Source organism: Dermacentor andersoni, chromosome 10 (assembly GCF_023375885.2).
Source record: "Dermacentor andersoni chromosome 10, qqDerAnde1_hic_scaffold, whole genome shotgun sequence".
Classification (NCBI taxonomy): Eukaryota; Metazoa; Arthropoda; class Arachnida; order Ixodida; family Ixodidae; genus Dermacentor; species Dermacentor andersoni.
Window position 1 is genome coordinate 86,388,792 of NC_092823.1, and position 121,896 is coordinate 86,510,687.

Here is a 121,896-nt window from a genome sequence, read left to right on the forward strand (position 1 = left end):
GAAAGGGGATGAAAAGGAAAGTGGAGTGGCAGGGCACGATGCCACAACGTGAAAGTTATCGGCGAGGACCTGACAAGTCGGGCACGTGCCTGAGATTTCCGACATGATTGCCAGGTGACCGCCGGACTAAGGAAATATTGGCCTGAAGGCGGCGTAGTAGTCGTTCGTCCGCTGTCGCCAAACCGCGTGCAGGGTTAGGGTAGAGTCGGCGCGAAGTGCGATAATAATCCAGAATAACGCTGTAGCGGGTGACGCTCGAGTTGCCAGGATCCGACACAGGACATGAAGGGGCAGCGGCCCGGAGGAAAGAAGCGCGGGCAGCGGCATTCGCCGCCTCGTTGCCGGGAAGACCTTTGTGGCCTGGGGTACAGACTATTCTGATAGAGTGAGGGTTGAAACGCCAGGAGGCGGCCCGAAGGAGACTAGCCGCGAGCGGGGCGCTGAAACCCTGGATGTATCTAGAACAGGCTGAGCGGGAATCTGCCAAGATAGTGCGAGTGGTGGGGTGGGAGGCGGCCAAAGTGATGGCAACCTCTTCTGCATGAGTTACAGTGTCGGCTCTGAACGAGAGGCCGTCGACGTGGTGACCCTCGATGATCACAGCGGCCCTGAAGTGACCTAAGGGGCAAGGGCCCCAGACGTCTACGTAGAATACGCCGGGGCGTTCAGAGTGGCGCGCCTGAAGGGCAGCGGCACGCGCTTGCCTGCGACCGGGCTGCTATTCGGGATTCATGTTGCGGGGTAGTGGCTTCACTCATAGCTTCTGGCGCCAGTGTTCCGGTATCGGGGAGCGAGGGACCGGGTTAGAGATGGAGCTGAGGCCAAGTCTGTGTAGCAGGCGGCGCCCGCAAGGCGGCTGCGACAGACGAGTGAGTTGATTGGCGCGATGGGCTTCCCGCAGCTCCACGAAGGAGTTGTGCGCCTACAGGGCCGCAAATCAGTGATTGGAAGTAGCGATGGGCAGGTCCAGCGCGCACTTGTACACGGAGTGGAGAAGAATATCCAACTGGTGTTCGTGGTGACCACGCAGGCGAAGGTATGGTGAGGCGTAGAGGACCTGACTGGTCACACAAACGCTTGGGCCAACTGGAGGGACTGAGTCCCTCGCAGGCCGCCACGCTTGTTAGAGACGCTCCCAATCATACGAATCACTTGTTCGCTGGTGCGTCGGAGAGCAGCTATGGTACTCTTAGGTTCAAGGGAGGACGAGAGGTGAACCGCGAGAATTCGAAGGTCCTGGACCGACGGGGCGGGGCCGGACGGGAGAGAAATCTGGGGTGGCGGTAGGCGGGAGACGGATAGGAGCGCTGATTTGTATGGCGAACACTCTAGGCCGCGAGAAGCGGCGTAAGTGTCCACTAGAAGGGCCGCCTCTTGTAGGCGTTCCTCGATTTGAGCTGGAGAGCCGGTGTTGGTCCAAATTGTAATATCGTCAGCACAGAGCGCATAGTGTATCCCCTCTACCTCCTGCAGGAGGGAGGGGAGGTTCAGCACGGCCAAATTGAAGAGTAGAGGTGACAAGACCACTCCTTGAGGTGTACCCCGTGTGCCTAGTGGGTACGTGCCGTGCTCGGTGGCATCGAGGCGGAAGAAGATGGCGTGACTAGAAAGAAAAGCGCGGGTTTAGTCGATAGTCTTCTGTCCGCAGTCTGTGTTGGAAACATTAGCGAGAATGCTACTGTGTTTGACATTGTCGAACGCGCCGCGAAGATCGAGAGCGAGAACGGCTTTGTTATTTTGGCGCATAGTAGTCGGCTCTGTGACATCGTGGTGGAGCTGTAGCAAGACGTCCTGTGCCGACAGATGCGGGTGAACCCAAACATCGTGTCGGCAAAGGTCCCCCTAGCTTCCAGGTAGGCTGAAAGGCGGTCGTGGACCACAGTTTCCATGAGTTTGCCGGCGCAAGAGGTGAGACAGATCGCATCTGCCCCTCTAGGGGGAGGTCGAGAGTGGCTCAAAAAGCCAGCTTGTCTCTTTAAACCCGTTTAACGCTGGTTGCGTTTAAAGGAGCATTGCATTGCAGGTCTCGTCGTTCGGGGCACCCTTCAGCCAGCTGAGAAGCTGCACGTGAACACTACCTCGCAAGCTTCGCTTTATATGGATTCCAACAAGGCACATTTGATCTGCTGCATTCTTTTCTCCGTGTTGTTTGCACCTTGGGTACACCAATTTGCCACAGGAACCATATAAATAGAGTAATTTGAATTGGAAATTTGGAAAATCATCAACTTGACTCCGAGATATCTTTGAGAACGAGTTCTCTAACCTCGATATATTAGAGTATCATATCTAACTAGAGTAAATCCTTGCAAGATCCACACCTGAAGTCCCATAAATTTAGCATTGTTCACTATTGTTTTGGCAGCTCAAAGTAAATTTTGCTATAAGCTGGGGTCCTTATACCAATAGTAATTAGCCAACTACTAAAGTATGGCTCTGAAAAAGAAAGCTTAAATGTACAATGATATACTGTAGCGCGTGGGATCAATTGCAAAGAAGAAACACAGAAACGCGTCATAGGCCCTGCTAACAAGTTTTAACTACTATGACTACTAACTCCAAATTTTTCATGGCTGCAAGGAAACCAGGCTATACTTAAAAAAATGTACTTGCAAACGGCGGCATAGGATCCGCAAACGTGCTAGCAGCAAAAGATTTCGGTCAAGAGCAGCAAAAGATGTTCGGTGTCCGTGCATGACTGCACGGAGACCGAACACATGCTGGCACGATAATGAATTCATCTACACCGTGGCTGCAGTTAGGGTAAATGATGTGAATATGGCGCAACAATATTGGGCTGCAGAGTTCATAGTTAGGAAGCATCATCGGGAACACTTAACAATTTCAGGCAGCGAATTCATTTTGGATGACCCGTAATTTAACGTAAGTTCGCTGTTCCTGCATAATTCTAAAGTTTGGATTCGTGTGCCTAGGTCTCACAATAAGAATCTAAGAACTAAAGCGAATTCTCGAAGGAGAGAAGTGATTCTATAAAGCATTTTTAACGCCGCAGGCAACAACGCAATAAAATACAGCAGGTAGTGCTGAAGTGTGGAGATCCTTGGTGTACCTGTGTGTGGAAACACACTGACACCTTACACAAACACATTGCGCGGACTTTCCTGAGCTTCTGTGAATGAACTTCTCGATTTTGTTTTTTTTCGTTGGTTCAATTTAGTGAGCTGTGTATGTACGGCCACTCTAGCGCCAAAAAAAGCACAGCCAGACGTTCGAGTTGAGTTGCCTTGAGTGGGAGACATTCCTCGAAGACCACACAGGCCAGTGCCTTCTATGCGCAGACATAACGTGAAAGTGCAATGATATCGCGCTCTGCCTACGCAAGCAACTCCGAAATATCGCGCTATCTTTGGGTATCAGTTTCTGCCGCCAAACTGTTCCTCCGGAGCGCGACATTACACTCGTCAATGCCTATTGTTCCTTAATTCGCGGTTGCAACCAGAATACATCCTACACTGACCCGCGAGGTTGGTAATGCGTCAAAGCTTCTGCGGAGTGCGTCGAGCAGCACGGCTAATTTTAATAGTCTTTGCTACCTACGGCTTTCAGGAGAAATGGAAGTAACATTCCAGTCGTTGAAAAATTATGAGACATTCCAATCTGTCAAGGTGAATGAGCAGCGAAGCCGTTGACAACATGAAGCGGAGGTGACACAGAATTCTGAACGAAGGTACGAGAACATTTATTACCCTGCTCGGTGGTCATCGTGACGATAGATACCCATGCACAATCTCGTATCACCTCTGTTAATATTATATTATTTCTACCATTATCGCAAAAGTCAGGACGCCGGAGAATCAGCGCGCCTATGAAGAGCTTTGGCAGAAACAGAGGCGACAATACAATCGCCGCCCAGAGCAGACGGAGGAAATTGGACACGCATGACGTTTCGACTGCACCGTTACCACAAGAGAGAACGAAAAGAAACTATATATGCAAGCGCTTGGCACGCCGACGAAGAGAGGGTGGTGCGAACGTAGACATGGCCGACGCGGGTCCGCCTTTTGGGCGTCTGGGCCTATCGGCTAAGACGAAGATTGTTTTTGTCCAAGTACTTAGGGCCCTTGCAGGTCACAGATGTAACTTCGGTAGTTATTGGCACAGTTTCAGGCCCCACTTTCCGGAGCCCATCTGTCGGACGTTCAACCCATTACCCTTGGAGGATATGAGTCTAGCTCATACACTGCAGCCTTGGCATGCTCACCGTGGGTGCCTGTCGACTGCGAGGAAACCAGAACTGGCCCTCGTCCGCCTGCTTGCTCGGTGCTGCTTACTACCGAGGGTCCCTGCTTCCTCCCCAGAATGGCCTCTGTGGTCCACCTGGCCTGGCTGAAACCCTGGTGTCGACGGGTTCCTAGTGTCCTGGTGTGGCTGTATGACCGCGTCGTCATGGCCAAGGCGAAGAGCAAGGACTTCGAGCGGGTCCTTGTCCTTGGACGCTTCAGTCTTCTCCTCCCTAAAAAGATCCGAGTGGAATCTCTCCTCTGCGACCATCTCGAGCACTGCCAGTCCATCTGCTTGGCAGCCGCTTTGGTAAAGACAGGCGCGCATCGTATTCTTCCAGTTCCCGCACGACGTCAGATGTGGCAAGGCCCGCTGCCGAGCATCGTATGGAGGCGCCACTTGGCTATCTCGGAGGCAGTCCTTCGCTCGACTCCTCGAATAGGTGCCCGCGATCCACAATGTGCTGCAGACCAACCAGCTCTCATCCTGCGGCGGGGTGTTAATGCTACGTCATGCCTGCTTTGTGGGTCACACACTGATAGCTCCCGGAAGTCACACACTGATAGTCGAGCCGTAAGTGCCCCCAGTGTGTAGCCTCTTTCCTACGGCCAGGCCGCTGGTCAACCATGTCAAGCGGCATGAGAAGCAGGTCGGCAGGGCACCCGCACGATTCCAATGAGCTCCTCAACATGCTTCTATACCGCCGGACCTTCAGCAGTGGATTATCATCGGAGGAGCCGAGCCCTCCCGGGTCCCCAGGGCCCAGCGAACCAGGACTTTCGCCTAGGGGGGCTCTCTGCAACTGAAGGTGATCCGCTAGCGAACGACACTCTTCTGTCCCCACTGCCTGATAACCCTGGTTTTGTTGCTGGGGCTGTATCCAGTCCACCTGGCAGTGCGGTGACTTCTCAGTGCGACCAGCCCGTCCCGGATGATGCCTCCGATTCCTCGCCAGATATCGAGGTCCAGGATAACACAAGCTTGCTTTATGACCAAGCCGCTACCCTGCGATACCTCCTCCAGGAGCCTGCTTCTCCTCTGGGGTGGGAGAGGGTCATGGCGGTCAAGCGCGAGGTCATGGACATCGTGACCACAACGGCTAAATTGCCTCCTGCTATCGCCCTCTGCGCCCTATCAACCCCAACAACGCGTGGGATCTCCCGAAGCTGTACAAACGCAAACCGGGGCTAGTGGTCCGGGTCATGAAGGGCCCCTCCCGACTGGGGTCCATACCACTAGATTTTCTAGAGTCACATTTCACCGACACTTCGATGCAGGCGTCCCCCAACCGCACCTCGATTCTTCTCAAGAGGGTCCCTGCTCCCAAAGATGTCAAGTTAGACCCATACATGGATTAGGAGGTCGCTTCGAAGCTCCTGCGCTCAGAAAACACCAGGCCCGAGGAAGACCACCTCACTTATCAACATTGGAAAGTGGTCGATCGGGAGGGGAAGTTGGTCACCTCATTTTTTCAGTGTCTGCCTGTTTCACCACCGTACCCCAGGGAGCTGCAAGACGTCCAGGACGTTCCTGATGTTCAGGAAGGGTGACAAGACCGACCTGTACAACTGGCGGCCCATTGCTCTTGGCGATGCGGCTGCCAAGCTATATGCCCAGTACATTGGCGGGTGGTTGCAGGCATGTCTGAGAGTTCATCCCGCACGACAGCGTTTTAGGACATAACTATGTGCTCCGGGAGTGGTGGGATGGACAAGGCCCACAGCGGTGGCGGCGAAATCTGCGTTGTTTTCCAAGATTTCACGAAGAAGACCAATGGCCCTATTCTGCGTGAGGCATTGCTGGATGCCCTTCGAGGAGCCGGGCCAGGCAAAGTTTTGTGCAAATTGTTCCTGACCTGCACTCCTACAACCGTACACAGGTCATGGGTGCAAACGGCCTCATCGCGCTCATTCCCATCCTGGCCGGGATTTGTCAAGGCTGTCTGCGGGGTGGGCTACTTTCTAACTTGGTTCATCATCATCTTAATCAGCCCATTTTACGTCAAATACAGGACGAAGGCCTCTCCCTGCGATCTACAATTAACCGTTTCCTGCACCGACCGATTCCAATTAGCGAATGAGGATTTCTTAATTTTATCGCCACACTTAGTCTTCTGCCATCCTCAATTTATTTTCCTTCTCTTGGCCCCCATTCTATAACCCTAATGGTGCACCGGTTATCTAACCTCCTCATTAGATGTCCTGCTCAGCTCATTTTTTTCTACTCAGTGTCAATTAAAATTAGGCTATTCCTGTTCGCCCCTGATCCACATCGCTCTCTTCCAGTCTCTCAACATTACGCCTAACATTCTTTCTTCCGTCGCACATTTTGCGGTCATTAACTTGTTCAAGAGCATCTTTCTCAATCTCCAAGTATATGCTCCTCTGTTAGCACCGGTACAATGCAGCAATAGTATATTTTCCTTTTCAATGATAGCGGTAAGCTTCCAATCAGGAGCTGACAGTGTCTGGCGTACGCCATCCAACCCATTTTTTTTTTCTTCCATGAATTTCCTTCTCACGATCAGAGTTCCCTGTGAATAATTGACCTAGGTAAAAGTATTCCTTCGTAGATTACAGAGGCTGAGTGGCGATCCTGAAGTCGTGTTCACTTGCCAGGATGTTGATCACTGTCTTTGTAATCTGCATATTAATCTGCAACCCCACTCTTATATTCTCTTTCTTAAGGTCGTCAATCATTTGTTGTAACTCCTCTACAGTGTCGCTGAACAGGAGAATGCCATCTGTAAATCGAAGGTTGCTGAGATATTCGCCGTTAATCCTTACTGCTAAGCCTTCCCAGTTTAGCAGCTTGAATACTTCTTCCAAGCATGCAGTAAATAGCACTGAGGAGATCGTGTCTCCTTGTCTGACCCCTTCCTTCATAGGTATCTTTCTACTTTCCTTGAGGAAAAATAACGTTGCTGTGGAATCTGTAAACATTTTCCAAATATCTACGTGAGCCTCCTGTACTCCTTGATTACGTAATACCTCTATTACTGCTGGGATCTCTGCTGAATCAAATGCGTTTTCGTAATCTCTGAAACCTTTATAGAGAGGCTGATTGTACTCTACGGATTTCTCGATTACCTGATTGATGACATCGATGTGTTTCATTGTAGAGTATCCCTTCTTCAAGCCAGCCTGTTCTCTTGGATGACTGAATTCCACTGTTGCCCTTACTCTATTGAAAATTATCTTGGTGAATATTTTATACAATGCTAGAATAACTATGGGCCTATAATTATTAAATTCTTTAATGTCTCCATTTTTGTTGATTAGTATGATATTCGCATTCCACTTCTCTGTTACACTTACAGTCATGAGATATTTCGCATAAAGGGCCGCCAGCTTCTCAAACATGATGTCGCTTGCATGTTTGAATAAATAAACTGTTATTCTATCTTCTATGGCCGCTGTTCCCCTTTTATATCTTGGAAGGTCTTCTAACTTAATCGCCAGTTAGAGAATGATTCTCTGTTACCAGTCCATAACTACTTCGAGTGGACATATCGCGGCTGCTCTGGGTACTGTATAGGTCAGTATAGAATTCTTCTGCTGATCTTACTATATATTCGAAACTGCTCATGATATTACCGTACTTATCTTTCAGTGCATATATTTCGGTTTGTCTTATGCGAAGTTTTCTTCTTACTGATATTATGCGGCGTCCATTTCTTATTGCTTCCTCAGCCTTCTTTACATAGTATTTCGAACATCCCTTATTGTCTCCTTGTTGATGTGTTTTGACAGTTCCTACCCGCCGTGGTTGCTCAGTGGCTATGGTGTTGGGCTGCTGAGCACGAGGTCGCGGGGTTGAATCCCGGCCACGGCGGCCGCATTTCGATGGGGGCGAAATGCGAAAACACCCGTGTACTTAATTTAGGTGCACGTTAAAGAGCGCCAAGTGGTCGAAATTTCCGGAGTCCTCCACTACGGCGTGCTTCATAATCAGAAAGTGGTTTTGGCACGTAAAACCCCATAATTTAATTTTTTTGACAGTTCCGTGAATTCTATCTCATCTCTTTAGTTGGACACTTTTGTTCTTTGTCATTTCTTTATTAGGCCCTTCGTTACTTGGGAAAGCTTGCCTACTGGTTGCCTTGGTGCACTTTCTCCCACTTCACTTGCAGTTTCTGAATCCAGCCAAGTTACGGTTTCATTCATTGATTATATGTCGTCTTTATCTCTCTGTTCTAAGGCTGCGTATTTGTTGGCAGCTAACAACCTGAATTGTTCTGCTTTTATCCTTTCTGCATCTAGGTGGAGCTATTTCTTTTTGACAAATTTTACACTTTCTCTGTTCAAATTGCGGTGAATCCTCGACCTTACTATCCTATAATGACTGCGCTTACATCCTACACTATGCTAGGATCTGCAGAAAGTATGAAATCCATTTTATTATTGTTTCACCAGTCGAGCTTTTCCAGGTCCACTTTCTTTTGCTACGCTTCCCGAAGTAGGTCTTCATTATTTGCAGCTTATTCCTTTCTGCGCATTCTTCCAGCATTTCTCGTCTAGCGTTCCTAGAATCCGCGTCGTAATTCAGAATTCCTTGTTCACCAGCCTGTTTGTTCCCCACTTTTGCAAAGTCGCGCATTGCTTCAGTATACTGAGTTTGTCTGCTTAGTTGTATACTCATCGCTAATTATACACTTTCCTAAAATTGATCCATTTCTTCATCATCATAACTTGAGGGTGGAGTGTATGCTTGTACTGCCTTTATTCTATACATCTTATTCAGTTTTATTATGACTACTGCTACCCTCTAATTAGGGCTGTAGAATTCGCCGATGTTGCCCGGTAATTCTTCATAAATTAGGAATCCGACTCCATACTGCTTCTTATCATTATTCGAGGCATCCAGGCTTGAGATCGTCCTCATAACCTCTCGGTCTATGCTAACAAACTCGCCCTGATGACGACGAGTCTAGCGGCTTTGTAGACCCGTATCGACCGTACTGAGACTCCGGCATCGGAGCTGGGTCTGTCTCTCAACCCCACCAAGTGACGCTGTCTCCACCTGAGTGGCCACTGCCCAGAGGGGACCAGATCCTCTACCTTCATGGTTGCGGATTCTACCATCCCTGCAATGACCAACTTCGACGACAGCTGTTGATCGGCCAACCAGTGAGCTTCCGTGTACTCTCCGATGACGTTACCATCGTATAACAGGCAATCCGGAACGGCACGGCTTAATTATCATCTATGCTGACCCCCGAAGAACGCCTGGATGTGGTCCGGACCTTCGTCTTCCCAGCGCTGAACTTCATGATGAGATACGGGACACTGGGAAAGGATGACTGGCAACAACTCGGCGATGCCCTACGTCCTCTCCATAACAGGACACTGTATCTACCTTCTAACGCGTCGAATTAGTACCTCTACGGAAGTCCGCACTCTGGGGACGCAGCAATTCCTCTCGCTGTGGAATAAAGCGATCTCTGCCACATCGACAAGGCATTCATGTCGCTGACATCCAGGAATCTTGATCTTCTTGACATGGCTTCCCAGGGCCTGTTAGAGGTAGTATCCAAGCGTCTTCGCCGGCCGGCCATGCAACAGGACGTCGAGGGCAAACTCAGCGACTCCACGGAGGTCGATCTTCATGCGCCAGCATCAAAGCTTCGATCTGCCTAGACTGAGGCACGCAAGACGGCCCACCGCCTGGATGTCATTTGCGAGCTGCACACTGGAGGAGACCGGATGACCATCGGTGACCCCATACTCACCCGTAACCACCGCAGGAACATCATCCGCATGTTCCGAGCCATTCGATTGGCTTCCAGGGATGCAGCTCCGCACGACAAACCTAACCCTGGAAAAGTTTGCAGTGCATGACCGCTGACCCCACCAGCTCCCCCTTCACACACACCGGGTCTTTCACCCGGTTTGCGAACTGGCGTTTCGTCCACAGAACAAGACCAAACTTTCAACATCTCAACGGAGCCTGCATGTGGGCGACTGGTCGTGACCAGCGGTGCAGATTCTGTGAGTACATCAAAGAGACACTGCCGCACATCATATGCCACTGCATGCTGAAGAGCGCCATATATACCGCTCGTCCTCACAAGATCGTGGCTCGGCTTCACACGGCGTGCGTGAAGCGTTTCACCAATGACTACGAGAATCGGCCCGTTGGCAACACCACCTTGGGCCCAGACGTCGTCTTAGTGCGCGTTGAAGAGGCGGTCGTCGATGATGTTTGCTACCCATTCGACAACCTACCAGACGTCTTCTCCGAAGCCCGCGACGCTAAGAGTTTGAAATACGAGTTGCTGCGGCAACACCTCGCATTACGGTACCGAGTCTCTACCGACGCCATCATCGTTGCTTCCGTACGATCCTGGGAGGCGAAGAACGACACCAGCGCGCGCAAACTTTGCTCACGATCTCACCTTGAGCTATTGAAAAAGCCAGTCGTGAGCGAAGTTCTATCCGCATCGCGCAATATTGATCCTCACCACGTCGCACATCATTAGCCCTATTGACACCATCACTTGAAACTTTGATTTGACTCTTGTGCCATTTTCAGTTTACCTTTAATTGATCACAACGAAGGCAGCAAATAAAACAACGAACGTAGGAAGGAGACACGAGACAACCACGTAGGCGCGTGGTTGTCTCGTGTCTTCTTCCTTCGTCCATTGCTTTATTTGGCGCCTTCGTTGTAATCATGTATAACCAACTCGCCCACCAGCACGTTCTCAGTGTTTACTTTAACTCTTCACTTTTTCTGTCCCTTTCTGTTACTTATTACTTCTTGTTTATTGTTGCTGCTTCCTCTTAGTGTAATTTTGAAACATTCGAATAAAAACGCCAGTTCTTTCCCTTTGTGCCTGGGACTTCTTTGGGTCCGAATTGTGACACGGGTAGTTTAAGAGCGCGTTATAGTTCCCGGAGCCCATCACCCGGAGCCTACAGAGGCCTCTGCCAACAGGCCGCGTGCCATTGCCCTTAGGTCCTTTCTGCATATGACCAGAATCGGCCCAGATTTCTGCTTATTGATATTGAAAATCCACGGTACCCTTGCGATAAACAGCTTCGCTGTAAAATGAATATTGGCGAAAAGAACTTTCACGTCCTTGATCTTTCACCCAGCTATTACGACATGAGCACTTGGCGAATGCTCACATGGAATGCAGGATATTTATGAAGAAATTCGCCAGCCCGTCCAAGGCAGCAATGAGGTGTGTGGTGGTACGGCTGAAGTTACGAGTGCTGATCAGGAAAGCTGTAGCCTCGGTGATGCCAAGAGCCGCCAAGTAGGTCCACATCTGTTCAAGTAGAAATACATGCTTGTGGCAGTTAAAGGAGCACGTGAAAGACACACTCTTAGAGCACGCTGTGACGCAAACAAAGAGAATCACTTTACCAAGGCTTAATGGGGATCAATTCAATTCCTCAATCTACGAGTCACTCTATTTGCTGCCAACTACTGCACAGATCTTCCAACATTTTGCAGCACAGTGCGTTAGCGATCACCCACTTGCATGACCAAGCGCTGATCGTACAGCAATAAGTCAGAAGCGGTAATGGTTGCGTATTTGAGTGCTATTGCCGAGCCAACATCCGGCGCAGCGCTGACAGCAGCATCTCGTTGCATCAAATTTGAAAAATTCGTGAGGTAGCAAGCTCTCAACAAGGCACGTAACATCTTCCAACGTATAATCAAAATGTGCTATGTGACCTGGTGAGGGGCCCTCTAAAGCAGGCAAAAAGTAAAGGCACAAATAAAAAATTTTTGATGTTACCCCATACGAGGCTTCTTACCATAGTAACTTTTCGAAGCATGGCGGAGTAAGCATGGCTCAGTGATAGACCATGTGACCTGGCGAAGCGCCGGCTACCGTCGGGCACAAACGCAAGATGCCGTGGTATGTCTCCCTGTTTTAGCACCCAGAGCACGAAGCGTTCATGCCAACCGAACTGCGTGTTCCATGTGGACAAGGAAAACCCTGCATAGGAAGAAAACACATTTGTCCGGTCAGCGTTTCTAGGCGATAACCTTTCCCGCGAACAACATCGCAACAGCCTAAAATGGGAAAGGATAAATAATTTTCTCGGCAAGCGACTGCACTATGTTTGATGAGAATTGTTGCATTTAAAGAAAAGGGTAAAACCTAGTGACCGTTGGTAGCACGTTAGGTTATGCTGAGGAAGAGAAAACATAAACACCTTATTAGCAACAGTAACATAAGACGGAACATACCACTGAGTGTAAAAGTTTACTTATTTTGCAGCTTTTCCCTTCCGCGTCGAGGCAAACGCGAAACCGTCGGCAAGTGGAAGCTCCATCGATTCAGCGTCTGTTGCGAACAACCAAAGGTACTGTCCGCGCTGCCGGACTACATGGCGCTGTAACACATGTGCAGCAGCCACGCGACCGTAGCTTTTCCTCCATAGCCACAGAAAGTTGTTCGCGAGTTTAGACTCTGCCCGCAACGCAGATTGCTCTCAAGATACAGCCGCGCCACCGCGCGCAGCCGCCACATGCGCAGCTACAGCCGGAGAACACGCCCCCCCCCCCCCCTCCGCATCCCTCCCCCCACTCCTATGCCTCGCAACGATGGATCCTCGCGCTCAAGGGAAGACGGTGCGCTTCCTGTTCGCTTCGCCCCTTTGCGCAGGTGGGACTGAGCAATGCCTCCTTTACTAGATGCCTGCCGCGTTGTCCAGTAGCTCGGTTCCGGGCGCTCTCCCTTTTCTCTCCTCCACGAAAAGGCAGCGAGCGCCTCTCATGGCGAATGCCTGCAACTTGCAATCACGTGCTGCAGCCTCTGAGATTAACATGGCATATGTCATAGTCTCGGAGGCCCAGGATAACGCTCGCTAACAGACGCCCGCGCATATAAGGCGCCGGCGGATGCATCCAGCCGCCACTGCCACATCCGCCGGAAGTTGAAAAGGCAACGAGCGCCGCCGCACGGAATTTATGCTGAACTAACTTCAACTAAGGGAACCGCCACTACAAAGGGAAAGCGAGCAACGCGGCGGATATCTAGTAAAGGAGACATTGGACTGAGCCGCGATTTCGGCTCCCTTCGCATGCGTTCCCTCCCACATACAGCGTAGGGCACGCAGCGATCTTGTCATCATCGCTGGACTTTGTTCGGAACCTCACGGGGACGCGGGCGCCGATAGCAAAAGTGCGCTTGGAGTGCCCAAAAAATTGGGATGGCAATAAAATGTCATTGCATATGCTAGTCAATTGTTCTTGAAATCAGAAGTCAATTATTCCACGACTGAAAAAAAATATGTTTTGCCTAGCATTTTTTGTAAAGCAGGCCCTTCAAAGTTCACAGCAAACACCACATATTGTGTTCGCTGACAAATTTAAAGGACTCTACACGCCGCCTAGCAAGGTGACGCCTTAGACTCTAATAATCTGACATCACCGTAGTTTTCAAGTCGGAAGGTTAACTCTCTGACGCCGAATGTCTGTATGCTGCCCAGACTAAAGCGCCGCCGGAAAATTACTAAGACGCAGGAACCTTTGTTGGCGAAATAAGCGCAAGCGAATTCTCAGGACAGCAAGGAGCAGACCTGAAATGAAGAATCCTCGCCGAGTACCTGAAGGACAAGAGCGAATTCTTCCGCAGGACATTTAGACGCGGATTGTATTCTTTGCCTGGTGAAACCCCGACCTTTCGAAGAACTTTTCACCAGCTATTCAAAACGCGCAGCGCGACTGAGACGGAGTCAAAGAAACACAAAAACCCGTCACAAGTGCTTGTGATGTAGTTTTTTGTTTCTTTGTCTCCGTCTCAGTCACGCTGCGCCTTTTAAATAGGTATGAACCAACGCGCCCAAATCAAACTTTTCACCAGTCTGCGCCAACTGCATTCGTGTGCTCTCAGTACCGCATTCAAACGTTCTCCACACCCTGCATAAGGACCTGACTGATGGACACGTTGTGTTCACCACATAGCTCCTGTGGCTGCAAGTTTACTGTCCATGTCTGATTGCTGAAGGCGCTCATTATGACAAGATTTGCCGGGATACTCAGTGAAGTAAGACACCACCAACAAGACCACGTAGAGCGCTACAGCCTAGGGATCCTATTTGCCGACCATTCTAACAGATAGGTGGTGACTTACCGGGGCCCTTCTGGAGGCTAACGCCCAGGTATAGATGGATCCCCATGGCTACCGCCTTCATCAATCGCCAGGCGTAAACAAAAACCTTATCCAAAGGTAGTGCGGTTGGAGTTGCAAAATTCATTGAGAACATCCTGGAAAAATATTGTGTCCTAAAATAATCACAGAGATATCAAAGGCATAGACACGAGAGCACACTCAAGCCATCCTTCAATACATCACACGTCACCACTCGGCAACCGCATCTCAGCCGCAGACGAACGGATTTACAGAGCTCCTGCAAAACACATCGGTGGCACGTTGGCAATGTAAGTCAACGTGAGACACAAGACGTGGATTACCATTCTTCCATACATAACCTCCGCTTAGAGCGCAACAGAACAAACACAATACAGATGAAGCTTGTAACGCTGGTGTGCGGAAGAAACCCTCTTGACGAAGCCTAAATCGGTGCTTCAGCATGTAACCAACAGAGACAGTGTCAAAGCCGTCCCCTACCTCCAGCACGCTGAAGCACGACAAAGCACCTACGGGAGCATCAAGAACCAGCAAGGGCCCAGCGACCGACAGTAGAATATTATGTGCTACATGACAAACCACACCGGTGACCCAGAAATACAAGAGTTGTGATGGATTTTATAAGATAAAGGCTGTTAGAAAAACAGCGTGACTTGGCCGATGGTCCGTTATGAGGCATACATGAAGGTTGCATCAGAAGTAGTAACAATGTTATACACTTAGAATAAATTATTTACTTGCATGAATGCCCAAAAATAAGACCGAAAATAATAGAGTCTAAGAGAAGACATTTAATACACCAGAAGGAAGAAATATATCTGCGTAGGGGTTAAGAAAGCTAACACAGTTTTTCTAATATAGAGAACAGATAATAGGGGTGAACAGTAAACATAATCGGTAGGAAAATCTTGTGTAAAAGATAGGAATGCATGAATGTAAGTGTTACAAACGGAGGCTAAAGTGGCTCTGATAAACAATCAGCGATCACATGTTTCCAAATGCATTCGAAGTTCCTTGAATGAGGAAGTATAAATATCTTACATTTTATTAATAATGTATGGAAGACCACACTGCAATTACTGTAGGCTATGTTTATTACGATACCACGGAACATACCCCGCATCACTGTTTATCCTACTGGCAGAATTGAATTATGGTGTTAAAGATGCAGTAGATACCAGGAAATACTTGAAGGCACTATTTGAGAAGTACAAAGTACTTCGAAAGCGAAACATGTAGAAATATTCTGTTTTGATATTTTTGTGATTTAAGAAACCTCGCCGCGTTGTCTCCTTAGGGCCGATGTTGCCAATGTGCGGAATCATCTTTTGCAAAGAAAGGATTGTCATTATATTCTTCTTTGCTGTATTCGCCCACAGTAAGCTGCAGTAATTTAAATGAGAAGAAAATAGCGCCTATCAAATGTTTAGTTTCGCTTTGAGTGGAACAAGACACCGACATCGAGACAAGACACCTGTGATAGCAGACAAATCTTCGTCTATATTTTCAATATGTTTATTCCAAGTAAGGTATGATGAAAAAACTGACGCCTAATATTTTATGTTCATCAACAATTTGCTGTTCTTTACCAGCGCACATTAAAATTTGATTACCAGTAACAGCATTATTTTTCGCGCGAAATAACTTTAGTTTTCGTAGGGTGTACTTTTGGCAATTAGCAATTGACCTTTCAGGCAGCTTAATGATTAGATTGTTACAATGTCCTACTAATTCTTGTGAATTCAGATCTGAAATAAGAAGAGCAGTGTTATCGTTGTACATGATAAATTTTACTCTTGTATCAGTGTTAGTAATGTCATTAATGTAGAGGTTAAAAAGGATAGCACCTAATACGCGCCCTTGTGGCACGCCTTTTAGTAAAACAAGAAAAACGTGACTTCCCCTGTTTTATGCATTCTCATTGTTTCCCATCAGTAAGATAAAACTGAAATAATGTCAATAGAGTGTCTGTATCGCGATTCCATGACAATTTCCAGGGTTCGTGGGTTTTTGTTTAATAGGTGTCAGTTTGCTTTTCGAACATATCACATCAGATATAGTACCAGTTACGTCAAGGGTGCCCCAGGGTTCCGTTATTTCTCGTCTATATTAATGATATAACTAATAAAGTAGATTAAAATAAGGTTATTCTCGGATGACGGTATCATTTATAGTGAAATTAAAAATGACCAAGCTCACTACTCCCTTAAATCACTTAGCTATATTACAGAATGGTTCTCAGACTGGCAGATGATAATAAATGCATCAAAAATCAGCATGTATGAATATAACGAGGGAAAAAGAACCTTCAGACTTTTGCTACAGCATAAATTACATAGCTTTGACTGAAGTACAGAAATATAAATATCTATGCTTAACAATTACGTCAGACCTAAGTTGGGACGAGCATATTCACCACATAACTTCATATGCTATCCAAAAGTTATTTTTCCTCCGCAGATCACTTCAACTGGCACCCTTGTGAACAAAACTCCTAGCATACAAAACATTCGTTAGGCCAATCCTCGAATACGTAAACACTCTATCGTTTCCTCATACCTAGACTAACATAAAGAAAATAGAAACAGTACAAAGAAAGGCCGTTCGATTTATCCGCAACAAATTCAGACGAGAAGACTCTCCCTCTAACCTTCTATTAATTTCTGGGCTCCTTACGCTCGAAGCACGAGCGAAACAGGTACGTTTAAAATTTCTTTATCAACTCCTGCATAATTATTTCAAAATTGACATTTCAAATTACATTTATTATTGACAAACACGACCTACGAGGCTCAAACATACACATACCTTAGTAGAGGATAAATGTAATAATTACGTGTATAAATATTCCTTTTTTCCGGTTGCCATCCATGAATTGATTATGTTAACGCCTCTCACCACTAATGCTGAGTCACTGTCTGAGTTTGAATTAAAAATTGAAATAATTTCCTAGCAGGTTAAAATTGCTAGTGCTATTATTAGATCATGCAAACCAGCATGTACTGGTACCCTGTGTAAGCAGTCCTGTGTGCAGCGTAGAATGCCTAAATTGTCATTTTATTCCATCTTGAAAATTAGCACGTACTTGTATTTGGTGTATACATTACGTAGTGTAAATTGTCTATGCGTAAAGTGCAAAGCTTTTGTTATACATGTATTGCTTGATTCTTAACGTGATGAGCGTTCTTTGTATATGTACACATATATAGTGTCCACCTGCTATGGTCTCAGTAGAGACTGGCAGTATTGTAAATAAATAAATTAGTAAATAAATAAATAAATGAATAAAAATTAGTGAATTACTTTTGCGACGCCATTCCGATTTACAGGATGCTCCGATATCTTAGTCAATTCGACTACAATGTCTTACCCGATACTGTGAAGGAGCCGTAACGAGGCTGGCAGGACCTGGAGTCGTCAACGTATCGCATCTTAAGCCATTCTACCTGTGCTAACAAATTGTGAAATTTTATTAGTTGATTGATTTGTTAGTTGCCTTTCTTTACGACGTCTACTTCTTTTTCTTTCGCTTTCGTATTTGGTTTGCAGCATCAGCACCCAGCTGGCATTATCACGGGGGATAGTGTACCTTTTCTGAGCACAATTTTTGCCGGCATACAAGTGCTACAATGTTATTGCTAAGCGCAAGACGCATCTTCTTATAGAATAAATTTCTTGAATGTCAATTGTAGTTATATAGCAAATGAATCTTTGTCCCACCAGAATGTTCCTGCAAAGTGAATAGTAGGTGGATCCTAGAACGTATGCGAACACTGACGAATTCCCTTTAATGCGCGAAGAGCCACGTAGAAATAGCCAGCCACGTTTGAGCTCTACATCGCTTTTTATTGCGATAAGAATTATTTGCCTACTTCAGCCATTTCGAGCCTATCTATCTATCTATCTATCTATCTATCTATCTATCTATCTATCTATCTATCTATCTATCTATCTATCTATCTATCTATCTATCTATCTATCTATCTATCTATCTATCTATCTATCTATCTATCATCTTACGCAGAGCCAGCACCCCAAGTTGTGTACTAGCTTCGGCTATCAGGTATGCGCTCGTGGTTATGATTTAGGCGTGATAGTCTCATCGTCGTCATTCCGGCTTCGTGATTTGACATTTGCCATGCCTTTATCATCGCCCCTTCTACGCCGGCCATGCGGCTCTGTTGTCTAGTAACCTTGGATACTGTTATGTTGTCGTGGTCATGATTCTGTCGACGTGGTTGCGTTGTCGTCATTCCATCTTTGTCGTACACCTCTGTTCATACCGTAGTCGTCGCGCCATCCGTGTCAGTGAGGCGCCATGCATTTCTTACTCCGCCGTCGTGAAGATATCGTGGTCATTCCCTCGTCGTAACTTCAGCTTCGTTAACCCATTCTCATCCTACAATAGCCGTCACGCCATCGTGATTATAAAGGCTGCGTGATACATTGGTCGTCACGTCATTAACGTCATCACTTTGTCCACACGCCGTTCTCTTGCCAACGACGGCATCGTGCCGTCGCCACAGTCGTCGGCATGTATTCGTTGTCACACCATTGTCGTTGTGTCGTCGCGGTCGTTATCGTCGTCAATCTGACTTCGACATCCGACTTTAGTCACGCCGTTGTCGTCACATAATCGTGGCCACACAGTCATCGTCTTGCAACAGCTGTCATGTGTTCCGCCGTTGTCACACCGCCTTCGTCAATCGATTGACGTCTTTCGTGCCATCGTTGCTATTGAGCCGTTGTCAGACACTCGCTATCATGAGTCCGTTACCACAACCGTCATTGTCATGCTGCCGTAGTCATCCTGTCGCCGTCATTCAGCTGCGTCATACGGTTGGCATCACGCCATTGTTGCCATAGACTCGTCGTAATCCCATTATCTTCGTGTCGTTGTTCGTTGTCATCACGCTGTCGTCGTTGTACGATCCCCATCATTTAAGAATGGTCAACTCATTATTATGCAGTGATCGTCATACGACCTTTTTGGTTTCATTGACACGATTCCTTCATCATTCCATCGTCATCACAGCGTGGGCGTCATGCAATAATCGTAATGTTCCATGCTTATGGGTGACTTTGGCAAGCGAGTGCCAATACAAAGGGGGATTATACTGAGGACAAAGGAAATTTTCAATGCTTTCTTACGTTGCGGCCACCATAAACTGCAGCTCACATTTTATAAAGCGCTCTAAGAAAATCAGACACCCGATGGACAACGTAGAGTTAGGCGAGGGTTGGTGAATTCCTTGGTGCTTTCGCAGGGTTCATCTTATTTTAGGTAAGTTATTGGCAAAAGCGGTCCATAATGCTCTCACAGAAAAATTTCAGCTGTTCGGATGTTTACTGCGCTTGGTTCGCTCATTAGTGATCCCACGTTTTCACATACACCCAAACAAAGAACCATCGGGCAATTCTGTTTGCCTTAGAATTTCGCTTAACACTATGACGCAGATAGTGTGCTTCCAAACTGCCCACATAAGTAAAGGGATTCTATCGAGGTGACTGCGTGTCGCTATTATAAAAAATAAAACGTTATTGCAGACTGCTTATTGGCGAGGATGTGATGTACCAGCATATCATGTGTTGTGACAGCAGCGTACGTTCATGTTTTGAAAGCTTCATAAAACGATATGACCACAGCTATTACGTGTCATGGATAATGCTTAGATTTATTACCGCTAATCAATCAGATGCAACTTAAAGGTGCCATGACACCAGATTTCTGAGCTTGACGTGTGCATTGCACATTTCACCGTACACTTCAGACAAGAAACTCGGAATAGTTGAGCGCATTCACTGCTGCAGAAAATTTGCATTTGAATGTTTTCTGTCGAATTCGAAACCGACACTATTTTCGCATTATTTATTAGTGATGTAATGTTAAGGACCCCGAAAACGGTTTACTTAACGGATACCCATCTCATAGCTTACGATTTTTTTTGTGCTGTAAGCGCAAAAAAAAATTGTAAGGTATTGGAGAAGCTGTAAATACGTCATGGCCGCCATGCGTCGTTTTGTTTCTCAATGTGCCTCTTGGCGATCTGCTGCTTCTATTCACCGCGCTAACTGAGGAAGCGCGGGCACAATTTCACGGCCACGCCTTTGCTCCGTCATTGAGGGCAGCACGTCTGTAGTGTTACGAGCAACACGCCCATTTGCTTTCGAACTGTTTTGCAGCGAACGACGCAGTGGTGGCGCAGCATTTTGTAACGTTACGCAGTCTATGGCCACATAATGGTTGCTGTTTGTAGTAGAGCCTTAGAGGCAACAATTTCAAATTGGAATGATGAGTTATAATGTGAGCTTAGAGCTCAGTTCGTAAGGTGAAAAACCATATTTAGCCCTATACACAAAGTTAAAATTGTAAATATGTTACCAATGTTGGAGAAGCACGACACAATAAAATGTTGATGTTGGTACCTGGTAAAATCAGCGGAACATTCACTAACCTTATGACAACTCATGCATATGGCCACTGCGCATGGCTTTCGCGATGACACGAGATGTGTCACGCTGCTGCAATCACGGGAAGGCCCAGAAGCATGTACTAAATGTCGTAGGAGGTGTGCCAGGCAATTAGTGCCCAGTTTTATTTCAGAAGCCTAAATTTTACTATGCCGAATATATTGAAGAGGCTATCCGAGCTTCCCTAGATTCGTACGCAGTTGAACTGCAGACTCTCTTCCGGAATACTCGCAGACGAAAGATCTATCAAAGGTAGAACTTATTCATGAGAATCCAATGACTGGTTGAAGTTGCTGCTGAAGCACACAAATTGTGATGGTTTAAGGTAATTGTTTGTTTTTGTGAATGTTAATTTCAAGCCATGATCAGCGGCCACCTGTGTGGCATTCTCGCCTGGTCTAGTTTCTTATCACTCTGCAAGCAGTTCAACGTGGTGAAAGGTAACTAGCTACAGACACTGTTATGTATTGCTAAGTATTCGTATTGTATTAGTCACTACCTGTTCCAACGTGTCTCTAAAGAGCCTATCATAATTCTACGTAATAAATTTCATTTGACTCATTCGTACGCGCGATGTATTTCTATTAGACTTCATACAACAGAACAAATTATACACGTACCAAAGGGTACATGTTTCACAGGTTAGATGCCGCCAGGCAAACTGTTGAACAAAAAAAAATTAATTGACTGATACATCTGGATTAACAGGTCGTGCAAATTGCGACGTCAAATGTTGGGCCATGTTATGGTGTAGGTTAAGTAAAACCGGGCCGCTTCCGATGTCACCAAAATAGATGGTGATTGTCTCACCGCACTGTAAACACACGCGTGAACGGTCCCCGTGACGTTGGTGCAACGGCCAGAGTGGCCGCGTCACCAAATTTAAATGCGTGCTGCACCAGCCATGCATCATTCTTCCCTCCGTGATTCTTCTCATTCAACAAACGACAAGCAATAAAACACGGTCCCCTGCTGTAGTTTATCTAAGAATCATAGCAGTCCTTCTTATCTTCTTCCTTCTGATATATCATCCTCGTCTTTCCCTGAGGCGAGTACAAGCTGTACTGATATGACTGGTCCTCAAAACAGCAGAGTGATACCACCTGACAACCCCTTTGAATTACATATGTATTTACGAGTCAGTTGTGCTTATTTCCAAATTACCAGTGGTGGCACCCATGAGCCGTGGCTAGCACTTGCCATCATTTTATTTTCGGCTTGCCTAAACCACGGCCAAAAACGGCAAAACTTTTTGGCAGGCAGAAAATGAAATACGAGGTCTTTGCCCTCGTTTAAGCGCTACAGGTAACAAAAAACGAGGTTGCCCCACGAAGTACATTTCGCTTCAGTGGGCCTGTCTAGCCGAATGATATGGGACATGCCAGTGTCCTGCGGGATGAGTTATATCGTTCAAACCGGAAAGTATGCGAACAACAGATGACATGCCTTGACCGCAACACACAATGAACGCACGCACTTGGCGGACGCGTGAACTCTGGCGGTTGTGAGGCATTCTTTTTTTTTTTTTCGAAGCACAGATGCTTGGTAAAAAGCTGCAATGAGCAAGCCCACTTGTTGCTCGAAGGATTTCACGTAAAAAGGAGGAAGGAGGGCTACGTTAGTAAGCCTCCTGTTCCTTTGTACACGAACGAAAAGCGATTCCTCGAGGAGCATATCGTAGTCAGAGTTCTAGCTTTTTTATGTTTCTATTAGAGCTACTGTGCATGCTCGTATCATGTATATATTTATTGATGACTTTGTGGGATAAACGGCTGGTAGCAATGCTTATCCCATGTCGAACTTTTTTCTTCCATGATATTGGTGCATGTTTCTTTTTGCGCTGTTTAATCATGTATTTGCAACCAAGTTCTCGCCCTAAAGGATAAACGGTAGGGTTTTGTCAATGCAGCTCAGCAGTAAACGTGTGTAAAGCAGATAAAGAGGTGTTTCGTGGCTACGGAAACATAAAAGAGGTAAACCCACAGAGTTGCATACATTTACTACAGGGAACTGTGGCACTATCGTCTACGGGACCTGCAAGCAGGGTGGCCCAGTCCACATAGAAATTATGGTTTTCATGCATGGATTTCCCAAAACTTCGTCCTTCTGACTTAAACGGCCTTGTGACTTTGTAAATTAGGCATCTTCAAGAAAGAACTGCGGTATAAATATTCAAGTACACTTCAAAGCTGTCCGAGGGAAGGACATGAAAGTGGACCTCTAAACACAGCAGCCCTACATCAAAACCATTACGCAGGTACGCATGGACAAGCGAAACCACGGAAATTAGGTGTGTTTAGGCTTGTTCGCAGAGTCACTTTGCCATGTTTTTCTTAAAAGGTAGGTACTATGTTGAAGTTTAGGCCCTATTTGTGGCAAGATAAAGCTCGATAAACGAAGCGACAAGAATGTTCGGAGCCAGAGGCATGGAGATCAGACAAATCCATATACTGACCCTCATTTCCATAGTCGCAGAACGATCGTAGGACCACCAGTTCCCTCTAGACATTGCTATAGGAAACTCTACAGATAAAACAGGTCTTTCACGCCTTACTTCAATAGCGGGCACAACTACTGCAAGCCCAAGCTTTCTATGGTCACTCCTCCGAAAGGGAAAGGAGCGAACTGCAATCGCGGCCCGATAACATAGAGTGCAGAGCCAGTCCAGCGGAAGCAGTTTGCTGCGTGTGCTGCGGCTATCTCTTTTCTCGTTGAAGTTGAGCCACCGATTTAGGGTTCAAGCACCTCCCCTTAGCATTACCGCTAACCCAACTAATTTTAACGAAAACTAAGGCGATATGCGAGGCCAAATCTGCAACTATAATGCTTCAAATATTACCTTACCTTCAGCACCACTACCTGCCGTCGAGGGTACAGAAGAGTTACTTTCCGTTCTATTCAGGCTGCCCATCTCCACCGTGTCTAGTTCATCGCTTGAACCGCAAGACCTGCCACATACCTGCTTGTGAGGCATTCACTAAAGAATGCAAGAATTGCACTGTGGTGGAGGACAGCTTCAGGGCTTACATCTAGGCAAAATAATAAAACTCATAATTCATCCCTTTGAAACCTCCTTTGTGTGTAGATTGTTTAGAGGTACAGTTAATGTCTCCAACAAAATTGTGTTATTCCCATTCCCCCATTTTGTTTTTCGCGTGTCTCCAAGCCACTACAGAACGCGCTAGCACGGAATGTGACGCTGGTTGTCACAAGACATTGATATAAAACAGTGACAGGGACGCAGACAAGAAAAAAAAAAGGAACAAGACGGTGCGCTGTCATGTCTGCTCACCATCCTGTTGTTTCTTTTCTCTCTGTGCATCCGTGGCGCTGTTGTATAATTACGTGACAACGCGAACTTGCCCGGCTGTTCATACTTTTACAAGAACTTGCAAAAATGAAAAGCAAAAGTTGTACGCGACCATTCGCCGCGGCACTCTGAGATAATAATGCAATCCGGTTGCGGACAAAAGTAGCATTCCCAGGAACGTTCAATGTTTCAGCTGCATTCTGCTCTGGCCGCACACATACGGATCAATGTACGATGTTAAATTTAGAGAAACAAGAAACGGCTCCGATTTTTACCAGTTATGCACAAAATTTACAAGTGATTCAATTACAAAGACTCAGAAGCTGTTACTGAAAATCCCTGTAGTATTGCCTGGCTGAACCAAGAATGACGCAGAGAGATGAATTACGCCAGGTGCGAAAGTCGCTGGCTTAAAGACGAAAGGCGTGCTAGAAGTTGAAAAATATCAATCCATTTACATCGAAAGAGAAAAGCACTGGTGTAAGCAAAACTTGTGGCTCACTCAAAGCTGTTGCATATAATATTGAACTACACTCCACGAAAGGTATGTATCTTTTTCAGTTTTTATTTCCCATAAAATAATTATGAGCAAGCTGCATGACGTGCCTTTCCATGTTACAACGATGCGCGTCGGGCACTTCCAAGACGTTATCAGCATGACATATCATTCGTGACAGGGAAAGTTAGCGAGAGTTTTCAATAAAGGAAGCGGAAGCATGCCAGATGACAAAGTTCGTTCATCGACAAGGTACGCTGCAGAGGGTATAAACATTATGTTAGAGTTATTCAAAGATGTTAACGCCCTGCTGTTCACAGTTGCCATTTCACTTTCGCAGAACAGACCACACATCAAGGAGGAAAACGCAATCAATGTCGTAAGCGCCTAATGTTATGTTATGTTGCCCACTGGTGACTATCAACTGTTTTTCATAGTAAACGCTCCTGTTCTTACGTTCTTCTACATCATGTGCCGCCTCTACTCCAAAAGTGTTGCAACAAGGCTGTATTTTTTTAGATAACAAGCATATGGACTCTCCAGGCGCATTTCTGCCATCGCCGTGAGGTTCCGCATAAAGTCCACGGCGATGAAATGGTGGCCGCATGCCGCATGTTGTATGTGCAAGTGATAGCGTGCGAGGATGAGCCTGCGATCGCGGCTTAATCTCGCGCACGCAAGGGAGGGGAACGGGGAGGAAGTGCGCCGTCTTCCGTTGCGCGCATGACGTCGGGGGGAAGGGGGGGTTCCATTACGGCGGGCTCGTGCGCCCGCTCGCTCCCGCCCGCCATCTGCGACGGGGACAGAGTCCGCCGTGCATATGCGCTGTGTTCTTGTGGCTTAGTTCGCTTGAATCTGTCAAACTGAATACATATCAGGAACTCAGAAAAGAAAATAAACCCCGAATGCAGGAACACAAACAAACAACAGTGCTTCAACAATAAGAAAACAGACAGCATGTGAATAACACCATGGTATCCAGAATACCAGAGCTTAATTCAGAAAAAAAAAAACGGAAACAATCATTCAGCGAAGTACCATGGTAATTGGTACGTATTATTTGGCTAATTCAGCGTTAAGACAGTGCGGCGGTATATGCGTGGAATATGGTATATGCTTGCAATAATTTCCCGTTACATGTGCATATAAAAGTTGATGATTTTAGTTTTCTAGGTAGCTATAGTAGCGCCGAATGAAATATTGACACACCTGCGATGTGATCAATGTTGTACGGAAGAGTGTTTGATTGTACGATGTCTCACTTGGTGCAAGCGATCACTATCCAAAGCTACTGATGGCGAAAACAAAAATTGAAATGCGTAAGCGTTTCTATGCTTACGCAACGGGAAAACCATCTGTTCGTCTGCCCCGTAAGACGACCGCTTTCGAGATGGCGCCCGCAGCGGCGAGCGGATTTACTTTCGTGCAGCGTCTCGCTTCAACGCCAACGAAGTGGCGAAAACACAGCGCTCACGGAGCTCACAGCACATGCCCTGCCCTGCCACTTTCGCAGATCGCATTCAAGATACGGAGCCACGCGTCCCTCTTCAACGCTATGTAATCGGCGAAAACACACCACGGCAAGCTATCAACAATCGGCACTTTTTGTCCGTATCGGTGATCGCCTTCAAAGTGGGGCCCGCGCGGCGGCGCCATAAGACGCCGCCGCCCCAGCACGTTTGGTCTGTGGTTCGACACCCGTTTGTGTCGCCACATCGCTGTTGTTTTCACTGTGCTGATCAAGTCTTTTGTCATTGATAATAACACCGGGCGGCGTGGAGGTCAGCAATCGGCAGAATGCTTACGCATATTTAGACAACTCTCAGAGAAACTTTTACGTCGCTTCTTTTATAATACTTCCTCATTATCACCTTTCGAATTAGTACGAGTGTCGTCATATGCGAAACTGCAGAATATTTGCGCGCCTCCTTCTCTCGCCATTACGGATCAATTTATGATAGAGCTACATGCATTGCTACATAACAAGGTGAATTAAAAAAATGAATTCTAAATTCTTAAAAGAGAAAGTGCGTCAGCTTTAGAGTCAACACAATATCAGTTATTCAAGTCCTATGCAATGTCTGCATCAGCTTAGGCAAAGCGTTATATGTTTCCCATGAACGGTGTTCTTGTCTGCCGCTGTTTGCAAGTATACTAAGCACATGACTAAGCTGGACATCACGCGACTTTCACCGGGAAACGAATCACTCAACCTAATTTCTGGCAATGCCATATAATCCGACTTATTCGGCGTAAACTGGAGTCTATCCTGTTCATTGCCAACCTAACTATACTCGTTCTATGCGAAATGCCTGTCAATGTACTTCTTTGCGTCGTTATTTACGGCATAGGTCAGAATTATCACGTAACGATACCACACTCCTTCGCTTTTAAGCGGCATTCGCATGGGAGAGCTATCGAGGCGGAGGAGAGCCTGACAGCATGATCCATCACGCAGCTCCGCACTGCATTCCCGTTCCTAGGAGCTGCGTGGTTATAGTGCGGTGATGGAGGGACGTAAATGTTGACAGGTGCTGTTAGCCTCCAGTTAGCCTCCAGTGTGCTGTGCTGATTGAGAGAAAAGGCAGTCGCTTCTTTGCTGAGCTTCGCCATGTCAGCAGGTAATCGTACCACTAAACAAAGTCGCCGCTTCGCCACAAAGGCGAAGTATTCGCACCCTTAGCAAAGTGCTATGCAACAACAGCAACTAATCAAGATTTCTCATTTTATCGGTCCGTAGACATTGCTAAGAAGATCCGCTTGCTTGATTTCTGTTATGAAAGTGAAATAAGAGATGTGTTGACGTAAATTAACAGTGATGGTATCACGTGCACACAGGCACACATGCAAATATCTCGCTCAATGACCGTGATCACTCGCTGTCAAAACGATGGCGTAAGGGAAAGCGCAAGCGCAGAGGAGGAAACGCTGTGTGCCACCTCTCGCTTAAACGCATCTCCACAAGTTGAGATTAGGTGACTTCCTAAACTAGCCGCGGGAAGACAGCGCACATGTAGCCGCCCGCCATCTTAGATCTCCAGGCGTTGCAGCCACAACAGATTACTGCCAAAACAGGGCGCGCGGACCGCGTATGTATTCAGCCGGGCGGACAGCCATGCGTAGCCACAGCAGCACTGAAGGAGGAGGGCTGTGGTGCACGCCCCCGCCCCTCCTTTGTAACGCACGCTCTCGTGACTGCCTGCTCACCTCACCCTCTGTTGATGCGCGATCACGGACCCTTTAATATTTGGCACTCGGGAAGGCGCCACTTTTCAAGTCACCATCCTTCTGAACTGACCGTCGCATGCTCAGGCTCGCACCCACAGCATACGGTGCCCCCTCCCAGACTTGACAGTCTGTGACACGTGTGCGGGGCAAAAGAACCACTACCACACCATCAGTGCAAGCCCATTTTCAGCGCTAGCAAGGGTGAGCACATAGCCGGTTCAAGGGACTGCCCCAAAGGACTAAGTGAAGCGAGGATGTTATGAGCTCTACCAAACTAGAAACCAAAGAGTTGACTGAGCAAGGAAACTGACTCAGGTAACATCCCCAACAGCGCACCTAGGGACAACCCCAGACTAGGATGCGATTCATCAGAATATTGCCAGCACAGCATCGAGATCAAAATTCAAGAACTCAAGACCAGACACTAAGCTGAGATCCAAGAGCGGCGCCAGGGAACGAGACAGGAGCAGATCCCGAAGCCGGGCTGACAGCACAAGAGATCAAGAACCCAAGATGGTTAGCGTACGAGTGTTGTACCTCCCACCGCTCCTAGCAAAACGCCCCAAATCACCTATGATAGAGAAAAGCAGTTAATTAACGGGAATAAGAAACTGACCACAATGGTAAAAAGTCTTCAAGACACTGATAAAGCTATCAGACAAGGTAGGCACACTAGAACACAAACAAAACGAAGAGAATAGGCCGCCAAGAACACTAGCTACAGCACCTACACCCCTCCCCACCAACTAGAACCCTCTAGCGAAGAATACAATTTCACGGAACTGGAGACCAGAATGATGAACGTGGTTGTCCAACAAATAATTAATTTTCAGAGAAACGTGGATCATATGACTAGAGACAAAGATGACAAGACAAACAGACTTTTAGAGCTGTTCAAACAACACAAGGATAAGTTAAGAATGCACAGCGCTCATGTCGACAGGATTCAAAGGAAAGCAGAGCCAGGCGCATTACTACTCAAAAACCTCAAACAGGGTAGTAGCATGGTACAGCTATACAATAGCCAGCATGGCTCAAAACCATAAAGGCTCAACAGATCGAATAGAGATATGGCAATCGAATGGCCGAACTTTTTCCAATAATTCCGCAAGAACCTCCTGATAGAAGAAGAGAACTGGCAGGGCCTCGCAGAAGCAATCCGCAGCCAGTACGATGCAATCACTAAACACCTTCAGCGCACTACCGAAACACCAATAGTCGATACTCATCAAAAATAGAGGAGACATAATGCTTGGAAAACTGGCGGCTCTTTATACGAAGTGTCTATCTACTGCAAGGGTCCCAGAAATCTGGAAGAATGCAAACATTATACTCATCCATAAAAAGAGGGATGTTAAAGAATTGAAAAATTGTAGGCCGGTTAGCTTACTGCCAGTATTATATAAAATATTTATCAAAATAATCTCCAATAGAATAAGGGCAACACTGGACTTTAGTCAACCAAGGGAACAGGCTGGCTTCAGGAAGGGATACTCTACAATGGGTCAAATCCATGTCATTATTCAGGTAATCAAGAAATCCGTAGAGTATAACGAGCTTCTCTATATGGATTTCATAGACAACGAAAAGGCATTTGGTTCAGTAGAGATACGAACAGTAATAGCGGCATTACGTAATCAAGGAGTACAGAATGCTTACGTAAATACTTTGGGAAATACCTACAGAAGTTCTACAGCTACCTTAATTCTACACAAGAAACGCAGGTAGATACCTATAAAGAAAGGGGTCAGACATGGAGACACAATCTCTCCAATGCTATTTACTGCGTGCTTGGAGGAAGTTCTGAAGCTATTAAACTGGGAAGGCTTAGGAGTTTGGATCGACGGCGAATATCTCAGCAACCGTAGGTTTGCCGATGACATTATTCTTTTCAGCAACAATGCCGACGAGTTACGACAAATTATTGAGAACTTTAACAGAGAGAGTCTAAGAGTGGGACTGAAGATTAATATGAAGAAGATAAACATATCGTTAAATAGCTGGGCAAAGAAATAAGAGCTTAGGATCGTCAGTCGGCCTCTAGAGTCTGTGAAGTAGTACTTTTAAATAGGTTAATTAATCATTGGGAACCCTGATCATGAGAAGGAGAGAGAGAGAGTATCAACTTTTGTACTGAGCCCTTAGTGACGGTTGGTGCGCGCTGGCACCAGATGGGGTGGAACCTTCTTCTCAGGTCCCATATGCGTCCAGCAGTCCCTGGCCCCTAGCCACCAGCGCGAGCTGGGTCGGTAGGTCGGGGCTGGACAACAAGGTCTCCCATCGCTCGAGGGGGTTGGGGCTGGGGAGGGTGGGGGATCATCCTCACGATATCCGCCTTCATTGTTGGCTCCTGATTCCTACGCTAAAGCCACCCCTCACATAATTCAGATTGTACCAGTTTGCAGGACCTATAGAAACACTTCCAAACAAGGCGAATACTCCGACTGACATGTCGACGTCATCTAAACGTTCGACCTTTTACGATGTGCAGCCTACATGAGGGTACTGAATGAAGTCAACTCACGATCACAGCATTCCTGCGTTTCTTGCTTTCTTCATGTCGCTGTCTCATTCACACTCTGTTTTGCTGTAACAAATTCTGCTTACATAAAATTACACAATGCAGTGAAGTGATTGTCATGCAGCTGCTCTGGAAAATTTCCTAGTCAAACACTACGTGCCAAAGTGCGCTAAATTCTGCCCTGAAAATGCATTAAGATTGACAGTTGTCCAGCTTCCGTTCTACTCAGTTTGTTTCAGGTAATTTTTTTTCATAAACAGAAGCAGCAGAGCATGCTTCTCATAAACACTGCTCCTCAAGTCAGCCAAAATATCGCTACTCTGAGTAAAATATAGAAATCTTATATGGAGGCAAAGCAAATAAATTGCAAATACATGATGCGCATCAAGTACACACGTTCGCTGCTCATTGCTGCCATTGCAATTTTACTTTGTACATTAAAGCCAAGGCCTGTGTGAGCACTCGCTTGGACACTGGCAAAGCATCACTCGTGTCAGCCCAAACTCGCATTCAATTGGGTTAACAATCTGGTTTGCGTTTCCCACAACGGACACGGCATCACGAGGCAAGCACATACAAAGTCCAGCCGCTGCGATAACTCACAGTGCAATCCACCCACCGCCCCGCGGTAGTCCCTTGACCTGCGGGTAGAATTTGACGCAGCAAATGAAATGAAATTTCGCTGCTGCAAAATTGGGGTCGCGCCGGTTGGTGCTCCCTGATATCTGACCTGTATGTCACACATGACCCTATTTTTTTACGAGGTAGCTCGTAAATAATAGTTCCTAGTCACCATAAATAATACTAGGCTCGGAGATTGCACTATTCACTGTAAATATGAGCAGAATCAGAAAGCCTTTGCCCCTATCTTTTCCAGCCAAGTTACCGTTGTAAATGCGAAGTCAACATATCCATTCCGAGCGGTGGAGTTTTCTTGGACCGGCCTGGCCTTATCTTCCGGTAGCTCCACGGCACGGCGCTACTGTCAGTTGAAGATGGCAGCTGTGCTTGACATGTCCGCGGTGTAGCAGCAGCGAAGTGCGATATGTTTTCTATGGGGCAAGGGACGAACGCCCCTCAAAATCCACAGGGAAATGCAGCCAGCCTATTAGGGAGCATATCTCGCTTTGAAAAGTGTGAGGTGGTGGCGTTGAGAGTTCGCAAAGGGGCCGTGATGACTCGCATGACAATGAGCGTTCGGGGAGGCCGCAATTGTGGCATCTCAAATTGGGTGCTGCGTTGGGACAAATGTCTGAACCGGGGTGGGGAATATGTGTAAAATAGTGTAAGGTACGTAAAATAGTACGTATATTTGTAGTTACCTCTATGTACGTTATTTTCACTAATGAAAAACAGGGACAAAAGCTTTCTGATTCGCCCTCGTATTTCTGTAGTGCGGCATGCATCTGTCCATGAAGGTGACGTTTGTCGAATGTTCTGATGGAGGCATATAAAGTGGTAAACTTATTTTACAATGAGCTGTAGCAGCACATATGTTAAGCAGACATCTGCGCTAAGGTATTGTTTAATTCCTCTATTCTGCTGTCTGGAACATAAGGCAAATAAATACTTCTCTTGAAAGTTAGGCGTATATATCTGTTCAAGCAACGGTTACGTATGCAACGAGACAGTCTGCTCTGGGCCGTACTTCTGTAAGGCTACCGTTGCTCTTTCATATGCCCAACCGCAGGAGACTTCTTTTCAGTTTTCTTACCCTCAAATATTCAGTATGGAGGTCAGTATTGGAAGAAGATGCAGATGTGTTACTCTCTCTCTTCCTGTTTTCATGGCTGTGGAGCCCCTGTTCACGGGTGCCATGCGTGCAGTGTGCTCACAAGTGGGACCCCGTTTCTAATTTCCCGAGTAGATTTATATACTGTAAAGAGTCACGCTTTCTGTGTTTTAGAAATGACGTCACTAGGTTCCTGCTTTCTAATGACTGCTTCTTCTATGGCCATGCCTTTGGGCGATATCTTTATATTAAATAAGAGGAGTATCAGGCGCCACCTATTGGCAGCAGCGATTAGGCAGTAACGATCGAGTATTGTCAATGTGATCGAAAAGCCGGAAGCTTCTGAAAAGTTATTCGCTTTAATCAACAAATCATGTGATCGAAGGCGTATATTGATTGTGGTGAGCATATTCAGGAAGCGTTTGATGCTTCAACTCACCTGAACGCAACGTCACTAGTACTCTGCCACTCATAATAGAAACATCATTGTATTGCTTAACAATACGAAAGAAAATGGTATTGTCCAGCTCTTTTTTAATTTTAGAAAAAAAATAGCTCATTGAAATTACCGTTGACAGCGACGCAGGCCTCAGAAAGGTTTGGCTTTTTCCACTCTGCGCCACCCACGCTTTTGCGTTTGAGTAGTTTCGTTATCGGGTAGTGCTGCATCGATTTTTCTGGCTCGCCGAACTCGCAGAAACTGCAAGTAGCAAAGAATACCATATTCGTGCGATGTTGCGGGATATCCGAACGTTCCACGGCACTTGACCAAGAGCATCTGCAGCAACGATTTCAACCCTCTTTCTTGGCTCTGTTTCTCCGTCGCCGCAAGTTCACGTTTTGCGCCACAAACAGCAGCTCCATCGGGCGGGCGCTGTTTTACTCATCGGCAGCGATAAAGGGCGCTGATGGTGTGTGCAACGTCACCACTCCCCGCTTGGGGACGGCTCATTTGAATTGTGCTAAAGGTCAACAGACCCTCCAGACGCTATTTTCTCCTAAACTAAGTCTTTTCTTGGCGCCAAACAAGTGCTGTGAAGTTTCTGGAATGGTATTTTAAGACTCTTTGTCAGCTTAGTATTTGGCTTTAATGTCCCTTCAAAAAGTCGGTCGTAGCTAATGTTGGAGGCCTTAAGCAAGGCGAAGAAAGAAGTATCGTGCTACTTTATCACCCGACTTGCTCTAATCCACTTGCAATATCCCTGCTCTAAATCCAATACCTCAGCTAGCCTACTACAGTATACAGGTTATCGCTGATGCACGTCAATTGGAGCCGAATTGGTTCCCCGTAGCTTTACCGAGAGCAAATTGGAGCTGTATTGCTATAATTTTGCCATTGTATTGTAATTGCTAGTTAAAACAATGTTGGGAGAGACATCAGTCGCCGTCGGCACTTGCTTCATCTGCTTGTTTCGCAGTAAGACGGTCAGGCCTCACCACATAAATGACGGAAAGGAATCATCTCTTCTATTATATTGTCTTTGAAGGTTTAGAAAAACAAACGTGCAACAGAAAGAACAAAGTGTGATTTGACACTAAGATGCGGATTATACAATTGCTGCGTCCTAAAAAAATGAATATTCAACTACAATAATAGACCAAGAAAGAAGTAAATAAGAGAACAGTAAGCAATTGTGTCGCGGTATTTACAACTGAAGATTTCTATGGTATTGCACACGCCCTGTTTGGGAGTTCCTTATTTGTCCCAAAGACAATAAAGGAACATTCAAATGCAGGCCAAGCTGGCACAGGGTAATTTTTAACGTGCTCATCCTAAGGAAGGGGAAGCGCCAACAAATCACTAAAAAGCGATTGTTAGAAGTTCAAAAGGAAAGAGAGAGAATGGACAGCCTGACAGATCAGGTCTGTGGATGTTTTAGAACACTATGATGAAGCCTCATGAGCACGACCTTTGTCTGTCGTGTTTTAGAGAAGTTTTAAATCAAAGGGTTGACATTCTTGAAACGCAGCCAAATCTGTCGTTGCAGTTGCTCCTCTTCTTCATCATATCAGGGTTACGGCACATTTATTTTGCGAGCTCGGCCTAAACGTTCCTCGTGAGTTAGTCCTTTCGATATACTATTTGGCACTGCATTTAACAGACTATACTTTGTGTGCGTGCATCTTATTGCCAGCAAGCGCTGTGAAGTGTCAGTAATGGTATTTGAATGATAAAAAGCAGGGACTAATGAAACTGTATTAAATATTTTCTCAGACCACTTAACTGACATTATATGCTATTAATTTGTTGAGTTTCATTTAACGTTTTCAGCTTTGCTCGATATTGCTGGAATGTCATTTTATTATTATTCTACCTTCCTGCCGTGTTCTGTCCGACGGCTTGACTGTCCAGGCTTAACAGCTGCCCCTATCAGAACTATGGTCGCTCTTTTGTGATAAATATTAATATAGTAGTAATGATAACTCGCTACTACCTTCTGTTTATATTTAAAGGTTGACTTTATATTTCTTTCTCCTTCGCACAACCCGATTGATAGACAATTTCCCATAGAGCTATGTGTCGTTGCCTACACACTTCTGTGATACGGTGCTACTGCGATTGGTTGGTTGGTTCATCCTTGCCAGCCAACCAGCTAATAGCAAAAGAGATGCTTGCTGTGCTGTGTTTGACTTTTAAGAATAAGAAACCCATTTCCCTGGTAACTCAAGATTTTTTATCTTTTCACTTGCCTGCTCATTATTCATTTCACTAAAATTAAATGATTCTTCAAAGTGATAGCGTCGTTGGTTTCTTATTTGTTATTGGCTCTTCTGAAATTTCGCTTTACAGTAGATAGGTTATATTTATTACAGTAATGTTGTCCAATTTAAAAAGTACAAAATAAGTAGTACGAATGATGGTTGGTAGCCTTACTGCGAAGGCGTGCACTATGTAGATTTTTGAAATCCTTCTATTTACGGGTTTCATTTGTCCTATTGGAATACGCATTTCACCCACGCAACCTCCTGCCGCATTTTCCCCTTAGTGGTACACTGCTTCCATGAGAACTATTATCATCAACAGTAGCTGGAAGAAGAATGAGAACAAGCCGATGTGCTACACTTCATCATCATCATCATCAACGTAGCTTGAGCTCCGACTCGCGAACTTGAACCACCCCGTTCACTCCTTCGGTAAAGCGCAGGCCCGGCCAGAGCATCGATCGTTATGGGTGAGTGCTGTCTTCTTGCCTACTACGGAGCGTGGCAGAGTTCTGGCTTTCAGTCTACGTCTCCGCTCATGTATCTAGCTACAGTGCTGTTGCACAGCAAGCCGGCTGAATTTTAGGGCTAGTGGCCCGGAGAACAGCAAGGCATTACGCTGAAAGAGGGGAGACCAAGGTGACTTCTCGCCTGAGAAAGGGTCTTAACTAGTTTCTTTATTCTCATTTAATGCACTGAGCGATTGCTCTGTGGCATTCCCTCATTTCTTGCGACGACGTGGCACGCCGTGCAGTGATTTTGTATTTAATAATGAATAGACCCACAACAAATAACCACAAAGGGTGCCTTGAGAGTGTCGCTACTCGCGCTAAGGCACTCTTACTTTATTAGAATGTCAAACTCATGAGGGGGACGCTCCACAATGCACTTTTACGTTGAATTATGTCATATGCGCTGCTGCAAACTTTAATGAAGCAAAATTTAGCGTTCACTTCTAAAAGATGTTTATGGCATATATATATACAGATACAGACAGATAGATAGATAGATAGATAGATAGATAGATAGATAGATAGATAGATAGATAGATAGATAGATAGATAGATAGATAGATAGATAGATAGATAGATAGATAGATAGATAGATAGATAGATAGATAGATAGATAGATAGATAGATAGATAGATAGATAGATAGATAGATAGATAGATACTGAGCAGCCCGTGTTTACTCGTCCTCGACGTAGTTCTTCTTGGCTGAATGGCTTGCAATGATAGTACCGGGTAGCGCATTTACAATGGCTAGTAGGTACAGCGAGGCGTGGCACATGCGAAGACGCCGGACGTGCGGGCGCATGTGCGAGTAAGAGCGAGTGCCAGAGAGGAAATGTGGGGACTTTTGCTCTTTGAATATATGACGGCCTAGACACTACGGAGGAGTTTCTTAGCCCGTGTTGTATGTGTTTGTGGCTGTTGCCATGCCGGCAGAAGTCGCGGGGTGCGGTAGTGCTGAACTTAGCGTCACAAGTTGGCGGCTGGACGTAATTATATTTATTCAATTGTGTTTTTTTTACTTATTAATACAACGTGCCATTATTTCGCATTATTGGCTGCGCCTCCAGGACACCAAAGTGGCAACGGGGACACCAGAGCTGGAAGCCGGACTAGTCCGTGGATTGGGCCTCGCCGAGGCTTGCGCGTGCCAGGGGTGTATAAGATATAAGTTTATAGCTATATGTGCGCATGAAAACTCGTCTGCCAGCTGTGGCGGATAGGCAATTTTTTATACGCACGCCCCCTGGCACGCTTCGGCCTCCGCGGCCCCTACCCATGGGCCGCCCTGCTTCCAGTTTTCATACCCCGGTACCCCTTGGGTGCCCTGGAGATCCTGTGCCGCCTGCTTTATTATAATCTAAGGTGCTCTCCTGAGGTCTTAGTTTGCCTGTTACATGTGCCCTCCCGGAGCAGTGTTTGTAAAAAATCCAATGTATCGTCGCCACGAAAAAAAGAGACCCCCGACTTATACAACACCAGCCAGAACCTTGCCCCTTCAGACACAGCCATCGCCAAATGGAGCGTCCGTGCCCACTGCCTCACCGCGCGGGCAGCCAACGGCGGAGCGTAAACAAACTCGACCGCACTCCGCAACGCCGGCAAGTCTAGGGGGACAAACTCATACCACACGCGCTCAGAAACCTCCTCCGTAGTGCCTACGCAGAGTCACATATTTAAGAAGCAAAGGCTCCCAGATTTTGTCTGTGACGCAGGGACTGCAGCAGCCAAACTTTTAGACCGCCTGTTGGCATCGGATGTGGAAATCCTCTGTGCTTGCATGATGGAGTGAACAGCCACTACCATAATTACATTTGCTGGCCTCAAGGAACCATGCTACGTGAGGTATCATGGGACCGAGTACAGATGTTACATACACACCCCCAGGGCCCAGGTGTGCGGCATCTGCCTCAGTGGGCCAACCCGCGGACGTCTGGCCCACACCACGGATCAAGCGCCGCACCACATAGGGGAATGAAAACCCATCTAACACCGATCCTCATCAGCTCATCAGTGCCAGCCTCGCTGCCTGACGTGTAAAGGTGATCACCCGACCACCGATACCCACTGCCCCAGTCGGCCACGAAAGTCACCCATCAAGAAACGAGTGCGCCAGGAACTAGAGAAACAAAAACGCCAACAGCACCGACCTCTGGCCCAATCCAGAGAGCGACGAAGCCGATCGCGGACCCAAATCCCGGTGGCGATCCCGGAGCCGAGGCACTGACGACCGTCCCAAGAACCGCGAGAGGGGACCACTATCATCTTCATCATCATTTCTTCTTCTTCTTGTCCTTTTTCTTCTTCATCATCATCATCATCGTCATCATCATCATCATCAAATGCTCACCACCACCGGCGAAGAAAATGCCGCCACCACTACTGCAACAGCTACCATTAGCAGCGTCCGAAGGGCCAGCCGGACCTAAATGGGTAAGTTGGGCGGAGGGCCCGCGATCTTCACTGCGCAAATCTCCCTCACCCTCATGCGAACCTCAGTCCCTACCACAAACCTAATCCCATTCACAGGCCTCTCGCGCCAAATCCCTCCCCAGTCCACAACTGCATTGTGGCGGGACCTCCAGCGTGAGCTGCGACGAGTATTACACCAGGCTATACAGGAGTTGCAGAAAGCATTCCCACGGAGGTCGAAGAAATGATCCGGACCGCCTTCGCCGACTTCCAAACCAAGGTGCTGAAATCAATGCTACATGAAATTACCAATGTATTCAAGCAGAGCGTGAGAAAAGTCATGGCTCAACCCCTTCCCTCTAAATCCTCCTCGTCATCCGCACTAGTTTCACGCGCTGCACCAACCTCAGCGTCGTCACTAGCGACGAGCGAGCGTGCTCACCCGTTCGTTCGCAGAGCACAACTACAGAATGGTGGCTCCTGCAATGCAAATGTAAAATAGAATGGCGGGACTGGCGCTGTGGCTATTGAATTGCCACTGCGCCAATCTAAACGGGTGGGGTGCAAATCTAAACGGGTTTCGCTGCAACAGTACGTTGGCGCAGCGTCAGAACCACCGGACATCATACTTCTCCAAGAGCTGGGCGCTACATTTGCTCCTATCAGTGGTTACGGAACCATAAGGGGCCCGTACGAAGCGAAAGTGGCCGGCACTCTCCCTCTGTAATGGCAGCGTGCCGAAATCGCTTTCATGCTCAAGCTCGGAAAACCACTGTGGATCAAAAACTTAAGGCCAATTTACTTCACATCGTGCATTGGAAAGCTGCTTGAGTACGTAATCTTAAAACGGTTCCAAACTTTCCTTGAGATGCACAATAGCTTCTCCCTCACAAAGCTTGGATTTCATCCCTTTGTGCCCTCACGATGTTCTTCGTCAGATTAAAGAGGATCTCGTTGCCCCCCCCCCCCCCCCCTCAGGGCGCAAACGAGAAATCTTTTGGCACTTGATGTCAAGGGATTATTCGATAACGTTTCCTGTTGTCTCATCCTTGACAATTTGGCCCACTCCCACTGTGGCTCCCGTATATAAATTGCGTACGAGCCTTTCTCAAGGAGCGTATCGCCACAGTGGGAATGGGCCCATAATGGAAGCCGGGAAGGAAGCCGGAAGCCAGGAAGCCAGGACTCCAGGAAGCCGATGTGCTGCGGTTGGTAAAGTAATGCATTATCAGCAGGCTAGCCTACAACCTCCCATACCACACCCTGACTCTCTACCAGACCAGCCACATAACCAAGTTATTAGAAGAGCCGTTAAACAAGCGTTCGGAATTCCTGTCTATGCTTCCACGGAACGACTACTTGCTCTCGGGGTGTGCAGCACCATCGAGGAACACATTGAAGGACACAGAATGGCGCAACTCCAGCGATTAACACTGACCACCACAGGCAGGCGTTTCCTCTCACGGCTGGGCTACCTACAGCATTCACCCTCCACGCGAGAGGAAGACCCCGTCCCCTCAAACATCCGCACCTTACTTACCATAGCGACCATACCAGACAGTATGCATCAGAAGCATCATAATGGTCGCCGGGATGAGCTTGTTAGATACCTTCAGAAACTCCTCAACGCCCAGCTGGAGGGCACCGTTTACTATACCAACGCTGCCCACTACGCCCCTTCGATCGGAAACAAAGGAAAACAAGTGCCGGTGGTGGTGGACGATCCGGGTAATATCGCCACGTAGTGTAGCGTCCAAACCGAGGCTACGCTCACAGAGGAGACATTGGCCATAGCACTCACCATCAACCAGATCGCCAGCCACAGGCAGAGATCACCAAAAAACGACCACACTATCATTGCAGACTCCCAAGATACATGTGGAGCCTACCTCAGGGGTCATATACCTAAGGAAGTCGATCGCGCTCTCATCAGCACACGGAAGCTCCCCACCACTCCAAATCCCTCAATGCCCCGCATCAGGCTGATTTGGACACCTGCTCACGTCTCACTATCGGAAAATGGCCCCGCTCATGTGGCTGTGCGAGAGGTAACCTGCCGGGCACCTGGCAGTGAGGCGAGTGACACAGATCAAGCCTTCCTGAATTTGCCCAGCACATACGGTGACACTCTACTTTTACAGACTAGGGTGCTTGCCATATCATTTTCCACCCAAATTCTTTCACTCGGGCTTTCACACTGCTTCAAGCCAACTCGTATCCGAATCTACTCCTCAACAAATTCTCCCTAAGCTCATACCCCACCACCTGCCCAGGCTACGGTGCACCACCGATGACATGCCATGTCACGATTGAGTGCCAAAAACTACAAAAGTATATTCCTGTTCTAAAAGCGCCTCAACAAACATATGCTCAGCGCGCAGCGATCCTCCGTCGCTCCGACCCTCAGGTCTGGTTGACCCTGATACCACGAGCACGAGCGCTCGCGGCTGTCATTGGGGCCCTGGACTATTGGCCTCAACAACATCAATCCTTTCACTTTATAATAAAGTTTTTTTTCTTCTTCTTGCTCTGCAGTCGCTTTATAACGATGAATTAGTGAGAGTGTACAATTAGAATAATGAGTTAAGCCGCTGTGTCGAACGCAGTTCAATCTGGAGATGAAGCAAGGCGTAGTTTCAAAATTGTTAGCACTGAAGTTTCTCAACGCTGTACAGAAACAGAGCGGCGATTTGGACGTTGTGTCGTCGACACTCACACACCGATACAGGCAGACGGTTCTCGCGCAATAGGGAGCGCACGCATAGCCTGTGGCGTTCGTTCGGCATCTGCACGTCCACCTTCTACTTGCACCAGTGCTTCGGTGAGTCCACTGCGGACGCTATATGGAGCTCTCCCACAGAGTTACACGGAATTTTCATGACCAGGGGTGGTATTCTGTAGGAGTCCACCAAGTGGACTGTCTATTTCGGCCGCTGCTGATTGGATAGGGCCGCTCGTCTCCTCCTGTCTCGTACGGCTGCATCCAATTAGCAGCGGTCGAAATGGACCGTCCACTAAGTGGATTTTTACAGAATACCCCTCCTCCCACACCCCACCCCCAGATGAAAGTATTGAAGGACCCTGCTACTACGATGCCTTTTCTCATTTCCCGCCAATCTCGTCTTCATTTTCCTTCCGTGCAATAAAAAACTAAAAAGCATGACTCTTTTGGACCTCTCTTTTCGAATGCACCTCCACGTGCTCCGTTGCTTTCTTCTTTCCACTTTCTGGAGAAAATGTAAGGGAGAGCGCTAGGGTTTAGGCGCTGCCCTTTCGTGGAAATCCCGCAGATGTGCAGCAAAGCCGGGCTCGTCTGCTATTCACTCGAACTGTTCACAGCACAGAAAGTCACGTTGTGACTGTACCCATGATGGATGCGATGACCGCGCAACGCGAATTCATTTTCTTTGAAGCTTCAGCTCTGCCATGAATGTGTGACATGGCTTGTCTCTCATGACGATACTCCGGAGCGCCCGTCAAATATACTGTTGGCGTGTGTCAAAGGTGTCTGAATCGAAGGCTTGGTTGACACAGGTGCATCGCTTTCCGTTGTTAGTACTGACTTGTGTTCTCGATTGCGAAAAGTGAAGACACCGTATAATGACTCTCCCCTTTGTTTTCCTAATGCAGTTCTTGTTCAGCCCTCCGGTATTTGCACTGCGCGTGTTTTCATTGATGGCATCCTTCACCACATTCAGTTTGTCGTGCTGTCTTCGTGTACCTACGCGATGATTTTGCGATAGGATTTCTTGTCCTCCACCTCAGCTTTCATTTCTTGCCATCAGCGAACTATTCATCTGACGGACGCTGAATCTTCATCCGCTATCGATGCTCATAGCCTACGTTTTGTCACGTCTACCGACTGTTCTATTCCCGCGGGCAATGAGCATTTTCTCACACTGACTTCCGACACTATCCTTAATGGTGATGTGTTCCTTGCGCCGAGCGTTCACTGCATATCTGGTGCGCTTAGCGTTACCCCTAGTATGATGCGGTTTCAGGACGGTAGAGCGTTCGTCGGTGTTCGTAACCCTACTTCTTCTCCAGTTGTGTTCTCCCATGGCACTACTGTGACTTGCTTTACTGACACCGAACCTCTTTCGCTGATACTGTTTCAGGCCGAATCACCACCTTTGTCTACCACAACTGATTATCATACTCCTGCCGCTGCTTTAACGGCTGCGATAAATCCCTATCTGACCGCTGTGCAGAAAGACCTTTTGGCACTCCTGCAAAAACACAGCGCCTTATTTGATGTTCACTCCAAGCTTATGGGGCGCACTTCCGTCGCCGTGCATCGCATCGAAACCGAAGGCAGCTCGATTGTACGCCGCCGGCCGTATCCCGTGTCTTCCGCAGAACCGAAAATCATTGCCGATAACGTTGATGACATGCTCAAACGAGACATCATTCGGCCATCGCCCAGTTCTTGGTCATCTCCTGTTGTCTTAGTTCGCAAGATAGACGGCTCTGTACGATTTTGCGTCGATTCTCGAGCCCTTAATAAGATCACGCCCAAAGACGTATATCCCCCATGCCAAGAATCTATGATGCCATTGACTCCCTCCAGGGTGCAGAATATTTCTTTCGTCTAGACCTCCGATCCGGGTACTGGCAAATCCCCATGCAAAAAGTGGACAAGGACAAGACAGCCTTTGCAACACTAGACGGACTTTACGAGTTCAACGTCCTGTTCTTGTGTTTACGTAATGCTCCTGCAACGTTTGAATGCACGATCGACACAGTTTTACTTGGCCTTAAGTGGAAGACCTGTCTGTGCTATTTAGATGACCATTGTTGTTTTTTCTACAACTTTTCGTCAGCACCTTAGGCGCTTAGACGAAGTTTTTACATGCATTTCCAACGCTGGACTCCAACTAAACTCAAAGGAATGCCATTTCGCCCGAAACATCATCAAAGTGTTGGACCACCTCATCAGCAAAGATGGAGTTCGACCAGATGCCGACAAGGTTGCTGCCATGCTTCGCGTCCCTCGCCCTGAAAATCCCAAACAATTAAGATGTTTTTTTGGGCCTGGCATCCTACTTCCGCCGCTTCATCAGTCATTTTGCTGCCGTGGCGTCGCCGCTGCACAAGTTGCTTACGTCGGGCACTGCTTTCCCTTGGACAGACGATTGCGAACTTTCTTTTCAAGCCCTCAGGCGAGCATTAACCACCGACCCTTTCCTCGGTCACATCGATGAGAACGCCCCAACCTGTTTGCACACCGACGGTAGTGGCCATAGAATCGGCGCTGTCCTTCTACAGCATGATACCACCTCACGAGAGAGAGTTGTTGCCTATGCCAGCCGCGCATGAACGGCTGCCGAAAAGAACTATTCGATCACAAAGCAGGAATGTCTCGCTGTAGTTTGGGCGACACAAAAATTTCGACCATACCTTTACGGACGCCGCTTCACGGTCATAACCGACTACCACGCCTTATGCTGGTTGTCGTCAATTAAAAATTTATCTGGACGTCTTGGTTGCTGGGTGGTCTGATTACAAGAATACGATTTTCAGGTTGTCTACAAGTCTGGGAAAAAGCATCAACATGCCGACGCTCTATCTCGCTGCCCGCTGCCACTATTACCTTCGAGTACATCTCTCCATTGCTCGCCACTTGACGATGAGACGAAGTCTTCACTCTCGTTATTACCTCTAGCGCTTACTGGTACGTGATCTTTCAATCGCGTCACTCAGCTCGTCTCATGCCAAAGTTCTGATCCGTACTGCAATGGCATTATCCAACACCTGTGTGGAACTACTTCTGCACCAAATGCCAGATTACGTCGACAACTGCGGCTATTTAGGCTCGACGACGATGTGCTGCATCGCTACATTTACAACTCTGACGGACACCACTGGGTGCCTGTTCTTCCACGTTCGCTGCGCACGCAAGTCCTTGAAGCCTTTCACGATGACCCTTCTGCTGGCCACTTGGGCTTCCACAAGACATACCACCACGTTAGCAGCCGTTTCTTTGGGCCAGGCATGTCTACCTTTGTGGCCAAGTACGTCGCTTCTTTCGTCCAATGTCAACGGAGGAAACGGCCGACTTCGCCTCCTGCTGGGCTTTTACAGCCTATCCCATGTCCCGCGACACCCTTGCCATCGTTGGGATAGACCTAGTCGGCCCCCTGCCCATAACGCCGGCAGGTCATCGATGGATCGTGACAGCTGTAGACCAGCTCATGCGTTACGCAGAGCCCGCTCCTCTACGCTCTAGTTCGGCCTCAGACGTTGCCACCTTCTTTCTGGATGCCATTGTGCTGCGTCATGGTGCACTTCGTGTACGGTTAAGTGACCGCGGCAAGACTTTCCTGTCAACAATTATCAAAGAAGTACTTGGAGCTTGTGGCACAGTTCACAAGACATCTGCATATAGGCCTCAAACATATGGCTTAACCGAGCGATTTCATCGCACACTCATAGATATGATATCAATGTGTATCGGGCCAAACCACGACAACTGGGACAAACTTTTATCTTTTGTGACGTTTGCTCACAACATCGCTATCCAAAGAACTACGGAGAACTCACCTTTCTACCTAGTTTACCACCCTTCACCGACATTCACCATCGACGCCGCTTTCTTCAATGCCCCAACTAACACCTCGACCAGTATACCCGAACAGTTCGTATCGAGACTTGAGGAATGCCGTCAACGTGCTCGCTTCAACACCGAAGTCAGTCAGCTAGATTCCAAGCAACGTTACGAAATCTCCCGTCGCGCCGTCTCCTTTAGTCCTGGACAGGAGGTGCTCCTTTAGACGCCTGTTCGTATACCCGGTTTGTGTGAGAAGATTGAATCCCGCTTCATCGGACCCTACATTATTAATGAACAAACATCCCCTATGAACTATCGCGTTACTCCCGTAGACGTTTCTTCGGACCATCGTTATCGTGGTTGAGAGATCGTTCATGTTTCGCCCCTCAAACGATTCGTTCGGCGTTACCCTCCTGGCTAAGTCGCGGCCTGGCTGGCCGCTTGCGCACGCGGGGAAATTAGTGTGAGCATTATTCAAACGCTTCATATTCTCACCTGTACATAATCATCATCACCGTTTTGGGTCCTGGTGGTGGGGCTCTCACTCGAGAGAATTAAAAAGAGGCTGGCTGCCTAAACCTCGTCTCACAATATATACATATATATATATATATATATATATATATATATATATATATATATATATATATATATATATATATATATATATATATTGCCGGGATTCTTTAGAATTAGGGGAAATTGACTATACAAACAATTAGAAAGAGATAAAATGTTGAATTAGATGTTTTCTAGAACGCTCTACGAGTTTCGCATTGAAAATTTGAAACAACGACACTTGCTAAGTTGGATAACCGATCTTAACTAATTATGCAATTAAGCTTAGTACAATATATAGTCGGACCTGCTTCATACCATGGCCAACAACATGCATTTGGTCGCGTCTCTGTAGAGGGCTTAGGCACATTTCTAAACCTTGACCTAAGTGAGCTGCCTATTTACGCTGTACGTTGATGCGAAGGCTTCCAGCGTCTTCAGTATTTTACGTGGTATAAATGGTTGCAGCGAAATAGCGTATTTTATGCTACACATCTACTCCGTCGCTGCGACAGCAGTGTTGGTAATCGTGACCTTATTCATTATTGCACATTCCCAACGCCTAGAAACTGTTAACTTCCAAGTCTTAGACGAGGCTAAGCCGTGCGTACTGTTCTTTTGCAGGCTACCAGCCTGGATACGACGCTGCTTATGCTAACTACCCTGGTTACCAACCTGGATACGACCCTGCTTATGCTAACTACCCAGGTTACCAACCTGGATACGACCCTGCATATCAGCCCGGCGTGTGTTAGTATATACAACACACTCTTTGATTTACGTGATTTTCTTTCATCTGGCCATTGGTAATGTTCCCATACTTAGCATTTCCTCCCGAATGGATCCGTGGCGTGGACACAATAGCTTCATCACCGTTTAAAGGGATCCAAAACCACCCGCAACATGTCGTGAGATGTCGGTAGAAATGAAAAAAAAGTCTATTTGATAGTGACAAAATTGAGCACGCTGTTCGTTATTTACGTAAAAATTTAACTTTAAAGTTGGCGCATTAAATTCCAAAGAAGCAAAAATAAATAATGACGGTGTGTTGAACGAACAGGCCGGGAAAGCTTATTGCTTGAGATGTACGCAATTAGATTACTACACGTAAGTCGGCTGTTACACTAACCGTTTAAGACCGCCGCGTTTATACCACATAGACGCTTGCGCTTTGTTCTATCCTTATTACGAGTAACTAACAAAACAACCTTCATAATAACGAGCGGCGCTTCCTCCGTGGCATCCAGTGGGACGGCAAAGCCGTGGTGTCCCTCATCGCATGGGGGCTCAGATGAGTACTTTCGTTGGTGCGCGGGTTTGCGAATGAGTACGTTAAGTTCTCTGGTCCCCTTATGAAATGCAAAAGATGCCGTTGGCTAATTGTACCCTGAATGGGTACCACCACTACATGAATAGGACCACAGGAATATCCTACCGCTCCCCACCGATGCCGCGTGCGATCGCCATCACGCACGCCTACGACTGTTTGTAGCATGTTTCCAGCGTTCGGCTTCATAATGACGATCGCGACTGCAGATTCGGAAATGTTTATGAAAACTGGTCGAAGGCGTTACCACAGCAGCATTGGACACTGTGACCGGTAAGCTTTCCACTGCATGAAACAGAATGGCTACCACAAAAATTGGTTGGTTGTCGGTACCTTTAATATAATTAGACATGGGATCTATACTTCTACCTGCATAAAGCTGAAGTGAACATTCTTTCCTCTACGAGCGTCATATACTCGTTTCGTGCTCATGACATTGCTCCGTATACTTCACAACCTTTGTATCTCGCCGATTTGATGTTTGCATTCCGGCCAAGCTTGCGACCGGTATGGCGCATAAATAGAAAAAAAATTGCATCACATTGTAGTTGTTGCCTTTGTGTTGCATAAACATAAATATTTCATGAGAAAACTCATTTTGTAAAATATGATTACTCCTAATTTAACCAGAATATTGCCGTTATTATTCCCATTTTGAATGTTGCTGTGTCTAAGTGAGAAGGTATTGAATAAATGCCAATAATTATTTAATTACACCGATAAGTAAGCGTGCAAATATGTCTAGGAAAGATCCTAAGTTAATTGTGGAGTGTTTTTTCAAAGTAATATCCGAAACCCGTAAAGCAACGGTTACACAGATACTGATGGTCATTCATTCACGAGAGCATCAGTGACGTAGCGCAAAATATTTGCGAGTTAATTTTCCCAGCAAATGCTCTCAGCAACTAATAATATGAACGTTGACAGAGGTATCAGTGTTCAAAATTGAATCAGCGCTGTCATATCCAGGAGATGTGTGCGGCCATGCAGAAATATAGTCCAATCTCCAGCGAGAATATTTTCTTTCGAGCTGTGCGAGTAAAGATTTTATTCCTCCTAATAACACACTTGAAAAAAGAATTTCTGAATATAACACTTTCAAGCATTTGTTTACCAAATATTTACCAAACACCGTCTTTCCCCCACACGGATTTAGCTCTGCAGTCATATAAGCCACCGCGACCCCCCGTTTCCCCCAAATTTGGTATCAGTGGCAGCCGCAGTTCTTCCAATACAACTAGTTAAACTTTAGGCCGTTCCTAAAGTGCACTTAAACAATGTTATGCGCCTGTACCCATACCTAATTAAAAAAAGTCTTAATTCACTCACACACTCCTCACTTTGCCTACACATCCTTCGTAACCTGCACACACATGCTAATGAAGCATGAAGGTTACTCGATTTCATCACCAAGGACACCGCGGGCGCTTATATAGCGTATAAAGATAGATGGAAATTGAGCATTGAACACGCTTAGCCAGGAACGTTAAACTCTCTCCTCAGATTGCTACTAGCATGATCCAAATTTTCCTTTATGTGAACTTGGTGACACGTGCGGTTCTCCAAGGACTGTGGTAAACATTACCTAGCATTGCCGTACACCATTTTTGAGCACTTGTCTAAGAAATTTTTTTGCAATCCCGTCATTAACTGGTGCTCATAAAACTTCCCTCGCGGATCACCCATGGGATGCCCCCTTTCTTCATGGAATTAAACTTTGCGGTCAATTTAACATTGCTTCCTACTGGGTTCATAAAACACGCTGGTAAATCAATGCAGACCATATATAAGTAATCTTCCGCTAGAGTTCTACTTAATCTACCGAGTTTATATTTTTATACTATCTCATACACGGCATGATTCTTATTTCGATAAGCTCTGAGCACCGCGTCTCGTACAGGTCAGAAGAAAAGATAGAGAAAACCAAGAACCCGACTCCTATAACGCACAAAAGGTAGCCTTCATTCAATTCTAATGGACATAACATACGCAATTCACACTCTGTTTGCACGTTGCCAGTCACATGGGCCACAGTATGGCCAAACAAAATGTTGCTGCCACTTTTGCTTCAACAAAGCGAGCAGGTTTACTTTGTAAGCATTTCGCACAGTGACTTTGGAAACGTTGAAAATGAGTGTTGATCAATTTTGTTGAGCCTCAATTTACCGGCACACTTCGCCCATAGCATGACCGTCTCCCCCCCCCTCCACCCCCCGCATCTATGCCCCATTTCTCGCTAAATACAAACTCTGTAAATGATTTAGTTCTTTGAGGAGAGTGCGAAAACATGAATATATCGTAACTGAGCGCTTCCCATTGCACTTATATCGTGAGTGACTGCTAGCCCATTATTTCTCAGGCTGTGCTCTTTTATCTTAAGTTTATTAACGCGATCATTACTTGGTAACTTCTTCCAGCCATAAGGTATATTATCTTAAATATTAAATTGTGGGACTTCGTGCCAAAACCATGATCTGAATAATAAACACGCCATAGTGGAGGACTCCACAGTAATTAGGACCACCTGCGGTTCTTTAACGTACACCTATATCTAAGCACACCAGTATTTTCTCCCATTTGGCCCCATCGAAATGCAGCCACCGTTGATGGGATCCGATCCCACGAATTCATGCTTCGAAGACCAACACCATAGTCATATACTAGTTTGTAAAGGCATGTTGACCTCCAGTTGAAATGCTTTGTGTAGAACATATGTAGTTCCTGGTTTTGTTATTTCTTGAGTGCATGCTTCATCGGTTAGGCCACAACACTTTTTTTTTCAGCTAATCGATGTGCAGATATGGAATCTAAGTTATTATAGAAACGTGACCATTGTACAAAATAGGTAGTGTTTCGTACAAGTGCCAAGCTAAATATCCTGAGTAACTGGACAGTATGTATTAATGTATAATGCTACAGGCTCCTTAGACACGTCATCTATCCGATCAAGCAATAAGATGTTTGAGTGATGGCAATGAAGGGACATACTGCGGGCATAAATCCATATTTGCATGTATTTTCGCTATGAGCGAAACAGCCTAGTAGCAGCCAAGATAGCACGTATCAAACTACAATTTCGTTTCCTTAGTACTTACATACTCCTGCTGTTGGAAGGTTTATTTAATGTAATGGGGGTTGAGTAGCTTAGGGTAGGGTGCTGTCTCTTCGACGTCAGAATCTTGTATAGAATCTTGGCGATACTGCTGCTGTTGGCGCTGGTCTTCTTCCCCACACTGCCGTCTTCTTAAGCCTAGTAACGTTTGGTGTTGTCCCCCCCCCCCCCCCCCCCCCGCCGTCCTCAGGGACAACAAGACTCACAATGAATAGATCAGAGTCCAGCATTATGCGGCTTCAGGTGAACGATGTGAACGATATCAGTCTGGGTGAGCGCAAATATCGCTGAACGTCTGCCTGGAGTATTTTTGAAGAGCCCTAGGGGACTATATTCTAAAAAATAATCATGCGGTTTTACGTGCCAAAACCACTTTCTGATTATGAGGCGCACCGTAGTGGAGGACTCCGGCAATTTCGACCACCTGCGGTTCTGCACCTAAGTCTAAGTACACGGGTGTTTTCGCATTTCGTCCCCATCGAAATGCGGCCGCCGTGGCCGGGATGCGATGCCGCGTCCTTGTGCTCAGCAGCCTAACACCATAGCCACTGAGCAACCACGGCGGCTGATTATATTTTCAGTCTGATGATAACTACGCTTCTATAAGGCTGTTACCAAAAGGCACGTCACCAATGCTTGCTGGACTAACACCGCAGCAGCTGTCGGGGACAACTAACAGAATAACCTTTCGTGAGAGCAACACGCTTCTGAACAGCTCCTGCCCAAGGGCGTGGTGTGGAGGAGGAGGGGGGCTCTTTAGCCTTCTTTCATTCGTCATGGTCTAAGTCGATTATTCCGAATGTCGTCTACGATGCGAGCATGCATATAAATACAAGATTTATTTCTTTCATTCAGTCAAACCACAGATGCCCGCGTCTGCAGGTAAGCACATGGGACGTACTAACCCCTTTTTCCTACTAACTTCAACTCCCACATTTGTTTCTAGTCACACCTCGATATGAGGAACCCAAATTTAGTGAACTAACGTTATAGTGCCGGGAAACGCTACTCTGAACTCACACAGGTACCCATGTATTTAACCTGCCATATAGTGAAAGCGGCTATAGTGACGAAAAGAATGCCGACAAAATGTTTCCTTACTATATTTGGGAACGACGTGAATGCGTGTTTTCCTCTCATGGTGGGCTTATCAATGTGTTCAAGTGTGCACTTAGGAAATGATGCCAGCCGCTCTCTTGCTTTGTTCTGCACCACGCGTGTAACAATATTGTCGTTCAGATTTCGGGCAACACAACATGACTAGAGATCTTCATGCGATGCAAATTGAAGTAAAGGCAAGGGGGACGGCGAAATACTACTATTTACTCTTTGAACGGCTTCAGTCAATTCTGACAAGCTCACAAGAAAAAATTGCTCAAACAACCGCATTTGAGCACTTCACAACCAAAGGTGCTTAAACTGCCTTTCACATTCACAGTGCAATGTGCATCTCTTGAACAAGAGTCAATCAACTTACAAAAAATTTGTCAGCAGTCTCATCTCAAAATACCGGAACCAAATATGTGCAATTTGTATGTCAAAAAGCAAATAATATTGGCTTTTTTGAGCGAGAATGAGGCGTCCATGGAAAGAAAAGCCTTTTTTCGTATTTACAAAAAGGCAAAAATTGTGAATTACGCGGCTGCAGTGAAGATACCGATGCAGTTAAGATAGTTCTCCGGTGCTCACGACTTCCGTATAACGAGGTTCTATTTTATTACTAATGAACAAGAGAACACGGACGAGGTCAGGGAACTTCTGTTTTTTTATTTATCTATAGAGACAATTTAGATTGTTCAATGATTATCTTATGTTAAATATTGTACATTGTTGCTCTTTCTCTACTTGTATTATGACTGCGTGTTGAACTGTGTCTCAGAGCAAAAGCCCCTGTCAGGCTGTATAGCCTTTTGCTTTTTCTTCGATTTCTGTTGATGTACAGAAAGAAAGAAATCAATAAACAAATAAACAAACTCATCAATACCGGCTGTGCAGCAACAGGGCCAGACGGATCAAAAGTGCTTGGCGCGATTGTTAGCCGCTCAGGCTTGCGCGCAGTCCTTGCTGTTCAGTAACACGCCGGAGCGTCCAGGTGAGCTGTGTAGGAGGCAGTTGTGGCAATGGCTGCTGTAGGGGCAGGTAAGCGAAGGACAGTACAGGAAGCTGACATGAAACTTGCTCCCGCACCGATGCTTGTATTTGTGGTAGAGCGGATAGTGAACAAAGAGGACGTCCCTGACGCAAAAGGTTTCGTCAGCCACTCGAAAGCCCCTGGTCAAATACCGCTGCCTCTTCAACTCGTCCTAGCTTTGGTACATATTTATGAGCTCTGCTACAGTACGTGGGCTCTTGGTGATCAGCATTTCAAAAATGTAATCGCCATCGTATTTCATCCTGCCATATTCAGGCACAAAAGCACCAACACGTTAGCACAAGTCGAAGACTTTGATATACCTGGTGAAAGTTTTACCCGATTTTTTCGCGCGCTCTCGTAACAGCTGCTCGGCGGCTACTTGCTGATGGCGGAATGACCGAAAACACCAGTGAAACTGGTGTTGAAAGCTAACTACTACTACATATCCTCTTCGTGATTTCTATAGCAAAGCTGAGTTTTCTATACCACAACTGAGTCAAAAGCAAGGTAGAAGATGACGTTGTTTAAATTGGTCATATCGTCCCATCGACTGTGTGAGCTCACCCATTCGTACGACGACAGCCAGTCGTAGACGTCAAGCCCAACTGTACCGTTGAACACCATGAGATTCCTGCGGCGAAAAGTGCCAGACCAGGCAATAGACAGGGGTGGGCAACGTCTCCTATGTAGAGCCAGGTATACCTTGTGCCAGAGCCTCACACCGGAGTTCAAAGGTGGATTCGATATAGAAAGTCCAACACTACCACCAATTGACAAGGGGTGTGTCCAGCAGTGCTGGAAGTAGCATCAAGTAAACGAGTAATCAAGCGACGCAGATGAACAGCTGGAAGCAACAGCAGCTCATACTCGCGTCAAGAACTTGTAATGCGGCTAGCTCCAGTTGCTGTACTGCAGTTATCCACAATTTGGCCGACCTTGTTTATGCGCACTTCATCTTCCTTATTTAATATGTATTGCCGATGAAAAGAGCTGAACTTCATTCTCCACGTGCAACTTTTACATTAAAGGTACCAAGCAGTAAGTACGCTCAAGGTGGAAAACCTTTTCTACTGCTTCGAAACACGACGCCATCTGGACACCATTATCGAATTTTGTTCCGAAATTAATCGCATACAAGCCCAACAGTGATCTATACGCTAACACAATGGAAGAGGTGCAACACCTTTTACAGCGAAGCTGTTTATGCTTAGGCTTCCGTGGATTTTCTGTGTCCGTAAACAAATCTGCGTGTGTAAGAACTCAGCTCCCACTTTCGTTTGCAAAATCGCTTCATTCTATGCAGAAACGCGTGCGCCTAATCAATTGACTATGCATTTTCGGATATGCGAGGGCTCACCCTCGTGAGTGTGCCCAACAACACTGTCCGAGAAGTTAAGGAGTAATGCTAAATGACGCTATAGCAGTAATTGCTTCGCCCTTGGTGCGAAACTACTCACTATCTTTGATATGCGAGAACCACAAGTGTTTCTGCAAGAGTCGTGCATTTCTTGCATGTGTAATTCCTGCTTTAGTGAACTGGACTTACAGTGTCACTTGTTTACAAAATTTATATCTATCGCTTGTGTGTACGCTGTCTCACTGGGGAGCAACGAACGGGTGAATGGGCCTGCTACTTCCGGCAGCATACATTGTCGTTAGCCAGGCTTCCAAAGACGCCCACTGGGTCTAAAAAATTCAAATAAAAATATAGATGCTGGTTCATGCATGGAAGACGTTGCTAAATAAGCAATTGTAGGTAGATCAACGCTACAATATGCCTGGAAGGAGAATCGTCGTAACTGGATTGACTTTTCACCAAGCTTTTGGTATGTCTATAAAGCTACGACATCTCGCATCGCTACGTTGCGTATATATAAGTTAAGCGTCTTAACATTGCAAAGCCACTCAAGGGCTAAGGGCCAAACAATCAAATCTTCCTTACCTCAGTAAGGAAGCCTTCATTGCAGTGAGGCTACCTTATGTCACTCTGAAAGCTTCCTTACTGAGCGACCCTCGGTGAAGGCTTCCTTAATGCTTCCTCAGCATAAGGTAGCTCCAAAGCTGCTTTCATGCGTCCTTACGCCACTCGTGGCCCTGAATGAGCGCTTCACCTCACTGCTTACGCACGTGACTTTTGCTTCCGCATGCGCGCTGTCGGCCGCCTGCGGAGAAGCGCGAGCACGGTACGCCTTGCCAGGCATGTTCGTTTCAGTCGCGCGTGCGGCATCAAAGCGTTGCTAGGCGTTGCTAAGCGTTGCACGACGCCGGCGTGCCAGCGTTGATGGAGCACATCAGGTTTTGCACTGTAATGCGCTACATTTTTAAAGTTTAGTGAAAAAAACTACAAGAAAGTGTCCACGATTCTCTATATTAGCTCTTCAATTTAAATATTGTGCGACAATACAACATTTTTTATTGAATAATGGTGTTCGCGTAAAGCTGTTAAGAGATAATCTCGAACCCAGGCATGCGGCAACCGCTCCTTACGTGAGGACGGGTGAAGGGAGCTTTCAGAGTACGCTTGCTTCCTCCATCGGTCCTTCGCTGTAAGGAGGCCTCACGTAAGATTAGAAAGCGCTAGAAGGAACATTGACGACATTGACGACACAGGCGGTGTCACAGCTACTCAGCAGGAACGTCAACATGCGGGTGCGTAATGCTATTGCCCGCAGTGGAAGCCAGAACGCTGCTCTGGAGCAGAGCAAAGCGGGTTAGTGCGTCTACTTGGCAGGATTGTTTTTTCACCCAAACGTACTGCAAGTCTCTAGAGCCCCGCTAACCTTATTTGTTCGGGCGGTGCATGCACGATTGATACCAGGACGGCCCGACGGACATCGTAGTGATGGCGGGTTGACGGAATAATCGTGAAATGTAGTGACTTTCTCATTAAAGTAACCGCACATCTATGAGAAATGCTGGAATGATAGTTTTCGTATTAGTTTGGCACAGATCGGCTTCCTTAAAGGGACACTAAAGCAAAACAATAAATCAGTTTAGTCTAATGGAGCATTGTTTGAGAACCCTGCAGGCAGTCATTTCAAAAAGATTGTTTGATTATTAGATGAGAAAATGAAGGTCCAAGTATCAGTATTTGAATTTCGCGCCGCAACCCTAGAGCCGGTACGTCAGCGTGACGTCAGGAATCCCAAAGAATGTTTTCACATTTGGGCCGCGTTCGCTGAATAAAGGTTCCCGAAACTTGACATCTTTATTATTTGGTTCCTTTCGAACACAATGTAGTCAATCTGTACCGCTATATATAATTAGTAGGCCCTAGAAGATGCCATCAAAATTTTTGACGTCACAGCCTCCAGGTGCGGGAACTCATGTAGGCGTCGCCACCCGTGTTTCGTTCTTGCGCTCTTTCTGCCTTACCAAACGTCTTATCGTTGTAAGAGTGGTGTTTTTGGTGTTGTAGAACGGCAATTTACTAATGCAGAAGAAATCATTTTTCAGTTTAGTGTTCCTTTAAGGTGCAACCTAACAAGGAAGCTTTTACATTCAACCCCTACCGCATATGTGTTCGCCGCGACCGGGAACCGAACGCGGGACCTCGGGGTCAGCAGCAGAACGTCGTAGCCATTTGGTCACCGCGGCGAAATCTTCAGTACTCTAGCCTCAATCGCGCCACATCACTTATTGTTCGAACACGCTGTGGCACGTTTCATTTCAAGGTTGCCACTTCTTTCTCATTTGCAGAGAGGATTCTACTTTGTCGTCATTGTACTGCATAACGATCAGCCTTTTCTGCGTCACATTTTTCTTCTGCTGCGGCGTAATCGTCATCACCATGGTGACAACAGGTAAGAATAAGGCGAGTGTCTAACTGTAAAAAGGAATGTTACGTACTGGTTCTGTTTAAGGAGAAAGCCTTAGGAGGAAGTTTTAGCTCGGGTGCTCCTCTCTAAATACATGTAAAAGGATAATCCGTTTTTCTCGACAACCACTGCACCACATTTGACGACGTTTATGACATTTAAAAGAAAAACTTAAAATCTAGTGACTATTTTGTTTTAGATTTTTCATTTAGGTCGTAAATTTTTTATTAAAAAATGGCAAAAATGAATAATTTTAAGAAAGAGTAAGCTATCCAGTTTACAGCTCTGTAACTCAGCAATCAAATTTGATATCACAATTCTGTGAATTGCATATAATAATAGTATATCTAAAGCGGGCAAAATTGATATGTTACGCAGAAATTCTAAAAAAGAATAGTAATATGGCTGTAGAGATTTTGCAGAATCCTTGCACACAACGTAAGAAAATCATATAAGTTATAAATTGAAGTATCAAATTTGCCCGCCTTGAATGATCAAATGGACACCGTTTACAGAACCGCGATATCTGTTCGTGCACAGATAATAATATGTAAACTTCGTGCTTCTATTTTTTTCGAGCTTCCAAATTTTTGAAAATTCTTTTTACAAAATTCAGGTCCCAAATGGAATTTCCGCTTCCTACAGTCACTACAATTTACCTTTACCTCACAAATGCAATGAATTTCATTAAAATGGGTCCAGGGATTAACCCAGAAAAGCATTTTTACGTTTTGCATGTACATGAATAGGCCGTGTCGGACTTGGGCCCGAGCTAAAGCTTCCTCTTAAGTGCCTCGTAGGCCGAAAAATCCATTGTACGGCATAATGGAAAAATTGACGATCCGGCGTCACGGCACCAAAATTGATGGTGCCGACCAATCAATGGTGGGTGTTAAACCCGCGACCTTCCGTGTTAATTGAGGAAAAATTAATTAAGGAACTTGAACCCATGACCATTGCTGGGAATTGAACCCCCAAACTTTGTGTGGTACCACAGTTAAATGACACCAGAATTGGTGGTACCACCACCGATGGTCGAATGCACGACCATTGGTGGTAGTTGAACCCCTGACCTTCGGCCTTAATTATTATTATTATTATTTAAGGCGAGGTTAATTAAGTCACAGGTAATTAAGGCCCTCAAACTCGCGACTTTTGGTGGGAGAAAACAACTAATAGGAAGTAACAAAGCATCTGAATTTGAATGTCCAATAATTTAATGAATGTCTCGCGAGAGCGCAGGCTTTCACCCACATTCTCTTTAGCTTATGTTAAAGTGCCTATCAACTTTTCTTTCGCGGCCATAAATTCGCGTGTACTGAACAAGCGTCACGCACTTGTAATTAAAGCGCCACTTGCAATGTGAGCCAATTATTTCGTCTGTCATCTCTCGAAAGTATCTGCATGCAGAAACTGATATGATATCGGTGCAATATCAGTAGAAATAATTACGTCATTATCGCTGACAATTTTCTTCCATTTAACTTGACTTTTTGTACAAATTTCTGCTTCAGGGAATTTATCACGCAGCGCTTGATCTTCTCTTGCCTACAGAAAAAAGTTTATTTGCTGATCGCCTAAGTACGTACGTTCCTTGTCAAACCGACAATGCATCACGTCGAATCCACCTGAAGGCAGTCTAATGTAGTTACGATGCAGAAAACGCAGTGACGATTATGATTCGAAGAACCTTGGCCATGCTGCCTACTAGAGCATCACTATAACGTCGCAAAATCAGCAAATGGCCACCTATCTGTTCACTAACGAGTGCGGCGCCTGGCCCGAATTTGAAATTACAGAAGCAGTTGGAAAAGAAACAGGAAATAATTTACCCTATAAATCGTTGAAGCGTCCCGATAAAGAAAATGAAGTTTTCAGTACAACATCAGTTTCGTTAACTGACAAGGCGGTGTCATAAAGAGCTGTAAACCTGTGACCACGCGCATTTGCCGCGCACTTGCAGTGAAATAAATCTATATTCATCTTGAATATTGAGTGAAAATCTCGCTTATTCTTCAGTTTGCTTCAGTCGAGTTCATTTCATCACTACAAGGTGTTTGTAGCTGACTTCGCACGATGTTGGCGTAGCTGAGATATGATTATCGAGTTTAGATTTTCTGTGAACATGATAATAGTAGTAATCAATACATTTCCATGCCGATAGCAGTCAATGTCAGTTACTCAGCATATATTATAAAATGACTATAATTGGCCGTAAACGGGGTGTAACGTAAGTCGTTTTTCGCTGGGTCCCTCTGCCGTGCAACCGCAGCCTAATCTAACTTAACTGTCACGCCATCCGCCAGACGGCGCGAAGTGCCCTAGTTCGAGACGAACGAGACCTTGTTCGTACGTAGACACAGAGAGCCCGCACAGCCACCGGCCGCAAGATTCTCTTAGTGTGTGAGTAATTAGTAACGGCGACATGTCGCCGAGTCACAAGGCAGCAGTCAGCACTGAAGAGGGAAAACGCAAGCACGTGGATGCTGCCTGCGCGAAGCTCACCTCGCCAGATCACGCTCAGTCCACGCCAAGAAGACTGTCAACGGTCGCGACGAAGCTCTCGCACAAATTTGGGAACCGTACAGTGACCGTCAGGGGCAGCAGGGCGTCAAGCTGCGTTCGGAGGTCCTAGAGCGGTAGAGGGTCGTAGGAACACAGACGCGTGGTAGCCGAGACTTCACAAGAACTTCAGTTTGGCCTAGTTGGTGTTTACTGCATATCATATTGACCGCAAATAAAGACGGGGACAGCGGGAGAGAATACACAAGCGACACGGGCGGTAACTTTCAGCTGGTTTATTCAAGGCAGCCCGTAAGCATACATAGACAAACAGAACATGCGCGGAACGCAGCAAACAAGAACACTCATCAGCCTGCGGGCAAGCAATTATCAAAAAAATCTATTTCCGATTGAAACAATCTAATGTAAGTGCCTAAGGTACTGCTTTCAACTTCCGACATTATTTGTTAGGACCTAACTAAATGCGAATGCCGTGCGCTCCGTTACACACGTAAAATATGTCCAAACTAAATCCCCGCCAACTGGCACGCAATGTTACGTGGTTATTAATATAGCTATATTGGTGTTGACTATGCGTCAATGCTTACGCACATTCTGTCCATTCTGTTTTGTCAGGTGGAAGTGGGCACAACGATGTGGTCGATGAAGCCCCGGACCAAGGAAGCGGTGGCGGTGGCGGTCAAGGACCGGGACCTGTCGTGTTTAATAACCCCCCCGCTATGTCCAGCGGAACAGATACGACCATGAGTGGCCAGCCTACCAGTGCGAGCCATCCTGCCGGTGCGGGCCAGGCAGGCGCTGCGGGCCAGGCAGGCGGTGCGGGCCATCCTGCTGGTGCGGGCCATCCTGCAGACCCGCCTACCACTCAAAGAACGATTCCGACTAGGAGAATGACTGATGCATCTCCAAGGTCACAAGCGACTCCTAGGAGAACAACTACCGCACCACCTGCGATTACAAGCGGTAAGAATTATTAAACTGATACATTCTGGGGTTCTAGGCGCAAAAAGTGCAATCTCCCTATGAAGCACGCCGAAGTAGGAAATTCCGGATAATTTCGACAACCTGAGTTTCTATACCGTGCAGCTATATCTAGTGCTCGTCAGTATCGAAGATACGTGTTTTTCAATACCATCCTAGACACTCTTTACGTATTGTATCTGTATTATGATACGTCTTGCAAGACGTGTATCAGTACCTGTACTTCCGTTACATGAAATATTGTATGGTGTATCTTAAGATACAAGATACTGGCTATCGCAGCACCAGTGTGCGGAACTATAAACGTTGGCTGAATGCGCCTCTCAAACTGATACTGCTGCCGCTAAGCCACCTGAATAAACTAATGCGCTTCTGTCTTTCCGTCCGAGCCCTCCAGCCAGGGCTGGTGATAAGTCGCGTCCCTGTGTGTGGAGTAGAGCCACGTGGTGGCGGTCGCGCCATCTCCACAAAAACAAGCATGCGAACTTCTGCGTGCAGCCGAATTTTTTTTCCTTGAGTTCTTGTTTTTAGTTGTGTTTGTGCCATGGCACTTGCTCGTAGTCACCGTACTGTGCTGCGTGAGCCAATGCGAGCGGCGTCTAGCGCGCAAATTCTGATGGCGCTCAAGTGTCGTTGCTGAAGTCTCTTTTGCATGGTGCTTTGTTACGAAGTCTGAACAACGCGAGAATGGGGTAGCCGTGCGTCTAATGGCTTTCCCACATTAATATTATACCTTGAGCAAGAAAGTCAAAAATTGTGAGATACTAACAGACCTATCATTCCTTACTCTGACCAAAGAAGGTTGGTCGGAGTTAGGAAATTTCCAAGCAAACATTTTTGCATACGCGTTTGCTGCTGAAATATAATATGTACAATAAGAAATTCGCCAATGTATCGAAGGATGTTAAGATAGCATGGGAAGTACCGTATCGGATACAATAATTAAGGTGGTATCTCGCGTCTGTATCTGAAATAGGGGTGGCCGAATATCTTGCATTGTATTATAATGCAATTGCAAAGTATCTTTGTCCAGCCCTGGCTGTATCTGTGTACAGGAGCGTTTTCTTTTTCTGCGTCTTGCTATCACCGACCTCACCGCCAGGGGCCGTAGGGCCCAGACTAACATGGCCTCCCCCTTTTCGTGCTTCTCATCCTGGAACAAACCCAGTAACAACCCCACATTTACACCGGTACAACTGGCAGGAGGAGAGAAATCGGCGGACACTAGCCACGTCTGGAAATGTGTCCCCCATTTCAAGATATCAAACGCTATTCCCGATGAACGAACGCCCTCTAGTTCAGGCCTAACGCCAAACCAGCCCCCGGAATCCAATCGGGAGAAACCCCGTCGTGCGACGTCTGTCCTACACCAATAGAGGATTTCTTCTACAAATGCGGCAAGACGACTCAACCACAAGACCACGATTGCAAACCCACCTGCAAGGTATGCTCAGAAGGGAACGAACCTGCAAGTACAGAATGCAAGGAGAGAGTGAAACCAAACCCACCATCCTGCAACATACAGCAACCGCGCCTCAACTGCCTCCGTGAAAGGGACAATGGCTGGAGCTCCAGAAGTGAAGAGTTCCCGGAGCAGGCTACCTCTGTGACTAGCTCGAGCAGTAGCATTGCTGGCAGCTCCCCAGACGCAGCATATCTAAGTCAATACTGGAGACTGCCTCGCTCGGACTCTCGCTCGTGCTTCCGCTTCGTCACACGCGCGAGCTTGGCCGACGTGGCAAGCGGCTCGAGTGGCTTGAGTGGTACGACCAGCTTAGATTTCTCGTCGGCCGAAACCGTAGCCATGCTGGTCTTCGAAAACAGACATTACAACCAGCAAAGCAAATTGCAGGACCAGCACCAGCAATTGCAAAGCCAGCAGAACCTCGTACACAGGCTATTGCAAAGTCAACAGAAACAGCAAGAGCTCACCGACAAACAGCTTCAATAATGCAAGTAACAGCAAGAAATCTCAGATAAGCTGCATCAAAAAAATTATGCCTATCCCGTAATCGACAGTAGATTTAAGCATGAAATAACAACCGGCAAAGCAGATTGGTTGGAGATTATACTAGCCACAATTTGAAAATCAGTATAATACGTGTTCGCAATAGCACACCGCAGCACACGAACCTGTTTTGAACTAAACCTCATTTCAAGTATCGTCTCGCGGCCAAACAGCCATCCAGGGCGCACCGGAAGCTGCCGGCTTGTTCATGCAGCGTGGCGTCATCTCTGGAAACAAGGAACTCACGGACCGCTGGCGTTGAGCAGGCAACCAGCCCTCAGCGACGATAATGACAATGAAGTGTATGGTGCCCTGTATCTGCATTTCGAACGTCGCTATTGAAAATAACAAATAAAATTTCAGCACAGTAGAAGTTACAGCTTCAGTGATATTGTGAACAAGCACTAGAAAGAACTAGGAAGCAATCTTTTTTGTAACTTATTTGGGAAGTCACTAGCGTATGTACTGAGGCCCAGCACAAATGGCACGGAGCCAGAGAACGCGTTTGCTCAGTTTTCGCCGGTCGCCCGAGCCATCTGGTTCTGTACTCGCAACATGATCGAATGTTCTCGTTCGAGTGCCCGGATAACGGCTGTAGCTTTTTGTTCAAAGTCACTTGAAGGTCGACGACAATGGGAGCTAGGAGCATTTCATGCTTAATATTGACCGACAATACACTCCGTATTGCGAAAGTTGAGCGCAGCCTTTTACGTGTTTGCATTTCGCGGTATAATGAGGCATCGCACCAATCACCGCACCGAATGGAAGAGCCGCGACGGCCGTCGCTGTGTATAGACAGTCCACACAGTTGCCGCTCCCCGAAAAATACAATTATGAAACAGTAATCCTTACACCGAAACCCTTGCGGCGAATGCGGTGCGCCAAAGTGAGCTCAAGGTAAATAAATCTAGTAGCAAAGCTTCCATAGAAGCTCGTATGTTCAAAACACGGCGGTTCATCGCTGGGGCGCTACAACGTAGAACTATTCCAAACTTTTCTATTCCAATTCTGCAATCATCCCTTCGCTATTGGTCAAAAACTTTTTCAGACCACCCCCACTTCACCTGTCTGTCACGCGACGTCACGAAAACCGCCATAGCTCCGCATCTGATATGACGTGTACACACGTATTATGCATCATTTGACCGAACAAAAGAAAGATAGTTATTTCAGATTCGACGCCGTTTCACCGTCAGCCCTCGGCTATTGGTTAAAAGTTTTCCGGATGCATTCATTTCACCTGCCTGTCACGCGACGTGACAAAATTGCAAAATCTCACACCGTCAAAGTGACGTGTACGCGTTAAAGATGCATTATTATGTCGAACAAAGCTAATTTTCTTCTGAATAGCCGCATGCTGCCGAAAGGAATAAATGATGGCTGCCGCAGATCGCTCAGGCACTCGCTACTCGCACCTGCCGGAGAGTACCGGTTTATTTTGATTATAATAAAGCTTCTTCCGTGACTGTGTAACGTTTTCGAGCTCTTTGGGCACGTTTACGACCTCATTCTGCCAACTCTTCTTTGCTGCGGACCCGCTTAAGCGTCATTCTTAAGCTTTCGTTGCATGCCGCCGGGATTTTCGACCAGCCTCCTAAAGCTAAGTAAGGGAAAGCGGGCCAATCGCAGACGCCGGCAACACCCTCTTCATCCGGTTATCAATTTTCAGTGCACTGGCTCCTCCCCATCGAATCCCTCTCGTCTTGAGCGTGCTCTTCGACTCTTGTCCGCCCATTAGATAAGACAAGCCACTCAGTGTAGGCAATGTTATTCGTTCTTCAAGAAAACAAGTGAGCTCCTATGAACGAGGAGAGCGTTTATCGCTCTTTTCGGACAACCCAGCGGGTGACCGCCCGATGCTTGCGTCGGCGGTTACGCAAATTTGACGTCAGGAGATTGGAATTGAGACATATTGGAATCGTTTGATGTTATGGGGCCCCTGGTTCATGAGGCTTAGCGCTGTGTGAGGAGGCAGCACTTCCGCAGGAAGAAAAAGTAATGTGGCGCCACATCCATCAAAACCGAAGTGACGCGATTTTTTTCTCGAAAATGTGAAACTTGTTTTGGTTTCCTGGCATTACAGCAATACATTCAAACTCCGAGCCGTTCGACATGATTGTTGTCCTGAGCTCTCGGCGTGGAAAGCCATGCAGTAAAAGACCGGCCGTACAGGTGTCGAAATAGTAGTCCTGCGCAGAGCGTACTTTCTTTGGAGGCCAATGAAATCTCTTCGCGTGGAGTGCTGGTCCCATCTTCGGACACCAAGGGCGTCTGCCAGCGTAGTCTCGCGAAAACCGTTAAAGTAAAAATGTACCTGCTAGCCGTGACTCACTACGTTTGACCGAACGGGTGGAGAAACGACGAAAGTACAAGCGCCATCAAGTTCAGTTACACGTTGACAAGGAAAACAACACAACCTTTAAGGTGAGCGTATTGGGGCAGGTGAACTTTACGTGCCCGCGTGTCTGCACACCTCAAAAGATGCATTGAATTGCATCTGATAGCGGCGTCAACTCTTATGGTGGGCACTAAATAAGACATATATTGATAGTGATAAAGTAGAGTGCTGGCATGCGGAGCCCTGGCGAGGGGCAGGCCATTCAGGCACGCTAGGGATGCGTAGGGTGCCTGAATGGTCCTTCGCTCGGCAGCACTCCGTGCAGGGTGGGGGATATTCATTGAAGGAGTACTCGCCACCTCGACCGGTTTTTCCAGATGGCCGCCGCCATTGCGGGTTTCACTTCACCAGGCGACAGGTCCAAGAAAGAACCTGCGGCTACTTGGTCTCTCCTTTTCTTAGTGAAATGACTAGCGGCAGCGTGCCCCACTGAACAAACAATTCCAGAAATAGTTGGAAACTTTACCGTTTTCGACAGACTCCAAGAGAAAGCCGTACTGATCCAGTGCACAGTGGACCGTAAAGATTAGGCGGGACTTCACCGACATAGTGTCAAATAGCAAATAAGAGCACGGAGCAGCGGAGGCCGATGTCAGCGATGGCTCTGAAAATTTAATTTAATAATGCACCGCCTCTACCCGACACTCCACGGCTACCTCTGCCCACTCTGCAACGTACCCGACACCCTAGCACACTTGCTCCTCGAATGCCCATGGCACAAAACAGCGAAAGTAAACCCCAAGTGGACGCGAACAAGCGAAGACCGCAAGCAAACGAAGAATCACAACCAGAAGCAAACGAAGACCACCTAGCCGAAACGTGGGAGTCCAAGCTCGCCCTCGAGGACCCGGAAAATGAATAACTAGTCACCAAGGTCTAGAGGGCAGTAGATACCAGACGATTTCTGGAGTAAGAAGCCTTCCCACCTCGGCATGATGCCAGACCTCTCTCGGGACTCTGTTTCGATCATTAAACGTTCTATTCTCTCTCTCTTGCCGTCATCGAAATGCGGCCACCGTGGCTCAGATGAATCTAGCGACCTCGCGTTTGGCAGCGCGGAACCCGAGCCACTTGTCTACCGCGGCGACTGAGTACAGTAATACCAACCCCGCCACTACGCCAACTATGACGACTGCAACCATGATTGCCACAACTGCAACAGCAACAATCTGAAGTGATGCAGCGTCAAAATGGAATGAGTACTTGACAGCAGTGTCTGTCCCCTCACAGTAACAGCCACTACAGCGCATATAAAAGTACGCATCGCTGCAAAGAATATTGTTATTTAACCAAAAAAAATGCTTGATGGTTAGGTCTACACCACAAATTTATCTAGTTCATACAGTGGTGTTGTCGACGCTACCCCCCCCCCCCCCCCCGCAACAACATCATAACGCTCTTAAAAGTTGCATGAGAAAATGTGCTATTGTAACTGTTTTACAGTAAAAGCCTAAATTAAACTGACGGATAACGTCAGGTGGAAGTCCATATATCAGCAGAAAAAGAAGTGTTATCTTCGTTCACATGTGTAAGAAAACAACAAGATATCACTTTTATTTGGAAGACAAAGTGTTGTTAGCTGAATATCTACGAGTTTTGCGTATCTGCGATCTCAATATCTTGTAACCAATGCAAAAAAAGATGTTACTTAGAGTTACGTGACTTATAGCTGTCGTGTCAAGGTGACAATAGTATCAAATGATGTTCCTCCATGGTGACATAACGTAGTAATTGACAACAACTAAGGATAAAAACAAAAAAATCAGGAATACAACGCGCGCCTCTTATCTTGCATTGCGCCGAACTAGACGCAATAGGGGTGGACGTAATGCGCGTGAAGTACGATAGGATTCCAATACAAAGTCGCGTACAAAGGCTTCATTCATTAGAATGTAAAAGAGGCAGAATGCAGAGAGGCGTTTAACGTTTATCCACAGAATGATTTGAACAATCATGTACTCAACCTTGCATTCTTTAGCGTCAACATTTAGTCGACCAATCTTTTCTTTTGCGGACTTCACAAGGGTGTTTTTACCGACATATTTAGTATACAAGTATTGACTACTACTAAAGAGCGAGGTTAGCGCCGGTTGAGAGTGATCGCCCAGCGCGCGCGCATGCGACCAGATACGTAAAAAAGCTTCCGGCGCCCACTGAAGAGTACTCACTTTGCAATACACAAATCATGATTTGTTCAACGTGCTTCTCTGCTACAGATGGGCAGTGTTCTTTGCTTTCGCATCCGTGGTCGACTGACCGGTTTTCCTCGCAGCGGCCAAATACGAAACGGCAACACCCATGGAAGCATATAGCTACGTCTGCACCATCAGCGAAGCGTGGCGAGGGAACACGACGTACCTACCTCCAGACAGCGTGTGCGACTACCTGTTCTACGACTCTCTCTACAAGGACAACAAGAACGCCGTCATCGATGGCGTCCACCTGTGGGACGCGGGAGCCCAGCAGTTCGTCCTGCAGGCGTCCGTGTACAAAAACACAAAGTTGGGCTTTTCGTTCGCGCCCGAGTGAGTGTCTGCGAGCCCTTCTGCAATGTTTTAAATTAGTCTTTTAACCGAAATGTGGTGAACTGAAAATTATGGTCTGTTTTTTTTTTATATGGTGGCGGTGTGATGAATCTTCGCGTGACCAGAAAAGAAGCTAGGCCGACTAAGGTGCATAAAGCGGATGAATGGTTCAAAACGGTTCAATGTTGGAAAGATGCAAGAAAAAAAAAAACGATTTGACATTTTTAGCCGGGTGTTGCTTACGCTACGCTCCGCTCGCTTATCGCGCGAGCAGGTCACTTCGTGAACTGCGTTAATTTGGCTCATTTACCAAGTGCGTCGCGCACAGATGCCAGCGACGGGCTGTCAGTCTTTGCCGTGTGAATTGAGGGCCTGTGTGCAGATGGCTGGGATACGCCGTCCTCAGCGGAGCAGAAAAAAGTGGTGAAGCTGCGTGCTGTGGCACTTTTCCAGCAAAACAACTTGCCTTCGCCAAAGCCTTTGTAGAATTTTTTGGGGGGGGACCAAATTTCGGACGCGGAAAGAGAACACGAAAGCAAGGGGAAAAGCTAAGCGCGTGCCTTTTTTTATTTATATATAGTGCTGTCTCGGGAGGAGACACAGCAGGAGTGGGTACATCCATTAGTAAAAACAAATAACATGGGCAGCATAGAAATAGATAACACAGAAGTATTAAAAACATATCAACCGGTAAAATTGTTAGGCAACTGAATAACGAACTCTTCAATTGGCAATGCGCGAAGTGAGCCGTTCAATCGATTCCAAATATCAACTGTTAGCCGGAAAAAAGAAAAATTAAAGCAGCCTGTATGTGGTTTGAAAGGAACAATGTTTAATGGGTGCTGCCGTCGGGTTGCACGTGCGATTGAGGGCACAAATGAGCAGGGTGCCTGAATACCAGATGACGTGTGATCGATCTTGTGCAGCATGATGATACGTCCACGTGTGCGCCTATGCTCTAACGTTTGCAAAGATAAAGTGTGCATATGTGAAGAAGGTAAAAAGTTACGATCGTATAGGCCAAAGATGAATCGTATTGCTTTTTTTTAACTGATTCTAAATGGTCAATGTCGCACGCGTGATGAGGAGACAAAACAGTTGAGACGTACTCCAGGATTGGTCGAACTAGTGGTTTGTAAGCAGTCAATTTACATTCCGTCGTGGCATTTTTTAAGCTTTGTTTGATATAGCCAAGTTTGCGAAGTGCTTTCCGAGAAATGTTACTAATATGAGCATTCCATGTTAAGGTATATGAAAAGATAACACCCAGGTATCCGAACTTGCTGACATGGGTCAAGTAGTTACCATTATTACTGTAAGAGAAATGCAGCGGATTCTTTTTGTTACCAAAGGTCATTGCAATTGTTTTAGTGAAATTAATTTTCATTTGCCAAGCGTTACTCCATTCACAGAACAGTGAAAACACTTTGCTTAGTTCCTGTTGATCATGGGCGTTAGCAACTTTAGGATAAAGCACGCAGTCATCAGAATATGGCGTAAATTCACTGCGGTGTCATTATTAATATTTGCTACATCATTAATAAAAATTATAAATAGAGGCCCAAGCACCGATCCTTGGGGCACACCTGAAGTTACAGTGGCTGACGGTGACTTTGCATGGTTGAAAGAAACGAACTGGGATTTTAAGTATAAGTACTCGGTTATCCAGTCGAGTAACTTATTGCCGTTAAGTATGATACGTATTATACGAAGAAGCTTATTATGGCAGACAATGTCAAATTCTTTGGAATAATCTATAAATATTGCATCGATTCGACTGCGGTTATTTAATGCGGAAGCTATGTCGTGAGTAAATTCAATGAGCTCAGTGACAGTGGAAAAACCAGATCGAAAACCGTGCTGACAGTGTGACAGTAGATTATGAGAAGTTAAATACTGAACAATGTGCTTGTGAATAATGTGCTCAAGAAGCTTGCAGCAAGTGGAAATTAGGGAGATTGGTCGGTAATTACTAATTTGTTGTTTATCGCCAGATTTAAACACAGGGATCACATTGGCAATTTTCCGAGCCTGGGGGACGGAGGATGTATCGAGCGATTTATTGAAAATGTCTGTAATATAACGGGCACTACATTCTGAGTACCTACTTAAGAGCACGTTAGGTATGGCGTCTGGTGCCGCACTTTCAGTTGTGTCAATTTTTAATAACAGATTGTGAACCCCAGCGTAACTTACTTCGAGGTTAGGTAACTGGTGTTCCGAGCTATGAGTGAAAGGAGGATTGGTACCATCATCCAGATGAAAGACAGAATGAAAGTAGCTGTTAAAGGATTCAGAAATGGTTACGGGATTAGAGCAAAGCTGATGGTCGATAATGAAGGATACAGAGTCATGGGAAGAGGGTAGTATTGTTTTCCAAATTTCGGTGGGTTTTGTTTCATGAGGGTTGACAGTGTTGTGTTGAAGTAAGTGTTTAGCTTCTGTTTCTGTCACTATTGTTTTTAGCTCAGACTTGAGTGAAAGAAGTAGTGAGCCGCGGTTTTCGTTTTGTGACCGGCTGCGCTTGCGCATAGACTTGATGCGTCTTATGAGATGCATTATGTCTCTTGTGTACCATGGATGCTTCGGGTTATGTTTCACAAATTTGGGGGGACGAAATGAAGCACACAGCTATCTACTAAACTGTGAAACTGCTCTAACAAAGCATCAACACTGCACTTTTGGCTGGCAGACACGAAATCTCTGACAGACGACTCCAGCAGGTAAACAATAGCATGGTCGTTGGCACGGGTAAAATCTGTAACCATATTGAATGTCGGCTTGTGGGGCTCACAAACCACGTTAAATTTAATGAAAATATCCTAATGATCTTACAGTCCGTCGAATACGTCACACTGAAAACCGCACTGTAACTGTTCATTAACAAAAACAAGGTCAAGAACAGAGCTGACTCGAGTTCAACCACTTGTGTTAAATCAAATGATATAGCCATAATTATTAGGGATTCACAAACAGCCTTGTCATGGCCTGTTGAAATTCACAAGTTCCAATCGATACAAGGAGCATTAAAATCACCTGTAATGATCATTTTATAATTGTGGAGCCTGTGTTCCGTTATGTATTCTGTAATGTGCCAGAAAATGTTTTCAGAAACAGGCGGGCAGTATACAGCACAAACTGTCATGAAACCAGATATGTTTATCCGCACAAAACAGACTCAGTATTCGGAAGTTTGGGCAATACAAAAAATTTCAATGCCTTTGCTAATAAACAAAGCTACACCCCCTCCTTTAGCAAACTGCCTGTCGTTTCTCATAACCGAGTAATCTGGAGGCAAAAATTCTACATCTGATATAGAGTTGTCGAACCATGCTTCTGTTGCGCAAATAATTGACGGACTGTAGTAGTCTAGAAGCAAATTGAAATCTTCAAGCTTTTTAAGCAAGCTTCGAGCATTTATGTTGAAAAGAGTTAGTTTTTGCTCATTTACGAGTCACTTTGTGTTCGTAGGTACTGCAGCACGTGGAGCCTTAACAAGCCTTTTGCAAACATCATCCCAAGTGCAACGAACACTGTCGACGATCAGGGAACCCTACTGCAATCTATACTTTTCTGCTTCTTTGCGGATGTCAACCGAATTGTCCCAGAGAGCCTTTCGAAATTGCCTTACACGCGCTATTCACTAATGTACTTATAAAGATCCTTTTAGTTTTCTGGCGTTTTTAAGGATGGAAAGCTTGGTTCTAAAGTCTAGCAGTTTAAAAATTACAGGTTTCGTTTTTTCATTTCTTTGCGTGCGAAGCCTGTGACCGCGTTGAATACCTTCCCATTGGATTCCAAGTTTGGAAGGCAGCAACTCTGATACAGGAGCTAATAGTTCCTCAGAAGTTTCTGTTGTGGGCTCCTTGAAGCCACAAATAATAAAATTATTCCTGCGGGATTGGTTTTCCAGGTCATCGTTTTTGCGGTCAAGTTTGGTGATGAAATCTTTAAGGTTATCGACAGTTTTCTCAAGATCATGAACGCGCTGAGGAGCGTCGTTGGCAGTTGAAACCAACATCTCTATGTGCGTAACACGCTGTTCAAAAGAAGCCATTCTAGAGTAGAACGCGGTAATCTCTGCGCTGATTCGTGCATGTCCGGCTCACAGTTCTGTTAGCATTTCCTCTGACTTTGGGCCTGGATTAGTCTCGACATCGCCGGACAGTTGGAACAAAATTCTTATGAAATGCAGTACACAAGAACAAATACACACAAACTGCTGAGGGTCTGACAGCAGCATTAAGAAACGATTATTGTTCATATAACATTTGAAAGCGTAATTGTGGCCTACCTGCAAAGTGAAGCACACGTGTTTCCAAGAATCGTTTGCCATGCCGTTGCCAGACCCACTGAAGAGGATTGGCCGGTGCGTCGCTTTTATGTCCCGTCGGGTCCGTGTCGATGACGTTCCAGTGTTGTGCCATGCGCGACAGGCGAGATCGACGGGAGATGGGGCTGTGGATGCATTGCCTTCTATCGATTGACAGGAAGAACTGAATGGAGGGCCAGTGAGGGTGCACTTTCCGCGAAGGAAGCTTGAAGAGGAAATGTTGCTCAGGAAGTATGGGCCAGCGATGCTTGCGGCTATCTGCAAAATGAAACACACATGTTTCCAAGAACCGTTTGTCATGCCGCTGCCATACCCCCTAGGTGCTTGCTGTGCCGTTGTGTTGCGTTTTATTAAATCAGCCTTGACCAGGTTTTCACATTACAAAGCAGCAAGCACGGAGCTTAGATCACGCTCTAACGATGTTGTGTACAAAGTAATAATCCGCTCTACGTCACCAAAACATCTCAGATTTCAAACGGAGGACATTGTGACTTTCCTCTCCAGGGAGGCACGATTGCTTCCGGAGAATTGGAGAATTAGGATGAATACGCACAGACGCCTTTACATCAGATACACTGCCTGGAACGTTACCGATTGCAGCACGTGACCTCGCTATGCCATCGAATACCAAAAACCCGCGAAGGTGCACCGCAAAAAAGCACAAAATACAGAAGCGAGGCGGGATTCCTGACCTACATTTGATGCATCCTTCAGCTGCGATATGGCACAAAGCAGAGATGGAATGTCGCTTGCAGGCGCTGGTAGAGGCAAGTGGAGAGAGTTTCTATGTTGACTGTGTAGCTCGCCTCGTGGCACTATCCCGACGCGACCTATTAACTTCTCTCCAGACTAAATACTTAAGCAAACCATAAGCCAAAGTGAGACTATCTGCTGCAAAACACTCCTTAAATGGCGTTTCGAAATTTCCAGTGTATCAGAAAAGTTTTCGAAGGACCCTGCCTAGAAGTCATTTGACGTGTACTGACTAGTCCAGCTGTGCGTGCGGTGTTAATCCGAATACGAGTGTTCTTGCCGAAATGTTGCGCCTAACCTAGACGTTCACTTTTGATCTCGCAATATTATGTACTGAACAACAGCCCGAGAATATGGATGGATGGATGGAGTAACTTTATTGAAAGGTCCTGCGAGCTACGGGGCGCAAGGTCCCATAGAGCGGGCTACTCCCACGTTGGGACCGGGAGTTGTAACACAACTCATCACATCACAAAATAACGTAAGGCACAATGAAAAAAACGGGGTCAACTGTGCGTGACTTCTGTGAGGAAAACTTGTATAACTGGCAACAGAACAGGACCTCCTGCGAATAGGTTGGTTGATATGGAATACTCTCTTAGGAAGTGTGATAACAGAGCGACGTGACTGAGTTGGCTATCTTGTGCGCATGTCTTCCGTGTTAAACCCGTCGCGCGTGTGCCGGTAAGCGATACATCGCGCTTACATAAACCCTTGTTTTTTGTGCAATAAAGAAATCTTGCAAAAGCTGCTGCTGCGTCCACATCGGTTATTACACTGGCGACGAGGCACGGTTGTGCCCATGCGGGGAGGGCGTTTCCAGCAAGATGGCCTTCGGCGTCCGTATCGACGAATTTCACTTAAATGGTAACTTTTCATGGGAGGATTACGTCGAGCGTATAGAGCTATGCTGCACTGCAAACAAGCTCAAGGAAGACGCCGGCAAGAGGGCAGTATTGCTGAGCTGCTGTGGGGAGGATACATACTCCCTGATAGCTACCCTCGTCAAGCCTCTCCGACCACCGAACGCCGACTACCAGTCCATCGTAAATGCCGTGAAGAACCACATCAACCCGAAGCCATCCGAGTTATATTCAAGGTACGTGTTCTCGAAGCGAGATCAGCACGACGCCGAATCTGTCGCAGACTATGTTACAGCTTTACGTAAGCTAGCCGAGAACTGCGGGCTCAACGACAACCAGCTTCCTCTTGACGTAATGCTAAGGGACCGGTTGGTTTTTGGAATCTCCGACAGCATTGTGCAGCAACGTTTGTTGGCCGAGAAAGACTTAACCTTTAAGACTGCCTACGATCTAGCAGTAACGGCAGAGGCTGCTGCAAAACATCAAAGGGTTATGGGCGGCCTACGTCAGGACGTCCCAGATTTGACAGCTAAAGTGGACAGGCAAACCATGAAGCAGCATAAGAATGGGCAAGATGTAAAAGTTTCAAGCGAGCAGTTGAAACGGCAGTGTTTCCGGTGTTTGGGCAACCACGCGGCATACCGTTGCAGGTTTAAAACCGCAGTATGCTTCAACTGTTCAGTGAAAGGGCACTTGGCCAAAGCGTGTCGCAAGAAACAAAAAGGTCAGGTTAACCACCAGTTAGAAGATATGTCAAACTCGGAGCAAACTGAGTATGATGACATGCTAAATATTAGTCAAGTGACTAGCGGTTGTCCCAAGTTTATGGTGGCCGTAAGTATAGGCGGTGAAATAGTATCCATGGAAGTCGACTCGGGAGCAGCTAGGTCGATTATCAGTGAAAACACGTTCAGCAAACTGAAAGTGGCAAGGCGCATAAAGCTTGAAGAATCGGACACCAAGCTCGTAACTTGGACTAAGGAAGGATTGGACGTCGTCGGAAAAGCCACACTTCCGGTCAAATTCAAGGAACAAGACTTCGAGCTGCCGATACTCGTTGTACGAAACGAAGGTAGCACGCTTTTGGGTCGCGATTGGTTCAAGGTATTGAACATTAATATCACTGGGCTTCACAGCATCGAACAAAACGCAGAAGCCCTTATCAAAAGGTTTCCGGATGTTTTTGACGAAACATTTCCAGGCGCTGCTCTGCCACCCCTACACATCGAGCTGAAGGAAGACGCCCGGCCCAAGTTTCTAAAATGCCGCAGCATTCCGTTCGCACTGAAGGATGACGTCATCACAGAACTGGAAAAACTGGAACGTCAAGGTGTTCTGCAACCGACGCAGTACTCGGAATGGGCCACCCCTGTGGTCATCGTCCGTAAAAAGGATGGGTCATTAAGAATATGCGGCGACTATCGAAGTACAGTAAACCAAGCGGTAAGGAACAACGTTTATCATTTACCTACTAGCAAGGAACTTTTCGCAAAGTTGGGGAAAGGCCGTATTTTTTCTAAAATTGACTTGACGCAAGCGTACCAGCAACTTGCAGTTGATGACGCTACAGCAGAAGTGCTCACAATAAATACAGTAAAGGGCCTGTACAAAGTGCGACGTTTGCCGTTTGGTGTCTCGGTAGCACCCGGATTATTTCAAAGAGCAATTGATACAGTGCTTGCAGGTCTATGCCAGGTGGCGGCATACCTCGACGACATCCTTGTGGCCAGCGAAACAGCAGAGGAGCACCATGAAATCCTCATGGAGGTTCTCAACCGACTGTCGAAATCGGGACTGCGTATACAAGGCGCCAAGTGTCAGTTCTTCAAAGAGAGCCTGGAGTACTTGGGACACCGGATACACGCCACCGGCATCTACCCATCAAAGGCTAAAGTCGAGGCGATTCACAAAGCACCTGTACCAAAGAACAAAAAGGAGCTCCAAGCTTTTCTAGGTATGGTGAATTTCTACAATCGTTTCCTAAAAGGTCGGTCCGAAGTTGCAGAAGTGCTCTACCGCCTACTGGACAGCGAGAGTACGTGGAACTGGGGTGAAGAACAGCAACTAGCTTTCGAAAGACTAAAGACGTTGCTGACGTCCGAGTCACTTTTAGTGCATTTTAACCCTGATGCACCTTTAATTCTGTCTTGTGACGCATCACATGTGGGTGTGGGAGCTGTATTAGCTCACCGCGATGCTCAAGGACGCGAGCAACCTGTTGCTTATGCGTCAAGAACACTCACTAAAGCGGAACGTAATTACGCCCAGATTGACCGCCAGGCTCTAGCTATTGTCTATGGCGTCCGTCAATTTCATCAGTACCTATGTGGGCGAGAATTCCACATCTTTACAGATCATAAGCCCCTACTCGGTATCTTTCAACGAGACAAGCAGATTCCCGTTGTTTTGTCACCGCGCATGTTGCGATGGTCTTTGTTGTTATCTGCTTACGAATACAAACTGGAGTATAGAAGGACGCAAGATCACGCAAACGCTGACTGTCTAAGCAGGCTACCGATACCCGGTGACAGGAGGGACATCGAGCCTCCTGGCGACGTGCTTTTGTGTGAAGCAGTGGAGTACCCTCCTGTGAGCGCAGCAGACGTCTCATCAGCCACTATGCGTGATCCTTGCCTGTCGCGGGTGAAGAAATGGGTTGCAACTGGCTGGCCAGAACAAGGTGTGCCCCCAGAATGTGCTGCCTATCAGGTGAGGCGCGGAGAGCTGTCTTTTCACCGTGAATGCCTTCTGTGGGGTAACAGGGTCATACTGCCGGAAGAGCTGAGAGAAAAAGTCCTCTCCATTCTGCATGCAAATCACCCTGGCATAACGGCCATGAAAGCTCTGGCAAGGTCATATGTGTGGTGGCCGAAGATCGATGCCCAGATTGAAGATTTCGTGCGTCATTGCAAACTCTGTCAAGATAACAGGCAAAGCGAACCTAAAACGCCTGTGCATTTTTGGACGAAACCCGAAAGCCCGTGGAGCAGAATTCACATAGATTTTGCAGGGCCGGTTCAGGGCGTTTTCTTTCTTGTTGTCGTGGACGCGCTATCAAACTGGGCCGAGATCGACATAATGCCATCGCTTCATTCCTCAGCTGTGATCGAAAAACTGCGAAGAATGTTTGCTTCATACGGATTGCCGGAGCTGGTTGTTTCTGATAACGGCACAGCCTTCTCGAGCAGCGAAATGCAATCTTTCTTGAAGAAAAATGGCGTGCGCTACATGTATACCGCTCCCTACCATCCCGCAAGCAACGGAAGGGCTGAACGCATGGTTCGCGAGCTAAAGTGTGCGCTTCGAAAGCAGAGCGAGGGCACAGTGGCATGTAAAGTTTCTCGTTTTTTATTCAAGCAGCACTCCACGCCCCACTCGGAAACCGGAAGGACGCCAGCAGAATTCATGCTGGGCAGGAGCTTCCGCTCTATCTTGTCGAGTCTTCACCCTGGCGCAAAAGGCCCTGGATGTACGAAGCCGTCATCCTCGAGGAAGTTTCTGCAAGGTGACTCCGTGTATGTGCGGAACTTCTCTCGTGGTCCGAAGTGGCTGGCCGCACGGATACTGCGTCGCTTGGGCCACGTCATGTACAAAGTACAGACTTCCGATGGCTCAGTACACCGACGTCATCGCAACCACGTGCGGAGAGCATGGGATGCTATACCGATAGTCTCTCACGCTAACCCCAGCTTCAAGCTTCCAGCGGCTGAAACTGCAGTGCAGAGATCACCTATCCTTCCAGCGACGCCAACTGCAGTGCAGAGATCGCCTAGCCCAGAAGATCCGCAAGCATGCCGTAGGTCTACTCGTGTACGTCGCCCAGTGCTTCGTTATGGCATTGACTACTAGGTGGGAAGGGATGTGATAACAGAGCGACGTGACTGAGTTGGCTATCTTGTGCGCATGTCTTCCGTGTTAAACCCGTCGCGCGTGTGCCGATAAGCGATACATCGCGCTTACATAAACCCTTGTTTTTTGTGCAATAAAGGAATCTTGCAAAAGCTGCTGCTGCGTCCACATCGGTTATTACAGGAAGTGTTTCCTTTTTTAAACAGATTGACGAAGAACCAGACTAAATGATTAAATCTAGGGCGCTAGCTGTGGTACATTTCGGTTACCTTGCCGCCGCGCCAAGGCATTGTTTTTGTTGGAAAGGGACAATGGAAATATGAAAACTCTTAACGGTCTTTCTTAGAAAAGCTTTATGTTAACTTAACCGGAAGCGACCAGTTTATCTTACCGTTAAGGGGGTTGAAAGGCATGTTTTGAGGTAACTTTGCTAACCATACTTCTCTTCGGCGTTATTCTTACTATAGGTGGCTTCCTAGGTCTTTAAAGCAGGCGTTGGCGGTTGCAGGAGCCTTACATAGCCACCTAGCGCAACAATTGCCATTAGCGTCTTCCTAAACATAGTGTGACTAAATTTAGGGGGTTTTCTACCGAGAATTTTCTTTGGACGGAGTGGATAGCGAAGAAAAAAAAAGAAAAGTCGTTTTTTTTCGTGTATAAACCGCGTGCGACCAAAATAAAAATTTTGTACGAACTAAAAAAAAGTATCCGAACTCTGTACGCCATTGAAGGCCACTTCAGTACTTGATACTATCAAAGTGTTGACAAGTTGCACTGCACGTGGCTACTAGTACTACTGGATTAGTATATTAGCCTTCGTCGCAATTATTGTCTCACACTGCACGCTAAAGGTGTCATGCCCCTTCACAGCACTAGCAGGACGTACGTCTATGTGTAAACATATGAATGGCAGTTCTGGGTGCAGAGTACCGACATGGTTTGATGACTGATTTTTACATTGCCTTTTTTTTACACATTCTGCTATTTCGTCAAATATATTATGGAGCCAGTGCATACAACTTCGCAAGCAATGTTTGTTCGAAACGTGATCGAATAACCAGATATCCGAGAGCCATGAGACGTCATTTCTTACCTTTAATTTCGGGCGTTAAGGTAGGTTACTGACATCCAGCCCCTCATTTTTTTTTTTTAAATCGCATGCACAGCGGGAATCGGTGTAAGCAAAGCTTAGGTAAACTAAGCTGGAAGGATGAAGCGAAGCATAAAGTGAGAGATGCGCAATGTTTTCTCAGAAATATTATATGTATATATTTCAGGAGCTAATAATAACGGATGCATTTCGCCGACGAACCCAAACCGCAACCGTCCTAATCCACGATGGTGGCCTTTGCAGAAACCCCACAGCGCCGTCACTGACCAAACCAGCTAGCTTTCGAATGCCACCACAGAAAGCTTCACTGAACACGGAGATGTCAATGTTCTTCGGCCTTTAACGCTATACTGATGTCCGCTTAGCGACAGGCGGCACCAGTGATGCGATGCAGAAGGCGTCCGGCTCCACGGCCACGTTACGCATTCGTTCCATGCTCGTTGTGTTTCTTGCGCTGCCGATAAAATAACGGCGAAGGTGCCAAAAGCTTGTGTAGCGAGTACCCTTGAGGGCATTGCTTTTCATACTTGTTTTTTTTAGGGTACGCTGCCAAGAGACACCACCAAGGAAAAATGCCAGAGAAATTCATGAAAGACTCTATACTGCAGTACACCCTAGATAAAAAAAGCTGTAGTGCAATGTTTGAAGTAGAGAAACAATTTTTGAAGTCGAAATACAATTTTTGAAGTAGAGAACAAACAAATGAAAAAAAAAACGTGTCACACGTGCGTGTCCAAAAAACCGCAAAATAGTTGCGAAACAGAGACAAACCCAAAAAGTGGCGACGATAATACAAAAAAAAGGAACAGTAGATGCATAAATGTGCACACAATTGTTGCAGTAATTTTTCTGAGCTTAGTAGAGAATTCTGTAGTAAAACCTCCAATCGCCTGAAATTACCCAGGTTCTTAAGCGGAGCAGACAAAATGTTCAGAAACGCAATTGTAGCCAATGCATATGTTTATTTAGCATACTGCGGAAGAGTGTTAACAAGAAAATTTTATTGAAAGCAAAGGGGGTGGTTTGAGTATCTTTGAGTGAGAAACATTTATTGATTTCAAAAAGCACTTCAGAAACAATCAATTTGATACATAACTGCAAAATTTTATTCAAACAACTCTCTGTCAGATCAAATATATTACTGATCAAGAAGACCAAGGCCATTACACTATGGTGAACTGCAAGTGACAACACGCATTTCCTCATTTTGTATGGGCTGCATAAAAGATAAATGCGAAGAGGTGTATTACTCCAAGCCATTATTCTACAGTTTCTGTGAGCATTAATGAGCGCAATCTAGAGGGAAAGTAATACGCGTAGATTAAAGACTGGCGCACGGTATTGAAAAGCGAACTTCAACGTGACATGGTTGACGTGTAAGTGAAACTTGAAACAACCGTCAAGGATAACTGCTTGGAGTTAAAAATGCAAAGGTGAATATAACGATGACCTGTCTTTACTGATGGGGGATTAGTTTGCGACATTTTCGTGTAACCGGAATAATATAAGTTTAGTTTTAGACGAAATATAACATGTAGTTGTCACTATAAACAAGTTCAGAAAGTACCTGATTGTAGTATTTAATTTGACTATTAGAACACACATAGAATTATCAAACACGGATATAGTCACTTAGTCATATAGTCATATAGTCATAAAGTCAGAACAACCATGCCGAAACCTAGCATGCCCAACAGAAGCGTCGTAACCAATAGCGTAGTGCGTAGACTTTCATACAATAAGTAACTGTGGTGCGTGTGCATATGGTAGCTGCAAAGCAAGCATGCGAATTATGGGAAGTACATGGACTTGCCCAAACTTCCTCCTTTTGATTTCAAACTGCTTTGCGAGTTTGTAAACTCGTCATTTTCAACAAACTAATGCGTAGTAAATAAATAAAGAAACAATAATAAAGTTCTCCGACGGCACGATTCGAACGCAGAACCTCAAGCACAGAGGCCTGATATCGAAAGCCTCGGACGCATGCATTGAGAGAGAGAGAGAGAGAAACAACTTTACTGGTCCATTATGAAATGAAACGCGTTAAGCGTCTGATGGGGTGGCTCCCTCTTCGCGGGCTCCATATGCTTCCAGGGCCGCATTGCATTGACAAACGACATAAAACGCCCTTATGAATCTATCGCGGGGAAGGGAGTGACTGGAGACGCTTGGCGCGCTTCGATTTTCTCACCTCGACAAGCTGGATTGTTGCAGTTAGTAGCAATTGTGCGTGTTCGCAGCGTCTTTTGTATTTTTAAAGTATAGATTGCTCTGAAATTTACGGCAGCGAAGGCATATAAAAAGTGATAAAGAAGGCCAAAACGATGTTTGGGTGCACAAGGACGAAGATCGCACAAAACCTTGCGCTTCTAATCACTCTTGTGGTGTCTGCCCGTCTGCAACGCGAGTTCTCTCTAGGAATTATTGTGGGAAACTCTATGGCCTAATGGGCGCAGGAAACTTTTTATCCGGACAAGCTGCAATTTCGCGTCAGCAAATTCACTACACACCTAAGGTCGTATAAAGTAAAACTATTCCAATACGTTTTTAGTCCAATCTCCTGACGTCAAATTTGCGTAACCGCCGACGCAAGCATAGGGCAGTCACCGGCAGGGTTTTCTGAACAAACCAATCAAGCGCTGTCCTCATTCATAGGAGGTCACTTTTCTCGCTTGAAAAACGAATAACATTGCCCTCACTGAGCGGCTTGCCTTATCTAATTGGCTCACAAGAGGCGAGGAGCACGCTCAAGTGGAGAGGGATTCGATGGGCCCGAGCCTGTGCAGTGAGCATAGATAACCGGATGAAAAGGGTGGTGCCGGCGTCTGCGATTAGTCCTCTATCTCTTACTTGGCTTGCGGTGGCTTGTCGACAATCGCGGCGGCATGCAACGGAAGCTTAAGAAAGATGATAAAACGGATGCTCAGTAAAGAAGAGAGCCGAGAGTTCTCAAAAACGTTACATGGCCACGCAAAAAGTTTTATTACACGCAAATAAACCCATGCTCCCCGGCAGGTGCGACTAGCCAGTGCCTCAGTGGTCAGCGGCAGCCATCTTTTATTACTTTCGTAACGGGGCAGCCTGCGGCTATTCAGGAGAAACTTCAATTTTGTTCGGCATATTAATACATCTTTAACGCGTACACATTACTTTGACGCCATGAGTTTTACGGTTTTGTGAAGTCGAGTGACCGGTAGGTGAAGTGGGCGCAGCCCGAAAACTTTTGACCAATAGCCGAAGGCTAATGGCGAAAAGACGTCGAATTAGAAATAACATTTTGTTTCGTTCTGTCAAATTATGCACAAGTTGTCTGTAAACGTTATGTGGGATGGGGAGCTAGCGTGGTTTTCCTGATGTCGCGTGACAGACAGGTGAAGCGGGGGTGGTCCAAAGAAGTTCTTGAACAATCGTGGAGGGCTGATTGCAGAATTGGAATAGCAAAGTTTGGAATACTTTTACGTTACAGCGCCCCTAGTCACACATGTGGCCGACGTCTGGCCTGCCTGGGTGGCGGCGTGCTAGAACGCTGTGGTTTCTTGCTCTCCTTGCAAAGGGCGTGGCAATGGACAGGACTTAGCTAGACGCATCAGGCTAAAACAAACCTTCATGCAGGCGCGTGCCGCTTATCATGCAAAATATCATTCTATTTTAGTGGCCTCCCATTCGGATGGCGTCAGCATGTTTTGGTAGGACACTGAAACTGCAGTACTACCCGTTGGCCAGCGGTGGCTTCCGAGAGCAAGAAATAACGGGAACATTTCACATCGGTCAGAGAAAACGAAAATTGCTCTGGAAATCTTGCAGCACCGAAAGGAAGGATGGAAAGAAGGCTTATCTTATTCATGACAAGCTCAAAATCGGCAACAGCATGTACGCTTGGAACGAATCAACTGAACAACGAATTAGCCGTTCTCCTCTCTCTTCTAGTAACTCTGATTGACAGACCAGCTTAGATAACCCAGCTCTTCGTGACCTTGTTATCTTCAACATAAATGCCCAAAGCATACGGAACAAGGAAACTGCCCTTGAGATCGCTCTGTTTACTCACAGCCCTGATATAGTTGTTATAACCGAGACTTGGCTTCACTGTGATATCACTAATGATTGCATCTTTCCTCCACCATACACTGTATTTAAGCGTGATAGGGGTCACGAGGAGGTGGCGTAGCCATTTTACTAAAACCGAATGTTTCCGCTATAGTTCTAAATTCACCAGAAAACCATAAAAGCCTTGCTCTGAAAATCACCTATCGTGGCTACACTTTCATCTCATGTGCACTGTATTGGCCTCCTAATTCAGATCTGGACTATCTGCATAAGCTGCAAGATTTTTTGTTCAACTACAGAAATAAAAAATTGATACTTGCAGGGCATTTCAATCTGCCAACCATAAACTGGTGTAACGAAAACCTTGGAAGTTCTGAAAATGCTGACGCTATCTATGATATAATGTTGTCCCACAACCTTCAGCAAATAGTCACCGAACCAACTAGAATACATGGTTCGACTGAGTCAATCTTAGATTTAGTATTCATAAAACGCTCTTTTTGTGATTACACAGTATCTGTTCATGACGGGATTTCTCATCACAAGTTAGTAGTCGCATCTTTACCTGTAGTCCACGGAATTATAGAAAAAGCAAAGCATAAGAACGTAAATGATTATTCAAAAGCACTGGATGAATCCACCCTTGATTACTTGGAATTGGCTTATGAAAGCTTTGAGGCAACGAGTGCCACACAGTTATTGAACAGGCTCAAGAAACACTGTAAATATTGTATCAATAGCTTCATACCCGATAAGAAGAAGCGCTTAAAGAAAGCAAATCCCTGGATAAACCGGCACATTATTCACATAAAACGAAGGCTTAAACGGCTGAAAAAAGCTAAGAACGACAGTTCTAGTCAGTTAGCTATTTTAGCAGAAGAGCTTTCTTCTAGCATTAAATCAGCAAAAAAACCATTACAGAGTCTTCCACAATTTATACGAAATGATCCCCATAAATTTTGGATCACCTTCGAACTTCACACAAGCAAATAAATCAAATCACTGTGCATAACAACGTGATTACGTGTCCTCAATCAATTGCTACGCATTTCAATGCTTACTTTCACTTTGTATATTCTGAAGAAAGTGCCAATGAACATGTGTTTGACCTTCCACCTGAAGATTCATTCACTGTATCCGACGAAGGCGTTGTTGAATCCCTACTCCGGTTAGATACCAAAAGCTCGCATGGTCCAGATGACATACCAAACGCCTTCTTACGCCGTTATGCTGAATCATTAGCTCATTTCTTAACTAAAATTTTCTGTTTATCCTTATCGTCTTTTTCATTGCCCCCCGACTGGCTAACAGCCAGTGTTGTGCCTGTGCATAAAAAAGGGGACTGTGCGTGTTTAAGCAATTACCGTCCGATTTCTTTGACGAGTATCTGCTACAAACAAATCGAACACATTATCGCTAACCACATACTTGAAAGATAAACTCTAAAGGGTGCTTCTCTCCATTTGAACACGGCTTCAGGAAAGGTTTTTCAACTGTCACGCAGTTGGTTACTGCTATCCATAACTTTAGTTCCATATTAGACAAATGTGGACAACAGGACATAATTTTTTTGACTTCAGCAAAGCGTTTGATAAAGTTCCCCATAATAAACTTCTTGAAAAACTGAAATTAATAGGCGTGCCCTTGACCTCAGTAAACTGGATAGCTTCCTACCTACAAAATCAAACATAGCTTGTGGATATTGGTGGCATCTCTTCCACGTTACTTCCAGTGACATCTGGCGTGCCCCAAGGAAGTGTACTAGGTCCACTGTTATTTTTGGTTTATATAAACGACATTGTGTGTTCCATTGATAGAAACGTTAAAATTGGTTTATTTGCCGATGGCTGCATGCTGTACACCCCAATGAGTTCTGTGGCTGACCAAATATTACTGAATGATGCTTTCCGTGAAATTGTGGCCTGGTGTGACAGATCAGGAATGGTCTTCAATTCTGATAAGACTGTGCTTTGGCGCAAGACAAGAAAGAAACGTCCTATCCACTTTAGTTACTCTGCTTACGGCACTACTATCTCGGAAGTCGAAAGATACAAATATTTAGATGTTTTAATAAATTCACAGCTTAACTGAAGCGACCATGTTGATTACATCTGTTCATATGCGGTAAAAGAACTTGCAGTTTTGAAACACAAGCTCCAAAGAGCACCCAGTAACGTTAAGATATTAGCCTATAACTCTCTTATTCGGCCCAAACTTGAGTATGCGGCTATAGTGTGGGACCCGTACACCAAAAAAGATATAGCAAAAATAGAAAACGTGCAAAGACGGGCTGTGCGCTTCATTGAGTATAAATTCAGGAGAACTGATTCCCCATCTGCTTTAATGGCCTCCAACGAAATTAAACCTCTTCATATAAGACGGAAAATTGTTCGATTAACGTTTCTTCATTCACTCACCCAGGGAAAGTTTGGAATTTCTTCTTCACCTTATGTTACACCTTCAACAACACGAAAAACCTGTCACCAACATACCGATGCCCTAACACCATATTTTGCGAAAACAATCTTCTTTAAATACTCATACTTTCCGCGCACAATAAACGATTGGAATGCACTGCCTGAACAGATTGTCTCAAGTGACAGTCTTGAAAGAAATCTTAGCAATGAATTCTGATGTGCAGATTGATGTGCAATGTATTTCCTTTGACTTGTTTCGCTCATTTGTGTCATGTGTCAAACCTTTTCTGTATGTAATAACTTTATGGCGTTTGTAAATATGCCTTGTTATCTGTCCTTTCTGCTTGGACCGCATGAGGTCTGCAGTATTATGTAAATAAAAAAAGACGAAGGTCTTGCCCTGGAGAAGCAACTGATTATTAGTGAGCCTCTATATACTATATTAGTGAGCCTCTATAACCCACAGTCTACATTGGTGCACTTAGAGTATTCACCAGGCAATAGCCCCGCCTTAAACCACACGAGGCCTTCTGTTTTTAACCTTAATTTCCTCTTTTACTGCGATAGCAAATATATGAAACATCCAGACGTATTTCTGCCATCGCCTTTGCCGTGATGTTCCGTATGAAGTCCATGGGCGATAACATCGTCGACGCGCGCCGTTCGCTGTATGTGCGATTGAAAGCGCGCGAGGGTAAGCCGATGATGCTGGCCAAATATCGGGCGTGCAAGGCACCGGGGAGGGGGAATAGAGGAAGGGTGGGGGTTCTACTCTGGCGGCGACTGCTCGCGTATGGCGCGGCTGCGCGGGCCCTACCTTGAAAGCGATCTGCGATGGGGATTCAGTGCGCTGAGTGCTGATCGCTTCGTGTGCACTGCATTCTCTCCGATTACTTCGCGTTTAAGCGAGAGGCAGCACGAAGGTCACTTCTTTGCTGCTGCCGCCGCGCGTTCTCACTCTTACGTTATGACAACGAGTGTGTGCGATCATCGAGTAAGATGTGTTCATGCTTGCTTGTACGCGCCTAACACCATGCTCGTTAATTTAGTTACTAAGCAAATGTTTACAAGTTTATACGGCCGATAAGACTGCTATTTTTAAAGTAATTTGCTCTGGCGATCGATGCTTCGCCTTTCGGGCGAAACTGTGGCCTTTCCTCACTCTAATATCTCCCGGAGTAAATGAAGAGACGCTATGGAGGTCATAGACTAAAGTTCCTCAATTCATAAATTAGGTCCAGCTACTCCGCATTGCAAGAGAAGGTCTTACTCTATTTCCTAGGTCTTTACTTATGCTTCTTTTTACCCAGGAATGCCCTTCTGAGCAAGGACATAAGGGACCCAAGATTTTTCACCATCATCGACGACATTTGGAGATACAATATATCCCACTTCGGCTTCCTCGATCTCAACAGGCAGTACGCAACGGATCCAGTGGTCTTTGTGGCGCTCAATGTGCTCAAGGTAATTCTAGTGTAGCCGCTTTTTTTTAGTTTTTTGCCGATTGGAAAGCGATGTGACACCTCAGGTCAACATAAGGGTCATCAGACGTTCATACCACAAATCCGTTCAATTCCCATTTTATGGATGCTCGAGCGTTCTCTTAAAGCACTGAACAGATAGCTTGTAGACAATATATAGTAAAACGATATTCCTTCGTAGTGTTCTTGGCGGACAATGATCAGTGTGAGATACTGCCCATCATCTTATCGTTTAAAGACAGCTCTACTTCTGGGGAAAATGACATAAAAGTGTAGCGTCTAACTTGACCGCCAACTGAGTTGTTAAAATAAAGTTAAATTCTTGGGCTTTACGTGCCGAAACCACGAGGTAATTTTTTTGGAAGCCACTTGACTCGGAATCATCGACAACACAGGAAAGCGAAGGCGAAATCTAGGTATCTTTCTGAATTTTAGAAAGGTCTCCGATTGTGTACAACGAAAATATCTCTTTTTAAGGAGTCTGTGGTGTCACTTTATATTTAGTGAAAACCTACGTCACCTAGGCGACAAAGTACACAACAAGAAAAACCATTTATTCGCAAATTAAGTGTAATAATTCGGAGTGTAACAAGCGCTGATACTAAAACCCTTTTTCTCAATAGATAATAGAAATGTTGTACATATTAAAAGCTGCTGTAATATTATATTGTAAGAGGCTTTTATTAGCGTGATTTTTTTCCTGATAGAAATAAACAGTCTCTCTGGAACCCGCCCCACAATTCCAGTGCTCCCAGTTGTCCACGTATGAAGTACCAGCACATGTTCCGGCTTAAAAGGTGACAGGACAGCGATTTAGACCAGCGATGTGCTTCCTCCACGGTGGTTCCAGACTTCGATAAGCAGACTAGGCAGCCCACAAGGCTACTGGCACGCATAGACCGATGCACTTTCTATCGCGCGAGGAGCCACGCGATAGTCGCCGACAAAACAGCTGCGTTCGCACCAGTGGGCCTCTTGGATTATGTGTGCCTAAGAATCCTATAGCGTCTGATATTCCGCACACTGGTCGGCCTCTTCGACTGTCTGTCCTTGCAATCCTACAAACTGTCCCAGAACCTGCATACGAAACGCTCAGGAGCTGAAAGTGCCACCCAGGGCAGTTCGGGACTGTCGGGGGCGGATAATCGAAGGGGCCCACCGAATATGTCGCTGCCCACGACGAAATGCCCATTGCCATCTCTCACGAGATGCGCTAACACCCGCCAGCTCCCACATCGCAGCTTTGTTCTGACTTCATGGTTGCCGCAGGAGTGTTTTGTATGAGTCGATTTCATAGTAATGAAAAAAATAATACACGAAACACGCGACATACGTCGACATTTATATTAGGTGGGCCATTGCGGTAACGAGCTTCAGTAAGAAACACGAATCACATTTATATCTCGAGTGGTTCCGTACCGCTTTAGCATCGCAAACACCCGCAATGTGTAGCTACAGCGAAAGTGTACTAGCCAACAACACCGTATTCATTGTGCTCACAGCTGAACAGGGTGTCCAAGCTAACTTTAGCCAGAGTTGAAAAGTATACCGACGTACTCTAAGATCATTTGACCAAGCGCATGTTGCTGACTATTGTATAGAGTAAGTGAAACTATTCTTTTTGTCTGCTGCTAAATTGCATACCTAGTCACGAATAATTAACCAACTTAGGAAGCAACGAAGTTGGACGAAACATTCCAATTAGGAAGTTGTAAAACAGTTTGCGAAACATACGGATAAACAGCTTCTTACTTTATCTATTAAGTATTACTTTCTTTCCGCTCATCGCAGATGCTCGCGAAATACGAAAAAAAGAATTGCTGACCAGCCAGCTCGCGCAAAATGATTTCAGTGCTTGCAAACGTTCTACGTATCACCGAACACGGCGCTTAGCGCTGTTACCTTCCGCCTAAAAGGCGACAGGGTGGCGCCACAGGCGTTGGCTGTGCCTATTTACGCCAGCGATGTATGTACTTCCCTCGCGGCGGTTCATGATAGCGATAAGCAGACGCAGCGGCAGCACACCCGGCTAAATGCTATGTTCGTTCGGGCGGTTCCGTTTGCTGAATAAACAACTGGTATACTGAGCCCTGGGTGGCGGGGTCGTTCTTGAGTGTACGCGTGTGTGGGTGTGTGCGTAATTGGGGGAGTGCTGAATTGCGCCTAATTAGATCAGTATAGATGTCATTGTGGAGATGAGCTTTCAAACTGGTAATGTTCACTCCAGGGAAACAATTCAATAGTGCGTGAAATGTAGTATATCATTTTGAAGGCTCTTAAAATTGGGTTCCTTTTGTGACTTCGCTCGAAGTGAGTGAGGGTTGGCTAAAGGGTGCAGAAGGGTCATTTTATTCGTTGCACAATAGAGTGCAACTTCGCGATTTTTCAAGTCAATAGCGCACATTCCCTTCAGAAAAGTACCGCTGCCTCACTTCACAGACCGATAACTACAGAGACGTCTCTAGGCGCCGTTTCGAATGAAGAGACATTATCAGTGCTTAGGACAAAGCGTGCAATCTATAAATAAAGATGATGGACGTAGCTCTGCAACTCTGACACAGTTTAACATGAAGAATTATTAGAACAACCTGTTGAGTGATTATGGGGCAGCAAAACGACCAAATGTTCTTTGAGTTAAGCGTATATTACTGTAGCAATGAACTAGCTCTTGCTTTGTTGATTTATGGAGAACTAGAAATTCGCTCCGGCGCATTACAAATGCTACGTTACGTGAAGTGTTAGGTTTCCAGGGCTTTTATTGATTTTTTTTTTGCAATCAAACTCAGTGTAAGTCATGATATACCGTACTTCGATAATTACAGGGCTAAAATAAGTTACGGGGTTTTACGTGCCAAAACCACGATTTGATTATGAGGCTCGCCATGCTGCGCGACTCCGGAATAATTAGGACCACTTGGGTCTCTTTAGCGTGCACCTAAATCGGTGTACAAGGGTGTTCTCACATTCCGCCCCCGTCGAAATGCGGCCGCCGTGGCCGAAATCTGATCCCGTGACCTCGTGCTTAGCAGCCCAACACCACAGCCAATAAGCAGCCACGGCGGAAGAATTACAGGGTGAAAGTGTACATTTCGCGATGCCAAAACATGCGTAAAAGTCGCTCGATTATGATTGTCTGTACCTTGTTTAATATCGATCAAATAGAATAACTAAGTTAGCCATTTTAATGGCTATCTAGCGAGAGCACATTCGGTAAATATTTCTGTAGTAACCCACACACGTGTCTTGCATAGCAGCAGTGAAACAGTGTAGGTGTGCAATGAGGCGAAATATTTTCACCGTCTTTATTGCTAACAGGCGGTGTATCTTCATCTGAAACCGAAGACTTCTCCCCAAAGGCCATCTTACTACGTCTTAGGATTGTCTCTGGATTATCCGGCCGACTACCACGCTGTGAAATGGATGACGTGAGTCTGACGCACAGAATGGACCTCACCCTTTGTCAGCGGGTTATGCCTGCTGTTCTACTGTACAGCTAAGATGTCCTTTTTTTTTAATCGCCGCTAAAGTATGGTACACATCTACTCATTGAGCCAAATTACTCGGAACATGCTGCATCACTTGCGAAATGAGCGAGAACACGTGAGTGAGAAACTAACCCAACTTCAATACTCCACTCTTTGAATAATTATTATAACGTACATGCGCGTATGACACTTTTACGAAAGGAAGCTAGTGAGCCCTCCAGGCACAACCTGTTAGAAAACATTTTAAAAGTAGCGGAAGTTTCGAGATGAGCGCGTCAGACTTGTTGTTCAACTTACTTCTTAAACAAAGCAGCTTTATTTTTCTTTAAACAAATAGATAACTGTAATGAGAGTCTATTTAGGCGCGCGTTTTCAGAGTGCAAGTCTGTAGACTGGTGGCATCCTGATAATTCGTTCCAACTGGACATACCTGGCGAATGTACGGATCACAAGTCGTGTGTGGGAACACTTGCCTTACATGGAACAGCTTAAACGATAATTAAAGACTTTTTGACAATTAATTCATCTTGCTTTTTCTTTCCTTCTGCTAATCTACTGTGCCCGTTAGCTAGCGTAATCCAGGTAAAGCAGAAATATACTAACAGACAGAAGTATACTATTTCTAACAGAAAAAAGGAAGGATCAACCAAGTGTCGATGTTAAGAAAACAAGGTCGACGTATATCGTAGTTTAAATTATTCGAGCCTTAAACGCTGAATATATCTCACTAATCTGTGTGTTCTGTATCTTTCTTTGCACTAATTGTTCACTCAGTTCCAATCTTATTCGTGTCGCATTTCACGCGCAGTTCTGTCGACTTGTTTTATTTATTTTTTTTTTGCACTAGGTTGAGCCTTTGCTTTTTGACCGAGAGGCTAGGTGAGCTGTTTTCATAAATACTGCAGTGTATCGTGCAATGGGTTTCATTTTCGACTATAAATGCACTAATTACGCCTTTACGGTTAATTTTACGTGCAATGCGACTTATCATCGCTTCTTCTGGGCTCACCGCCCAAGCCGCCATCGGGACACCATTGCCTAAGCGAGAGTCGTGCTTAGTCCTAGCGATTTTGCTTTAATTCCCGGAAGTGTGCCGTACAGTGGCTTTCGCTCGGCGTTTTGCTATTTACGGCGGTGCACCCTTGACAGGGTGCAACGCGATTGAATTACCACTGTATTACCTAATTACCTAATTACGCCTGTACCACTAATATAACCTAATCTCTAAATAATTATTGCTTCATTTCTCGTTGAGACAAACCTTTTGTTATCCCTGTCGACTCGTAACGACACATATGAGACCGTTTGTTTTCTGGAAGGGGTTACAAGATGCCAAAATGCAGATGCGCCAAGCCCATTGGGTGTCATGAAGGATGACCTTATCGTCAGAAAAACACCGTGTATTCACCCTTATACCTGACAGGTTACCAATAAGCGACATGCCAAGAAGCTTCCCTGACTCGTGGTACCGAGAATGCGATGTGCCTGTTCAGTGCAGGTATTATAACTGAGTGATTGAGTAGGAATGATTATTCAACGCCATCATTATGTACAACCTACTCTGCTTGTGGTTTTTCTGGATCTAATATATAATTACCAACGCCAAAATAGTTCTGAAGATATTTACTCGGCGTCGAAACAATCACTTTAAGCAAGTTCCGGTTATGGCATCAGGTGACACATACAGAGGGGGTTTTCATTTATATCTAATTAGATTGCCTGATCATGACACCGGCCGTCGAGTTTGTTTTTCTGCGAAAAGGTCTATATTGAACTTATTGCATCACTACATAATGACAAGCACCAATAAAATAAAGGTATCATGTCGCACATCACTCCTTTTCTGAGAAGCGAGGCATTTTCCTGCATCCTGCGGATTTCGAAGTGTTTGTGACCTGCCTAATCGTTACTGTCTGCAGAGGCGCACAGTGATGTTAAAGTGCTAGGCTACGCAAACTCAATAAAATTGTGCTGCAATACGCCATGTTTTATGGTTTCGTGAACAGAGTTTTAAAAGAAATCATCCGTGAGATGTAGCACAGTTCGACTTGAGCGAGACAAGTGTCGGAGGCATACCTTACTTTCACGAAAAATGAATGTTAGTACTGTACTAATTGCCAACGTTTCCTAACTAGCATTTAAACTAATTACTTTTCGCCAAATATTACAATTGTCGAATTGTAAGCTACGCCTGTTAAATTCTCCTTCACTTCGAACGACTTCTATGCATGACCCCTATGTCAAGATATGCGTTCCTAGAGCTGGCGACGAATTGCATAAGTGTTCCAGCAAAATTTCAGCTTCACTGATTGAAAAGGCGCTCTGATAAAGAAGCACCTAAAACAACGGCTTACTTTTACGGCTAGTTTAACTGCGCATATCTCGAAGCTGGTGCTTGCCTCAAACTTCGTTCTAAGGGAGTGCGCATTCTAATATTACTGGCTTCAATACGTGTATATCAATATGGGCGCTAAAGCAATTAATTGAAACTTTTATTTGGGAAATATTATTAATCACTTAATTATGCGTAATGACGTCCAGTGTAAGTAACTTATGCCTTTTCGAGTATTCCAGCTCAGTAAGTATATTCGAGCTGAATGCCACAGCTGACTTTTAAAAAAAATTGTTCCAATTGAAATGTATAAGCAGACAGAGATTACGTTTCTGAAGATTGACTTAGAACCGAGTTCTCCCATTGCAGGACCTCTTTACTAAAACCACTAGGCCACGCATGCAAGCATAACAAGGTAACCCCCTTACGTATTTCCTCATGAAAGCCATCATTTTAAGATGCTTGGCGCGTCGTGCTTCTGAAAAGTAAGCCCGCGCACCTTCTAGCTGATGATGCGGATAGAATGGGATTCTTTCGTCAACGAACTTCGCTCAGCGTATTTTCTCCTATTGCGTCATGCTGGTGCGTTCTCACATGGTCGAGAACGACACGACTTATGCGACAACCGGTTTTCATGCTGCATACATGATCACATTGTTCTGTGAGATCCACATTCGCGATTGAGCAAATTATCTGCGCGTCTGTCATTGTACTCATCATCGTATTTATCATCGCACTTTATTATGCACTAACTGAACTGTGGATGACAAAGAATATCAATATTTTTCGTCGAGCTTATTGCTTACATTCCACGCGTCATGTTTTACAGTTAGATTTTTATTCTTGATAACTGAGTATGGCGGTGTGACTGCGGCACTATGCAGAAAGAGCACCGTATTCCCAGCAAAGTCCCATGCCGGGTTAATTGAGAAAATGTGTGTGGTGGCAATAATAAAAATGGTGAAAAGGAATCGATGGAGTGAAAGAGCGAGAACGTACAACAAATTTTATTTACAAGGTACGTGCGCCCCTAATTTCCTTTGAAACGTAGATAAACAAAGCAAATGTCAAAACGAGTACAAAGAATGAAAACATTATATCATAGATGCCACCGACATTGCAAAGCTTATTAAAAATGTGAAACTCACTCTTGCATAATAAAATAGCATGAACAGCGGCGCATGTTGACAAATAACGGTCTAGTGCCAACATATTCTTTTTTCATCCGAATGTGCGTATGCCATGCGGCGCACGTCCACACGGACCACGGCGGATCTCGGCAATGCTTTTTGACAATTATATGTTTTGGCAGGTTTACTGCTGATTTGTCACTGAATTATTTACTTGTGACTATCTTGTGTTTTTACGAACTTTATCGTTTACGGTTATTCTACGGGGCAAGAAACATAGCGAAAGAAAAACACCTTGAATATAGTCAAACTCGCATTGAAGCAGCAGGTGCGGAAACCGCATTTTTACGTATCGTATCTATAGCCTTTCTGCGTCCTTATCTTTTTTTTTTTTGAAGAATATAATTGTTCACAGCACTTAGCACATACTTATAAAGAAAGACAGATATGTCCGGAAGAAATCAATGCCTGCCTTCATGCGGGTCGCACGCCGTTAAAGTGGCAATGAAGATAGCATGGAACGAGCCCCTGTGGACCACATTCTGTTTCTTCTGGCAAACACAGAAGGCAGGGAAGGCATTTTTGTGCCTTTTCAAAATGACTGACTTCTGCGAGCACCTTCCACTACGCGGTGTTTGTCTGCGCACGTGCACGCATTCACCACATTCATCGCACTTTCTCTCCCTTCTTTACCTTCCACTTTTCTCTTACCCCAGCGTAGGGTAACTAACCAGAGACTCTTTTAGTTACAATCTTGGCCCTCTATATATTCTATCTCCGTCCTATCATTCAAGTGTCACATATTACTCGGCCTAACCTTGTGCAAACTATCAGCCTAGCACAAGCGAGCACAAGAAAGTACAGGTTGTCATAATGTGATTGCGTGCTAGAAAAGAGCTTTATCTCAAAGCTAATGAAAGTGTTCTTTAGCCAAAATCTAAAATGTTGCCAGAGCAAGTAAAAAGCGAAATTAAAGAAACTTCACACGATCTGCATCTGCGATGGCATACCACACAAACTTGGTCGCGTGCTCATAAACAAGAATCACGAAGCGTCGAGGCTAAAGAAGACAAGGTCGATGTGCATCGTCATCATTTATTATTCCATTAAAGGATCGCCTATGTTATTACATAAGGGTGCGGGGGTGGGGGGAAGTACATCTACATAATAGAAAAAAATTTGGTCAGCACAGTAATACAAAGTCTGGAAAACGTGAGAAGTCATTGAATGAGTAAAAACAGGATATACATGGTCAAACAGGGATGCGCACGGTGGTCAAAATTTTTGGATGAATCAATTTTTATTTTAACTCCCTATTGTCTCTTTCTGTCATCCTATTTATGTTCATTGTTTACGCATTTCATATTTCCTTCCTATCGTAATTCACTTGATAAGGTCGGCCTCGTTGTCTATAGTGTAGGCACTTGGTTCAGCCTTTCTGTTTTTTATTTTCTAGAATTGCGGGCACGACAGGCACATACCATGATAGGCCAAACCATGGGAAGACAGCAAAGAAGTCGTTCTTTTCAGAAAAAAACGCTGCATGGTTTATTGTAGTAACTATCGCCTCTTTTGAAATCTTCACGCCTACTTCTTTTTGGCGTGCGTATGCGTTTCGATTCGTTATAACGTTGATCAGTGACGCTAATTAGTCGTTCTCTTTGTTACAATGGTATTTGCAGGACAGTCTTCACCCCTTCAATGTTCATCTCCATCGCGCACCTTTCCTACTCGGTCAGCACTTTGCCAAACTGCCGTATATTACCTGTTGCTACGGCTGACCCTCCACCAGACTTCCTGCGATACGGCTACAGATACGGACACACCGTGGTACGAGTTCTGGCAGACTTCAGAGTGAAGTGAAAGCGTGACTTTGAGGCAAAGCTGGCATAGTGTCGTCTGCATTACAGAATGACGAAGCACAATTGTATTTCGTTGTTAAACTGGAACTTTACAGACAAACCATGGCTAGGCGTTGCTGACAGTTCTAGTGGCTGCTGCTGCTCACTGGCCGAGTAGTTCACTTACTCATATAACGGTTCTGCTTACGCTCGTATGTAGCCCTATGTGCATTCTCCGTAAATAAGGGCTCGTGGCAACCACTGGGCCCGTATGCGCTGATGTTTTTGTTCGTCACGCTTTTAGGTGCGCCCTGCAATTGGCTGGCAGCCTTCGCTAACACTTATGGTCAGAATTGTCATCATCATCATCATCATCATCATCAGCCTGGTTACGCCCACTGCAGGGCAAAGGCCTCTCCCATACTTCTCCAACTGCCCCGGTCATGTACTAATTGTGGCCATGTTGACCCTCCAAACTTCCTAATCTCATCTGCCCACCTAACTTTCTGTCGCCCCCTGCTACGCTTCCCTTCCCGCGGAATCCAGTCCGTAACCCTTAATGACCATCGGTTATCTTCCCTCCTCATTACATGTCCTGCCCATGCCCATTTCTTTTTCTTGATTTCAACTAAGATGTCATTAACCCGCGTTTGTTCCCTCACCCAATCTGCTCTTTTCTTATCCCTTAATGTTACACCTATCATTCTTCTTTCCATAGCTCGTTGCGTCGTCCTCAATTTAAGTAGAACCCTTTTCGTAAGCCTCCAGGTTTCTGCCCCGTACGTGAGTACTGGTAAGACACAGCTGTTATAAACTTTTCTCTTGAGGGATAATGGCTACATGCTGTTCATGATCTCAGAATGCCTGCCAAACGCACCCCAGCCCATTCTTATTCTTCTGATTATTTCACTCTCATGATCCGGATCAGCAGAACTGCTGTTCCCTTCCGAGACTGTTAAACATTACTTTAGTTTTCTGCAGAATAATTTTTAGTCCCACCCTTCTGCTCTGCCTCTCCAGGTCAGTGAGCATGCATTGCAGTTGGTCCCCTGAGTTACTAAGCAAGGCAATATCATCAGCGAAGCGCAAGTTACTAAGGTATTCTCCATTTACTCTTATCCCCAATTCTTCCCAATCCAGGTCTCTGAATACCTCCTGTAAACATGCTGTGAATAGCATTGGAGAGATCGTATCTCCCTGCCTGACGCCTTTCTTTATAGGGATTTTGTTGCTTTCTTTATGGAGGACTACAGTGGCTGTGGAGCCGCTATAGATATCTTTCAGTATTTTTACGTATGGCTCGTCTACACCCTGATTCCGCAACGCCTCCATGACTGCTGAGGTTTCGACTGAATCAAACGCTTTCTCGTAATCAATGAAAGCTATATATAATGGTTTATTATATTCCGAACATTTCTCTATCACCTGATTGATAGTGTGAATATGATCTATTGTTGAGTAGCCTTTACGGAATCCTGCCTGGTCCTTTGGTTGACGGAAGTCTAAGGTGTTCCTGATTCTATTTGCAATTACCTTAGTAAATACTTTGTAGGCAACGGACAGTAAGCTGATCGGTCTATAATTTTTCAAGTCTTTGGCGTCCCCTTTCTTATGGATTAGGATTATGTTAGCGTTCTTGCAAGATTCCGGTACGCTCGAGGTCATGAGGCATTGTGTATACAGGGTGGCCAGTTTTTCTAGAACAATCTGCCCACCGTCCTTCAACAAATCTGCTGTTACCTGATCCTCCCCAGCTGCCTTCCCCCTTTGCATAGCTCCCAAGGCTTTCCTTACTTCTTCCGGCGTTATTTGTGGGATTTCGAATTCCTCTAGACTATTCTATCTTCCATTATCATCGTGGGTTCCACTCGTACTGTATAAATCTCTATAGAACTCCTCGGCCACTTGAACTATCTCATCCATATTAGTAATGATATTGCCGGCTTTGTCTCTTAAAGCATACATCTGATTCTTGCCAATTCCTAGCTTCTTCTTCTCTGCTTTTAGGCTTCCTCCGTTCCTGAGAGCTTGTTCAATTCTATCCATATTATACTTCCTTATGTCAGCTGTCTTACGCTTGTTGATTAACTTCGAAAGTTCTGCCAGTTCTATTCTAGCCGTAGGGTTAGAGGCTTTCATACATTGGCGTTTCTTGATCAGATCTTTCGTCTCCTGCGATAGCTTACTGGTATCCTGTCTAACAGAGTTACCACCGACTTCTATTGCACACTCCTTAATGATGCCCACAAGATTGTCGTTCATTGCTTCAACATTAAGGTCCTCTTCTTGAGTTAAAGCCGAATACCTGTTCTGTAGATTGATCTGGAATTCCTCTAGTTTCCCTCTTACCGCTAACTCATTGATCGGCTTCTTATGTACCAGTTTCTTCCGTTCCCTCCTCAAGTCTAGGCTAATTCGAGTTCTTACCATCCTGTGGTCACTGCAGCGCCCCTTACCGAGCACGTGCACGTCTTGTATGATGCCAGGGTTAGCGCAGAGTATGAAGTCTATTTCATTTCTAGTCTCGCCGTTCGGGCTCCTCCACGTCCACTTTCGGCTATCCCGCTTGCGGAAGAAGGTATTTATTATCTGCATATTATTCTGTTCCGCGAACTCTACTAATAACTCTCCCCTGCTATTCCTAGTGCCTATGCCGTATTCCCCCACTGCCTTGTCTCCAGCCTGCTTCTTGCCTACCTTGGCATTGAAATCGCCCATCAGTATAGTGTATTTTGTTTTCACTCTACCCATCGCCGAATCCACGTCTTCATAGAAGCTTTCGACTTCCTGGTCATCATGACTGGATGTAGGGGCGTAGACCTGTACAACCTTGATTTTGTACCTCTTATTAAGTTTCACAACAAGACATGCCACCCTCTCGTTAATGCTATAGAATTCCTGTATGTTACTAGCTATAGTCTTATTAATCAAGAATCCGACTCCTAGTTCTCGTCTCTCCGCTAAGCCCCGGTAGCACAGGACGTGCCCGCTTCTGAGCACCGTATATGCTTCTTTTGGCCTCCTAACTTCACTGAGCCCTATTATATCCCATTTACTGCCCTCTAATTCTTCCAATTGCACTGCTAGACTCGCCTCACTAGATAACGTTCTAGCGTTAAACGTTGCCAGGTTCACATTCCAATGGCGGCCTGTCCGGAGCCAGGGATTCTTAGCACCCTCTGCAGCGTCGCAGGTCTGACCGCCGCCGTGGTCAGTTGCTTCGCAGCTGCTGGGGTCTGAGGGCCGGGGTTTGATTGTTGTGTTCATATAGGAGGTTGTGGCCAAGTACTGCACCAGGGTGGCCAATCCTGCTCTGGTGAGGGAGTGCGTTACCGGTTCTGGTCACCGGGATCAGGCCACACTCCAGGCCTGTTTATGCAATTTTATCAACACGCGGACTTTTTTTTTTTTAATCCGGTGGAAAATTGCGCGGCACCGGGATTCGAACCACGGACCTCTTGCACGCGAGGCGGGTGTTCTACCTCTACGCCACCGCTGCCATTTTTGTGAATTGTGATGGGCTGAATTTGCTTTTGCAAAAAATTCTAGACTGATAGGTTTCTCCCTACGCGAGCACTATTGCCTGCGGAATTACGCACTGAAACAGCAAACCACGAAACAAATATACTTCTTCAGGTGCGTAATTAGTTTCTTAAAGAAACTCCTTCTCTTCCTTTTTTCCCTGTGTTCGGCGTGACTGCTTGGTCGGATTTTCTTTCTTTTTTATTCTTTCGTTCCTTTTGAAGAGATTATGCAAAAGTTTTAATACTTTCTGCACCCGTAGCCAAATTTTAGAAACAGGAAAAGTTAGTAATTATTTCTAGTGGGCAAATAGTCATAGTTTCAAATGCGAATCGAATATGGCAAACAAACTAGTAGTATTTGTATTCTAAAAAACAATTCGTTGTTTTGGATTATCTGAAACAAACTAAACGTTTCGCAATAACCGACGGTTGTCTTGGTTCTGTTCTCCGTCTGCTATGCAAGGTAAAGCAACTTATCAGAAGTAAAACGACGACAAAATTTCCGAAGGAATGCAGAAACAAAATCCTTAATACACATTTTCCTTTTCACTTCACGGCAGAAGCCTAGATTTCAACCTGTGAGTATTTCTTGAAGTCTGCCATCTGGTGTTGTTGACAGTCTATCAATGTTACTTTTATTTTTACGCTACGATCAGTGAAATTTTCTTGCACCGAACCATTTTACACGTGTCTACGGGAAGCAAGCCCTCGAAGACGTTTTTGATTTGCGCAAATTCTGATCGTTTTTCCGAAATTGTTTATGAGCGTTTTTGTAGTGCTTCATACGCATAGAAGCACATAAATTTTGGAAGACTTGTGCGACATCGGGCTATAAACAAGTTGAAAGTACAATCATGCTGTTTTATCCAAAATTTCTTATCTTGTGCTTGAAGCCAATTCTTTCTCTCTGATATATATTGTTGGTACTATTCAGATGCAGGTGGGGTGCAGTATTACGCGAAAAATATTGCTGCTTTAGATACGTACATGCGTCTGCGCTTGGCTATACGATGCTTATGCTTATTTGACTCGTTTTCGAAAAATTTGATATTCGCCCAGGTATACTGATTTTTCATCAGCGTCAGCCCATCTTACTGGGGACAAAGTGACAACATCGTCATATACCACGAGATATACCTTAGAAAAAAAGTTGCATGTTACACCACATTCTAAAAAAAAATTTGGAGGATGAAATGCTACAGCGAAGTGTGTTCCAAGAGAAAGCGGTACAGGAACATGAAAAATTCATCTCATGATAATTATGCTGTGCTCGTTTAGCAGTGTTTCAATAGAGTACCCACATTCAGTATAATATTCTGTCCAGGGGTATGCTGTATCAAACCTGACTCCCGTAGTTACATGCTCACCTCTTCTGTATACGTAAGGAATAGGTAGTAAATTAAAATTGTGTGAGCTTCTTGCCGGGTAAGGTGGGTCGGTCCCGTAGATATGTAATCTGCGGTGACGAGGTGAGGGGTAGCGTGTCTAGCCGATTTCACGGGCAGGCGCATGATCGCAGTACACTGAAAAACGCGTTCGCTAAAATTAACAGTTTTCATAACCCGCTACAGGAAAACTTCATCTCACATACACTCCAAAATGTACATCGTATCTGCATTTATTATGTCGTTGCTATAGCCATGACTTGGTTTGTATATAGACCTTCAGGCAGACAATTCCGCTCTCTTATGTTGACATTGCTACGAATTCGAGAGGCCGGAAGAAATTTCCATGGTAAGGATGGCATCGTAAAAGTGCACAGAGGCGGAAATACAGTTACGAAGGGAATAACTTGAAAAAGCAGAAAAACACTATGCATATCTTTTGCGTCGTGAGTATACATGTTGTGACAAGCACTTTTCAGATCACTGGTAAACTAGCTTGGCCAACTAGGCGACAGCTACACCATAAGACCTATAAAGTTCTTGTCACCAATGCGTCATATCGGCTTTACAACACTTCAGGTGATTTCTAAAGAGTGTTGCATCCAAGTATGTTCTGCAAGGCAAAAGAAAGGCTTCGAAAAAGTATATCAGTTTAGAAAGATTGCTTACGCGAAAAACAAACAACAAAATAGGCCAAGGATTTCTAGGGTCTGGCAGTGTGCTGTCCTTCAGAAGCGCCTGCGAAATCGCGAAGTTGAAAACGCGAAGATAAATACATACGTACAAGCTTCGGTTCTCGAAAAGAGGGCTTTTAATGTTGTAAATCGCCAGGCCAGTTTATTTCTTTAAAGACACTTTATTAGGGGCTACAAAGGTGTGAAGCACAAGTATGCTTTCACCCAAGAACAATGGTACATGAGAAAAAATAAAAGTTGACGTTCAAGTATAAACTGTAACAGTAAAGTTGCAGTGACGTTTAACTTCGTGAACGCGGGTGGTGCCCAAGCGCATGGTTACTATTGCGTACACGAAGCTATCGGTCGTCGGTGCCCCTAGACGTCTACACTTTTCCCATCGCAGATCGTATTCAAGACAAGGCTCACGCGGCCGGTCCGTACGCAGCAGCCGCCAGAGTAGAGCGCCCCTCTCACCCCCCCCCCCCCTGCCCAATGGCATAGGGCACTTTCCCTCCGCTTTCCTCCCTTGCGCAAGCGAGCTTAAGCAGCCGTCATCGGCTCACTGTTGCACGATTTCACCCGTACACACAGCGTACAGCGCGCGAGGACGATGTTATCACGAATCACGAGACGAACCCGGTACGTCTGTATCGCAGACAAAACCTGTAGGAACTGCCACAGGAGGTGAACCTATCGCGGGTCCGCCTACCTTCCTCCCCCTCGACGCTTCACCTGATTTCTGCTTCTCCCTTCGCTCAACGTAACCTGGACATTGCTCTATGTCGTTTGTCACAGATCTCGGCGGCGTGCGGGTGTTAAGAGAGATGGGGTTGGGAGACGCAAAGCAGCACAGCAAACAGATTTTGGGTAACCCAAAGTCAAAATAAAACTCCCGCAAACCAAAACACAATGAAGCACTAGCACTTGTGCTACCGACCCAATAGTCATTAAACACGCCTCACGTACCGGCCACATCAGTCAGCGCTTTCTACAAGAAAGTCCGGTAACCCTAGCCTATGGCAGCGACGCTATCAGGAAGCAGCGTTCTAACAGGCTTTTGACCTCACACGTATCCTCCGAGTCTGATACCTGTCAGATCTTCGTCGTCGTCGGTGCTCTCGCCGATTCCGCACGTGTGAGGCAGCACCACGTGTGAGGCACGTGGTGAGGCAGCACGTGTGAGGCAACACCAAGGCAGCAGCCTTGGTGTTGGTTCGTCAACTCGTCCGTCCCGCATGCCTCTGTCCCGAACTCTGTCGATGACGTTGGACTCCAGCCTCGCTGGTTAGGCCTAACTCCGGGTTCAGCGGCTTCTTCTTCTTGAAGTGCCGACGTGACGTACCGGGGACTATCGTACGTGCTGGTCTACCTCTGAAGGGGGATCCTTCCTGGAGTGCCCGGCACGGCCGTGAGACGCTGCAGCAGGTCCAAGGAGCCTCGCTCGAACGTCGCCGAGGTCGACGGCCACACGCTGGCCCGCCAGCGTCACAAACATGACCGAACCTCCATGGCTCCCGTCGCCATGGCGATGCTGACGATCCGACCTTCTTGGCCCAGAGCCAGGTCGATAATGCAAGCTCAGTGCCGGTTCTCTCTCGATCACAACTCGAGGGCTCGTGCGGTTCGGACCGATAGATGTACATCGTCCTTTTCCTTTCTTTCTGAGCCTCTTACATGTGACACTCTAGGAGGCGATGCCTTGCCGCAAGCTCAGCGCGCTCCTTCATACTTTCCCCTGCGCGCGGTTCTCTTCAGCTCCGGGCGCCTTCCTCCTCGACTTCCTTTGCGGCTTCGAACATACATTGGCCGATTGCACTAGCTGTCCACTTACGCTTCCGCATAAAAAACAATTACGCGTGTTTCCGCATCCGAGCAAGAACGGACAGTCAGCAACACCAAAGAAGCATCAGCAATGATGATAGGGTTAATGTGTTAGTGGCAAGCCTGATGAGGAAATCTGCTCGAATATAACGTAATAAGAGAATAGAAATAGAAAAGGCAACTAAAGGCGCTAATGTGGCCTTAAGACTTCAGGTTGATGATAGGTGCACTGTGATAGTATAGCGGTTGGGGGAAGTACTGGACATGATTATTCACAATAGACTGAAGTATAAGAAACACACCTTACACTTTAAGTAGAAGTTGCTTGAAAGGTTTAATAATCACCTATGCATTTTAAATACATACCTTTACCAAATTTCACTTTAAGGTTACTTGTCACAAGGGCGTAATTAATACTTGCATGTGATGATGCGATGATCGCTTAGACCAAACATGACACGAACAAACATTTGGATGTATATATCCTGTGGATGTGCTACAATGTACATCGCGAACATACCTAAAAGGGTTTCACGTGAAGTAGTGCTTGAGGAGAACGACTATATAAATGAAATCTGCCAGATCGAATGAAGGAACTGTGAATATTTAGTGAAGTTTGATCAACATTTAATGATGGATATGTTTCACAAGGTAGCGATTACGAGGCTTAGTTTCGACGACTTTGTATTAGGAAAGTGCAAGGGGGGGTTGGAGAGGTTAGCGAAGTACTGAAGTGGTGTATTGAACTTTAGAGACACTCAGTGAGAACAGTAAGTAGTAGCGTAGCTATAGGGGGCTGCAGTGACTCAATAAAAGACGAGCATGTCTATTAAAGAAAATCTGCAGAACACAGCATTTCGCTGCAACTTGCGATTTTGCAGGGTCGTACAATCTTGCCGGTAAATTGTACATGCAGTAGTCAAACGACGCTGTTCCACTGCCAGTAGGTCTTACACCCTAAAGGGCAGGTCACCTTTTACAGTTGTCAAATATTTGAACAATCATTTCCTGGGATAGCGTATGGAGCTGAATGATTTTTTTTTTGTTATGCAGCGGCATAAAGCTCGTTCTTTTTTTACTCTCGAGGTAATTTTTCTTCTAAGATGTCACGCTAGAGAAGCACGGGCATGTTCTACTTTTACGCGCACTACGGTAGCTGGGACCTGCCTAACACAACCGCATGTGCTTTCTCTTCTCGCGCTTTTACAGAACGACAGTTTGGATGTACTTCGAGAAGTGGCCAAGCTTGGCTTCGTTATTCCCCTTGCGATGTCGTTTGGCATGAAAGGACTGTTCTACGCCCCCAAGATTCGCAACCTAGGCGCACCGACAATCGAAGACTTCCAGCTATTTAAACCTTGCAAAGATTTTCAGACGGCCAAGTATGAAGACCCCAAAAAGGTGAGCCTAGGAAATTTCGCGGCGTTTTGAATTGGTCAAACATGATCCGTAGCTCCACTATAAATTTCAAGTACCCCCTTCCGTGCGGGGTACTCATTTGTGCAAGGGGTTCGAATCGGCCCTGTAGCGATAAAGGTAAGGACATCTTTTATACACAGAAACGAAATGGCAAAGAAAGAGATATCTGTAAATATACATTCTTGTGCAGCGATATAATTGATGAAGTTTTTCTTCGTGAATTATGTTTGATTCATTCTCCTTTATTTTTATAGGTTTGTGCTGAGGGTGGCTGGACTGTGTCGCGTTTGCGTACCCATGCCTACAACCTCAACCAAGGAAAGGCCCTTACCTACCTAACCGAGCCATGGATAACCATACTGGTCAGTACACAAGCGACCTATCTTCAGTTACTCTTGTTCTTAACGGTGATGACAAAATCCATAGACGGAGCAATACAGCTTTTATCGAAGCTCCCTTGAAGCTATCTGAAATGCTTTAAACTTTCTAGACCATGTGGTAACCATTTATTGTCGTAAATATTGAGGGGTACTCTTTATATATATTGGCGCGAGAAAAAAAAAGCGTGTTTCTCGACATATTTGTGGTGTTAATTGCAGTAGGAATGCCACCGTCTTGTACATAATAGTAGTAAAACGACATAGCTTCACAGAAAGATGGAGAACAGGTTATTACATGTGTTCAAACAAGGGTATGAAGATCCAGTGATGTGTCTGGAATGAACACTTTCTCTGGAGTCAGCCTTTAGGCAATGGTTCCTGTCTTCGTGTGGCAAAACTGCTTGCCATGAATGAGATTACATAGCTCCCTCTCGCTCACGCCAACGGGGGAGTAAAATAATCGGGTGCTTTGAGTAGAGCCAGAGAAGTCGAATCAACATCAATATGTCTATGCAGGCAACAAGTACATCGTTGCCTAAGCGACGGGCGCAAAGGCTCAAAAAGCCAGATGCAGCGCAAGTCCCCCAACCCCCCTCTGTCCGCTTAACCACCTTTAAACAATAGCTAATCAGTTTTCCGGAATTCCGCCTCATGCTGCAATGTTTGTGAAAGCGAAAACTGTCATCTAGCTCAGTATAGTACGGAGTTACAAAGAGACCCATTAAAAATTATATTATGGGATTTTAGGTGCCAAAACCACTTTCTGATTATGAGGTACGCCGTAGTTGAGGACTCCGGAAATTTCGATCACCTGGAGTTCTTTAACGTGCACCTAAATCTAAGAACACGGGTGTTTTCGCATTTCGCCGCCGTCGAAATGCGTCCGCCGTGGTCAGGATTCGATCCCGCGACCTCGTGCTCAGAAGCCCAACATCATAGCCACTGAGCATCCACGGCGGGTCAAAGAGAACCCACACAGGTTTCACAGAAAGAAAGCTTTGCAGTTGAGGAAGAAATTCGTCCTGGTGTGGGATTGAACCCCGCATCATCTACTTTCTGGGGCAGGTCTTCTGTCATCTGAGCTAACCAGAGCGCTAGCAGCCCACAGAGCGTGAGCGAATTAACCGACAATTCTAAGTACAGACACTGCAATTGTGAAATATGTTCTGCGGAATTCAAAAAGGAGAAGGAAGGTTAATGAAAGCGAAATTGTCATCCTGCCGAATGTAGCTTCAAGCTATAGAAAAAAACCAGAGCAGGTTTCTCAGAAAGAACGCTTCGTAGTTGAGGAAACAATTCGTATTGGTCTGGGATTCGAACCTAACACCAACGTTGGTCTGACGGCTCCAGGCCGCCTACTTCTGATCAAGTGTGGGTCCTTGCTAGCGCTGGTAACTTTCTTAGTGGCCGGTCACCAGACTAGGAGCACGCTTGTACTTCCTCCTATTGCAGCGGCAGAATCTCAACTATCTCATCAAAGTTGTGGTGGGACAAGAGGCGCCAGGAGACTTTCGCCTGTAGGGCGCCGTTTCGATCCAAGAGTCCATATAAGCAATCGAAACCCGAGTTGCGGTACATCTCTACCCTTTACAAAGACCGGTGGTTTTCTTGTGGCACAGGCTCTCGCACGCCGGACCTCCCGCATACCAGTTGGACACATTACCATCTGAAGTCCCAGGTCGCTGACCAGAGTTACCTTTTCCTCCTCTGCGAAGCTATTGTTCTGAAAAACCCGTATGAAGTTTCTTTGTCGCGTCCGGCTACATTCGGGTGGACGGCAATATTCGCTTTCATGAACCATCCTCCACCTTGCAAGATTCCGCACACCGATTTGCCAACTTCGGTGTCTCTGTGCTTTGAGCTGCTGATTAATTCGCCCTCGTACTACGATCCGCTAGCCTTCTGATTAGCTCACATGGTAGGGCCACAGGCCCGGGAAAGGCGTTGGTCCGGGCTCTAATCTCAAAACAGAAAAAAGTTTTTCAACTGCGGAGCTTTCTTTCGAGAAACTCGTATGGGTTTCATTTGCAGTTTCGTGTTGCGTTGGGGTGAATGACAATTTTCCCTTTAATCTCGGCCTTGACTAAACTAAAATAAAATTTGCCCGGAGGTCAAAAAATAGTACCGCAGATACACCCTAGTTGGATTTATCAGATAATGCGTAAGCATTCCTTCCAGCCGCTCATCTTGCGCACTTATCTCTGAAATATACCAACGCGTCTGATGATGCGATGCCGACGTTTGTTAGCGTTTCTGTTGCTTTTTGTTGTTTTGTTCGTTTAAACGATTGGACAGAATCCTGCCGCGGCTCACTGTGTAGAGGATGACGCAATGTGCACGAAATATGACAATGACCAGTTGGAATCACCTAAACTCAAAACTACTCGAAATTAATTTCATTGGTCGAAGCTAATGTAAACGTACACCTAATTCTTATTCGACTTGAATCACATAATTACCATTAATTAATCCTGATTTGCCTTTATCAGTTTCTTGTTGTACAATCGAAATGATGCCAAGAGAATATTCGTGATTAGACTTAATGTAATCCTAAGTACTCTTCATTAGGCTGAATAATTGAACCTAAAGTAACTTTTATTTCCCTCACTATAGCTGCCCTCAAATAAAAACCATTGTGCTTATGTAATGTTATCGTAGTTAATCTAAATTAGGCTTCTTTACCCTTCATTATTTTCAAGGAGTCTTATTTAGACTTAATTAGTTTTCTCCTAATTAGTCTCATGCCTTTTTTATTAACTTTAATTGCTGCTAATGTATGTTCAGTTCTCACTGTATACAGTCATAATCATAAATATCAGCAGTCACACGTAATCATGAGGCATTCTCCTATATACCCCTGTAGTGGCCCATGTGCACATGTGGAGCGCATCGTCTCACCTGTCATCGATGTTCAATGTGACTGTCATCAGTCCAACAATGCTTAAGCATTAAAAGAAGTACATGATAATTCAAAGGGGAGCATGCTTTGCGGTGGTATCGAAGGAACAAAGAATGTGGTTGTGCTTCCGCAACTTCAAAGAGGAAAGTTTAACTGCAGAACAACTAGTTTATATTATCAAGATTGTGAGCCAGTAGGACAAAATGTCCCCGAGTTGGTTCGAGAAGTCTTTTTGCAGGGCCAGTACGATGACCGTTTAACCTGAGATTAAATAACTGTCTCATTGTGTCAATCTGTCTCTTTGTTTTTGCGGCACAGTGGACATTCTAGCATATAAATGGCTTCAGAGCTGGCGCTTGCACAAATGAAAATGACGCATGTAATGTTTGTGTACACCTTTAATTTGTCTGTCATTTTGAGCATGGTTGAAAGTCTTACAGCAGGAGCGAGAGGAGGTCGTTTGGTTGATAGGACGCCGAGGGCTCACATTTGCGTGCATCACTGATGCTGAAAATTGCCGACCCCAAAAGCATTAAACACACGGACGCGACGAACGCTGTCCCGTCCATGTGTGTACTTTTGAGCTCATTTAGCGCAGGAACGTAGTTGTTCGTTGTGGTATGCCAACTGGTCTAGGGACATGTTCTTCCTAATGTCGTTTATTGTATTAAACATCGAACTACGACACCTAGGAACCCTAGATACCTCAGGAAACAATTTTTTTACTCGAGCAATTGGACTACCACACTATCCAATATTACCAAGCACAGAGCCCCTTCGAAAAAAGAAGGGTTTGTTTTATTTTTCGTTCATCACTCTGGTTACGCGTATAATCATTTTTTAACCGACTCGAACAAGAAGAAGAATGTGGCAGTAACGAATTGAATGGAATATTGAGTTCTTTTCAGACTATTTTCTATTATTGATGATTTTTTACCATTGCTAAAAAATGACCTTTGCATCATTCTATTCGCATCTTTAGCAAGTTTCTGTCATTTCATTGCTCTTTACTAGGCGTCGTTCATTGAGGGTACAGTTAACCCATTAAAAACAAATAAGCAGTTCATTCGTTTAGTGAGTGTGTTGGATGAGTGAGAGCGATTGCGGCTTAAATTAGCATGGCTCCCTTAGCGACGTAGCTAGCTTCGCTATCTAACTTCTCATGTTTTATGTTTGCAGTGACAATTTCTGGTAAACTTATATCGCTCTTTTGCTGTGCAGTCAAGCTTGATCGGTCTCACCTAATATTGTCAGATACCAAAGAACTATTCGAGAAGTATTCCCATGTGTGACGATGTAATTATTCTGTTAGGAAGCCTAACCAAATAGAACAATATCCCATTGGTAAATCGACTGTCAAAAATATTCGTAAATGCTTAGTCTTTACCCAAGCCCTCTTGATATCGCCCTGTTTCAGGTGACCTGGCTTTCTCTTCTTTATTATTTCTATCTTAATTTTATGTTTTATTTCCTTTCTGTATTTTCATTCTATTCCGCTGCGAAAATAGGGTCCACCGAATTGACAAGGCCAGCTAACGCACGAATGTATTTGTGTCTGTTTTCAAACGCTACCAAACCAATCAGCAAGCAGCATTGAGGCAGAAGCTTGTACGAATAAATATACAATGTCCCTTGGAGGCACGCAAAAAGCAAATATAGTGTACAACTATTTAATTCGTTAAACACAGTTCTTTTCTCCACAACACACCCTTCGCAATATTTCAAGCTACGTAAACGTAGGGCCAGCATTGGCACTTCTACTTTGAAAGTAGGAGGGCCAGTGACAATGAATATTAGATGCTTTTGCAGTGGCTAAATTGTAATCAAGCAATGGCAGTAAAAAAAAAAACGTACCTATGATTCGTATTTATGATGGCCAAGTGTTCGTTAAAAAAACACACCCTGGCGCTACTTCTTGGCATTGTTGGGCTAGCGCTCCATGATAATAACTCGTGGCCATCCCCCTTCTAACTGATGGAGTAGTGACAAATATATTCAGTTAAATATCTTTTCTGTCTCTCTTAAGGGTCTTAGTCTTGAAGTACTTGTATACAAAGAGAATGACTTCTTAAATATATAAAGAACTCTTTTTGGCTTGTTGTCCCCGTTTTTATGGCAACAATCTACCTGTCAATTACTACTCCTTAACTCTTTCCTTACAGGGTGCAATGAAATCAGTCAATTTCATGCGCAGATTTTCGACGCTTTTTTAAACATTGCCTTTCGAATTCTTCCACTAGGAACGCCACGCACTGCATGAAATCGCAACAGCGCTTTATTTAATGGTCAGGTGTGACAACTTTGGACACATTACGGAATAAAAAACATCTTACTCCAGATATGTTATCCAAACTAGCATCCAGTTATCGTAGCACTTCCTCGCAATCAGACGACGCAAGATATGCAGTTTGGGCGACTCAGAAACGTAATCTTGAAATCGCACCACTATTGAAAACGCAGGAGCTTCTGTCTGGTGCATTAATTCTCCAATCTGACGTCCACGCTGTGTTAACGATGCCTCCTGCGGGTTCCTTTTTAGGCATCAGCGTTTCGACAGTGCACGTGCGACTTATTACGAACACTCCTGCGCATCGTGTGGAGTTTTCACCACCGTTACAACACGCAGTCAAATTTATTGCGACCTTCAGCAGGACTGCCGATTTGTTGCTTCTTGAACACCGTCTGTGGAACCGACATTATTCATTACTTCATAATAATGTGCAACATTGCACAATGATATGCAGTGCTGCACAATTAAGTACTGCACATGTACTGCACATAGCCTCTGAAAGCTCCAGCGTCACTTCAAGGCGCATGACGGGGCGGGTTGGCTCGCACTGAAAAGCTAATTAAACAGTTTTCTCAGGTATGAGGAGCCATATGCATTCTCCCCGTCCGACAACCTCTAACCTTGAGAGCCAATAGATTGCAGCGAGAACGAAACCAGGTGCTTGCTACAATGTGAAAAAGGAAATACCCCCTGCACTATAAGCGCACCGGTCTTCCATGGCACTGGCACCTAGTATTCTGGCCACTAAACTTAAATACATTTTTCCATTGCCTAAGTTAGAGAAGCTCCGAAGTATGAGCAAGGCGCATGGTTTGTATATCTAAAATGTTTATTGTTCTCGATACTTAAACTAAACATAGCCACGTTATTCCCGTCATTCATTCATGCTTTCTGAAGAAAATAGAAAAGAAAAATATTTTCGTCTTCTCTTTAGGAGAAAATTGTAGTCATTCTTGTTTCTCCACGTATTATAAGCGAATGTGACTACCGAATGACAACGACTGTGAAGGCGGCCTCAGATTGAAGATTCCCATAAAAGTTTTGGAAAACCCTAAACAATAATTTCTCATTTGATTTGATTCAAAACACGATGTGATTGGAGTACGTTTTCATGTATCCCTGTGTACGTTGCGACTAACCCGTCCCAAATAAGATATCAAAGCACCGAAAATAGGCGCATTTCTATCGGTAAGGAAAGATAAGTCGAGGCGCCGTGCTATGACTGGACCTACATTTATCGCTTAAAAGATACTGGGGCATTCTCAAAGATACTGGGGATACTGGGACATCGGGCCTCAGTTCCACACTACGGAGGAATTGTCTGCATGAGGGCGTTCCCTCCATTCGCTTTTACACAACGCGATCTGGCGTCAAACTGTGCGCAGTTGGCATTTGATTTGTTGCAAAATGTCTTCAGTGTGATTTCATTATTTGAATTTTGATAAAGTCCACAGGTTGCTTTGTGTCCACCGTGTTTTTCCGTTTAAAAGATCTGACTTTACGGTTGACATCTTTCCTGGGCTGTTGCCTAAGACTATATGACGAAAAAGTACTTGTAGATTGCTGAAGGAAAAGGTCGCAGCACCATATGTAGGGAACTTTCAATTAAAGCAGGCACTATAATGTGCACTAGATCATGGCCTCTGAGATCTTGGGCGCAACTACTTTAAGGACGACCATTTGCCACGGGCGATTTTTACTGCGAAAAATGATGCGACCCCCTAAGGTGGCAATGTTTTTGCGCAAATAAATTATCTCGTATAAGTTTAACTTTATGAAGCTGCTTCAAGGCCAATTTCGGCATCTTGTTTAATTCATTCCCCACCCCTTGTGTCCCTCTCAAGCGGGTGGCATTTATCGAGACGACGCGACGTATTTAACTGTACATTTGTAGCATTGGTGGTCACTGCGTAGTGCAGCAGAAGACGTGGAAAAACAAACCATGCTCAAGCTTTTTCAAATGTAGCGTCTTGATGCGTATTTCTGTGTCTGTAGAAATGACAGCGCAGCCAGTGTGCAACATACGCCATAATATATTTAGTACAACTTACTAACAGCTGCCGAACAAAGAATATCACTTGAGTCAACGTTGATTGCCATTTTGAAGTTGTAGGCATTAAAAAAAAAAATTGTCCGGTAAATATGTCGGCAAACAGCTCATGGGTTGTAAAAATATTCGGAGGCAGCAAAGAACAGTGAACAATGCATTGTAACGTTCTTTTTTCAGCAAACCAGGGCCCGTTTTCACACAACGTTCTCACGCTAAAAGCCGTCGTGCTAGCCAATAGGGATGTAGGACACATCATTAGCGAAGGCGATCAGGAAATGAAAAAAAAAAGCATTTACGATCGAAAAGCTCTGTCAATTCTGCCCCAGGAGCCGAACTGAAAAACATTTTCGTTCTTAGGGGCGATGCGCCATCCGCTTAACGCGTTCACTGATATCAACTTCAGCGCCAGAATTGGCTGGAATTCACTTTTTCGAACAGTTCCATTGCAAAGGCTTTCACCAATAGCTTTTACCGAAATTCAGGAAAAGCTATTGCGGTGGAATTGTCATTAAGAGAAAATTTCAGCCTTTCTCACTAGGTGAACATACTATTAGCGAATGTGGGTAGCGAATGCCAACTATAGTAAATACGGACCCAGTTTCGCCTTTGGAACCCTGGGCGCGGATCCGCAATGGGGTTACGATATTCAGGCTAGCGTCGTTCGTGTGATTGCTGCGGCAACCGCCTACGAGCGCTGCCAGAAGAAAGGTGCGCTGCACCCCTGTGAGGGTGTGTTCTTTTTTTGCGCACAACGTTTTCGCACCCAGTACTACTGCTACACTTAGAGAGCCGAATTCTCTCTATGTCACGACGCGACGATGATGTCGATGATGCTAGGACCGTCGTCTCGAGTCAATTCCGGTATTTAATTGAAATGGCGCGTGTTTTTCCTCATTTGCGCTTACTTTTTGAAATTTCATTGACGTGGGACATAATATCTCGTAAGATTTTTAAAGCTTCGAAAAAATGTCTTCGTACTGCTTTGAATGTAAGCGTCCATACTGTTGCAACAAAATAACAAAACGTGCCCCGAGGGTGTCAATCTTTCGGTTATTTTTCACTAAGCATCAAAGTTCCATCACTTTACAAAAACTGAGAAGAAATATGTATACTTCACTCACTACTTTTTGCGATTACCTTGCTCTTCCTGGGTGCAAGTAGCAGATTAGAGCGCACTAGCTCACGTCGACCTCTCTGTTTTTAAAGTCAATAATATCTCTCGGAAAATAGAATTACAGCCACGCGTTTAAATTTAGGCCTGCAATTTTCGTCATTGTTATGGAACCAAATTTCTTACAATTTGTTTCAGATCTACGCCTGGTTAAACCTATTCAAAGCAATCAAACTGTTTGGGTTTCTTATATTTATTTTGGCACTTACATTTGTTATCATCAGCCAAAACATACATGCTATATCAGAATTAAGCACTGCAGTTAATTGTGTCGCGCTGGTAAATTTTATTCCCATTGATTCTATATTTAGGACTGAATAAACATGAACACACACAAAGCCCAGGAAACCACTTTGTTTGTTACCAGTATTTTCGTAATCACACTTGCTAACGCCAATAAAGGCAAATAGCACTGGCTTCCTATAAATTCTGAAAGTGCGCTTGTTCATAACCACTACCCTACGCAATTGAGAAAAAAAAAGCTTTTTTTTTCCTTACTCAATGAAGGCATCGAGTGAGGGCAACAGATCGCTAGAATTTCAACCACAATGAAAAGTGCAATACAAAACATCGGTAAGTAAAGAACAAGCAACAACACATTAAACGAAGTTGGCAAATCCACCTAAACTAAAGGACACAACTAAAGAAGCACATTGCTGTGTCAGGTGACCGAGGAAGGCAGGAAAGAAATGCAGCGGTGACGTCCGAGTTTCGCCAAATACTCTGCCTTCGCTGCATTTCGAAACCTCTAGCTAGGCTTTAATAGAACACGGCTCATTGTTGGGCTTTCAGGGACCTGCGCTCGCATACATATTTTTGTCGCGCAACAGAGTCAAAATGCATAGCAAAGTGCACTGCAGAGGCACATTGGCAATGCATTCATCCTTTCAAAATGATTGGCTAATTCAATGCGCTGAGCAATCTATTCTATAATTGGTGGGTAATCGTTAATTATATGTATTATATGACGAATATGTGAAAAGCGCCATGCCCAGTGACACATACTGAGTGACCAAAGATGGCGTCAAAGAGGATTAGTGAAGACTGGCGTATAACCACGTCACATACTTGGTGGTACTCAGAGATGAAAGAGGGTCGTTGAAGAGCGCCCTTACACTGTGGAATATATGCTGCGACCCAAGTTGGCGTCGAAGGGGTTCGCTAAAAAGCACCACGTTCCCAGTGTTGCACGCCCAGCAACCCAAGTTGCTTTTTAACCTGGTTCTTTCAGCACAGCATCGCGATCCTATACCAATCATTGGCGCAAGTTGGACTATACCGTGGACTACGCAGTTAATCAAGTTTGCAGGACAGAAGTTACACGCGAACATGCATGCATGCATACATACATACATACATACATACATACATACATACATACATACATGCATACATACATACATACATACATACATACATACATACATACATACATACATACATACATACATACATACATACATACATACATACATACATACATACATACATACATACATACAACCATACATACATACATACATACAATCATACATACATCGGGCCACAAAACTATACGGACCACGAGATATCAGAAAACGTTCACTTCCCGAACAGGCTGCAGCAGTAGCCACTAAAATTGTATATGACAATGGTGTTCGCATAATCTAGTCGAGGCCCGAAATTAAAATACCAGGCTGCGTTGGGTGACTGCGGAGATATTCAACTTTTCTTCAAATTTCATGGTCCGTAATATTTTGTGAGCGGGTGCACATACCTGCACTAACCAATGTTTCTAATACACACCGCACCGCAAACTGGGTGAAGTTTAGCAGCATCGGTAATCGAATTAATAAGCATACAATGCACTGCGCTTCAAAGGCGGTCCTGAATTGACAGGGGACTTAGTGTCATGTTTGTGTTTGCCAAGACTGAGCTCAACTTCTTCACCATATGTGACGCGCTCTTTCTTTTGCAGGCATGTGATGGCAAGCAGTTCAGCATCAATCTAGACTACGCCCTTGCCGCATACGACGTGGACTACGACACAGAACTACCGTGCGACTCGTTCGGTTTCTTACCACAAGGCGAACGATTTGGTCGTGTCACTGCTATGCGCGAGGTATCGAATTTATTGCGGGCGAACTGCGCACCCGCCCAAAGTGGTTAGTTAATCTGGAGCGTTGGCCGCCGTGCCGCTTTTATAAAGTCATCGGAATAACTTGGTTTGTGATGTGAGTTTCATCGAGAAAGAAAACCGTCGTTTCGTCTTTCAATTGTGCTTTGAGTGTACATCTTTTTTTCTTTCAAGACTTCTTTCTCAGTTCATTTGATTCAAAATAACTTCACTTCGTTGAAAAAGTTCACTTCGTTGCGCTAGGCAACTTGATTCATTCCCTGATTTAAGAGGAAGCTTTAGCTCGCGATTTAGCTATCCATGTAAAACGGTAAAACGCTTTTCTGAGATAACCCCTGCACAGATTTTAAGAAATTGCGTCGCATTTGAGAGAGAAAGTTCTATCTAGCGACTGTTGGAAGGGGAATTTCGATTTAGGGCTTGAATATTGGTAAAAGAATTTTCAAGAATTTGCAAGTTCGAAAATGTAGAAGCACGAATTGCATAAATTAACACCTCTGCATCAAGAACGGATATGGCTATTCTGCAAACGGCATCCATTAGATGATTCAAAGCGGAGAAATTCGATATGTCAATTTAGATCTTACGTGAATTGCTTACATTGAGTACAAGGGTCCTGCAAAGCTGTATTTCCATATTACCGAATTTTTTCAGATTTATGTGTAGCATATTAATTTTGTCCACTTTACATGTGCTATCACATGCAATTCACAGAATCGTGATATCGTTTTTCCTTGCTGAGTTACAGTTGCAAACTTTATAGTTTCGCGCTTCACAAAATTTTCTATTTTTTGTAATTTTTAATGAAAAACTCACGACCTAAGTGAAACACTCGAAATCAACAGTCACTAGATTTTAAGTTTTTCTTTTTAATGCAACATATTTCGTCATATTTGGTGCAGTGGTTGCCGAGAAAAACGAATTCTCCTTTTACATGCATTTATGTCAGAGCACCCGAGCTAAAGCTTCCTCTTAAGAATATTGGAGATTTGAAAAGAATTGAAATAATTGAAAAGTTGAATGTAAAAGTGAAAATAGAGCCGCAGAAAAAGTGTACACAATCCGAAAGGTCTCACCGATTTACAGCAAAGTCGACTGCACTATTAACTGGACGAAGTAAACGCTTGTTAGTGCACTTATTTGAATAATAGTACAAGGCTAATAATGACGGGATATTTTAATTTACCCTACATAAATTGGAAAACTCTCTCGACGGACACACGGAAGTTTTGAGTGCTGAAAACCCACTGGAAATTATGATTTACCATAATTTAGGTCAACTTGTTCCAGAAAATACAAGAGAAACTTTATATTCTAAGTCACTGCTAGACCTTGTGTTCCTGAAAACACCTGTGTACTTAGATTTACGTGCACGTTAAAAAAACCCAGGTGGTCGAAATTTCCGTAGTCCACCACTACGACGTGCCTCATCATGAAAGTTGTTTTGGCACGTAAAACCCCATATTTAAGTTTTTTGAAGACTTTGTGTTCCTATCTTGCAAAATAGTTGTTAATACTGTTTCAGTCGAACCAGGAATATCAGACCCCAAAATAATATTCGTCGATATACCAATCGATATACTGAGTCGCTGACGATCACCTGGTTTTAAATGTACAAAAGACTACGCATGGACAGACAGTACAACAATAGTAGATAACTTAAGTCTATCATTCAGTGAATTTGACCTTGTGTCATCTAGTGAATCTGGAGAAGAATTGTGGCAACGTTTCAAGGAAATCGTCGAGCATTGCATAGATGAATTTATTCCCACCCGTATGAACAAAACGAAGGAGCATAGGCCATGGATAACTAGGGAAATAATATACAGAAAATGCAGAATAAAACGATTCCGCAAAAACAAACAAAACCCAGCCAAGGTGTCGAGTTTGCGTGCTCAATTAAAATTACCGCGACGGGAATCTAAGAAAAAGTACTTTAACATAACGCTTCCTGGGCTACTGAAGGCTTCGCCACAAAAGTGTTGGATGCACTTAAGGAATAAGAAAGAACAGATATACCAGATAAAAAAGCGGATCTCAAATGATCACGGAAAATACGCACATAGCAGACTGCTTCAACGTATTCTTCCAGTCAGTATTTACGAAGACGAAAACAGAGGAAGCAAACAACGAGCGCAGTGAATTGGGCGCCTGCGCAATGGGCCCACTAGAAATCACTCAGGCAGGCAAATTTCAGCAATTACTTACGCTTGATACCAAGAAAGCAAGCGGGCCAGACGGGATCCCAAGAGATTTTTTATGGCGATATGCTGAATAGAAGTCATTTTACCTAACCATAATCTTGAAAAAAATCCTTGGAAACCAGTTCACACCTCAAGATTGGCGCAGTGGTATTGTGATTCCGGTTTTTAAATCCGGAAGTCGAAGCCAAGTTAACAGCTATCGTCCCATATCACTTATTTCGCGGACCTGTAGGCTTATAGAGCATGCATTATCAAAGCATATCATTCTTTTCCTTGAAGCCAATAACTTTTTCTTGTCTTGACAACATGGTTTCCGAAGCGGATTGTGAACCATTTCGCCACTGATTCAGACGGTTCATGATTTTTATTTAGCTGTGTATGCCTGCGAACAAATTGAAGTCATCTGCATCGATTTTGCAACGACCTTTGATAAGCTACCGCATTGTAAATTGCTTTTGAAAACTCAGAACGCAAGTAATGCTCCCGACATTGTGAACTGGATTGCAGGCTATTTTAGTGGGCGTGTACAATCCGTCCGCATAGAAATCATCATGTCTCATCCACTAGAAATCTTGTCTGGGGTTCCACAAGGGTCAGTATTAGAGCCGCTATTGTTCTTGATTTACATCAATGATATTTCCAGTGCTCTGGAATCACCTGTTAAAACACAACTTTTTGCCGATGACTCTTCGCTTTATTCGACAGTGGGAGATAAAACCGACCAAAGGAAAATTAATCGATGCCTCCAAGGTTTAAATGACTGGTGCATAAAATGGGGAATGGAAATAAATTATTCGAAATCGACGTTTGCTCATATAACAAGAAAGAAAACCGCGTCTTCCTTTGACTATAAATTTCGTGACAACTATTTGTTGAACGTACGCAGCTTTAGGTACTTAGGGGTGATCATCCATTATGACTTGTGCTGGCGGCTCCAAGTGGAGAAGGTATGCTCTAGGGCTTACGGGAAACTGTTCTTTTTAGAAAAACGTTGCATCATGCAACAACGCATAGGAAGGTAATTAAGTACAAAACATTTGTTCGCCCGTTTTTGGAGTACGCCTCCCCAGTTTGGAGCCCTCACAAACTGTAGTTGCGAGATAAGCTCGAAAAAATTCACAGGACCGCTGTGACTTTTCTTTTTTCGCGTTATCGGAGAGCCGATTCTGTAACGCACGTGTTTAAATTTTGCGACTTGCAACTGCTATAAACACGACGAGAAAAACTACGAATGAAATTATTTTTCCAGATAACCTGAAATCAAATAACAATAAACAAAGAAACATATATTCGCCCCCCTCTAAAACACAGTGCGCGTTTAAACCACAGTGCAAGTGTAGAGCCTTATAAAACACGCCTTGATGGTTTTCAATAGTCGTTCCTTCCTTCGTGTATTAATACATGGAATCGCCTTCCGGACTGCACTGTGAGAGCACAAAGTGTTAAATCATTTTACACTCAACTAGAATTGTGTTACAGGCAACGGGACAATTAGGAAATGGTCATGCTTACTGGCATTCTGTGCATACTGGGTATACTTGTTCATCCTCCCTGCAATTAGTGTTTGACAATGCTGTCTAACGTAGTATTGTCGGTGCTCAAATTTATATTTTTATTTTGACAATTCCTCTCCTGTAATGGCCCTCAAGTGAGAGCTACAGTATTCTTAAATAAAACTAACTTCAGTGTGACACAAACAGCAAGAGCACCATAATTGTTGAAGCCTTTTACCGTCCTCCAAACACTGTTTGTTCAATTGAAATTTGCCGAGTGATAAACGACGTCTTGACACTATTTCCCTAATCAGTGTTATTATTGTTTGGCATTTTCAATTTTTCTTGTATTGATGAAGCACTTAGTCAGTTCCAGCCGTGCAAATGTAAACATGAGAATTATTTCACTCGTGTGTAGACTTTTCAGCAACGCCACTCGCTACAATACTCAAGTGCACTTAAGCAATGTTTGCCAATATATATAGTTGACCTCCTCCACACTGATTACTCACCTCATGTTCGGATATTACTCTTCGATGATTCTCCAATCAACCCTGGTCGTTTGCTTCAAACGCTAAACAGAAAATTTTGTCCTAGAGTACAAAATGCTATAAAAAGCCTGACTATGCAAGTAAAAACTCATATGTGTCATTGTTCACTGACTTTTTACATGAAAATTTATTACGAGCAGTAGAATAAAATTGCATAACTTTTAGAGACAGATTTGATAACTCAATTTACAGGTTTGTTCCAGTTATAGCCATAAAATATAGCAGCACGCCTAGTTGTAACAAAACACTAAAACGTCTCAATAACAAAACGAAGCGCCTACATCAAAATCCGGATAATGACAGGTTCTCGGAATCATGGAAACAATACCAATAATGTAGTCCTGAATACAAGTCCCTACATGAAAATACCGTTCAACATCTTTCCTGCCGTGATTTAGCATCAATGCCTGATGAATAATCCTCACACGTTCTGGCACATAATAAAACGAGCTTCTCATCTCGATGTAGTCCTCGCAGACTCAAACGGCGAGAGTGTCCCGTAATTTGGGTTCGAAGACTAAATGACGCATTTTCCTGGGTATTTAGGCACGGAGATGTCACTACATGCCTAAATTTAAGCGTGCTCTCTGCTGTAAGAATGTCTGTGACAGTTATTGATGAAGCGAAAGGTTATTTGGAGAAGTCAAATAAATTTTTATCTAGATGCGACCACAATAGATGTAATCACATTATTCTAAAAGAAAACACACATAGCAAGTGCTGTCCCATGCACTCCCGAAATAGTTCCCTAATTGTTCTCTGATGAAAACATTGTTAACGTTTCGGGAATAACTAAGGTCATACCAATCTTTTATTCTGATGAACCCATATCTATAACAAGTGTAATGTGCAAATTTTTCTGACATGTCCTGCACCCGCAAGTTATAAATTATTTCCGAGAGTACAACATAATTGTTATGTATCAGCACCGTTTCCGCAAGGGATATTCATGCGATGCTAAGTTGTTTCTCTCGTCTGTAGATGCCTGTAGATTGCTTCAAGTCTCTCGACCGTTTTCCTGATCATCGTCCCCTAACAAAGCCAGCAATGTCTACCATTCGCCCTCTTGTTTTGTCATGTACGAGAACGAGAGGAAGGCAAGCAACGTGCGCGCCACCTGCTCCCGCGCGCAGGAGAGGAGCGGCGAGATGCGCATGCGCTAGAAGAGGGTGGAGGAGGGCAGGTTAGTTGCGTATGCGTTTCTACTTCAGCTACGGCGTTTGAGCGTGACAGCGGGTGTCCTCTCCTGGAGGACATCTGCGCTGGGTTGGAAAGCTTGCCGACCGGAGATATCTGCTGGCTTCGTGGGCGCTGTGTACTCGGGCGACCAGTTCGCGCTGAAGCGACAGTCAGCACGAAGGGCAATATGCTCACCGCCTGCTCTCCCACTTCCTGACACCAGTGTTCTGACAGCGATTTTCCGCGTTTATGGAGTGACACGCGTTCGTGTTTGCCTGTGCACGCGTGAGAACGTGCTTCTGAATTCAGCTAGCAAGCGAATGTTTACAGAAGTTTATGTAGCTTACCTTACATCGTATAGCTAATAATTTTCTACAGCAACCAATAAGTTGCCTGGGGCATGAAACTGACTTCTTTTTCTCATTATATTGACTTACCAGATAACCTTTCACCCCGAGTCATACCTTTTACGGATGACTGCGTATTCTACCGCAATACTTCTTTGGCTGACCCGCAAACTCTGCAATCTGATCCTAATGAAAGTGTTGGGCCACCTCATCACCAAAGATGGCGTTCGACCAGATCCCGACGAGGGTGCTGCCGTGCTTCGCTTCCCTCGCCCTCAATATCAAAAACAATTCAGAAGTTTCTAGGGCCTGGCATCATACTTCCGCCGCTTTATCGGTCATTTTGCTGCCATGGCCTTGCAACTGCACAAGTTGCTGACGTCGTGTACTGCTTTTCCTTGGACAGAGGACTGCGAACTTTCTTTCCAAGCCCTCACGCAAGCATTAACCACCAACCCTGTCCTCTATCACTTCGATGAGAACGCACCAACGTGCTTGCGTACCGACGCTAGTGGCCATGGGATCGGTGCCGTCCTTCTACAGCGTGATACCACCTTACCAGAGAGAGTTGTTGCCTATGCCAGGCGCGCATTAACCGCTGCCGAAAAGAACTACTCGATCACAGAGCAGGAATGTCTCGCAGTAGTTTGGGCGATACAAAAATTTCGACCATATCTTTATGGACGCCACTTCACGGTCTTAACCGACCACCACGCCTTATGCTGGTTGTCGTCAATAAAAAATTTGTCTGGACGCCTTGTTCGCTGGGTGGTGCGCTTACAAGACTACGATTTTGATGTTGTTTACAAGTCTGGGAAAAAGCATCAAGATGCCGACGCTCTCTCTCGCTGCCCCCTGACACTATTACATTCGAGTATATCTCTTCATGCCTCGCCACTTTTAGACGAAGTCTCCACTCTCGTTATTACCTCTAGCGCTTACTGGCGCGTTATCTTCCAAATCGCGTCCCTCAGCTCGCCTCGTGTCAATCTTCTGATCCCTACTGTAACTGCATTATCTAACGCCTGTGCGAACTACTACTGCACCAAATGCCAGATTGCGTCGACAACTGCAACTATTTAAGCTCGACAACTATGTGCTGCACCGCTACATTGCCAATTCCGAAGGGCACCGCTGGGTACCTGTTCTTCCACATTCGCTGCGCACACAAATCCTTGAGGCCTTTCACGATGACACATCTGCTGGCCATTTGGGTTTCCAAAAAAACATACCACCGCGTTAAGAAGCCGTTTCTTTGGCCAGGCGTGTCTACCTTTGTGGCCAAGTACGTCGCTTCTTGCGTCCAGTGTCAAAGGCGGAAACGACCAACTTCGCGTCCTGCTGGGCTGTTACAGCCCATCCCATGTCCGGAGACACCCTTTGCCATCGTTGGGATAGACCTAGTCGGCCCTCTGCCCATAACGCCGGCAGGTCATCGATGGATCGTGACAGCTATTGACCAGCTCATACGCTACGCCGAGACCGCTCATCTACGCTCTAGTTCGGCCTCAGGCGTTGCCACCTTCTTTCTGAATGCGAATGTGCTGCGTCATGGTGCACCTCGTGTACTGTTAAGTGACCGTGGCAAGACTTTCCTGTCAACAATGATCAAAGAAGTAATCGGAGCTTGTGGCACAGTACATAACACGACATCCGCATATCACGTACAAACAAATGGCTTAACCGAGCGATTTCATCGCACAATAATGCACATGATATCAATGTATATCGGGCCAAAACACGACAACTGGGACAAACATTTATCTTTTGTGACGTTTGCTCACAACATCGCTATCCAAAGAACTACGGAGAACTCACCTTTCTACCTAGTTTACCACCCTTCAGCGACATTCACCATCGACGCCGCTTTCTTCAATGCCCCAACTAACACCACGGCCAGTATACCCGCACAGTTCGTCTCGAGACTTGAGGAATGCCGTTAACGTGCTTGCTTCAACACAGCAGTCAGTCAGCTGGATCACAAGCAACGTTACGACATCTCTCATTGTGACGTCTCCTTTCGTCCTGGAGAGGAAGTGCTCCTTTGGACGCCCATTCCTACACCCAGTTTGTCTGAGAAGTTTCAATCCCGCTTCCTTGGACCAAACATTATTAACGAAAAAATATCCCCCGTGAACTATCGCGTCACTCCCGTAGACGTTTCTTCGGACCATCGTTATCGTGGTTCGGAGATCGTTCACGTTTCGCGTCTCAAACGATTCGTTTGGCGTTACCCTTCTGGCTAACTCGCGGCCTGGCTCGCCGCTTGTGCGCGCGGGGAATTAGTGTGAGCATCGTTCATACGCTTCATATGCTCACCTGTACATAGTCATCATCACCGTTTTGGGTCCCAGTGGTGGGGCTCGCACTCGGGAGAGTAAAGAGGAGGCTGGCTGCCTAAACCTTGTCTCACAAAATATATATATATATATATATATATATATATATATATATATATATATATATATATATATAAAGCAGGAATCTTCCCCATTTTGAAAGGAATAGAAGGCTGTCCGCCCGGCCGCTCTACCACTGAAAACTCGGGGCCACCGACGAGAACGCTTTTATTCTGATATGAATGAAATTCGAAACCAAATATCACGCGACATTTCTAGTGTATTCTGAGTCAGCCAATTGCTTGCTCATTAAGCCTATGCCCCAGCCCAGCGAAGTTGCGTAAAAGGTTGTTTGCTGACTTCTTTATAATGGTTCATGGTTTGTCTCTTCAATGCAGCAAAGACTATACTCTTCGATCGAAAGTATAACTCAGAAATCGTGACCACAATTTATAGCGATACTGAAACACAAATAGTTGACGTAAACTGTTAAAACACCATTCTAGAAACGTCGCAGAGCTTGTCTCGTGTCAAAAAAGACTCAGTGTACGAGAAAGTCGCGTCTGAAGGGTCCACATACCTTCAGCGCTACTCAAGTCGACCGCCCTCGGGCGGGGAGTGGTGACGTTCCATAGTCCATCACCGCCGTTTACAGCCGTCGGGGAGTAAAACGGCGCCCGAGAAACGGCGCTACGTTTCATTGCGCAAAACGCAAACATGCGCCATGGACCA

At 45.4% G+C, this 121,896-nt stretch overlaps 1 protein-coding gene across 1 annotated transcript; it reads left to right on the top strand.

Annotated features, from left to right (window-relative positions):
* Positions 1 to 55,140: 55,140 nt before the first annotated feature.
* On the top strand, positions 55,141 to 113,123 carry LOC129388357 (uncharacterized). Its single transcript, XM_055078489.2, has 8 exons — positions 55,141 to 55,227; positions 58,381 to 58,728; positions 65,425 to 65,677; positions 84,361 to 84,514; positions 87,847 to 87,956; positions 101,936 to 102,127; positions 102,400 to 102,507; positions 112,893 to 113,123. The coding sequence occupies exons 1-6, from the start codon at positions 55,215 to 55,217 to the stop codon at positions 102,009 to 102,011; spliced, it is 954 nt and encodes a 317-aa protein (XP_054934464.2). The 5' UTR covers positions 55,141 to 55,214; the 3' UTR covers positions 102,012 to 102,127; positions 102,400 to 102,507; positions 112,893 to 113,123.
* The last annotated feature ends 8,773 nt before the right edge of the window (positions 113,124 to 121,896 follow it).

What these genes read in the sequence shown, in the direction of transcription:
- LOC129388357 (XM_055078489.2), top strand. An exon ending in ACCACCTGCGATTACAAGCG is followed by an intron (nt 58,729 to 65,424) that starts GTAAGAATTATT and finishes TTTTCCTCGCAG; the next exon opens with CGGCCAAATACGAAACGGCA. An exon ending in GGCTTTTCGTTCGCGCCCGA is followed by an intron (nt 65,678 to 84,360) that starts GTGAGTGTCTGC and finishes CTTTTTACCCAG; the next exon opens with GAATGCCCTTCTGAGCAAGG.